Here is a 143,862-nt window from a genome sequence, read left to right as displayed (position 1 = left end):
TGGATACTGCATGTTTTTTCATTTTCATTTAATTTCTTATGCAAGATTTATTCTGCCGATTTGAATAATTTTTTTTAATCAGAATGTTATTGATATAAGTCTACTTGTTGTTAGTAATCTACGCAACATTGCTTTCAAATTATATGCAGTTCAAACTGCAATACTGGACATCAGTAGTAGTAATTGATTCAGTGTAGCAGTATAGAAGACCCTTTGCAGCATTTATTAATACACGATTTCTTTTACTACTAGCACCACCTTCTGCTCCAAAAATATACCTCCAGATTCCCCCAGAACCACACACCGATCAGTGGGCTCTCCTGTGTCTCACCGGAGGTTTCTACCCCAGTAGACTCACTCTCACCTGGACCTACCAAAGCGCAGCAACCGTTATCGATCACCTCTCAGTCACCAATTGCACCCTTCCTGCTGACAAGCCTCACAGCAACCTGTCTGAACATCCACCCAATGAAGCCCTGCTGTCTTCAGATTTGTTGGTGAACTCTGAGCCTCGGCGCCAGTCGAAGTGTCTCCAGCTGATGGACAACCACAGCCGGGAAATGTATCTCCTCAGTGTTTTTTCTCTCCCAAATAAGCAGTCCTTGAAAACAGGCATAACCTTCACATGTTGGGTGCAGGACCACCCTGCCATGACAACTGCTCTGACTGCCTCCTTCACTTGGGGTAAATAAGGCAGGAAAATTAATTAATTTCCTAAATATGTTAATCTTATACAGGAGAAAAGTGTCTCAAAGGCAGCTATTGAGATAATGAATGTAGGATTTTCTTTTTTTATATAATTTAAATTCCCTTTTGGTATTTTTTTAATCAAATTGTTATCCTCCCAATGAAAAATGGGACTTTATGCCACAGGTTTTAATTATTTATCTTTGTTTCTGAAAAAAATGTGTTTTTTCTTCTGTCGGTTCAGCATGACAGATGGTTCTAAATATTACGATACCTACTGTTTGTTAAGGAGAAGGCTGTCAGGGGCATGAATCACTGCTGTAGCAGATTTAGAGCTCATGTCACAGCACAAACACAGCTCCTAGCTGCTGAATTCATCTAACTTTGACCCAGAATAGGAAAGTGAACTAATTTAAACTACTGAATGAATTAAAATGTTTTAGCTTCAGCCTGTTGTTAGCACTTCACACAACCTTAATTAGATTTTTGTTTTTGTTTTTGAGAATGCAGTCGACTTTTTATGTAAACTATTGATTAGCTGGCAGGTGCCCATTGTTTATTAATGTCACATAATGCTCTTATCTTGATATTTTTCTGACATCTGATAAATGTGGGCTCGGTAATGTCTGTACTTTCAGTTCTGACAAAACCAGCCTGCTTTTTAGCCAATAAACCAAAGACTGTGTTCACTCACTGTCTGTTAGCTTTGTGCTTTTAAGTGTTTGAGGTAGAAGAATTGGGATTTTGAAAGCTTATGCCTGAAGCGTCTAAAAGAGCAGAAAGTAAAATGGATTAGCAGATTTATCTGTAAAAGAACAACAACATATAAAAACACACAGTCAACAAAACAATGAGCTAAAAGCACAGTTTTTATTAGATGGACATTAGCACTGCAATGTCACCCTCTGGTTTGTGAAGCCTTTGTTTGAAGCCTCTATATTAGCATTTTAGTTTTTTTGTTATTACATATTGTTCTTCTGGAGCCAGAAGTGACCATATTTGGACGACGGAGTGGAATGCTCAGCTATCAACTAACGCAGGCTTGATTAGAAAGGTGTATCCATAGGCTGTATGCAGGCAGGCAAAGAAACCTGGTAATCAGTACAACGCCACAAACACAGTTGAGAGGTCCAGCTCAATAATTGAAATTAGCACAGGCGACAGCATCCACCTCTCTACCCTTTCCACTCCTAATTTAATCGTAACACTGATTTTATTTATTGATTGCTTGTTTTAAAGTTTTTTAACATGAGATTTTTTGAGAAAGTATAAAAGGTGGACATAGCTACAATGACATCAGATACTGGCTTGTGATGATCCGTATTGAAGATCTGTACGAGGTTAGCGCTTCCACCATCAGCATCTTGTGAAAGTTCATGCTTATTGGTTAATGACTCGTGATGGACAACTCATTAGCCAATGTCGCAGTCTTTTAGGCAATTCTACATTGTCTTTGTTTTTATGGTCAGAAGTGTACGTGCACTCATCATGGGCATTAATGCCATGGTAAGTTTGGGCCTTTAATGATTTCTTTGAATTGCTCTTTTTCCAGGGTGGAATGGTTGTACAGCATGCATCTTTAATGACTTTAAAAAAACAAGAATTTGGTGAACAAGTTTATTGTGCATATATACACACCCACTAATATTCCCTTTGCAAGTTGCACTTTGAACAGAAACCTTTGGTAGACAAAACCAGGCTCCTGGTGTAATTGTTGTATGGATATTTGACCGGCCTTCTTGGGAGAATTAGTAGACTTCATTTAACTTGGTTGGTTTCCAGGCAAAAGTCCATTCCAGAAGAAATTTCAAAACAACTTCCAAGAGCTTTTGTTCAAAGAGCTGTACATAGCATACATAAGAATACAGTTATTCTGATGTGTCAGTAATTCAAGATGATGAGAGGAAATTGGATGGGATGTTCAGGAACAACCCAGAAACCACCAACACTCAGGCCTGCTATGAACTGGAATCTGCTGGAACACCATGTTACTGTCCAGAGTGAAGCCAGTTTTATATCATATTTGACTCAAAGGCAGTCACAGAAAATATTAATGGGGGTGTATGTATATATTTTAGATTTTATGTATAATTTTGACCCTGTGTTAGTTACAGAAAAAACCTTAGACTCAAACCATGACATTCATGCCTGTGATGAGTCAAAGTAAGCTTGTGAGTTTCACTTTTGTTGCCAGCCTCAAGTGGCCAGTTGAGGAACCGCAGCTCTTGCACAGTGGATTTCATTTTTTAGCCCAGGAGAGAGTTGCTTCATTTATAGATGCTAAAACATAACCTCACAGTAAAGGTAATTACAGGCTCATGTCATTACTTTAAAAATTTGTTTGAGGAGCTTTAGTTTTTTTATGTATACAGGCCTGTGTCTTTTTGTGGTGGGGCGTGGTCTGCGGTGCCGTGCAGGGAGGGTGGACGCAACTGCACGGCATCCTTGATCACGCCCGCCTAGTTATAAACACGGGGACTCAGGGGTTGGTGTGTTGTGGTGTGACAAATATTGAATAAAATGGCTCAAACCTATGATCCCTGGACCCTCATTCACACCACACTTATACAGTCTGATATTTGTAATGCAGTAGCTCTGCCTACAAAACAAAGATTCATCAGGAGATTTTTTTTATGTTCATCACAGGCTCAGAGGGGCTTTAACCACAGGTCCCGTTACTTTGTCAAAGCAGACTTTCTTTTTTACTGGAATACCCCAAATCTCTTTTTAATCTTCTTTAGTGATCTATAGGAAAAATCCCTTTAATAAATAATGTCTTCACAAACCACAGGTCCTGACATACTACCCGTCACTTGCTCAGTATTCACTACCACTTCACTCTTAATCTGGGTCACACATTGATCATTCCAAAGCAACAGATTGCCTGCAATACTGCATACTTGAACAAATTAATGATTTTCTCCAATCAATCCTTACACACCTCTCCTCCCAGGGAGGAGGAGAACGTCCGTCAGCCAATGCCAGCTCGACCTCCTTGATTTAAATCTGTCACGCTCAATAACATCATAAGTCGGTGCTAATCAGTGTTTATTTTCTACTTTTTTTTTACAGATGCCCCACCTAATGAGCTGATTTTATACTTGAACATTGCAAAGATGTGTTTCCTCTCTGCAACGACCGTTTGTCTTTTATTGAATGGTAAGAGTAATTCTGTTTAGCTAGAATTGCATGTAGTTGCTAAAAAAATGTTTTTTAATTTTTGTGATCATCAATTTTCTCAATCGTGTGCCACACAGCAGTCAGAAATATCTGGGCGAAGGGAAAATGAAATCTGCCACGTGAGTACTGTATTCTTCAGCCTTTGACAAACACACATAAGCATACACACACACACACACACACACACACACACACAAGGCTGATTTTCTTATTGTTTTATCCCTGTAACCTATCACACATCATTAAGGAAAAGTCAACAGTGATGCAATAACCAAATATTGTGTTCCAGGAAAGACAAAATGAAAAAGGAGAAAGGATTGCCGGCTGTTCAGCTGAGCTCTTCTCATCAGACCAACCTTTTACAAACAACATTCAACTCATCAGGAAAAGAAAGAACAATTATCAGTGAATGATGTGCATAGGTCCGTCTCACTTTTTCATGTGAAAAATTCTCCAGATTTTAAACCACATCTGTATGTATGTATATTCTGCTGTGCTCTTTCATAGTGTATAATCTGTAATCGCTGATGTGTACAAGTGACTCATCCCTGTAACTTTTTATCCTATGGCATGCTGACTCGCAGATTTTTGGGTTTGTGCGTCATGTCAATGGCTGTAAACCCACACGTCTTAGTCATTCACTGGGGTCTGTTTGTCAAAATGAATGATTCATGCACGATCCACCTGTCAAACAGATACAGTGATCGGCTCAACCTCTGTGCAGGCCTAATCCTCGCTAAATAGGATTACAGCCGATGCCAGCGCTTGCTTGTGTGATAGCATTGTTTATGTTTGCAGCGTGTGGGGTGAGATCTTGATTCACTTTTTGGAGGAAGTTCATTTTAAATTTAGGCCTGCCCACACTGCCAAGAATAAAAAAAAAACAAATACTGGCAGAAATGATGAACATTGAACAGCTGAGTGAGCTGATGGAGCTTCAGTATAATCAGATTAGTGACATCAAAAATCAAAGCGGCAGCTCAAGCTTTCTATTACTCATCCTGCTTTTATGTGTAAATACATAAAATGTGCATAAAAACATTTACATATGATATCACTGATCTGCCGATGGCAACTGTTGATCACTTGATGCAGGCATTTTTCATATTTCTCACCCCCCTTCTTTCCAAAACAAATTAGTCCTTATCTCTTTTCTTCCACTCACTCATACGCACACAATCACCTCGTACCTGTCTGCTGCCAATGTTAAGGTTATTAATTAACTCAATTTATTATTGTACAGTTTGTTTATGAAAATAATGTTTGTGCGGTTTGCTTTTGCTTCCATCAGTCCTTTCTTCCTTTTCCCGTCATTTACACTCACACGTGTGTGTCCACACAAACACTGTTTACACCTGCTGGCGTGGTGTCTTTACAAAATAATGCATGAGTCAGACATCATGCAAAATGTATAATCGTATTTGAATATGAAAATAAGCTTTATTTATGTGTTATTATATTATTACAACCCCCGTTACGCATATATATGTGTACATTCATACATCTCTCTTTCTTTATATATCCCATATAAATATAAGAACAGCCATCATCATGCAAAAAACATTACAAATGCAAACATATGTACAATTACAAAGCGAACTGCTCTCTATTTTCAGCATGCTTGTATCTGCATGAAGATGCCACACATTTTCTCTTTCTTCTGCTACTTCTTCTTCAACCACCACTGCTTGACACATAATGACCGTATTGTTGCAAGCAATATCCTGTTCACGACTAAGGATGTTGGTTGGAACATTTAATCTCCAATTGCGGAGAGATGACGTGCAACGCTGTTGCTTAGATATTCATTTTGTTACAGTCTCTGCTGCGATGCTCCACAACACCTGCCTGCATTTAAGGGTCTCTGTACTTCTCTTACACTGTGCGAGAAATGTTGTTATGTCCTGGTGACAGTTCAAAGTAGGCTGTCTCTGAGGTTTTACCCGATGCGCTGCATACAAAATTGGCATGGCGTGCTTAGGAAGACTGAAGGTTACCTGTCTTGTCTCATTTCCAAAAAGGAATGTCATCAAACAAAAATACACTGCACTGTATAAAGCCAAGTCATTTTCTCACATGTGTAAACATTAACATGGCATTAATTTTCTGCTCCCAGGGATGAAGAAATAAGACAACAGTAAAGGCAGCCGCTTACAGGTCCCTTTCTGTCAGCTCAGATAGCATTGATCTCCTCTTGCGTGTGTTCCTTATCTTGTGCAGTCTTGGTAATTCCCCCGCACAAGGCCTGGAGCAGGTGACAAGACATGCACCTCTGGAGACGGCTTTTAACCCCTTCCATCACACTACCCACATTCCCTCTCACAGCAGAGGAAGAAAAGTAGAAAATAAGAGGGTCTAGACAGGCATTGAAAGTGCTGCACAGCAGGGCCTTGTCTCTCCACGCCGGACTTTTCTTGTTTATAAAACCAATGATGTGTGAGACGTTGTAGGGTCCAAAACATAGAGCAAACACCACCAGGGTTCCCAAAGCCATGCCCATGGCTCGGATGCGCCGGCGCCGGTCAATGTGTTGCAGCTTTGAGAGAATTCTGATGAAGTTGATGTAGCAAAAACTAGAAATCAGGAAAGGGATGCAGAAAAGCACCACACAAAGCTCCAGGCGCACAGGCAGGAGGACGTTCAGCTGAGACTCTGTGAAGTTCTCATAGCATTGTTTTCTGCTATCGCTGCTAGGGTGAGCTGAGGCGTTGAGGCGTTCAGTGGGGATAAAGGGCACGATAAACACGATACTAAGTTGGGCGGTGGAGAAAATCCAGAAGAAAATGCTGGCAGCTACAGCATACACAGGTCGCCGCTTCAGAGTGTGCCGAATGGGGAAAGCCACACCCAAGTAGCGCTCTACACTGACTGCAGTGAGGAAAAAGGTGCTGTTGTAGATGGTCATGTAGAAGATAAAGCCAGACAGCGGACAGAGGGCATAGGGCATGTTCCACACCATGCCGTTCATTGCTTCCTGCATCTTGAAGGGCAGGAAGATGAGGAAGAGGAGGTCGGAAATGGTCAGGTTGAGGAGCAGGATGTCAATCGGGGTGGGTTTCTGCCTTACTTTCTTACAAAAAGTGTAGAAAGCCAATATATTGGCCGGGAAGCCCAGCACAAAGGTAATGACGTAGACAGAGAGACAAAGTGCTGTGTGGCACCGCTGCGTGGTGGGCTCCATGTGAATCTTTCAACTCGGTCAAGAATTGAGATGTGTCACATTATATCCCCGACCCCGGGGATGAATAGACTGCAGAACAAGGAGGTTTTATCTGTGGGGCAGCACCGACCACAGAAGACGAAGGCTTCTTATTGGCTCAGTGTCCTGGAACAAACCCAACGAGACAGAGCGGTTTTTCTGTCCCCACCAATAAACCACAGCTCATCGTTTCCTCCAGGGCTTTGAGCTCTGCTGATAAGAGAGAATGAAAAGAGATTACCACACAGCACAGCAAACTATTTTAAACTATGAGTATAAAATTGACACTTCATTTGAAAACGTGCTGTTCATACAATAAATGTTTTTCCTACAACAAAAGGTAGGAGGCATCCCAAAGTATGCTGTAATTCTGTTTTTTCTATATTCCTTCTTAATTTTCTTCCACATCACTACTTCAGAGTTTATTGTGGTTGTGTGTTATCTCTTAATGAGAAGACAGTGTTTTAACCCGGCACACGAGTTTGTATACAAACCATAATACTGTGTTATTGCTTGTTCCTTGTTGTAAATACAGTGCAGCAGTGCTTTTATCATTAAGTCCCAGCCCTTGTTCTTACTGTATACACAAATGCTGGACATGTTGTGAAAATGATAACCCTCATAAACTTAATGAGTTAACTACACAAGGGAAATTAGCGTCTCAAAGCTTTACTTTGCCACGACTTTTACAACACAGTTCTATCTGTATCTCTTTCCTGCATCATCGTATAAAGGAAATAGAAAGTCAAGACAGCGGTAAGGAAAGTTTTATAATCTATAAATCAACCTATTGGAGGAATATTAAAATGAAACTAGTTTCTTACCCTTTATGGGGCAACGTCCATCGAGTGAATATCTGTGTCAGACGCTCAGCTCTTATAGTCCAGTGTCTGAGAAGAGGAACTATTTTTTTCTAACTATTCTCTATAGTGCTGTGATGAAACTAAAGATTTTACACCAATTTAAGCAATTCGGACAAGTCCACAGTGACAATTTTTGTCAGCTCACAAAGCCTCACTCCTGCAACAGACTTCCCATTCTTGGCATTTTTCATGAGCAGCGTGGCTTACCTCCCAGTGCGTCTTCCTTGCTGTTTTGTTTGATCACCTCTGCGCACCTTACCTCCAAGCTGCTGTCTCTTGGCACATCCCCCTATTTACCTGTTAATCTAAACATCCAGTGCAGATAATAGAAATGACTATTAGTGAGATATTGCTGCAATTTATCTCCCACTCTCGCCAAACATGGTTTCCCTGGTAACAACTGGCCTTTTTTTCAGCATGAGCGGTACAGACGGACTCTGTCAGGCTGTTTGATCGTAGGTTTTCTTTACTATATTTAGTCATCAATGCCCAATGCTTCTTTACATTTCCCTCTTTAATATGAGTCAGTGGAGCTAAGCATTGGTCGAGGGAGATGGCCCAGTGACAGAGCGGTCCCTCCTTTTACAGCATGTGGTGAGAACAGCAATGTGGATGATGTTGTTTGAATAGTCATATACTGCACACAGTAATAAAAAAATCGAATAACCCGTGGCTGACTTGAAGACTGGAAAGGCTTTACTTTTAGAGATAATTCTGTATCCTGCTGCAGCTCAAAAACACTCTGAGATATCAGAGGTCAGAGGCCCTTTTTTTGTATTTATCACCTGCTGCTTGACCCTGCTCTACCATCCAAGAGCAGGGTCAAGTTTAAATTGAACAGGTTTAAATGGAGAAGACTGGTTTATTTCAGAAGCAGAGACGTGAGCTTTGGAAGTTAAAATGACTCAAAGGTGAACAAAGAGTTCTTTTGATGTTGCTTAATGTATGTAAATCACTCTGAGGCGGTTTCACTTGTGCTTAAATGCCTGACTCCAATGTTTGACTTTTGGGTATTTTGTCTGACCTAACTTCATGTTAGTTATTTATCCCTTTACCAGGTCAGTTACGTCTTGGTGATGCTATTGATCCCATTTAAAAGCCTCCTTTCAACTTCCGTACACCCCAGGCAACGATCAAACAAACAATGTGTGCGGTTCACGCAGTGCAGTTATTTCAACAGACACACTGTGTTGCACAAGCTGTTCTGTCCCGCTGCGTGAGCTGATTTTACAGAGTGACATCACGTAGTTTCTAAGATTCTAACTGTCCAAGAAGTTTACTGTAACACTTTGTGGTGTTTCATCATTGGAGGACAATTTGACTTGGTGAACAAATCAAATCAAATCCAGGAACAAATTTTTTTTTAAAAATTGGTTTCATTTTTCATTTTTTTATTTTATATTTTATTCTCTCCTGTCCTATAAAATGAAAGCATATTCAGATTATTATTTATTATATTACAGTTGCTGTCACTACCAATGGAAAAAGTGTTGTAACAGAAACCTTGCCAGGGTGTCATTGAACTTTCTCTTATTTTGATCATAGCTTTGAGTACAATAATGAGTTTCATCATTCTTAGCAGAAAGAGGAAGATAGGGGACTTAAAAATATTCCCAAAAATGAAAAATGACAAAATGACAAAATTCTGGTGGTCAAATACTGATCTGATTTTACTTCCTTAATCGTCTTAAAATTACTTAACTGGAGTTCAAGTATTGGAATTTCAGGAGTAGGACCACGCCTCCATAAACGCTCCTTCCGGTTCTCTTCTACATAAGTTCCCCCTGTTCTACAAGCTGTTCATTCTTGTTTACATCACCCTCCCTCCCCTTTTCAATTCTTTAACTTCTTCACTTCTATTTAGTAGATGGGGATCTGCCAGGCCCGGGAGCTGCTGCCGGTATCCTTCGAGGCGTTCCCCAAACCGCAGCTCAATTCATGTCCAAATCATTCACCTTTACCTACTAAAATGCTGTTAAACCTAAAATAAGGACGTGGGCCCAGCTATTGAAATGAGTCCTGAAATACTTGCATCACTTGCATACTACCATATATGTTTTATGGAAACATTAGATTAGATGAAACTTAGGTTCCTCCAGGAAACACAGCACCAACAGAAGTTGCAGAATGTGAGCAGAAATATACCATATATACAGTTTCACTTTAACTCAACCCAAAACTCAAGACAAACATCAACCAGTAATTCGTTGACTACAATTTTAGAATTACAATCCAATACAGCACAATTTCAGTTTAAGAGGTTTGTGTCTTACCTTTTAGCAGCGCCCTTTGTAGTCAAACGAACCACCGGGAACGTCTGTCCACCTCCTGGCCTCAAGGTTCTCCCTGAACACCTCCAAAAACACCTTTATTGCGTCAGCATCCCCGTACGGGCCACCAAACTGTCACGAGTTCGAAAATGTTGAGCAATGAAACAAACCAACAGAGGCCCAGGAGAGTGCAATCAAACAATGAGTTTATTAGAACACACGCAGGAGAAGAAGTATGCCGCATCACATCAGCACACGTCTCGTGCTAAGAATACACTTGAAAATGATTTTATAACATCAGGGTTAACACGTCCTTCTTGCGTCGATTACAGATCAAATACATCGATTACAGATCAAATACATCGATTACAGTAAATGGTACATCTTAGATGGCTAAAAACAGACACAGAAGTTCCTCTTTCTATAACACCTTCCGTACATGGCAATAAATTTCAAGCCTAGATGGTCTCTAAGGGCTTGTCCTTTTCTTAACTGGTCTTCTGTCATCTGTTACTAAGTAAACTGAAATGCAGTTAGAAGCTAAATGAATTTCGGGCCTTTGGCCTGGCAGGCTTCTGGATTATATGTGTGTTGTAAGCGTGTATGCTGTCTATCCTTCTATGCTCCAAGTCACCCACACAATAGATTGTGAAGACATAGCGCTTCACAAAGCTTAAAACCTTCTTTAATAGACTGAGCAGCAACACTGAATGAGCACAAACATGCATGTGTATAAAATAATCATAGCTGCACCTGTAATAAAAGGTTAACGTGGTGGCAATAGCTTTATTAAACATCTTTAATGCAATATCAAGGCTGTAGGATATATTATTAATGCAATGTTAATAATGCAGGTTATATTCTAGCAGTAAAATAATTTCTGTATCTCCACAATACACATATACACATATATAAATACAGAGTATATAATAGGGATAAATATAATGAATAGGAATAAGAATACCAGAGAACTGCACATTTCAACTATTGTGAGTCTATTGCACCGTTAGATATTAAAAATATATATATTGCACAGTGAAAAAGGCACTACAGCGCTCTCTTTGTCCCCGTTTCCCCTCCCTCTCCCCTCCAGCGAGGATTTAAACAGTTTGATGGCGTTTGGGACAAAGTCTTTAAGTCTGTTGGTTCTTGACTTTGGGAGAAGCAACCTGTCACTTAACAGGCTCCTCTGGTTGTTTATGGCTGTGTGCAGAGGATGCCCAGCATTGTCAACAATGTCCAACTTAATGTCGTCTTCTCTGCCACTGTCACCAGAGTGTCCAGCTTCATGCCAACCACAGAGCCAGCCTTCCTGATTAGTTTTTCCAGCCTGGACACTTCCTTCTTTCTGTGCTGCCCCCCAGCACACCACAGCATAGAACATATACACTATACTACTGTACTCCACAGAAAACTACATACTTTATTAGGTACACCTCGTGGGACCCCGTTTTGTCTTCAAACTGCTTTAATTCTTCATGTCAGAGGTTCAACAAGGTGCTAGAAACATTTCTCTGAGATAGCATCAGCAGATTTGCCAGCTGCTCATCCATGATGTGAATCTCCCGTTCCACCACATCCCAAAGGTGCTCTATTAGATTTAGATCTGGTGATTGTGGAGACCATTTGAGTGCAGTGAACTAATTTTCATGTCCAAGAAACCAGCTTGAGATGAAGAGCGAGTGGCATGGGATGTTATTCCACTGGAAGAAGCCACAACAAGAGATGAGCACACTGTGGTTATAGATTCTTAGTTGATAAGGTTGGCCTTCTGCTGATAAAGCCCGTCTGCCTCAAAGTTTGGCATTATGGGCGTTCAAAGATGCGCTTCCACCTACCGTCGTTGTAACGAGTGGTTATTTATGGTGTTGTTGCTTTGTTGCTTTCCTATCAGGTCAACGAAATCTAGCCATCAACAAGAGATTTTCACCCGGAGAACTACAGGCTCACTGGATATTTTTCTCTTTTTCTGACCTTTCTCTGTAAACCCTACAGAGAAAGGTCACCTTAAATCACCTTTCTTCCCCATTCCCATGGTCTGCTTGAACCTCAGCAGGTCTTTACCGTGTCTGTGTGCCTGATTGCACTGAGCTGCTGATTGACTGTTTTTGTCAACAAGCAGTTGAAAAGGTGTACCTAATAAAGTGACAGGGAATGCATAATAGTTTTCCAAACAACAACAGCATCAGTGGGCAAATGCTGCAAATCAACATCTGTTTTCAGTCAAAGCCTGCTATTGTCTGTGGTAATTATGACTGGAGAAAAGGAGGAAGATAGGTGACATTATCACAGAGCGACTAGTCTGAATAATGAGGGGGTTGAGGTGGATGGATGGATGGTGCAAAAGACTTTTATTATTACTGGTTATTAGTCTAACCATTATGATGAAGGCACCATAGCATTAAAAAAATAATCACTTTGAGCCAAACCACATTCAGACCCTTAGGTCAAATCATAAAAGAGAAGTAACTGTGATGATTGTTAGGAGGATCCGATTAGAACATATAAAGGTGCTAAGCTCAAACAAATTATATATTTTAACCTTTAATTTAAAGAGCCTGTTAAATAATGCTTATTTTTATCTGGTAGGATGTGCAGTTAGGCAGTAAGTAGGTACATTAGCTGTGTTATTGCTAGTGTACTTCAGGGGCTGTGATGAGCCTCATGGAACAAAAAAAGGGCTGATTCATTCTTTCAGGTGTGGTATGTGTGCTTCTAAAGCCACAAAATAAACAAGCATTGACGTTCCAGGCAGGTGTTGCAGGTATGTGTGTAAAAGGGAAACAAGGGATTTTCCCAGCGGTACTGGACAGGTTGAGTGGTGTGAAAACAGGCTGTGAATGGCAGCAACAGACTCACAACCCTTAGGTGTTTTTCAGAGGTCTGAACACTGGGAATGTAGTCAGACAAAGCTGATGCAATAGGATGATATTTGTGACAGTACACACAAAATAGAACAAGGACATGACTCGGATGCAGAATGTCGAAGTACAGAGAAAAGCGTTCAGAGCGGCGGTCTGTGTGGTGACTGAAGCAGCAGGAATAAAATCAGGCATTATATTAGCGAGGGTTGGTGATGAAAAACAATATCAGAGTCCTCTGTCTGCCTCAAAATAATAGCTTTTATTTGTGCATTTATTTTGTATTATTTTACCACAATAAAATAGCTAATTACCCACAGGAGACTATTTTTTTTCCTCTGAGGCAGTATCCCAGAGGTACACTAGACAGAGTGGTGATAAAGTGTTAATGCTCCTGCTAATTATAAATTGGGATTTATTTTATTCTGATGAAGTTGGAATATTTATACCAAATTTAGGAAAAACTAATATGGATGTTAATATATATTAATAATTGAAGATTTTAATAATTGTCAGCCATGAAAAAAACTGCTTGAATTTCACACCGTTGTGTGATATGATTAAGATAATAAACTAGCCGTTCCAGCGTCCATCTGCTCTGTGCTCAGTGGGAAAGGCCACTTTGAAGTTGAATTGTCATGGCTGTTACAAAGTGTCAAGTGTTTGTATTGCTGGAGAGCACAAACATGAGCAACAGAGACAAGAGATTTGCTGTCTTATCAACAGCCTTTTCAAGAGAAATTGCAAGCGGTTAGAGATGCTCACGCAGTGGAATAAAGGGGACACAACTACGTGCTTCACCTTCACGTTTCTCACTAAGTGGTGAAAATACAAATTAGGTCAGGTTTCCGGAGTCTTTATGAGAAAGAGGAAGTAAATAAAAAACTTTCTGTTTAGGAAACCGCGGCTGTTTGCGACACTGTTTTGTTTTTCTAAGATACAATGACTGTGAATGTTTTCCACCAGCTTCTAATCATTTCTGTGTGGGAACTAAATACATTTTCCATTTAATCTTAATGTGGAAAGAACAACATTTTACAGTCATACAGTAGGCTGAATGTTGGGCTATGGTGGAACTCAGTAATCATAAACTAGTGGTTAGGGTTTGAGGGATCATCAGATGATTAATGGAACAGGCAATTTTTGTTTTGTTGCAAATTTTAGGAAATATGGTTGTTTTATTGTCTTTTGACCTGTTTTTGTTTGTTTGAAGTTCTTTTTGGTGAAATAAGTCATGGTCCTGGGTTGGTGACCCAGTGTTTTGTGTTTTGAATTAATAATAGTCTTTGCTTTCGATCGTGGGGCGATCGTGGCTCAAGAGTTGGGAGTTTGCCTTGTAATCGGAAGGTTGCCGGTTCGAACCCCGCCTTGGACAGTCTCGGTCGTTGTGTCCTTGGGCAAGACACTTCACCCGTTGCCTACTGGTGGTGGTCAGAGGGCCCGGTGGCGCCAGTGTCCGGCAGCCTCGCCTCCCTCAGTGCGCCCCAGGGTGGCTATGGCTACAATGTAGCTTGCCATCACCTGTGTGTGAATGTGTGGATGACTGGGTGTGTAAAGCGCTTTGGGGTCCTTAGGGACTAAGAAAAGCGCTATACAAATACAGGCCATTTACCATTTGCTTTCATTATTATTTAGAATTTCTAGTCTCATGGTTTCTGTGCCTTCCCCATGTTCCACGTTTAGTTACTCTTGTCTCCGTGTTTCTTGTTCCCTCTGTTCCCTCTGTTCCACTAGTCATCCTGTCTCCGGGTCTCAGTATCTAGTCTTGTCTCTGTTTTAATTTCCCCAGTCACAGTGCTAAACTCCCGTGTTTTGTCTGCATCTATAGTGGTCATGCTTCCTGTTTTATTTTGATAGTCCTGTGTTCAGTATACTGAGTTCTGCTTCTCCTTTGTCTCCTTATATGTGATTATTCCCAGCTGTGCTCTCCTCCTGTCTCATTCCCTCCTTACCCCTTCTGTATTTAAGACCTGCGTTTTCCTCTGGACGTTGTCGTGTTGTCCCGTGTGCTATAAGTTTCTCTGTGGTTTTTCAAGGTCCTGGCAATGTCTAGCTTCCTGGTCTCTACTCTTTTAGTCCTTAGCCTTCCTGTTTCCAGTTTAGATTTCGATTTCGTGACTTTCAGGTTTTGTTTGGTTTTCTGCATCAGTGCAATAAAAGCAGCCTCTTTAACTTCCCTCTTCTGTGTCTGCGAGTCCTGAGTTTGGGTCCTCATCCTGCCTGCCACTTTCTTTTTTTGTAACAAGTCCAGAGAGTTGTCCGTCTATCCGTCCATCCATCCAGCAGTCAGAATAAAATCAAGGTGGAGGGCTGGAGCCTTGCTCAGCTGTCATGGGGTGAGAGGTGGGGTATCAGTCTGTTGCATAGCTGGCACAGAGAGACAGAAAACCATCCGCCTTCGAATTCACACCTACAACTCATTTAGAATCACTAGTTAACCCAGCATGCATATCTTTAGACTGTGAGAGGAAGCCAAGTAGTCAGACAGAGGCAACACGGTTATAGTTTTGTGTGTCTTTAACAAATTATACTATATTCAGACTACTGAATACTGAGCTTCATTATAATGGAGAACCAGCTGTACATACGTCACATTATATTCTTAATTTCACAGTTTATCTGATCACAGGGGCAGCTGCCTCTTAAGAGTACATTTGTTTTGGTCTAGAGACTAAAGATATCCTGAAGCAAGACTACATGGAAAAAAGAAATGTTGACTACTGCTAAATTCTGGTTCCATGTTAAAAGCTATAAGACCTTGGATCATTTGAAATAAATTAATTAATTATGTTACATCAAGTAGATATTTCAACAATGAGGAGACTGCTGCTCTGCGCTTCACGGACTTGAGCATCCCAGAAGCTTCCTCGCTAATCCCCCTGTTAATACCCAGAGCATGAACCTATAAGCTTCCTTATGTTTGAGGCAGGCAGAGGGAAAAAATAACAACATAATTCTCCCATCTCTGCAGAAGAGTTCAGTGGCTGTTAGCTAACATATTGCTATTTGAAGAGTGACTTTGGGTCCGACATAGCTGGACTTATTTAATTCCCAGTGATACAGTAATGAAATAAAGCTTGCTATGTTGAAAAGATAATCCATTTGGCTGGCAACCTTATCAAAGATGAACTAAGTCTAAAGAATAGCTGTGTAAAAATAGACACCACTACAAGTATCACAGCAAAATAAATAGATCTTCAGTCCCTGGCTACCCATCCATATCAACTAATCACTTTTATAATCATCACTTATTTTCTTTTTACATAGAAATACCAAGAGGAAACTCTGTAGTCTCATTACAAACTGCTGTGCAGTTTACACTCATTGCCAAACATGTGCAATTAATGTTTCAGCCAATATGTCCTTTGTGTAAGTCTCTTTAACACAGAAGCCATTATTAACTCTCAGTATAACTCAGCATGACCTTCTTTCTATTGGGAAAAAGGCCAAGTCCCACACCTGTACAATGAAACCAGTCATGGACATTTATTGGATTATCTGCTGTTGCTGGCAGTAAAAGTAAAGCTGATGTCGAGACTGCTGCATGAACGGTTGTTGTTTCGTGTTCTGAGATCTCAGACATGTCGCGTTTATAGTTTCGAAACACTGATGGTCTCACGTCATCGGCCGCTCATCACGAGCCAGAAAGATATGAATATGCAAAACAGGAAATGGCTTGTTGATTATTTATGGAACTTGAAGAACTGAGCTCTTTGTGTCACCTGCCAGCCAGCATAATTTATCTGCTTCTTATTTACAGTACAATTAGATCTTTGATTACTCTTGTGTTGCAGTTACTCAGCTTTGATCCAGGTATTGAATACAGAGTACTTTCAGTCCTTTCGTTTCCATTAAAGAGGGGTAAGCTGTTAAACTGCTAAATGAGTAAAACATATTGAACTGGATAGCTAGATGTTGAAAAGACGCCGATCCTCAGTCCAGAAGCTTGGATCTCAGAGATTAGACGGAAAAAAAATGTGTCTAAGGATCAAAAAGCATAGCAGTTAAAATGCATCTCATTATAGGGGCAGAAGAAAGTTAAATCAATGGTTTTGTCAAACAGCGGGTGATTGGCAAGATGAAAGGAGCCTTCGATTGGACCAAAGCCACAAGACCGACACATTACACTTATCCTTGAAGGTAGACAAAACTTGAAAGTCACTAGTCTTGTGGATGTAAGTGTGAAAATTACTCGGTAACAACAGAGAATACGCTCTTCAGAGTATTTGCAGTGTAATACAAAAGAAAGCAGGAAAGCAGCTGTGCTTCCATGTTAAGATGAAATTTTAATGATTGCCATGGGGAACATTAGCCACATTTGGGAGCATTAAGATGAGAAGTGCGCTGGTGATGACCTCACACCAGCACTTTTCTGTAAAAGGAGTAGCTCTAATACCAATAATTGCTCTGCCTGATTTTGCTTCTTAAAGGAGATTAGAAAAAAGGTGACTGGCTAAAAAAAATGTAAAAAAAAAAACAAAAAAAAACACAAAAAAACTCATAACTGAAAATCATTTTGATATATAATTGAAGAAGACGTTCCTCAGTGGCAGAAACCAGCACTAATAATTAAAACTGGAGAGCAACAGAGACAAGAGCTGCTTTGCTGTCTTATCAACAGCCTTTTCAAGAGAAACTGCAAGTGGTTAGAGATGCTCACACAATGGAAAAAAGTGGACACAACTATGAGCTTCACCTTCACGATTCTCACTAAGTGGTGAAAATATAAATTAAGTCAGGTTTCCAGAGAAAGAGGAAGGAAATTAAAAAGAAAACTTCCTGTTTAAGTAACCACCACCATTTGTGACACCTCTTATTGTCTTTTTTATTTCACTTACTTTAATTTACTTTACTTTTACTTATTAGAGGCTCAGCTGCCTCTTAAGAGTACATTTGTTTGGTCCACCTTAGAAGACACTAAAGATATCCTAAAGCAAGACTACATGGTAAAAAAGAAATGATGACTGCGTCTAGATTCTGGTTCCATCTTAAAACCTATAAGACCTTGGATCATTTAAAATAAATTGTGTTACATCAAGTAGATATTTCAACAATGAGGAGACTATTGCTCTGCACTTCGGACTTGAGCATCCCAGGAGCTTCCTCGCTAATTATTTTCCAACTATTCCAATAATTTTACAACTGGGAATTATTTTTAACCATAACTACTCTAGCAGAACCCAGAAAAGAAAAATATGGTCCTGGAAATTAGCATAATAGGTCAATAATAGGACAAAATCAGCAACAATGACCGATTTAGTTTTTGATATATTCTTTCATCAGGACTCTGTGGAAATGTTTGATCAGAATTTATTGATAGTAGCTCCGTAATATATTACAAAAACCTATCCTGGCCACTGACATCAAATGTTCTGAGCTCTGACTGGTGCACGGACTGTGTGACATCACTTTTGTGTAATCTGAGGAAAGCAAAGCACAAAGAAAAGAAAAACCTTTCATATAAAATAACAAAGGATGGTCATCATTTTTGAATATTTGAGTTTTCATACATTTTTATCCTCCCTGCGTCTGTGTGTGTTCTCTCCAGGTACTCCAGTTTTCTCCAGCAGTCCAAAGACATGCACAGGGTTAGCTTAATTGGTGATTCTAAATCCACTGTAGGTGTGAATGAGAGCGTGACTGCGTCAGTGTGTCAGCCCTGCAACGGATTTTTTTGTCTTTTGTCCAGGGTGTAACCCACAAGCCACCCTATGACAGGTAGGGATATGATCCCCAAAGATTTGAGTGCTTTCTGACATAAAACATATATTTCTATGTTTCTTTGTTTTGGGGGGATTTAAAATACGTAAACTGAAGAAAAACGTATAGCCAAAGATCCCTGTGGTATCAAAAAGTCTTGAGTGAAATTCCTTCAAAACCTACAAAAATGAGGGTCAACATAAACTCTACGAGGTCAAAATTCTGCCACAGCTATTTGCAGTCATTTGAGATCCATTTGGGGTAAATCTCCTAAAAATAGTCCAAACGTTTCTAGTGAAAATGGAAACCCATTTTAGCTGGAGATGCCCATTCCTAGAAGGAAGAACATCTATTTTCACTTACACAGAAAACATAACATTCACTAGAAAATGTGTTTTCAGGGCATATAATATTGAAATATTGATTATAGCAGCTTAACATAAATGGACTAATGACTCCTAATTAAAGCATCCACATGGAAAATGCACTGCCATGCTAAATAAACAATTTCATCTCTTATACATATTACATATTGACCACTAAAATAAACTAGGCTTTGAGGCCTCTAAGCATGCCCTGCAGAATTTAAGATAAATAAAACATATTGTATATAACAGTGTTCCTGGCTTTTAAGCGCTCCTTATTCAGCGTCCTCTTTGAAGGCTGATAGAACAACAGAACTTTTTGTAGGTCAGAAAAATGTCACTTCGTTGAGACCTTCAACATACATTACAATGTCCTTATCAAAAGCAGTTCAAATATATATGATAGAGAGCAATTTTATAAACGTGAAGCCTGCCAAAAAATTGTAAATGTCACTGTTAACTCCCCCAGAGGCCTGCTTAATGTGAGGTCACATGGCACCGCAGTGGCATTTTAAAGGGGCAGAGATATTACGAGATTCCCTGGGACTTCGCTTTTTTTGCAACACAAAGTCGAGGCAGAATAAACTGAAACAAACTGCTACTCACAACATGTGTAGCCAGTGTTGATTTTCAGTGTGGGTTGTTTTTCTGATTAAACGTTTAGTTTTAAATGCCACAACTAATAACAAAAGCCAGTCATGGGTTTGCAGAAGTCATGTCTGTGATTAACTTAGTCTGGAAAAACTAATTATTGAAAATGAAAACCAAGATCATTTTGACGCAAGACCAAAGCAATCAAATCACACCACCTGCACTGCTCTCATATATTGATTGGTGTGTGCATGCACTTATCTTGGGGTCTGCTAATTTTTATAAATCTTTTTTTCCTTTTTTTTTTGTGACCTGTTTTGTTGTTTTCTTATAGGTCAAGAATAAAATAGGCAGTTGGAACCATTAAACTGTAGGTCCTGGACACTGAGCTCCTGGACACTCTGAGCTCCAACCTGTCAGCCTTGGATGGGCTGAACCATAATGTTCTAGAGGTGTTAGATTTAGGTCAGGTGAGTGTGGAGGGGCCTGCCTCCCAAGACCGTCACTGACCCACCCTCAAACCTGTCTGTTGAACAATGTTATAAGCAACATAATGTTCTACACTGCTTCTCCAGACCCTTTCACATCTTTCACATGTACTCAGGGTGAACCTGCTGTCCATCTGTATAAAGTACATGGTGGCAGTGGCTGACCTGACAATTCTGGTATTCTATTGCAATGCCAATCGGGCTCCAAAGTGCTGGGCAGTGAACACAGGGCCCAATAGAGGACTTTGGTCCCTGAGGCCACCATCATGAAGTCTGTTTTTGATTGTTTGGTCATTTTGTAGCTCTCTGGCCATGTTCATCTTGTTCCTCCTTGCACAAAGGAGCAGATACTGATCCTTTTTGTGGTGTTAAAGAACATTTGAGGCCTAGCCCATATCTCCTAGAGTAACTGCGTGTCTCCTGGAATCTCCACCACGCTCTTGAGACTGTGCTGGGAGAAAAAGCAAACCTTATGGCAGTGGTACATATTGATGCGCCATCCTGGAGTGGTCTTGGTGAACTTGGTGCTCTACTCTGGTTGAAAACTATTCCTTTGAGCCGTGTGTATACAATTGTTAGCCCCAGAATTTACATCTGTGTAGACGATGATGTTGCACCATGTTCATCAAGTTCTGTGCTAGCCAACAAATTCTAAGTCATGTTTTGCTAAGCGTTCAAATTTTACTCAATGCATGCAAATCAGTTTTGCAAATTTAGCAGGTTATCACATAATTATTTCCCCCAGTGTAGATTTGGATTAACACTCTTTGCTATCAAGGTAGAAAAGGGTCCTGTGTGAAGGATGAAAAAAGACAGAGGGTGAGAGAGCAAGCTGTAACCTAATGAGAGTTCCTCTGGGATGCAGTTTGAAGGTGAGCCCTGGAGCTGTGTTAGCTAGCAGGGTCATGCTGATGTTGCCACATTAGGTAGATTTCTCCTTTTAGAGCTTGCCTGGCTAAGTATGTGAGTGTTGAGATGCCCAGGAATGCTGACAAAAAGTGGTCGAGTCCTAGTCAGTTTTGGGTTCGACGTGGTTCTCCATTGGCAGTGCATTAGCAGACCGCAGGGAGCTACGGACAGCCGGTCTACTTGCAGAGAGTGTCTGTTCCCAGATGGCGGCAGTGTCCAAAGTATGTGGTAAACTAGTCTGTAGGCCTCTCTTGCTGCTGCTGCTGCTAGTTCATCAGGCAGCCACAGCAAAAAGCAAACTTATTCAAAGAACTGAAGTGAAACCAAATGTTAAAAACCAAGTTTCTACTGCAGCCACTGTCTGTGCTTTTCATCCCATATTTTTCACACTTCGCCGATTCCAGGTGAACTCCAGAACCGAAGAAGCCTGTCTTCCTTCTCCGTTCCAGCCCACCTGTTACCCAATCAGCCGACGCACAGTTGGGACACCTTCTGTTGGGGTTTTAGAGAACTGCACAGGACCACTTTTGTGTAGTTTCCCGAATTCTTTTATATGAGGATGAGAACAAACAAATACTGGTCCAGATGAGTTCAGTCAAACAATGATTTTATTAAACACACGCATGGGGAGATGTACACCGTGGCATCATCAACATAGATATCCGCTAGAAAGCACACTTCAAAATGGTTTTGATATGTCAGGGTTCAGCCCCTTCTCGCATCAGCAAACAATATAACATGCATTAGTTACAGTTAGTAACAGTTAGACAAGTTTCCGTTATCAGCAATTTATATATATATATATATATATATATATTTTTTTTTTTTTTTTTTTTTTTTTTTTTTTTTTTACCATACAAGGCTATTTCAACTGTCTTACCCTCCAGATTTTTCCTGTTGATTTGCACTTCTTATGCTTATCTTTAGTACATTCTGTCCGAACTGTTGCTATGTAGGCACAAATGCAGTTACAAGAAAAATATATATCTCTCCTCTAAACTAAAACTTCATCTAGTCTTATTTGTGTCTGTAAGCTTGTTTGCATTGGCCTTCTTGCGCTCTCAGTCACTTACACAATATGTCAGCCTGAGCACTCACGCCAGACGAAGCTTATGACCTTAAATTGGACTGAGCGCCAACTCTTCATGAGCACATTTGCAATGTCTGTATAAAATGACTACGCATTTAATAAAAGTTTTAATAAAATGCCACTAATAAAAGCCACGTTAGCAATGATATATTTTCTTTTATTTCCACAGTAGGTTGAAAACCCCTCTCCAGACGCTCTTCATATTCAAATACCGTCGTAAACAGATACGACCGTGGTACCATAAATCAAGCATTAGAACCTCGGCTAGTGAAGGCATTCGCTGCCCTTTGTTCTCTACATGCAATGTGTCACATGTAATGTAGGTGGTTAGTAATTTGATTTGCTGTAGTTTCTACTAGGAAGCCATTGAATTCTTGAGAACCCCGGTTACCCTGGCTAGCATAACAATTTGATTTGGCACTACAAGCTTATGCTTTGTCTTCGTCTTTAAGTAGTAACATGGTGTTTACACTGACTCCTACATTTGTGTGGCCTAACCTATTTTCTTATTTTCTTGGTTAAGATTAGTAGTGTTCAGGGGTTGAGTTGTATTGAACTAAGAGTAATTGCTACTGGTATCACCCTAGTGTTATGTTCTTTCTTCTGTTGCCAAGCCAACTGTTAAAACACTATTATACTCCTTTCCAGTGCAGCGTGTTTCATCACTGACATATGCTGTGGTGCATATCAAACAACTGGTAAGATGTAGGCTAATTTAAAAGCACTATTGATTTTTCTCCATTGTAACCTGAAGCCATGTTTTATTACTTTATCTAAATCAACATGTCCCTCTAGTAAAACTGGATGCCTACTTCACTGTCTCATGTTTTAACTATTTTAAAGAAAGAATATATGTATGTATATATATATATATGTATGTATATATATATACATATATATATATATATATATATATATATATATATATATGTATGTATATATATATGGCAAAATACATTTTCTGTCTTTTTTATTTATTTGGTGTTCAAATCAATATAAAAACATTTTAAGAAAATACTTGAATAATGTTGTCATTAACGTTTTGTATTGTTTTCTTTAATAACTAAAAGCCCTTTAAGATTAAAATTGTGACTAAGGTCTTTGCCAACAAATCGCCCTCAACTTTCTGCATACTGCCGTCAGAAATATATAATTAATTACTGGAACACAGATAAATTTATTGCAGCTGACTAATCTGTCACTCAAGACCAGTCTCGGTTCCTACTGTGGGTGTAAAAGATATATTTAGAGTTTAAAAGTAGTCACTGCTTCTGCCGAGCCCAAATAAGTAGGTCAACACATCCATATCAAATAACATGCTGTTTTTAACAAGAATATATATACATGTACATAAGAGTCTGATTGTTAACATGCTGTAAAACTATAGAGGATACAAACTCTATGAACTTGAGAACAGTGACATCATTAAGCTTGTGTGTTCAGCAGGTTCTTTATTTTATTGTTCCCTGCCAACACGTGAACTGATATAGTAGCATATCACACAGTGCAGCTGTGAAGTACCTTTCCTTGAGTACATACTGTACATTATAACTGCCGTCAAGACTCTTTGATAAGTCGAAATGAACAATCCCCATTGCTTTTATACTGGTCAGGCATAAATAACCACCTAAAGAAACAAAGTCTAAAGACTTCCTGGTATCTGGTTAACAGGGAGGGCCTGTTTTTGGTTGTGTTTGCAACTCATGCTTTGTAGTCACAAGAAAAGTAGGGCAGTGGCATAAACCAGTCCAGGAGAATGCAGTCCATCCAGCTGGTAGCATGCAAACACAGTAACCAAGTGAAGGATCTGTTCTGTGGGGTATTTAAAGCTCCACTGACAGCCCTTTGATTAAAAGTATGTGGGACTTTACTTTCCGTGCTTGATGAACACATTCTTACTCCCAAATTGTCACACACAAAGTCATAGTCAGGACCTTTTTTTCTGTCATTTCAAAGCACTAGTATTACCTTAACATAGTTTCCGAAAATTACTATAAAGACTCTAAAGTCTCTGGACTTCCACCTGGATGACAAGAGTTTTCCTGCCGAGTGTTGAACCACTATTCTTAGCCTGCGTTAGCTGTGTGACAAGTTGGAAATGAGACCGCTCTGCTGTATTTAATTACACTGCTATTGCAATACAGGCTTACTGTACCCTACCTCACACTGGTTTTCAAAGGAGTTGGCTACAGTGATCTGCTAGAAAAACGCAAAGTCTCCGAGTTCTATTTTTACAGCTTATCCCATGATAAACTGTGCAACGTGGAGAACGGCAGAAAGAAAAACAAAACTTCTGTGAACGCTGTGGCTGCAGGTTTACCTCCACATTCATCATCTGGTCCCCATCACCGCCACCTGGTATGCTTGGATGTCTGAATTTGAACTATTTTAAGATCTGTGTTATTTTACTGCATATATTTCCTCATACTTTGAATGACACGTCTTCAGAAAGAAGAAATATCACAACCTTTCTCTTAAAGTTGAACTTGCTCAAAGTTCATGTATTTGAAATCATGTGCAAAGTTCCGTTCTGACTCTGTTCACTAACTCTATGACTACTTTCTGCTTGTGCACACTACATTTTGGCATTTACTTTTTCCTCTGCAAATGTCACTTGTGGCCATTATATATATACAGTCAGCCTTGCTTTACAGTTTTTCTCACTTGCTTTGGCTCAGTTCTCAGATGATCCCTGATGCTGGCCACAGCGTGATAGTTTTACTCTGCAAAATATAAGCAATCACATGCAGAAAACAACATCTAACTGTCAAAATATAGTTGATCTAGACACTTTTGTTCCATGCAGTGTTTTGTGCATTTTCTTTTTATTTCTGGCATTATCCTGTGTTGTATGAACATTCTCATTAGCCTCCTCGTTAGGCAAGTGTGCATTGTTTGCAAAGCAGGAAATAACACTTTGTCTCCTAAAATGGGCCTCTGAAGAGCATTCAGTGTAGATCACATTAGCATTCTCAAAAAAAAATTTCTCAGAAAAATAATAGTCTGATATCGCAGCTATTCACTGCCAGAGAGAACACGTGGGACAAAAGTCACTCTGAAAAAAATATCTGAACATTATGAACACCATGGTTCACACAGTCTCAAAAAGACTCTTTTTTTTTTTAGTTTGGTTAGTTATTCAGTAACATAAGACTCGATTTTGACACATGAATTAATGGTTGCAGCTTATCTTATCTAGTATTTTGCTGCACGTAGCCAATGACTTCAAAAATCTTTCAAGAAAAGTGCCAAAACAATAGAGAAATACTCTAATTTCTAATATTTCAAGCCACTCTTCGCTGCGATGAAGACTTAATTCCACCTAGAAGTATGTTTTCAAGGAGCGTTTGTGCCTAGAAAATGATTGGAAAGGTTTTTAAATACAAATTATATGGATCAAAAAGCATTGTGTTAAAGAGCTCTCTCTCTAGCAAGTATCTGCAGTGCTGCATGTTTCACTGTTCTTGGCTCACAAGTAGTTTTACTGAGTTGCGCATCTGCTCAGTTTTGCACAATCATCTTTCTTTTTTTCTGCTGATGTTGGATTTTTCACAACTTAATTATGAGAACTATCTGCACAACAACTCGAAGAATCTGCTTTTTCTGAACACCAAAGATGAATGTGCACTTACTTCTGGGTACCTCCCACTCCTGGTTGCAGCTTGCATACAAGGAACCTCCGTTTCATTTGAAAATGTTGTACACGTTAAGTTTGGTGTCATTCTAGCAGACGGTGACATTTATGTTCAGTTTCATAACCCATGCACTATTCTCAGCATCTCTAATGAACGTTTAAGGTAAAGCTCTAAACTATAGGTTATTTCTACCCTGAAACTTCTGCTTCAAAAAAGGGAAGTGTCCATGAATGTGTCTGCCTTCTTATAGAAGAGTATTCACGACAAATAGATTTTTTTCATTGCTGTCTGTTTATGCCACAGAAGATTTGTTGAATAGGTTTTAAGATACAGAATTTCTACAATGATTCAGGCTTGTTTTGGATTTACGTTACTGTGAAAATATCAATAAAACAATCTGCCTTTATTTGATAGCAAAAGCATGCCGAAAATATTAAACACAGCACGATATGCTCAATTGATTAAACTGAAGATTACGCTGATACACAAAAGTCTGTGAAGTTATTGTATTTGATATGTATCCCAGAAGGCAGCAGGCACCCTTATACTTCTGTAAACAAGTCTGTGACAATTAAGGATATTCCTAATGCTGTATATTGAGCTATTTTTTTTTATTGTGTTTTAATTTTCTTAGCTGGACCACAGACAAAAATTACTTTGCCTTTGGCTTGCATTTAATTTCAGCACACATTGTCACAGTTGCACAGATGGCGAAGGCCTTGAGGAGGAAGAAAAGTGGTAGAAAGCGATCAATAGAAGTGAAAAAAAAAACTTCTCACATGGCTCCCCCTTGTGGGTTAGGTGGAGGCATGGAGTCTGTAGTTGACACAGTGCAGTTTTGACTTATGATTTACATTTTAGACGCTCCCGTCTAGAGCAATTTACAGCTAGTGAACTGCTGGGGATTCACTGTCCTGGTCAAGGACATTTTCCAAGGATAGATGACTGTGGGACAGTCTAGAGTCATAAATTTAGACTCATAGCCTTTTTCAGTTATCCTGTGTGCAAAGTTTAATCATAAATTTGTTTCATTTCGTATTCCTCTGACACTCATATTCACATGCTGTTTCACCGAAGGGGTCAGCGCACAGCAGCAGGGGTTCAGTGTTTTGCCCAAGGACACTTTGAGAGGGATGAACAGCATTGATCTCAACGGGCTTTGCAGCTCATCTCAATGATCATACAGTCTTATGAGGACTGCCGTGCCTGGCCTCTTTCTTTCGCCTTGTGCTGGAATAAATCACCATCAATGCTGTGAACAAAAGAAAGGAGGTATCATCAATTTTTATTCACTCTGAGAGGTTACTTAATTGAACTAAATTTGGGCTGGGCTTTATGGCCATTCCCCTGTTATTTCCAAACTATAAAATGTCATCAAATATACAAAAAATATGCATGCCTGCTGAGCTGCGCTGAATTTAAATTAAGATTGGATTAGGATTATATTGGCCATCTTGTGGCATTAAGGTTTTCTGTGCAAATCTACTGCAGTCTCCTGAGTAAAATCAACACTGGCTCTCTACACACTTGAGTCAGGAAAGCTCGCTGCTGCAATTTGACACACTCCACAACGAGCATTCGTCAATACAGAAAAATGCCCTCTTTGCACACGCAGCACTTGAGCTATGTTTTCCTTTAATTTATGCCACCAAAGGCGTGCGTAAACAATTACAATTACTTGCGGCAGTCACAGTAAATCACTTTAAATCAGTATACTAAAACAACACGAGCAGATTTACATGCAAATTGGCCCAGGGAAGGTGGCGACATAAGCTTTTGAGGTTTACTGTGCTGCGTGTTCGAAGACTCCAGAATGTCTTGCAATTTCCGTTGAGCTGTTTAGGAAATAAACAACACACATCCCTCCAAAGATAGCAGGGGTAGCATAGTATACAAAGTACTTCATTTGTAAAACTGCTCCAAACTTTTCATAAATCACAGCTTTCATCTGGAACCGGTAGGCAATGGTGTAACCTATTCTGGTACCAGGTACTCAAATGCACTCCATCTCCACTCATTACAGTGCTAGACTACCGTGAAGTGTCTCCAATAGTGAGCAGCAGGCCTGTTCATCAGAGGTGACGTACAAGTGGGAGCAGGGGATTGGGAGACTGATGGAGCTGTGATCCAAACACACACTCCGCACCTCCACAGCAAGCCGAAGGAACAGATTTATCTGAGCAGAATCAACAACAGCACTCGGTATACACAGGCGCCATGAATAATTAGCACTATAGACACAGTGAGCAGAAATATGGCTAGACTGCAAACAGCTCTGTGATACAGAAGAACACCAGAATAAATAGGCGCTTATATGGATTGACTTACTATTCCATATAGACTGTGGATTTCCAGTATTTTTGCACTGGAAATCCAAAGTCCTCATGTGTTTGTGGGGGTGCATTTGGCTGTGAACAGTCCTTGAAAAGTGTTGTCTAGCGCGATGGCAGTGAGATGACAAACGCAGTAGCAAAATATCTTTATTTTTATTGATAAAATAAAAATGCAAATCTGTTCATTAGTCCCAAATATATACACATTCTTCTCATGATAAATACTGTACTTTTATCATCTCACTTGGAACATCTGTATGAACTGTTTACAAGCATTCATTTTCCAAAACAAGAACCAAAGGAATTATGGTGCTCCAGATGTCTGGTTGGAGCTTCCATATGCGCTCAGTAGTTTTTCATGTTGGTTTCAAACGCTGAGCTTATTCATTTCAATATTAAAGAACAGAGTTGGGGATATTCTGTGATTTGTATTCTTAATGCCAAATAAGTTCCAGGGGAAGAAAAGAGACTTTTCAATTTCTTAACCTGAGGCTTTGATTGACATATCCACTTTTTGTCTGCTAATAATAATAAAAAGGTCACAAATACATGCCCTGTTTTTAAAAAAAAAATCTCGCAACAGATGCATACTAGCGGTAAATGGTTTTGCTGGAGGCTCGGGATGTGACATTTTAAACCCTTTGAACTTTTAGCCAGCACAAAATTTATGTGACACAATTCATTTCCAACTTTTTGTTACACATTTGGTGCAACACAGTGCCCGAGCTGTTGGTTCTGTTAGGAGAAACAGAACTATATCAGTATTAAATAAAACATACAAAACAACACCACCGATATCAATTAGTGCAACTTATCATCAATATAAAATTATACCCTGAGTTTAAAAAAGGAAAAAAAAAAAAAAGCATAAATACCTAATAAAGCTAATAACGACAATCTTTCATTTTTAATGAGCCGTCTATGAACCCGTAAATTGTTACACTGCTTTTTCAGCAGAAAGTGCGGCAGCTCAGGTTTTTTTTTTTTTGTGCTGACCTCATTCGTGCACGGTTATGATTATTTTCCAAGTCATTTAAGTCGCATAAAAGCATTTAATTAATAGGCGCCCATCCATTTGGGGGGGATCCCCCTCATAGTAAGCAGAGCATTATTTCCCAGCACCACTGGAGCGAATCCCTTTAATTGAGAAGTGTCATAAGAGGCATCTGTAAACAGAAGGCACGAAATAAATAGCTCCAAGTAAATCAAGACCACCCCTGCTGCTAATTTCATCATTCATGACTGCTCCCAGGGGCCGAGTCCATCTTGTGCAGGGTCCTTTCTCATTTATTGTTTGTCATTATTGGCTCAGGTAGTCACGGATATTCACGCAGCTACCTCGTGTGCATTTTATTTGGGCAGTTTAGTTGTTTAGTGCTGCTGATAAATAGATGAGAGGACATGAACTTCTTCAGGTCCTATGGATCACTGCACTTTAAAAAAAAAACAAAAAAACAGGCCCTTGGCAAATTGTGATACATGACCTGTGCTTCAGAAGTACAAAGCAGTCCAATAACTGGGTCTGGGACACAGTTATTGTATTTCCAAAGGTTTGTTGATTATGGAGCTTTGTAGCAAGTGTAATTTTTTTTACCCTTAAAAAGGGTAGCTCGAACCTCCTTTAAGATAATTTCTAATATCTTTTCAGAAAACATTTCTCACCCCAGTCTTCTTTTTTTTTTTTCCCATAAAAAAAATAACTGATTTCAGGAGTCAGTTATGACAGCGTTTGACAGCTTTTTAAAGTGCTAAACCCCGTGCAGTCAGTCTTGCTTGGTGGTATATTGGATCTCGTCTGTCGGCTGTTTGTTCACAGGACAGTTGCAGAGTGTAGTTTGCTGACATCTGTCATCATCTTGGTCTCCCTCTGTGAGCCTGTTGCTGGAGACACACAACAAGCCCTTCATTGCCGATGTGACACACACATACACCAAAAAAAAAAAAAAGCAGGACACCTGACACACAATGCTACTTTAAAAACTGCCACAATGTCACAAACACTCGAGACTAAATACAATTTTACGGCACTGACAAACACTGTCAACCCAAAAATTGCAACACTTTTTAAGACTGACTGTCAAGCATCTTTCAAAAAAGACTGAGGCAGCAACTGTTGAGCAGACAGTGAAAGAAGGAGCAGGCCTCGTATAAATGCAAGTACACAGGAAGCAGGACAACACAGGCACAAAAATGCACGTCAGAGACAGCCGCATTCTGGAAATCTGCAATATCAAACATATGGCAGCTGTTGGCTGCTATCGTGCTGTGTCTCACACTCACCTGCCTTTGGTGAGCTAAGTGGGCAGGCTGCCCATGGCCATGATCATGAGCGTGGCCGTGCCTGTGTGCGGTGACATGCATGTGGCCATTCCGAGGTTGGTGATGATGGTTGGTAGGCATCACGGTGTGATGGCGATGCGCATCAGGTCGCTGAGCCACTGGCATATTAACTGGAGGTCTTGGGGGCTCCGGGGCTCTACCAGGGGATTTATGGTGTTTGCGCTCTTTAGGGAGCGTTTGAAACTCTCTGAGGGGGATAACAGGAGGAGGAGTCGGTGGGTGCTGATCCCCAGCAGCTGGAGCTTGAGTCTGTGGTCCGGGGTGAAGCAGGGCAGCCTGGGTCTGCTGTCTCCGATTTTGAAATGTCTGAGCCCTTGCAGTGTGGGCTTTGAGTGCAGCCTGGGTTAGATTACTGGGTTTTTGCTGGGTGGAGGGATATGGGGCTGGAGCAGTGCCCCTTTGGGGAGCTTGACCAGCACCATGTGTGACAGGCTGTGTCTGTGTACCCACGCCTTGTGGTGCTGTTTGAACTGGTGCTGTTTTGTTTTGCTGAGCCATGTGTGCCTGTTGAAGATGATTAGGATCAGCCAAAGCTCTTGTGTCCGCTCCCTGCGGTGCAGTCAGTCCCTGTTGTATGGTGGGTCCTTGTGAGACAGCAGAGTGGCCTACAGAGGCAGTGGGAGGCAGTGCCTGGGGGTTATTGCTGTGAGTGGCTTCCTGCCTGGGGGCAGACTGGCTACGAGGCGAACCTCTGATGTCTCGCTGAGCACTTTCCCTTTGTGTGTGGGGGCTTCTCTGTGTGCGTTGTGAGGACTCGTGCTGGGTTAAAATGCCAGAGAGTACCTGCTGAAAATCAGCCGAGTGGTGCCGCGAGCGTCTGTCAGCTAATGATGCATCTTGTCTGGGTGGAGTCCTGCTACGGGAAGCAGTTTGTCTCTGAGTTCGAGGCTGAGATCTGTTTGTTGTTCTTCCTTCGCGTATGGGAGCATGGCTGGTATAGTCTGTAGTATCACTGGTGTACTCAGATGATGTCTGTCCTCTGTCTTGCGTGCCGTTGGGATACGCTGGTGTCCCTCTGAGGAAATCCCAAGACATCTGTCGACGGGAGGAACTAGGAGTGGCCTCTTGTCTTCCAGAGTTCCTGTCAGACCTCCTGTGAGACTCTGGTTCCTGGTATGTTTGTGTGTTGGCATTCCTCTGTGAAGCGTTATTACTGTTATAATGTGTGTATCCAGTCGGAATAAGTCCTGGTTGATCTTGCTGATATGCGTTTACTTGAGCATCCTGGGGGTCACTAGGATAGGGTCTGCCACTTTGCATTCTGGGATTAGACTGCCCTGCAGGCATCAGGCTGTGTTGGATTTGTGAAGCGTTATTATTGGCTGCATTGGTAAAGGGAAAAGAAATGTCTTGCTGTGTCTGTTGGCCACCAGTTGGATACGAGTTAAGATTGACATGAATGGCGGGCAACTGTGCATTGTTGTTCGGCTGGGTAGTTTGCGGCAGCGCGTTAAGGCTGACATGAACCGCCTGCGGCTGGCCGCCGCCCTGGGCAGGGCCAGTCTGTATGAGAATGTTAGGATTTTGCTGCAGTGTGTTTGGGAGTGTGTTTGTATTCTGAGCATCGGTCTGCACGAAAGCCGGGTTGTCAATGCCATTATGTGGATATGAATTGGTGTTCTGAATAGCATTGTGTAGGAGTCCATTTGTGTGCGTATGGCCATTGTGTTGGCGTGTGTCAGAGTTACGCAGCCCATTTGGCGGCAGTGTCTGCAGGTTGTCAAGGCTTTGGCGTGCAGCTCTGTATAAGCGGTCAGAGTTGTGTTGATAGAGGGGAGGGTTGGGACCTTGATCCAAATCCCTTCTACCATTAGGCTTAATGGAAAGACACAGAAAAAGGAAAAATGGAATGAGAACAAAAAAGAATTATTAATAAATCAGATCTGTAGTTAAAATTTTACAGGGGCTTACCCCAGGCCTTTGATTTGGGTTGGTCTTTGGAACCAGCGCAGTTTCCCTTTGTCTTAATGCTTTAATAAAACAAATAACATTGCAACATTGCAAGGAAAAATTAATGGACTACTTTTAAAGTAAAGATGCTAATAAAGACTGTGATGAAAAGTGTTTTGCTTCACAAAATATACAATAAATTTTTTAAGAGTGGACAAACACAAGGTTTGTGGTCATACACACACACGAACTCACCCTTCCTTCTTCGCACAAGAAAGAAAATGAGCACGATGAGGAGCACGATGATTAAGATGCCCAGGAAAGAGCCAATCACAATCCCCGCCACTTCCCCTCCGCTGAAGCATACGTCTGAAATAGAAGGAATGGTGTCACAGGGGGGAGAATTAATAAAGATAATGAGTCTGGAGGCTCAGACAAACAAGAGGAGGCAAAGAAAAAAAATGAGACAAGAGGAGGTGAAGATTCTAAAAAAGGAATGATAAAGTAATTGCAAAGAAAGAGGGGGGTGAGGAAACGAGTGAAAATAAAGGGATGAGTCGGGCTGGTTCACTGAATGACTTTGACCGCATTCTCAGCAGATCAATCTCCCAGGATACTTTCTGTCCCTCTCCTGTCGTGAAGACAGATATGAGGACGGAGTCCAAAACCAACTGTCATCATAATCAGTCAGAGAGAGGTCAGCGTTCACCATAACTCACCCACGACGGCAAAGACTGTGCTCTGGGTTGACGTGTTTCCAGTGATGGCGTTTCTGGCCGTGCAGGCGTATCGGCCGCTCTGATTTTTCGAATAAGTCTGAATGGTGAGCGCCCCGCTGTCCGGCGGGCTATTTGTGATAGGCTGCCCGTCGAGTTGCCAAGAGAAGAGCGCAGGAGGCAGCGAGTTAGACGTACAGGTGAGACGAGCCGTCTGTCCCACCACCACGTCCCCTCCCCCGACACACTGCTTCGGGGTGTCCTTGGTCAGCACAGGGGTGTCAGGGCCATCTGGTTTGTTGATTATTAGAGGACAAAGTTATCAGCACCAGAAAGATTTACTTCACAAGTACAATGAGGACAATTTTATATCTCAAAAAGCAAAGGCACGGATTATATGTTCAGCTAAAGGAGTTCTCATTTTGTCAATTTTATTTTAAAGTCATCGAGATAAATCACTCTGGTGAACTGTCTTTAATCTTGACTGCAAGTTATTCAGCTAATGGAGTTTTGCCATACAGAAAAAATAAGAAAATGTTCTCTCTAAAGGTTATTTTTACATGTATTGCATGACTTGCATGCCTCACAGTATAATTCACTCACTGAAGTGGCAACTTTTGTATTTTTCTTCTTAAAACATGATTATAAGCTAGTACGAATCAAGTACGACTTAAATAAACACTGTGTATGTTGTTTATCGGAAAGATGGATGGAATTTCTCCCACATGATGCTTGAAAACCGCCGTGTATTCCCAAGGACACTTTGGCAGCTTCAGTGTCAAAAGGACTGAACCACCAAGAATGCAGTTAGTGGGCAAACATTAACTACTACCCTAAACTCAGCTGGTCTGATGTCAGCACAGCTTAACTGAAGAAATGCATTAATTAAAAAAAAGATGGAAACTATTGTAAATATTTGCTTGTTATAGTTTCCCACATGCAGGCTTTGCAGATTTATGGTTGATTTCTGTTTCTGATTACTGCCCAGTTCACCAAACTGGGAAATTGTGGTTGAAATTGAAAAACTGGCCTGAATAATTATTGGAGAAAAAAAATTAATCAAGAGATAAGGTGACATTGAAAGTAATCATTAGCTGCACTTTCAGTTTTACCAGCTGTTATCAGTCTACAGTACAGCAGCCCCTGTGGATGAATACGTCTGTGGCTACAGAGGATGGGATTTATTTCAGACACACACAAAATACACGTTAGATCTTTGAGGACACCGATCAGAAGCATAGCAGTTGTAACATGAGAATTACTGAATTACTGTTGTGATCGAGACAAAGCCAGAAGCACAACAATAAGCTTTTGGACAATGTTCTGTGCACTCTGAGTGCACTTCAGCATACTGTATGCAGTGCAATGGGGGTAAGCAGATAAGCTACTGCTATTTGCAGTGGCTACAGCAGATTAGCTTCCTCTTGTCTTAATCACTACAAACTCACAGTAGATAGTGAGGCTCTTTGTGGCAGTTTGGGCACTGACAGGGTTGCTGGCTGTACATGTGTACTCCCCCGCATCACTCCGTCTGGCTGGGTTAATGATGAGAGAGCCACCGGAGATGGTGATCCTGGAGTCAGCAGTGACTGTTGAGCCTCCTTTGCCCCACTGGACTGTAATCTCCGTCCCAGCAGTCCATGTACAACTCAGAGACACATTTCCCCCCTCCAATGGTACTAAAGGCACAGACAAACTCACTCCGGCTACGGCATCTATGGGAAGAAAAATAAACTTTACCAAAGAGCCGCAAAAGCAGAAATGTTGAGAAAAGATTTTAAAATTAACGACTACTATAGGTATGAGCCTGAGTGTTTGAGAGAGAAAGAGAACGAGAGGGAGCTCACTTCAAAAGTTGGAGTGACAGAACAATAGAGGGCAGCTTTATGTATCTGTTGAGGATAATTTGTTGTAATCAAAGCAAGTGAGAGCTGAGAAGGGACACCGTTCAGATAGAGGCACAGATGGCGAATAAGGGGGCAGACGGTGTGAGTGGTACCCGAAATGCCTCTTGGCGAGCAGCCTAAGTTAAATAATTGGAAAAGGAGAAGAGGGGGCATACGGATGGAGGAGGAGGAAGCGGTGACTAAGAGAGAACCTCAGCAGCTACAGCAAACAAACAAAAACATTCGAGCAACTACTAAATAACTCTAATCACTCCTGTTTTTGCAGATCACCTGTGAATCAGCAGCAGGATTTATATTTTAGCATTTTGGCTGCCTTTCATTTCAAGAGGAAGCTATGAACGAGTAAGTAGGAGGCTGAGAGTCGTGCAGAAGGACTCAGCTGTTCCATGACATGAACTTGCTGTGGTGAGTTTGGAGAATGTGACCTTTCAGCAATAATAGACTAGTGCCTCTAACAATTCGGTCTCTCTGGCACCCTATTAGCACTGGTGGTAAGAAGGTTGAGAAAATCTCTACATCATCCCTGCAGCGTGGGCAGCTGACTGAAAATAAAGAGAGACCCTCAGCTGTTCGGGCTCCATTACAGTACTGAATATAAATGAATGCAAATACAGTATGTACTGTATGCAAATGCAACACTACATTTCGACCGCTATAATATCAAACATCTAAGAGCATGAATGCTGCATATTGGATGAGTTTTAATTAGCATAAAGCCCTGAGCCACTGGCTTCATCCCCTCCTCTTTTTTCATTAATTTTACCTCGCCTACTATGGGTCACTAATTTCATTATACCTCCCAGACTAATTCTCTTACTTCCCGAATCCTCCCTCTTCTCTTTTTACTCCCTGGTATTCCTCCCTAACATTATCGCTTCCCTCAAAACCTCTCTCCTCCCCACACACTCTACAAGCCCTCCACTTTCCCTTCCCACCCCACTTCCCAACCCTCTCTTAAATCAACTCACAGGGGCACTTCTTTATCTCTTACCAAACACTCTCAGCTGTACTGATCCGGTGTTCACAGACAGGTTTGTGTTAGAAGTGGGAAGCACCGTTGCCTGGTAGCTCCCCGCATCCCGGAGCTGGGCACTTCCAATTCTGAGCGTGTTGGCAGTGATGGAGACCCTGCCCTGGAACTGCGGTGGTGGTTCAACCGTTGAGGTCCCTCCAGCCCACACGCCCAAAGGCCTGTTCTCATACAACCATGTGATGGTCAGGACACTTGGTAGGTTCAGCAATGTGAACACTACATCAGTACCAGTTTGAGACAACACTGGGTTTGTCTGGAAATTGATCACCACCGGTTTCTGACCCAGTACACCGACGGGGAGGAGAACTAAACAAACAAACAAAAAAAAGAGAGATATTAAAGATGCAGTGCTTACTATGTTTATCATTTCAATTTAGGGTGGAGGAAATGTTTTATATTTCAAACAACGTGCAGCAGAACCTGATAAGAATGTAATCTTTTTTTACAACAATAAATATACTAGATAGTGAAATTAGCCATCATCATAATAGCACCTGAGGACACATGACTGTTTACATCAAATTTCAGGGTAATCCAGGCAAAGATAAGCATAAACACGGTGTATTTTTTAAAATTAAATCAGTGCATCTCAGCGTTTTTGTTTTGTGACCTTCTGCAGAAATTAGAAGAGTCTAGACAAAAGAGTCTTCCTCAATAACGAGTCATCAGTTCATTCAACAAACAAGTAATTTAAAACCAACATAAACAGCAAAACGGTTCTCATACTTTGATGGTGACGCATTATAGTGTCATTTGAGAAGCTGTGGCTTCGACCAAAACCAGAGACAGATGGAAAAAGTTCAAACAACCGCCTAGCTGAAAATGGAGAGCCAGTTTAACTATTGGGAAGAAAAGTCACCCTCCAAAAAGCCAGGCGAAAGCAAGGCCATCCACTGCAACAGCCCACATTACTTAGATACTCCCACAAGGGAACGGGTCATGTTCAGGTCATTTTTCACTATGAAAAATTGGTCAAACTTATGTCTGAGCTGGATTTGGTTTCTGTTCTGTTTACAGCAACAACAAAAAAAGAAAGAAAAAAAAAGAGAAAAATAAGCATCTAGTGTTGGTTACAGTAGCGAGTACTGAAAAGAGGGGATTCTCTTGAAAGTTAAAAATGCTATTAACAGTCCATGGGCAAATACACTCCCACTTTAGTAGGTACAGCTGTTTAACTGCTCATTAATACAAATGTCTAATCAGCCAATCACATGGAAGCAACACAATGCATTTGGGCAAGTAAGCACTGTCAAGACGACCTACTGAAGCTCAAACTGAACGTCACAGGAGAAAATGTGATTTAAGTGACTTTTAACATGGCATGGTTGTCGATGCTTGACTCGCTGGTCTGAATATTTCAGAAACTGTTGATCTGCTGGGATTTTCCCCACACAACCATCTCTAAACTTTACAGAAAATTATCCAAAAGAAGAGAATATCTGGTCAGCAGCAGTTTTCTGGGCAAAAATATCTTGTTAATGTCAAGAGGTCAGAGGAAAATGGTCAGGCTGCTTCGAGCTGACAGGAAGGCAACAGTGACTCAAATAAGGACTCATTATAACCAAGGTATGCAGAAGAGCATCTCTGAATGCGTCAAACCTTGAGGCAGAAGACCACAGAGGATGCAACTCCTGTCAGCTGAGAACAGGAAAATGAGGCTGTAATTCACACAGGCTCATCAAACTTGACAACAGAAGATTAGAAACACTGACTGATGTAACGAGCTACAGTTTCTGAAGCAACAGAAAAGCATGGATCCGTTCTTCTTTGTAATAGGGTGGTGATGTTTGTGTAGTAATGCGGGGACTCCTTAGCACCAACTGAGTCAAAGCCGACCTGAGCATTGCTGCTAGTGTACCCATTTTCTGATGAGGTTAACATGTCGAAAAGCTCAAATCATCTCAAATCATCTCCAAGAATAGATGATTGGCAGCCGGACTGACCCCCGGCTGCCAAGACTGGCAATAGTTTGTTCCCTGTATTAAAATAACCAGATCTCAATTTAACAGAGCACCTCTGCAGCAGATCAGGAAATTTGCATCACGGATGTGCAACCAACAAATCTGCTGCAACTTTGTGATCATATCAATATGGACCAAAATCTTTGAGGAATGTTTCCAGCAGCTTGCTGAATCTGAAGAATTAAGGCAAGTACTAGCATAGTGTCTGCTGTGTGTCTGCATGTTTGTGTTACCGCAATATAATAATGCAGATTGGTGAATAAGAAGGGGAAAGGTGTGGGACACATCTCTGAGCATTTTTGTTTTGGGAACAGAATGGAATAAAACGGTAACATTTCTAAATTAAAATAATAATAATGAAAACTGAAAAAAAAAAAAAAGGTATTTACTTTTGTAAATACCTTTTTTGTTTAGGTTACAGAGATGCACCTACATGTTTTTGAGAATGAAAAGAAAGCATCTGCATTTTCACTTATATGGGGTTTTGGAATACTTCTAATAGCATAGTATTCTTAAATTTGTAGTTTTACTCCAAGGATCTGAGTACATCTTTCACCACTGCAGAGGAGAAAATCTATAGATACACACAGTGGGCTCAGGGGGTAAAAACCCATTAGTAAGGTACACACTCTTTCCTTCCTCATCGATTTCACACCATGATTTTTGGATTGTAAGTGATCCCAAACTAAACATCTATTTTGTGTTTTTGTTAGCCTGACTTATTGTAAGCCATGTCATAATCATATTTGCTGTCTCTCTTCACAAAATCAGTGGTGCATAAGCGATTTTTTAAGCAACTACGTTCCAAAGAAAAACTGAATTTAAGTTCTTCTGCTGTTTGCATGTTTGTCAATTTGAAATCTGCATGGGAATAAAGAAGGAAATATGTGCTTTTGTCTTTAGCTACCATTCCTCTCTGTATGTGTTTTGTGTTAGTATTGCAGATTGAAGCTGGAAAAGCCCTGCTGAATTTTCAATGCCTTTTTTTACTGGCATATAAAGCTTCTATGCCACAACACACCAGCCAGTGATTTATAGTGAATAAATCAATATGGTCCTGATCAGTCTCGCTGGACTGCCTTTATACGATTTTCACAGGAGAGCAGAGAATAAAATGACACCAGTGAAATGGCCTGTATTCAGGTTTCCCCACTGATTTGTTAAAGACAACAAAAGTGTTTTAGGCTTTTAGGTTTGTTGTCTTCTTAAAAAAAAAAAAAAAAAAGTCAGAAGGCTAATGAGTCAGAAGTGAGAAATGATAACGAGTGAAGCAGCCCAGAGCTGATGCTTTCATGTGCGGTTGGAATGATTTTACGAGGCCGTTTTTACAAGGGCACCTAAAATAAGATGCATTTATGACATCATTAAGAGTTAGACTTTAATAAGTAAAGCCTGTCAAATAAATCACTATTAAAGTGATTTAGTTGGATACATGGATCTGAAATGAACTGCAGCAAAGAGTCCAGAGGCCATGCCAATTGCAGCAAAAGCGGAGTGATGATGAAACTTTCACCTGCAAACTTGTACCCAAAGAGGCTGGACTTTAAATCTGTGGGTTGCTCCAGTGGGTGTGGCGGTTTCTTTTGACAGTCCTTCTCGTTAAGTCACTTTCAGCTGAACAACATTTCTGGAGATGTAAACTAAACAGCTTCTTGTTTACGAAAGAATTTATCAGAAACGCATCCACCAAACCGCAGGCACAAGAACTGGAGAAGTGCTTTCATGAGCAGTGTAGGTTGAATGAGAACTGTGTAGAAGCAGCTGCCGATAGCAGCAAAATGAATATTTAATCATATGAAAATGTTGATGATTATTACTTTAATAATTATCTCTCATGCATGAAGAACAGCCCTTAGTTAATGAACAAATTAAAATATAATTTACATTCCTGGCGCTAATTCGCTTTCAGAAGCTTGTTGCCTGATCTTTTTTGTTTTTGAGCAAAAGGTTTTCACAAACAGGAAACACAAGGCGTTAAGTGCGGCTGGCATTATTTTATATTTTTTTGCTACTATCAACAAACCCCGTGAAGAAAAATCGCGTTATTCTGCCTCTGAACCTTTTCTGGGCTCACTGTTCCTGCTGAACTCATAAATCTTTAAAAACATTTCACAAATACATAGAATCACTCCCTCTCTCTCTCTTTTTCTTAAAATACAGTAGTTCTAAAACAAACAAAACAACAAGAAAAACAGAAAAAAGGAAATGTAGTTTTTTGTTTTGTTTTGTTTTTTAAATAAAAATAACTGAAACAAGAGCAAACTTCGCCTTTCTTGGGACTTATGCAGGCGTTTGCTTTTTTACGTCATGTTTTCAAAACAATAGCCAGGTATCGATGCTACTAGTAGTCCTATTGTTCATATTATTGTTTTCAAAACCTGTAGACTCGCCCTTCCCATTAAAAGAGAAAAAAAGACACTCTTCGTTCTGAATCACGAGATGAAAGCTCAGATGTTTGAGCCTGTAAGCAGGCCCTGAAGGCATCACGTCATTCAGTCGGAGCACCGACGGGAATGCAGCCGCGCAGGTTTAAGAGCGGTTAAAGGCGAGCTTTCTGCTTGAAATGCAGTTGTTTTTAAAACGTGCCTGGAATACCACGGCGTCTTTTCCCCAGCCTTGTTTTCCCTCCACTCTCAGCACAGACTCAGTCGAAACTCTTTGGACTTTACAGACTTTTGTGAGCTGTTTGAACCTTGCACGCGGGACATGAGGAGAGGTGACTGTCAGTGCAAATTGTTTTACCTGCCAGCGACAAGCTGATAAGGAGCAAAGGTTGTCTCATGTCGTCAGTCAGGCCAGTCTGTTGGGAGATTAAAGCATTAAAACCTTCACTATACAAGATATATATATGCACACAATAAATGTATGCATGTGTGGATATTTTTAAAAATCCCTAAAGATATTCTCTCCGGTAGCTGGGATAGGTGTGGATATTTTTTTCCAATAAATGCTGTGTGGACATTTTATCATATTGTTACTGTGCTGGCTGGCTATACATCTAGTTCGGTTTACATCTGATTAATAAACAAACAAACATAAACATCTTAAATATAGCATGTAGTATAGGTTATATTATAATAGGCTTACCTCTGTATAGCCCCTTTGTCCACATATTAGTTTTGTGCTGTAAGGACGAAAACACTTGTCGGCTACTTCCTACATTTCTGTTCATACCTGTGACGGACACGCCTGTTTTCTTAAAGAGGACGCAGTCATTTGTTTGCGGTAGAACGGTCAGTGGGTGGGAAATAACTTTGAAGTAACAGCTGTTGCATTGCAGCGACAGCATTTGGAGAAAGTCGATTCTTTTCACATTCATCATTCATCGGCATTTTCCTTCCGGTAGGTGATCTCAGGTCAGCACAATGGTTAAGATGCAAGACTGAGATGCTTTAGACATGTGCAGAGGAGGGCTACGGGCTACCAGGGAAAGGATATTGAATATGGAGCTGCCAGGCAATTGAAAAAAAATTAAACCACAGGGGAGATTTGTGGATGTAGTGCAACGGGTTGACAGAGGAGAATGTAAGGGAGAGAGGGTGAGATAGGAGATGATCCACTGTGGCGACCCCTATAGGGAGCAGTCGAAAGAAGAAGACATGATCCCCTAGAGCACCAGATAAAATCATATAATTGCACCATCTTTACACATTTGAGTCTTTGATTCAGTTGCTCGCTTGTGCAGTAACACATTAGCAAACTGAAACAACCCCAGCAAGTAATTCATTTGCATATGGAGCCAGAAGCTTATAGATGATGTCTGCTGAGGAAGAAGAAGGAAAAAAAGAAAAGAAAAAAAAAAGCTGATATGAGGGCTAACAGTGTTGATATTTTTCAGCTGTTGTATTAGTGCCACCCACTGGTTAATTCCAACTAACAGCACTTTTCTGTAGACTCAGTGGGGGCCACAGCTGTGATTCCCATGATTATTCGTAAATCCTTTGCAAATACAAATGGTTTTATAATCATTTTTAAATCGCTCATTATATCCATGCCCCAGGATGTGCTCCCCAAAGTGAGAAACTGTGGAGCTAACCTCTGAATAAGTGATGTCATTATGCTTCAGTGCTCTAGTGGTGTAAGAGACACGTGTGGCAAAACAATCTCGTGTCAGAGCTGGTTCGGAGGCTGTTGTGGAGCTTTCGATCATATCAAATCGTCTTGTTTGATGGATTCATTTGTATCCGCTCGCAGTTTTTTTAAAACAGCTGGCGATCAGATTTTAACACAAAGCTAAACTTTCCCAGGGAATGAAATCGCTGGCATTCCCCTTAACGTGCTTGAAGAGGTTTCTCAGTTGCAAGCAAGGGACAATTATTGGAAGAAATAAAAATAGAGTAAATCGTGTATTAGTTCCTCTTTACAATTCAACACCAAAACAATGCATTGTGTCTGCAGGGCAACTAGTGTTCGTGCCAGATAAGAAGCCCGCAGTACAAAACCTATTTTGTAAGAATGCGTTTCAACATTGTCAGTGATTTCCTTCCAAAGAAAGCCATTTCTTTTTATCACTATTAACAAACAGCTCAGAAGCAGCTGTGTGAAAATCTAGAATCAAATATGCTGTATTGTCCAGGGAGCGTATGCTAGAACACAGGCCCAGGAAAGGAGCAGGGTGGTGCTTATAATAAAAAGGGGGTGGTTTTACAATAGACAGTTCAACTTATTTAAAGCACAAAGCAGAAAAGAGCATTGACTGTACAGGAAGTGGTGGTGGGGTGGGAGGTAGACTGTTGGAAAAGAAAATGACGCCTACGTGACACAGAAGGGTTGGACATGACGAGAAGGGGGAAAAGGCCAGAGAGAAGAGAAGAAGCTCCAGAAGACATCTGGCTTTACTGCCGTTTCAAACTGGAATATTTCTTACAATGGCAAGCCCTTTAAAGGTATTGCGGTGTTTTGGGCCATAATTCTTCTCACTGAGGTGAACTGCGCTGCACTTTAACCTCTGAGAAAGTCAATACAGAGCAGAAGACCTCTGACTCAACTGTGCTGTCTGTCTCGGGTTTAGAAAGGTAGGTGAGTCCCGCTGCAGAGGGTTTTGATGTGGATAACTTCAAGGTAAACAAAAAGGGGAATTCTAGGTTATATTTAATGCATGCAGGTTGTGTTCTTGCACCGTTATCTCTGTTCTCTCTCTCTCTCTCTGTTTTGCTGTAGCAGCTGTGCTTGAGGGGCTTCATTTTAGTTTTGGCAGCAGACGTGTCCCGGTTTTGTTCCAACTTCTGATTTTACTGCAGTCTGCAATGCCAATACTGTTGTTCTTTGGATACTTCACAAATAAATTAGGAGGGGAGAAAAAAAAAGAATACCCTAAACATTTGGCTTACATTTTTTTAATAGAAGGACATGCTGGCTGTAATTGTTTTTGCTCTCATTTTAATTTCACATTTTCTCTGGAGGTGGTGTTATTATTCTTGCTGCAGTGGCACCCCTGCTGCCTGAGTACAGAGGAAATTGTGTGCCGCTGCTGAGGTCATGGACAAATTCCTCTTTCTCTACTCTCCGTCTACATCAGCAGGTGTTATGGATCTACAGTATTTCCTGTGCTGGAGAGTTGCCCCACTGTTTCTCTTGAGTAAGCCTTTTTTGTTGTACCCGCCATATTAATGATTTTGTCATTAGGGCAAAAAAAAAAAAAGCAAAGAAGGGAAAAAGTATTGCTATGTTGCTTTGCCCTTTTTTCTTTGTTCAAGCTGAGACAGTGGCACAGTTTCTGTTCCTCAGCCACACAAAGAATGATCAAAACAACCCTAAGACGTTGCACTGTTACGCAAAAGTGCCTCTTGCGTTAATGACCGCACTTGCATTATTTACGTTTCCCCCATCCTTTGCCTTTCAAGTTAAGACACATGATTAATAGCTCTCATGGTAAATGCACACAGGCTTACCAGGCTTTGACACAGATTTTAGGATATTGATGTGGTTTGATGGATATCACATTAGGCATGGCTGTCATGCATTATAAATCATAACTTGACATTATTTGACAGCAACTAGCTATAGTATATTCATAAAGCGCATACAGAGAAGGATGGCGATGACATATTATGTTATTGTTTGTTTCATTAGCTTTCTATTTTGTTCGTACAATGCAAACACTCCAGAGGCAAAAGTCTGATTGAATACTGCAGGTCTTCATGGCCAGCGCAGTAGAAATATGCACTGTATGAATCACGTAAGTGAAAGAGGCACAGAAGACGATGTAATAAAGAACAGTGCGATCTTTGTTCTCAGTGCCATGTGGGCTCCATTGTATGTCAGTGCACATCCTCAATGAAGAGCCGGTGTATGTAATCCCCGGATCCAGCCTGGATCTGAAAGCCCAGATCAAGCGTGGACACCTGGAAGACATCTCCACAATAACCTGGGAACACGAGCCGGAAACGGGGTTTAATATTGAGAGAGTGACACTGGCCACGTGCTCTGGCAGGAGTCTCAAGTGTGCTGGTACGAGGCCAAATGTCCGTGTGAGCACCGAGCAGCAGGAGACGACACTCCAGATTAATGGATACACCACAGCGGACAGCGGCGTGTACACTCTGACTGTGACAGATCGCCAAGGAGCCAACACCTCCACACAATGCATCGTCAGGGAATACGGTACAGTATGACGACCGGCACGTGAGAGGATTTATTGTGACAGCCTTAGATAAATCCCCTTTTGTTAGTAAATTATGTGCACAGTCACTTTAGTATGCTGTCCATTTATCCAGGTCCCCACTCCACAAAGGCTTGTTGTAACAGACGTTATGGAGAAATTTAAAGACACTCCTGGTACAGTGCAGGGATACACAACTGCTCGAGTGTTAAGATGCTCTATATTTACTATAGTTGATCATTTATTTCAAATTATGAGCAGGTTGTAAAGGTTGTAGCGTAACCCCTCACTGACTCTGGTTCTGACGGAAGTTTCTTCCTGTTAGAAGGGAGTTTTTCCTTCCCACTGTCGCCAAGTGCTTGCTAAAAGGGGGGCGTTTAGTGTCTGATGTTGTCATTTGGAAGCTTATAAATAAAACTTCAGGTTCAAGTTGACTTCCTACCAATCTCGGTACCTCCAGGAGCAGCTGGTCAGCTGACCTAAGAGACTGACAGGGTGTGTGGAGATGAAAAAGCTCAGAGAGGCAAGGCGGGGCAAGACCTGTGAAGCATTTAAAAATAAACATAAGAATTTCAAAACTCTAAAAGACACAGGCAGCCAGTGCAGTGAGGCCAGGACAGGGGTTATATGCATTCTTTTACGAGTTCCTGTTAGGAGTCGTGCAGCAGCATTTTGAACCAGCTGCAGACGTGAGAGCAATGACTGACTGACCCCCACATAAAGTGCATTACAGTAGTCCAGGCGGGAAGAAATAAAAGCATGGATCACTATTTCAAGGTGCTGCCTCGAAAGAAAAGATTTTACTCTTGCCAGTCGCCTTAAATGATAAAAACTGGACTTCACCACTGCTCTGATTTGGTTGTCCAATTTAAAATCACTGTCCAACTTAAAACCAAGGTCAGTAACAACCGATTTAAAATAAACTTCCAGAGGTCCCAAATCTACAAAGGACGACTCAGAGGTACCACTGGGTCCAAACACCAACAACTCTGTTTTCTTTTCATTAAAATTTAAAAAGTTTAGAGCCAACCAAGCTCTAATGTCATCTAGACATGTCAAGAGAGGTTTTATGGAGATGCCACCCTTCTGCTTCAGTGGCAAATAAATTTGGTAGTCTTTGGCATAACAATGAAATGCGATCCCATGCCTTCTAAGGATAGAAGCCAGAGGCAATAAATACAGTAAAAACAGTAGTGGCCCTAAAATTGAGCCCTGTGGGACACCGCATGACAGAGGAGCAGAAGATGATTCGGAACCGAGAAGGCTGACAGAGGAAGTTCGATCTGACAAAGAAGACTTAAACCAATTGAGTGCAGTGCCACCAATACCTACTACATCACTTAATCGAGAAATTAGAATATTGTGGTCTACGGTGTCAAAAGCAGCAGTTAGGTCAAGCAAGACAAGGACAACATGGTTACCAGAATCACATGCCAGAAGGATGTCATTAAAAACCCTTAATAATGCAGATTCTGTGCTATGAAGTGTTTTGAAACCTGACTGAAAAACCTCAAAGATGCCATTATCATCTAGAAAATCTTTCAGTTGACTAAAAACGATTTTCTCTAAAACCTTGGAAAGTAAAGGCAGCTTGGAAATAGGCCTATAGTTCGCTAAAACTGTGTGATCAAGGCCAGGTTTCTTAAGCAGTAGCTGCACTACTGCATGTTTGAAATTTGCAGGAACCACACCAGAGGACACACTGCTGTCAGTAATGTCAAGGACACACTGCCCTATACCAGGAAAAATGTCTTTAAAAAATTGTGGAGGAAAAGGATCCCGAGGGGAACCTGTGGGCTTAATATGGCGAGCCACATCCTCTAAAGTGGAGAGCGTCACAAGTTCAAACTGAGTAAAAACAATTTTGAATAATAAAAGCTGAGGTATCCTGTTCAATTAGACCTAAAGCAAGTTAGAAAAAGTAGGTTTTTAACAGCATTTTAAAATGATTGAGAGGCTGGTAAGCTAAGTTGATCAAAAGATGAGGAGCCACCACTAAAAAGGCTCGATCACCTCTGCTATTAAGCTTGAATCGGAAACATCTTAAAGCAGTTGGTTCGTAGACGTCAGTGCTCTGGCAGGATTGTAGGGTTGCAAAAGTTCAGTTAAGCAAGGTGGTGCTAAATGACTGAGACTGAGAAACATGTAATAAAAATTTTAATTGGATCTCGAAGTCTGTGTAAGGAGCAAGTGTAACAAGAATATAGGTGATCACGTCATTTCTGTTCTGTCAAAAGGCAAACTTCTGCATTTTGCACATCCCAGAGGCGATGATGAAACGACTGGTCAAAGTCAACATATAAAGAATTGCAATAGTTTAAACAAGAGAGGTAATAAAAGTGTGAATTACTCTCTCAAAGTCATGCAGCGGGAGAGGCCTTCACCTTACTGAGATGCCTTAGTTTAACAACAGAGCTCACCTGTTTATCAAATTTTGAAGCACTGTCAAAGTGGTAAGAAGCTATAAGACCAATTAGCAGAGAGATACCCATCTAACATGTTGGGTTGCCCAAATAAAATATCTTGCTTTGGTTTTGTTCAGCTTGAGGACAACAATGGTGGGCACAATGAAACATTATAAATAACAGGCAATAGGTTAACTACAAAAAGAAGTGTATGGATTATCTCATAATAAATATTCATTAACAACAGTCCTAATTCTAGATGATACACAACAAAAGTTGTTGCACAGTAATGAATGCAGATAATTAAACACTGATGACTTTGAGGAAAGAATATTACCACCAAGCTACTGTACATTTTTTACTGTGTAATCCATTATTTTGCCTTTAACAAGAGACAAGAGACTCATGAGAGGGTATGAATTTTTAAGTATAAATCATTAAGTTAGAAGCGTTTTGATGGTTATATCCACTGATTGTAAAATTATGGTGTAATTACATCCATGCGTCATACCTCCACCTGGTACTCGTTTAAAGGTTCAATACGGCAGCAGTAAATGCTAAAGCAGCAGTAAATTAACATTAAGACGTCCCAGTGTAAAGACGTGGGAACAAAAGGTCCTACTACATAGTGGGGCTGCTGGAGAATATACCAACAGTTAGTCGAAATATGAATATAAATGTTGTTTGCTTTAAATTATTTGAATATGTTGCTGCGGCAGTTTATGTAAAACTCGGCCTCTTTACATGAATCTCTCTGAGTAATTATATGAAAGAAAGAATACATCAAATACTCTCCAGCTGACTCTGTTGTGGCCTTTCAAGTGTTAACTCCAATAATTACCAACAGTATAACGAATGCGCTTTAATTTCACAGTAGAAAGCATTGTTTTCTTCTGTTGGTAGATGTCTCATTTAATAATGTAACACTTGGAATTAAATTTGCCTACAGGCTCCACTTTCCCGGTCTTTCTTTTTGTGTTTGTCCCTCTAGACGAATCCAGTCTCACCGTAGCTTCTGTGCTTTTACTCTCATTTGTCTGCTCTAACAGTATCAATTCATCAGCTCCACTCTTCTCTACATCTGCTCTCTCGGCTTCCAGGGTTTTCCATCATCCCATTCTCCAACATTATGCCTCTCTCTCTGATCTCATTATTGTCTCTGAAACTGAGCCAGTTTCTCCTGACAGCATTAAATGTCTCTCATGATTCTTTGTCTGAGACCCTCTTGGACAGCCGTGTGCCATTATTCTTATTCTATAACAGATAGATGCCCACGGTTGAGCACTTCATATATCCTCTTGTTTCCATCCAGCGCTGCGTTCTTTACCTACATACTTGTCACATATTTCCATATTTCACCTCTGTTTGTCTGTCTTTCCAGAGGCAGTCCACCACGTCTCCGTCAGCATTAACGTGTCCCACTCCTTGCTTGTTTGTACCGAGGCCTGGGGGACTAATCCCAGATTCAGCTGGCGCCACGAGAGTGCCGACATCACCAAGGCGGTGGGCAAAGTCTCCAACAATGGAACAATATTAATTATTACCATGTCTCCCCTCTGTGGCCACTTCACCTGCATTGTTAGCAACAAGCTCGGCCATAGTTCCGCCACCTACACTGCAGGTACTGCTTTACCTTTTTTAATCAACACTTATGACATTAACAGTGGAAGTGTAAAGGGAAATATCCCCCCCGCAGGGATGAAGCCACTGATAATTATCACGTCTTGGGTCTGTGGGTTATTTTTTAGCTTGGCTTTTGTGGTTCACTGTCACTGTTCTTGACTTAATTTCCAGCTGTTGTTGTCATAAAAAACACTGAACTCTTCCTGTCTGACATCAAAAGACAGACACACAAAGTCAGAGTGAAGCTGAAAAAATGTGATCCAGCATTTAGCAGCTAAATGGATAAAGGAGACCATAAGAGGTCTAAAAAGGAGTGTGAACATTGGGTTTTTGAACTCTTAAAATATTCTAATTATAAACTTTTGTTTGGAGTTGGTTTTACAATTTTGAGATGGATCTATTTACTTGAACATTTCTCTTAAAAATCCTCTACATTAATTTGATCGCTGTCTTGTTATCTTGCAAATTGAGACATGCATAAATTTATCATAAAGCAATTGAAAATCATCTATGGCTAGTACCAAGCTGTGCATATGTGTGAATAAAACATTTTTTAAGATATTACAAATGCTGCATGATCTATAATACATCATGCAATAGACTCACGTTGCAGTAGACCACTTGATTTTTTTATGTGTCAACAAAATGCTTGTAATACTCAGATTTTATCAATAATTTTGATAAACTTTGCACAAAATTAAGGAGGTTTGTGTTTGGTTGATTTTTTTTTTTGTAACAGTGCTCCTTGGCAACAAATCTTTCCCTTAAATGGCATCACGTTTGTAAGGAAAATGCGTTTGTGGGTTGAGCAGCAGAGTTGAGCAGCAGAGTTGAGTATGTGGGTTGTGGCCATGAAAAACTTGTCAGAGCTGTTTGCGACTGGCAGAGAAAAATTGGAAAGTTTTTAATGGACACAGCCCACATACTCAACTCTGCTGCTCAACCCACAAATGCATTTTCCTTACAAACATGGCGTAATTTAAATAAGCAGGTTTTTCAAGGTGTACGATTTATTGGCAAGAAATAATCTACCAAATACAAATTTCTTTACTTTTTGTGTTTATATATAAAAATATACTCTCGTGGACTTAAGTCAGAGTTTTCTTTGACTTGTAATGCAGCACTTTTTTCATGGTCATACTGCATTTACTTGGGATCTAAATCCACATTTCTCCACATGAGATTAAAAAACTCAATGCTTGATCCCCATTTGGCTGGAGCAGGCGGTTCGATGTAAAGGTGGCTACGCCTGTTGACACTTTATTTAAAGCCCACCGTGCTGTGTCATGGATATTCAGGAATCGGACTCCTGTACATAATGCATTGTGTCTATTGAAGCTGTGTCCTGATTGCGCTTCTGTTCTGTTCTGTGTATTGTATCACCGGTGGTGTTTCAGTGATAAAGGATTTTCCAGAGTGCAATCAATAAATCACTACCAACACTACTGCCACTGCCGCTACCACTGCTGCTAAACAGGCAAGACAAATGCAATTCCTCGTATCTGCCAAGAGGCATGATGATCCAGCGACAGTCAGGGTATTTTAGGATGCCTCCTGTTATCCCTTGGTGTTCCAGTCAGTTTAGTGACTGTGTGGAGTTGTTGCAGGGGACCTCTTTGCCCTCTAAGAACAGCCATGCCAGATGACCTCTGTTTTTTTGTCTCTTTGGGTTTGTTTTTCTTTGTTCCTCCTCTCATCGGCTGTTTTTTCCTGGTTGACAGCACCTTGTGAGACCGAGAACAGAAGTGCGACGGCAGCTGTAGTCTGTCTCCTGCTCCTGCTGAGTTTAGGAGGAGTGCTCGCATTTCTGCTGTGGAGGTACGGTAAAGCACACAGTCACTGGCAGACACAAGCACAAATCTCATTTCAGGCTATGCTCAAGTTGATAAAGCCATATGCAGCGAGAAAATAAGACACTGGTAGTGGATGCTTTAGAAAACGACAAGGAAAAAAAAAAAAAAGGTGATGATACAGAATGAAACAGCAAAATGTGACACGGTGTCCTCCCACACAATACTGTGCAAACATGAGGCGTGACAGGCCAGCCTGCGTCTGCTGACAAAACAATTGTCATTTTTACTCGAGCCAGTGTACAGTTTGTCACTGTTGCTGCACTAAATTGAACACTTGGTTTCTTTTCAGGAGGTACAGGCACAATAACAGAGGAGAAAGGCTGCACGAGCATTTAGATGACACCATCTAAAAAAAAAAAGTGCCTGAGTCACATTATGCTGCTCAGGTGTCTCAGAGAGGAGAACAGGAAGAGCACTGGCCTATGGGGGAGGGCCTTCCTGTCCTGTGAGCACTATGACCTTTCACTGCACTGAAACAATGTGAAGAGCGAACCGCTTCTGGACAGATAAAAAAAAATATATAAAAACAGTGGATATGTGGATTGAAGGGCCAGCCTTATACTGCCTCCCGCTGGGCTTTACCTGAAACTGTTTAATAAGCATTCATTTTGTAGCCTTGTGTTAACTAAGCTGTATGCTTAAAATATGCTGTAAAATATTGCCTTTATGCTGAAATCCCTCTACGTAATGTGATGGAAATCAACAGATCACAAAGATTGTTTAAATTAACGGTGCTTTTTGTTATTTTATTTCCTTCAAGCATGTATTTTCACAGATATGCGACAAGCTTATCAGCCTTCCAATAAAGTTTGAAAGCAGGATTTGGCATCTTTATGAAAAAACAAACAACTCTGTGAATGAAAACTGTAATCACTGATGGTCATGTGATTATTAATTTGAGGAAAAATAGTATTTGGTTTGTTTGAAATACTTGGAGAAGCAAACATTTGATCCTCTTTGATACTTAGTAAAAACTCTACTTGAATAACACTGAGAGACAAAAATATCTTTTTCAATCCATGTGATGTTCTACTGTGGAATAAGAGAGTAAGCCCTTGGCACCAGAAGCTACTTTTACCTCCTTTAGCTAGAATACATTCTGGCAGGTTTCTTTGCATAATTATCCAGACTCTGACATCAGCTTACTGAAAATTTTACCCGCCTTCCATGCAAAATTCCTTTAGAGGCAAGATCTTTAAGAGTTTTCATGCAGTTTTCGTGGTTTTCAAATCCCTCCATTTCCTCGTTTTGAGTCATTCCCTGGTGGACTTGCTAGTCTGCTTTGGATCATTATCCTTCCAAAATATCTACTTGCTGCTTAATTTTTCAGGCAAATGGGCTAACATTTTATTCAAGTGCAATTTAATATGATGTAGAATTTAGAGCTGAATCAATGACCACGAGCTGCCCAGTCCCCGAGGCAGCAAAGCAACTCCGGACCATACTTCATAGATGCCTCGTGGTTCTTATCCTGAGAGGCTGTCTTTGGTCTGCACCAAACAACTCTTATCTTTGATTTGTCTGTCCAGAGCACATTATTCCAGAAGGCCTGGTCTTTGCTCACTGTCAAACTGCAGTTTATCTTTTGCTTGGCACACCTCCCATACAGGTCAGATTTGTACAATCATTTTTTGATTTTAAACACCTACAATGATGCCAGCAGTTTCAAGAGTTACCTGCAGATCCTGAGGTGAAAATCACGTTTCGTTTTTTTTTTGTTACAACTGAAATTGGGGGCTGAAATTGCTCAGGTAGCCGTGACTGGACAAACCAGCTGTGGTTTGAAATCTATGCCAGCTGTAGATGGTTTTCCTAAATTAATTTTTTCAAAAATCACTGCCAAGCTTATAGCCATCTACAATCTTTTTTAAGAGGCTAAGGGAAGAGCTTTCCATATCATGACATGATCACGCTCTACACATTTTAACAACAAAAAGAACACCATATCAGTGTGTGAGGTTTAAATTAAACAGGTCCCACCTGTCACTACTTAAGGATATTCTAATCAGCAGAACATAATCTGGGGCACTGATTATACCTTTATGTGTTTGAAGGTGTGATAAAGGTAGAGGTGTACTTCTTCCATGTGACTCATCCATTTTTTTCAGATACTGTCACTTTCCACCACAGTTCAAAGACATGTTTGGTTAACCAGTAACGTAGTCCCCCTGCAAGCCTACTGGTTAACAGGATAAGTGGTTAAGAGGATGGATGGATGGATGGCCTTTATTAAACCAAACACATATTTATGCACAAATTTATTATTAAAGTAACCAAGAAGCAAAATTCACTCAAATTCAGTTTTATTTATATAACACCACTCAAAACGCTTTATATTGCGAGGTGAAGAACCTGCAACATTAGAGGGAAAAACTCAACAATCAGACAGCCTGCTATAAGCTAGCACTTGGTGACAGCGGAAAGGAAAAACTCCACTTTAACAGATACGTCTAGCAGAACCAGCCTCAGGGAGGGGCAACCATCTGCCATGACTGATTGGGGGTGAGGGGAACAGAAAAGAAGTCACGAAGAAGACGTCATGTAAAGAAACGGATGATAAAAGTGTAAAATAGTAATAACATAAAAGCCTGATGAGTACATATGAGATTGTCTAACAAGAGACAACTTGAAACCTCTGGATTGTTTGTTTTAGGTAGTGAACACAGGTTGAATCAGTGCATTCAGTCCAGTGGAGGTCCCAGCCCACTATGAGTTCAACATGTGTGATTAGGAGAGTAAATTTATCCTCTGGGATTCCTGTTAGGTTCAGTTTTGTTTTTGTTTTTCTTCCTCTGGCTGAATGAAGTGTTCTTGGTGTTCATCCAGAAAGCTGATTGTGTGTGCAAAATAACACTGTGGACACATAATCACTTTCACGGTACACCCATCACACTAAAATCCTCTAACCTCCAGCAATGTTTTGTGCCGTGCAGTACAGTGAGTCACACTGAAGGAAAAGGAACCAGAGAGCCAGAGGTGAAGAGGAGGACAAGTTTTATCGGGTGTGGGAGGAAAAAAACGCAATAGAACATCAACATGAAAGTTTAGGTGTGCCTCTGGGACTGTTAGCCAAAGAGTTTCTGCTTTCTATGCCCTGAATATTTCAAAAATATCAAAGAAAAGTCATTCGATTTTCTACAAAAGTCCTCTGTATTGCTAAATCCTAAATTTAAACAGGGATATTAGCTATTAGAGCTTCCAGCTCCCTAAAGCCATATCCAGAGGTAGAAAAGATAATGATGACATATTATGAAAATGGAAAGAAAACCGGAGTTACGAGTGTAGAATACAAATCACACTGCTGAAGTCAGACAGTGTGCACCTGCTTTCTTAATATGCCATGCTGCATGAAACCGAAATGCAGGCTTCACAAGAGTCTGCGAAATGCAAATGTACCCAATGTATGAAGTCTACATAAATAGACTGGACTGGCCTGTGTGCAGAGAATGCATCTGAGGAGCACTGAGTGTATATAAGTGCACAAAACAGAGGAATAACATTTCTCAAATAGCTCTCTCACTCAGATTTGTGCTAAAATCCCGTCTGTCGCAAACCCATTAGCACTACTTCCATTGTACTGTTAGCCTACCCTGTGCTACCTTGCATTTGTGTCCCTCCCGCTAGACTACAGAGAAGATGGAGGTGCAGGAGAGGCACATTCATCATCAAGTAGAGAACCTGAATGTTACAAAGCTGAAGCTGGATGTACAAAAAGTGAATGTGTTACAAGACATCCTCAAGGTTGCATAGATCCAAAGGTAATGGAAAGGTTTAAAAAGGAAGGAAAAAGAAAAGTTACCCTGGGAGATAAATCTTTATGTATCATACAGTTTAATGTTGTCTAAAAAGTGAATCATAAATTTATCAATTTACTGCCTCTATAGCCATAATCCTCCAAACAACTGGACCCACTTACTTCAGTGATTAAATCTGCTCCTGTATTTGTCCATCACACAAGGTCATCTGATAAATGTGGCTGAAAATGGGTCAATGGGTGTTTCTTCTTTTGTTACTGAAGGTATAAATTAGTAATCCATTTTCAGATTTCCTCTTAGTGATGATGAAACTTTTCAGTAAGAGGGAAGAGACAAAAATAGGCACATCTAAAAGGACGCTACAGAAACAGACTCACAGCTTTGTGGAATTTGTTGAGGAAACAAAAAATATCACCAATGGAAAACTGTAAAATAACTATAATAAAATTGCTTCTGTTTTAACATTTTGGCTGCCGTCATGCTGGCTTTTGGTGGAGGAAGAATTGACAAAATTTTCAAGCTTCTTTATCGAGGCTGCGATACTGCATCAAACAGGCACACATATCTGCACATTAGTGATGAATAAAACACTAGAATTACACTCACCAAAACTTAAGTGCAATTTCTTCGATAGTCCGTTAATTTGTCACATAATCCCTCCAAACTGTACATATTATAGTGAGGGCATAGGAATGGAGGAGTTGAAAGAGGAGAAAAGGAAGGGACATATAAAAAGCAAAACCATCAAGCGTGTCCTTTCTTGTCCCGTTGAGCGTTGGGTGCTGTGCATCTGTGGTCCACCTGTCTGCACAGAGCATTCAAACCTCAGTCGCTGTGATGGTAATGACCCACAAACCCTGGGCTCATGTGACCCTTAATCGCTCACGTAATCACGTAATCAATAGTGGGTCAACGAGCCATTAGGCCACTTCCAAGGCTGGCACTCTCCAGTTTTAAAGCTGAAGAAGCCTCTTGGGTTAGAGATGAAACAATCCAGCTGCCTTCTTTTTAAGCCATAATGTGGATGACTGACAACCTATACAGACCAATGACACATTGCGAATAATTAAATTAGGGTTGGAAAGAAAGTTTTAAGTGGTCATTATTCACAGAATTGATTCAATCGAAACAACTAATCCTTGACGGCTGAGTGCACAGATCCATCATGACACATGCAAACACCAGTTTCCTCTGTTGATCCCAGTTAATAAACATCTGTAATTCCAGCCGAGTTACTCTTACTTTTACCCATAATTCTGCACATTCATGTTTATAGATGGGACCAGCCAGTGAAAGGCCAATGCCTAGATTTATAATCTAGGCATGCTATGAGCTTCTTAACCTTTTAAACATCAGTTTGACATTTTAGGGAAAGAGGCTTATTTGATGTCTTGCTGAGTATTAGATAAGAAGACTGATAGCACTGTGATATCTGCAAAGTAAATATGAATCCAGAGAACAAGGGAAGCTGCGCAGAACTCATTGAAAAGCTTGCACTTTTTAAATATTTTTATAAAGTGATTAAGAAAGATATGAGTTCTTTAGTCAGCTTAATAGGTCCTGGTAGGTGGGTCGGCAGACTTCATTAGGCTTTGCATGCGTCTTTCTGTCAATTTGCCCTTGAAAATGAAGTTAAATTCTACCATAACCTGATTACAGGACAGCGCATTAGATAAAAATGCATTTAAGGTTTTCAGCAGATTATTTTTCCACTGAAGAGAAAATGACATTGGGCCTTGACCGTCACTGCAAGTTAGTGTCAACCATTCTAATCAGGGAAGGTGAAAGGCAGATTCGCAGTGATAGCCTTACTTTTTGTAGGCAGAAATAATTAAAATTTACAAAAAGTAGCGGAAAAAATAACAACTCACACAGCTAAGTACAAAAATAAAAATTGCCTCATTTGAACTGAAAACCACCAGCTGCTGGTTGTAAACAAACAGAAGAGTGGTATAGATCTGTCTTCCAGCTCAGAGCGAATAAATGCATTTTCCCAATTATCATTTTGGCTCCAATTTAAAAAGAGATGTCCAGTGAATCAAAGTGCATAAAAATTGATCTACATTACTTATTCCCTTTCCAAAATCTATTAAGAAAGGTTTCTGGGCAGACAGTCAATTTGCATACTCAAAGATAGTAAAGCAGTATTATTAAATCAATATTTGCTGCTGACAGCGCAGATGCCAAATCTCATGCTGGGATGGCCTTCTGCAGTTTGTTGATTCTCTTTCACAGGCTGACTTCTGATAATTCCCTGCGCTACCAGGTCGTTTGTCATTTGTGAGGCAGGAGATATTGGTGTGTGGCCTGGGAGTCAAATGGTTTTTCCCTGCACATCGTACACACTCCTAACAGAAGCACTGAGGGAGGTTAGAGGTAAAATGAACACTCAAAATACAGCACTGAAAAATAGATGTCAACATGATGTGATATTTAAAAAAAAGAAAGAGGAAAAACTTTACAAATCATGGTAAATATGGGTCTTAGCCACATGTCTGCACATCCTTGTGTATTCTTTTTTGTTTCTGGTTCAGCCCTCGCCCCGGTTTCCTTCAAGTGTCTGACCTCGAACAAATACAGACACCACCTTCACATCCTTTTTGTACACTCTGCATGAGCCCTGGCAGTGAACACGTCTCTCCATCTGTTTCTCAGCCAACCAGAGTTTTCCTTGGTGAACTGTTCCCACTTCTGGTGAGAGGTGGAACTGCAGGGTAGATTCTATTCAAGCTGGTGATGAACGCAAAACAAGAAGATGGACAGACATGATTAGTAAAGTCCCATCTGCAATTGAGACTGGATCCTCGAGGTATTGGATCGTATTTCCTCATACAGTCGCTGCCCTGAAGAAGACCAACGATGTGTGTTTTAAATGAACAAAAAGGAATATTAATGACACTCATTCCTGAGACAAAAACATTTGTGTTACATTTAAGTGTTAGGCCACAATTCATTTCACTGTTTTTAGACAAAACATCACACTGGAGATGTTTTGTATACACTGCCCGTTTTTTCTTTTCTGTGCCCTTTGTGGCACACCATGTTCTACATCATTTTTTACCAAGCAAGCACATCAGCAGGCTTGCTTCTTTTAAAAAGAAAACCATACACTTCTAACAAAACCTTGTTTTTCTTTCTTTTTTAGCTGCTGGGTCAAGGTGTTACGAACAGCATCTAATCACTGATAGGTGATTAAGGAAACCTGGTGTGAAGACAGAAAGACGCAAACTAGAAAAACAAGAATATCAGACGAGCGAAATGCCAGCAAAGGGCAACAAAAAAAAAAAAGATTTATTCCAAAGTTTTTAGTCAAAACAATCGTTAATGATAAGAAAGATGAAAGCGATATATTGTAAAAGAAGAGTGTAAATCTTATTCAGTTATTCAGTGAGCATCAGTGCAGCTCCAGGGTGGTTCAGTCAGACTGTTTCTGCATTTAATTTCCCCTGTAAACTAATTTATATCAAGGGCTTTATCAAAACTGACATCTGATTTCAGTTGGTATTTCTTTTCATTAGAATCTGTTATGGAGCTTATTTGATAGTTCTCACTTTCTAATCAAGTGCTAAATTGCTGGCGCATCAGGAGTTGGCTCTCGACAGTCAAAAATGTAAGAATTATAACCTGTAAGAGTCTAAAATACTGTTTTTGGTCATCCAAAATATCTTTTTGGGTGACAGTGCCTCAGTTTTCCTATTTTTAGGTTAAAATGGACAAACTCTATCAAAGAACCTGCAAAAGTAAGCTTGTCAGGAGCTGTTTCTAGTGCAAAATCAATCAGTATTTCATTTAATAAAGAGCACGACTGCCGTTTAGTGAAACTGCTAAATCTAGATTGCTAAATCTACAGTTGCTGGATTGTTGGAAGAAAAAGTGACTGCACTACAAGATGTCTAACACACGTACAAAATTCATACACTGCTATCAGGTTTACAGTATGTTGTTCTCAGAGATAGCTGTAAAATTCCACTACCTGCCCATCATTTATGAGAAATTACAAAGTCAGCAAGAGGCTGGTGAAAAATCGTGGAGCATAAGGAGTTCAGTGCTACACTAACTCAGTCAGAGGAGAAATTCCATCCCCTCCACAAACCTCCACAAATCAGTTTATCCCGGACTGTAACTTATTCAACATCCTCCGAGATGTTTCCATTATCTCGTGGATGTCAGGTGTGTCATTCTGATCCTCTCTTCTTCTTCTCCTTTTTATTTTTTTACCATATTTTTTGCTGGGCTTGCAAAAGTTCAGGTCTGTGAAGCGTTCTGTGGATCGAAGTTACAATCCACTGTCACATAAATTTAAATTAAGGAAGCTAAGGTAGCCAGATCCATAACTCAAATGATGATGCATTGTAATTATTGGCAAACATGTTCACAATATCCTTTATCTGCTTTTTTTGTCAATTTTTGGCTTGTTCTGCTGCTTCCATGTGGTCAGAAAACAAATTGCTGTGACCATTTTTTAACACTCAGGTTAAGTTTAACCCTAAATCTAATTTGTCAGATGCCTGATACGGAACACAGGGATCACCGATTGACTAAAAAAAAATACAGAAGGATTTTCTGGTTGGCATTTAGTGTCAATTAAGCCTTTAACAGTTGGTTTTGTCACAGTCCTGCTGTAACATCATGAGAGATGAATGTGTTTTCTCTCAGGCGGAGAGAAAGTGTGACAGCTGCATTTAGGCCCGCAGAGGGGCGTCTGTTTGACTAAACGGCGGCTCTGCCTTATTTAAATGATATACGGAAATTAACACCATCATTTTGTCGATTTGATATAGTTGGGCGCACAGGGACTGACAGTTAGGATGTGAGCATAATAAGTGTTTAGTCCCACCCTGCAGAGCGCCTGATTTCTTGCAGAGAATCCATCTCGCCATGTTTTTAATGATGTTGCGGCTCAGAGATGATCATTTTCTGTTTTACTGTTGTTCTGTCATCAAGCTGCTGTAGCTTAATGCTTCCCCAGTTTCTTCCAACAATTTTTTTTTATTGTTTTAAATGTGAAGAAACAAAAAATATGATAATAAATTTGTTATGTAGTTTAGGATGGGTATAAATGACAACTTCTCAAATACCAATCAAATAAATGAAATTCTTGCTGTCATAAAAGAAAATGTGCAGTAAAAAAAAAAATCATAGTTAATGTTACAAGAGCTCAGTGTTGCTCTAAATTAATGCAGACTGTGCATTTTTGACACCAGAACAAAGTAAAATGGAAAAATAAAAATAAAAACTTGATTGTTTTTTTTTTTTTCCCACCAAAAGTATTAAACCAACAAGCTCATCATTTACAGCTAACAGGGAAAATCTCAGTAAATGCAAAAAGGGTTGCATGTGCAGATTACTGAAGTTCCAAGGCTGGTGCAATAAATGCATGCATAAATAAATCAAATAAAACAAAATAAACTGTCTGCATGAAGGAATCCATTTCAGTGAGTTTGCAGGGTGCTGCTTTAATTCCCACACAGGTGTTTTCAGTCACTGTGGTTAATTATACCTCTGCTCAGGCAGGGCTGCCCTGTTGGGAATTACGTGAGATCAAACGTCATGTACCAACATTAACTATAAAGACATAAATTTGTGTCAGGGGAAGCACACAATCAGATTTTTAGCTTGTTCCCGTCAACAGATATCAGAGAGAGTAAGTGATAGCAGCTCCGTTACCATGGCTGCGCAGAGGCATCAGGAAGGCTTGTCAATAATCCTTCCTGTTTACAGTGTTTTTTCAGGCACTCACTTTTATCCTCATGAAATTCTCAGCCTGTTAGTGGGAACAGCATTTCAGAGCAAAGTTTATAAGTTTTGCTGTGCAGTGAAAGTGAAATTATCTTTATATACCCAGTAGGAATGCTGGTGCTTTTGCAGAGATGTAGCAATTTTACTTATTTTCATTTTGTGTTGGAATTCCTGTCATTGTTTACCAGTGTGTAGTTTTTCATTCCAGGGCAGATTGTTCATTTGGTATTAAATACAAAACCCTGACTGCTGCCCTTCTGCTAAAATACTGAAAATTTATGAGAAAAGGCAAAGAATTTGGCTTTTGTTGACACATTTAAAAAGTTAACATATTTGGGGGGGGAGGTTTTTTTTTAAAATTCAATAAAAACAAGTTATTTTGGTCTGGAGACTGTTTTTCTTCTCTGTCAGTGCAAACAAACTGGAGCGGCAGAGTTGGGGGTGCTATGAATTTCAATCATAGTGACCAGGATAGAAAAGATTAGAAATGAATAAAACAGCTCAGTAGACAAAGTTGGACAGGCAAGGTTGAGATGGTCTGAACATGTGCAGAGGAGGGATAGCGACTGTATCAGACAAAGGATTTTGAAGATGGTGCTGCAGATCAGGAGGAAACGAGGAAGACTATAGAGAAGATTGATGGATGTAGTGAAGGACTGGTGTGACAGGAGGAGGCTGTAAGGGGCACGGGGAGATGGAGGCAGATGATCTGCTGTAGCGACCACTAAAGGGAGCAGTGGGAAAAAAGGTGGTGGTGTGGTGTGTTCGTATTGTTACGTATATTCTACTTTGGTCAAACTAGAAGCAAAGATCTATGAATTTTTCAGTCACTCCACCATCTTATTCCCTCAGATGGTCATGAAAATTTTGTAACCCATATGCTGATGGGAGGAAAAATGCTGATTCCCCCCCCCTCAGAGTTTCACACTTTTGAATGGCAAAAAGATTTGCACTCTCACATTGGCCTCAAAGCTCTCCCAGAGGGAGAGGTGTGGTACAGCTGCTGCAGAGCAGGTTCAACCAGTGAAATAAAATATGAGCTGGTCCCAAGCAAACTTGGCTGCAGCAGAGGGAGATTATATTCATCCTTCTCTATAAAATATAAAACAATATATAATGTGTAGGCTGTGAGGGACCTACACATTTCGACAGCAGCCCGGTGTTTTCTAAAGCACATGGTGGCAATATGTGATTTTTATTACCCACAGCATTTTCTGCAATTCCACTTATTACACATTTTTAAAAAAATAAAAATAAAAAAAAAAGTTTCCCAGTGAGACGACCAAGATAAAGCAAAGCATTTTTATTGCAAGTATTAGTCAAAGATACACTTCAAACTGAAGCAAAGCAACACTAAAAAGGCCAACAACCTATAAGAGAGAAAGAGTAACAAAAGAAAGACAATTAAAACTGAAAGGAATACAGCTGTTGGTACAACACAGCCTTTTGCAAAAATACAGAGGCTGAGACATGGATGATCTGGTGGTGAAGGTTCAACGTACACGTCAGTTTGCTGGTGCCTCACTCAGAGGTATCAGAGCTCAAGATCTTTAGTTTGAAATAAGACTGACACAAGAGTGACGATGCATCGGAACAATCAGAGTACCCAAAATGTTTGATATCCTTGGCCACTCTCAAATAATCTGTCTTCAAAACCATTAAGTGTATACAAGGTAAACGGCGTCAGGAGCCTAATCTCTTCAGCAGTTTTTGGTTTGAAGTCATTTTGGAATGCTAATGTAATGAAAACAGGTTCAACATCAGATAGCCATGGGAGTAAACATTACGGTAAACATTGAATAAACCAAAAGCCATTCGGTTTAAAAGGACAGAGGGCTTTTCTTGCTTTGGAAGATTGACAACACTCAAAAGGTCAATGTCTCTGATCCTCCGATGAGGTGAGGGACAACCAACAGATAATTAAAAGAAAAAAAAAAAAAAAAAAAAAAATCATCACAACACAATTCATCCTTGGTTCATTGTACAGGCACAGGTCTCTGTAATCCGGCACAGTGGGGAACCGCCTGGTTCTCGTGTAAGGCCTGCGTCAAACTGTTCTTTGGATCCTTCTTTGGATTTGCAATCAGCGACAATGACTGTGTCAACCGAGCAACGAGCTTACAAAATACAGGCAAGTGCATAAAATCTAATGAGCATACGTACATATCCAAACTGCCCTGGGGCTGTAGGCACTGCTCAACAGGTAACACCAAATACTGAAAAGGGTTTCCAAAGGCAGTTTGACCCAGACCTGGCTCCCGTTCTGACATCAGTACATATTAAACAGAGCAATGTTCATTCATCAGAGCGCTCTACGTTGTGTAGCAATGTTAGTGGTTTACATGCGAGAACAGATGAGTATGCCAGTTGGAGATATCAGGGCAGATCAAGTACGTAGGCTAGTTTTCTTGGTAGGCCACCCGACACAGCACAGGCATTGCAAAAGTCACACAGATTTCTATTACGTAAGGACGCACTTAAGGCTGAGGCATGTGTTTTCCTGTGGAATGAGACCTGGTCCTGCTGTAAAATATTCTGGCACAAGGAAAAACAAAACAAAACAAAACAAAACAGGAGACATTTAAAGAGGAAAGAAGCAACGCCTTTGCTAAAACATTTCACTGTAATTCAATGAATTTTGCCTTTCCAACATCCTTCCTTCTTTCCCCCCGCATTTTTCTTTAAACTTATTTTACACTCTACTACTTGCTCTGTACTGGCTCAGGGAATTTACATGGCTAACGTACCAATTTAGCAGCTTGGGATGAAAAGTCAGCTATTCGACACAAGTCAGTGTGGTTCAGAAATGGTTCCCTTCGTCAGAGATGAGCTGCAACATGTAGGGGGCTGGCGTCTGGCCTTCACGGGTGGTAAAAGAAGATGGGAGGGTTAAGAATATTTGGAAAAGGAAGGAGGAGGAAGTCGACCTGGAACAAGTCAAAATCCGCCGCCCTTTCCTCCACCCCGCACCCCCCTCCATATTGTTGTGCTTGCGTGTCTAGGAGAATAAGGCGTCAACATGGAAGGGGAGGGGCTCAAGGCTTCTCCCTCCTGGCTCCACCCCCGCCACGCTGCAAGATTGATGCGGACACTCCAGCCGCTCGAACGGACTCAATAAATACACCATAAAATATTCCGCATATATATATTTCATATATATATTTAAAGAACAACACATTTAAATAGGACAACAAAATAAAAGTCGGCTCAAGAACAATATTTCAAAATTGGATAAGTGTTAAGACAAAACAGAATATCTTTTACAGTTATACTTATTTCGAATCTAAAATAGTTACCGTATAAGAATATCGCAATCAGGCATTACTCAAGCATTATATATCATAAAAGCAATTTGCAGTTTTCTTTCATGTAGTATAACATATGCAGCATACCAAGGTAAGTGAGGTGCAGTGTTTTTTGAGATTTCTTGTAATAGAAAGATTTCACCCCCTGGACTGAAAAGGTACCCACAGAACTACAGACCATACTCGGTTTTTCAGTCGAATCCCTACCGGCTCAAGACGAGGATACTGCTGGGCACTCATTCCCTCCGACAGGGACAAGACACATGGCAGGGCATTGCTCTAAGATGAAAGAACGCCATGGGGCTGCTACTAGGGCTGGGCATCTTGAGACAAGTCTCAATACTGACACTGGCTCTGTTCATTTCATTTCTGAACCACATGTTTAAAAAAAAATAAGACACCTTTCTGCCTCCTCACGCATGTTGCTTTCCCTCAGTGCAAAAAAAAAAAAAAGAAAAAAGAAAAAAGAAAAAGAAAGTTCTAGCCTGCTTCGAAACTCCGATTCCAAAAAACCAGGAGGTACTGATGAGTGACGTTTGTGACACCCAGCCCTAGCTGTAACAAAGTGTCAAAAGTGGCAGTCCTGACGAGAACACGCCACCTGAGAGCAGGCAGACTCTACCGAGCCATTAAAGTCACAAGAGCATGAGGCACACTTTTAATGACCGACTGCCTCGTTTGGTAACGCGCATCCCTTCGTCGTCTCCTCGTTTACGCTGAGGTCTGGATCCTCTCCTCCTCCTGGGCGGGAGGAAGAAGGGGACTGGAGGGACAGAGACTGTGGCAGTCTCTAAAGTGCTGTGCTATGTTTGCCATTCGTGGGCTGGGCTGTGTCACTCCCAACCACCTCGCTCCGCCAACCCACCCAAACACACATTCCACTGTACCAACAACACCATTGGTCCAAGACACTAAAAATGCACTAGAAAGCAAGAGCTCAACCACAACCATTTACTTGGCATAATGTCTTTTACTATGTAGGCTTAATCTTTAAATACATGAAAAACAACTCTGCATTGCCATCTCAAAAAAACAAAAAACAAAAACCATTTACTGTGAGTGTGTTTGTGTGTGTGAGAGAGAGAGAAATGCAGCAACTCCTGCATTGCAATGTGTGTTTCAAAAGGAGATTCTACGTCTTTGATTTTTACATTTCATCTTTCAATTTACAGCACCATCAAGAGGAAAGGCACTTTCTGTGGACTTTTTCTCGCTACCTTCCACTGCAAATATAGAGCAACCAAAATGAGGAATACCGATTGAAGCCTCGAGACAAAATACACCTTTACTTCGGTTAAAAATTGAGGCACCGGCCTTTTAAAATTAATTTGTTACATTTTCTTCACCAGGCAGCTAAAGACGCCAATTCACAGCTCTCATAAACAGTCGTCGTAGCGACCCTAAATGAGAGCTAAAAGGACACCGTCGTGAGATTAGTGTACCTTTAGTTTAAAGTCAAATATAACGAGTCATTTCTAGCAGAACTGGAAGGACAAACGAAACCTTCCCACTTTTGTGTAGCACGGCTGTGTGTTGAAGAAAAATCGGCTGCATGAATAACATCTTTGTATCCCATTAAGCATTCGCTTCCACAGGCCCCTAAAAGGTCTCGCTCATGTTAGGTCATTTCTCTGCTAGCTAATATTTGCAAAGCCGAGCTGATGACATTTCAAATGTAAGCGAGGCAAACACATTTGCTATGTAAACATGTGTTCAACTGCCCTCGAGGGTGTAGTTTATACACCACCTGAACATCTATTACAGACAGCAGAGATATAGTGAGTCAATCAGCCCACCAAACACACACACACACACGTCCAACTTCCATATAACCTGCCACACCAAGTTCTCACTGATGAGCTTTGATTCCTTCCCACACACACACACACACACACACACACACACACACTATATCCCTCAGTATTGTCCTTCAGCTTTAACCTTCCTTACACCTTGCTGGGGGATTGGATGAGATTGTACGGCCGTGGAATGTAGACCGAGGGGAGTAAATGTTTGGAACAAAAAAGAAAGAGCGCTAAAATAAGATAACAGGCTTTGCCACGTCGCAGACTTACGTCTTTGTATCTGTGTGCACGTGAAGTGGCTCGAATAAGGAAACCAGTCTGAGGAAAGCAATGGTGGTTGTAATCCAATGTAAATCCCCCCCCCAGGGTTCAAACACAAAGGAATGGAGAACTACTAAACCTTGTTTCTCTATTCTTTGATCACACGTGTCTTTGAAATGGATCACCAAGACTTAAAAAAAAAAAAAAAAAAAAAACACAACACATGCCCATTCCTTTTACTCTCCTCTCGATAAGGAGCAGGCATCAGCACCAGTTAAAAGAAACCCGAGAAAATTCAAGAGCAGGAGCTCAACATATCAATCGCCTTTTTTTCTTCCTTCCCCCTCCTAGTCTACTGTTTGTTGTTACAATAGGTTTGTAATTTCTCACAGCTTTTCTGAATTGCTAAGACATTAAATCCCGTTCTCTGAACCAAACGGTCCATGTTTTGCACCCGTTTAGTCACTCGAACGCACCGTGTTAGACGTCAATTTGGAGTTTCAGCTTTAAATAAGCAGGATCTGGGGCACCAGCATAGCTCACCTGGTTAAGCAGGTGACCCATTTTTTCTGCGTTAAATATCAGCGCACTAAGAGTTCTCCTCCCAATGTTTTGCGTCTTGAAAAAAGGAACTCCCAGAAATACACATGCAACAGGTTGAGTTGCAAAAATCTCTTTTTCCACTCTGGCGCGACACAGCTGAACAGATCACATGTTCACTTTCAGTTACACTCACGCTGTACTGTTATGTGCTTGTTTCTTAGCCTTTTGACCTACTTTATCCACAGACACTGTGTAATCCTGTACTGCTTGTACTTACAGCGGGTAGTATTTAAACTCTATTCGAGTTATGCTTTTTATATGCATTTATTGGAATTTGTTCCTGGAGCTACACAGCCAGAACGCTGGATTTTTGGATGTAGCGTAATGAATGCTCAGCATTGTTTGACTGAGTCTATGATCTACAAACATTGTTTGGTTTACAGTTTGAGGTTATTGTTTGATACTTCCAGAGGAGTCAGAGGTTTTGTGAATGTTGTTCAGTCACAGTATGAGAAAACAGGGGATCCTTTTAAGAAAAGAGTCTTAGCAATTGTGAAAAACTGCGATAACAAAGGCATTCGGGATATAGCATGTTAACACTTTGTCCTCTCTATGAAAAACTTTGTTTGATCATCTACAAAAGAAGAAGGAAAAAAAAAAAAAAAAAAAAAAAAAGAAGCATTCAACATCTTGCAAGTTTTTTTTTTCCAAACATCAAAGCAAGAGGCGGTTAGAGTCCACATCCCTATCAATAACAGTATGACAGTCCAAACACACATAACTAGTTTCAACAACCCCAGCACTGTTCACACATACACTATACGTTATACAGTGACACAAGAACAAGTCAACAGTCTATTGCGATAATAAAACTTTGTTATACTTTTTTTTTTTTTTTTTTAAACCATTACTTGTCATGATACATTTATTACTAAGATTAATAATTAGACTACTTTTTTTCTGTTAGCAAAAATAAGTGGTGTGCATTACATAATTTAAAATCTACAAATATACTTTCGATCTGGCTTTTTAAAAAGGCTTTCAGATACTAGTGAAATCATGAAGGCTCAAACCCACTGGCTTCCACACTGAAAGGCTAGCCTGTGAAAGGCAGTCGAATGCAACAGCAGAGGCAGGACCACACGTCTGCCGTTGTACCGCTTACAAGTTCTCCGAGTAGATCTATCCCGAATAAAATCATAAATCTATAAGTCCCCTCAACAACCGCAGCAGTGGAGCCTTCTCGTCCTTCAGTGAGTGAGGTTTACAGTTTTTTTTTTCCCCCCTCGCCTACATATCCCGCCTGCTCGTTTAAAGTCTCGCATTGAGGTTCAGCTTCAAATTCTAATTCAGAGTAGCACCGCGCCTGTGTTCACTCCTGAAACACATGCTTCTTTTAGTGCAGATAACTTTTAAAAACACGTCCCGAGCAAACTTCAGGTCATCAGCATTAGAGGAGCTACGTGGTGACCCGTTACCCAGATACACGCTTCACACTAAAGGTCGTCCACTTGACTCCTCGGCTTTGTTCTGAAGCCAGTCCCAACTTTGGGCCGGTCGCGTGGGCAGGAATTAAACCCGAACTCAGATTTAGGGTTCTAATCAATCTAAAACAAAAAGAAAAACAGTTTGGGAGAAGGCCAACTCTGTGCCCACGAAGCCAGCCCAATCGCCTACAAACACACTGTAGCAGCTGGATCCATGTCTGGTGAATATTAGGCAAAAAGACAACTTGGCCTACTTTGCTTGAATGCTGCTCCAAAGCAAAGCCAACAGCTAACACTGCTGTACAGGCAAATACAATAAATATATTGATCTTAGGTTAATTTGAATGAGATGTATAGAAAAGTCAGTAGACGGTTATTGAGAAGAATAAGAGGCATCGGGTGAAACTTTCTTGCTTCACGCTGTCTGGTTGGTGTACGCTCTTTGATCATTGTACCCCACTGAAACAACTCATACAGCTTCTGACGATTACACACTTAACTTCCAACAGGCACTTGAATACTACCTCTTTATGGCCTTTATACTCCACTTTGCTGCTGTCAAGTGAAAAGCTTTGTAATTCTTAGGAATTAAGAAAAATCAATCTCATTAGCAAGCTGACGATCAGGAATTCTAAAATCATGCCCACTGATCCGAAAGTATTCTCAAACCACGGAGACGCACAAAGTCCTTCAGTTCAAGTAAAAACACGAAAAAAAATCACCAAAACTGCAGTTGCACCTTTTTTTTTTTCTCCTTTCTTTTTGCCCAACAGCGAGAGCAAACTCATACAACATGCAGGTCATTCAACTCACGGAGGAGCGACACATGAAAGTGCCTTGCAAGTGGCAAACTTCTCTCCTTTCAAGGACACTCGCTTTCATATGAAATGTGAAAACTGTACTTTTGAGTCGCTTAAGTCCCCTAAAAATCCTCTTCCCTTCGTTCGACTGATTATTGCACAAGAGGAAACCATCGACATCATCTGTATTTAGCCACCGTCTTAGGTACAAGGGGGGAAAGGCAAGATAAAGCACTGAGAGAAATGAATGCAGGGAGATTTAAAAACAAGAGCTAACACGATTAAATCTTCTTTTTTCTTTAAGAATTAGATTCTTAAAATGTTTCACATAATGTAGAAGAAATATAGCAACCAGACTCAAATAACAGTGTCAATAATACTTTAAATACAATCCATGGATGGCTGCAACTCAGCAAATTGATATATAATATAAACTGCCCTCCGTTTAAATGTGACAGCTAACCTTCAGGAATAAATCCGAAACTGATCTGAGACCACCGAAACAGCTCCTCTTTGTGACTTTTAAGGGGCAATATCCCTCTTTGCCAATAGGTGGCAGTGTGCTCAAAAGAACATGTAGCTCTGTACAAGCAACTGGTGGTGTCGTGCCCACACACTAGTGAAAAGTGACAGAACAAGAAAGGAAACAAGAGGAAAAATAAAAGATCAAACTGGGAGGACCTCTGGTCAATGAATTGATGCTTCAAACTACATCAGACACCTCTTAATAACTCCAGAGTCTGAGTCCTTTTTTTTTTCTCTCTGACCCTAAACTTAAGAAAAAGAAATAGGAGAAAAATCAAAAACAAATTACACAAAAACTGACAGAATGTAAAAGTGCTGCTGCTCAAACTGACTTGAGGTACTGAAGAAGGCAAAGAAGCAGATTTATCAAAGACTATGCCAAAGAAAAGGAAAAGAACAGCCACAAACTAGGCCACAAGTAAAGGAGACAAAACAGGGGACGAACACATAGGCGGGGTAGTGAAAACCGGAGGGGAGAGGGGGCCTAATAAGGGTGAAAATAAACTAGTTGGCTGGTTTAATATTGCATAATAGTGCTGAGATTCTCTCTTGTTTGTTTTTTTTTTTAAAGCAGCTTTTGCATCCTCAGTCCAGTGTGGGGGTGCCTCTTCCCCTCCCTCCTCCCTGCTTTCCTCTGCACAGTGTCAGGTCCGTTTTTGATTAGGCATGTTGGGGGGGGGGGGGCTGGGACTTGCACCTATGAGGATCCCTTGACTGGCATGCCAGGTGTGCATGGTTGTGTGTGTGTGTGTTAAGAGTGGCAATGGTTGGGGAGAGTTGGTGTAGCTCAGGCGAAGTACATGGTCCTCAGGGTGTCGTGGTGGATCTGAACAGCTTTGGCCAGCGCCTGGGGGTCCCGACCGTTACTCTGACCAGACACATGGCTGCCCTCAGCGCTTCAGAAAGAACAAGAAAGGACCCGTTAAGATGAGTGACAAAAAAAAAAAAGGGCAATTCATCCAGCACATGTGAACTCTAGCAGCTTCACAGAGCAAGTTTAAATGGGGAGAACGCTCTCCTTACCTGTCATGTTCTTTGTCAACCAAATGATAGCGGGCACGAAAGGCCACCAGGTGGGCATAGTAGGCTGGCGCAGGGATGGAGACTGAGCGGGTACAGCGCACATAGGTGTGGCACAACTGGTAGGTGAGCAGCTGGAACTCGTCAGCGGTAAAACAGTTGTCGTCCCACAGTACATGGTAGTGGGAGGGCCGACTGGTGCCCTGAGAGGGAGGTAAGCATTAAGTAAGATTCAATACGAAACTGGGACACAGCTGACAGGAAATGCAGCCCAGAAAACTCAGGAACATCACCTAACTGTGCTTAGCTATATGAGATATGTGTTTAAAAAAAATAGATACATAAAACATTAATGCTGCAAGTATAAATCAGCTAACTCAAGCAGCTTCTGCGTCTACAGATCTGTAGTCTAATCTTCGCGTTTTGAAATAAAGGGACATATGGGATGGCTCCGCGCCATCTTAAATATACAGACAGCAAATTTTAGGTACCAAAGCTGTTAAAAACACATTTTCCTGGACAAAGCTTCAGCTGCTGCTCTTTTACATGATAGTTTAGGTTAAATAATTGCACAATTTTGCATGCATGGGGGGCTGATAAACTACTGAGGTACTGGATTAGCAAACCCCTAAACTAAATAGCTCAAATATAGTCAAAACGTTTGAGAAGGAAAGTTTTATTTGCTTTAACTGTGTACTCTTTGTCCACCCATGTGCTTTGCTATGCTGAGGTGCTTCCACTGCACAAACCGCACAGCTATAAGCTTCATGTTAGTTTGTTTAAATTGCATCATAAACTTTAAAACCGCTTGTGTTTGGTTTATTCCTGAATCCTATTTATTACTTATCTACAAAAGTGCAGACGTTTATGTTTTTTTGAAGGAGAAGGAGATGAAATACTGTAGACAAACAGCAACATATGAGATGGAGAAGAGGTTGGACTGACCTGTATTCCAGCGTGACTGCAGAGGTAAAAATCGAACTCGTAGGGATGCGTGATGTCCGTATCCACAGTAGTACCAGCGGGAATGTTTCCACTACGTCCAACCTTGAAAAGCAAAATTAATTTCAGTTACCCTCAATACTAATGCTTTTTGACTTTCAACTTGTTTTCCCCCTTTTTCGCCATTAAAAAAAAAAAAAAAAAAAAGCAGATATAGCAGGGCTTTTAATGCACTAAATGATGTCGGGAACTAAAATTTCTGATGATTAAAAAGAAGAACTAGCTGATGGAGAGACCCAGGCAAAGGTTCGCCAAGTGCTTTCCAAACAACCAATTAAAAGCCTAATGCCCCAGGGAGCCTAATGCTCTGTAAGAAGAGTGCGAGCGCTGAAAATAAGGTTGTTACTGGCTGGGTCTCACTCTCGGGGCCTTGAGTGCCACTCCAGAGCTCTTGGTTTGCACTGGGCCCTAATGCTTTAATCGAATGTAATTACAGCAGTCAGGAGGGTGAACAGCCGAAATGACAACAAAAAGGTAATTAAAGAGGCCCATTTTCAGTAGTTAATGTTCCAACATAGAACATAAAAAAATACAGATGAACACATGAACACACCATGTTGACTTTAAGCGGAAACGTCATACTAAAAGAGCAACAGCATGAGCTGGTGTGCGGTGAGGACTCACTCTCTCGTTGCGGTCGGCACAGAAGAGGCGTGTATGGTGGCGTTTTTGCACAACAATGTAGGTGATGCCTGGCTGGTACTCCTTCTCCAGGCTGATACAGGCCTCACGAATGGCCAGCAGCTCATAATACAGCACCTGAAGAAGAGGACAATTACAATAATATGAAAATATCATTTTTGGTTGTGTGTGCTGCCATATGACCCAACTTCAAAAAAGTTATACAACTAAGAAATTTGGGAATACTGTTACTGACTTTACTCATTTGTGATTAAAAGTATTTATGGAATACACAAACATGTTCTTTACCAGTATGCCTCAGCTACAAAGATTATAACGTACCCAAACTCAGTAAGAAGCCAATTAACGTCTTGAACAATAAAATGACATACTGCAGAATTCTACCTGGTTTAGTCTTTTTTTCACATCTTTAGTAAAACCCTGAGTTTAAGATTTAAAAAAAAAAAAGAAGAAAAAAAAAAAGTGGGACTATACCTGTCTGAACTGGCCTTCTGAAACTCCATCCCTGTAGAAAATGATCCGTGTGGGCTTGTAGCGGGTTGACTTGTAGAACTGGATCAGCAGTTCCCGCACCATAGAGGCCAGGTCCTGGATGACCTCCTGCCTGGGCCTCTGGACTCGTACGGTGGCACAGTACCTGCTGGGGTGGGCGTCCATACTACCTACCACCTGACAAAGAGTTTGGAGCAGAGGGGCCATTATTAAAGAGGAATGGATTTTATGTGGAAGGGAAAGTGACACATTATTCATAGAAGTGTCAGCATTTCCTCCTCTCTTTGCGTTACTAACCCACTGAATGTTTTTCTGCATGCAGATCAGTACGTTTCAGCCCTGATCCAGGGTCAGTGCTTCCACTAGCCCTTTCTGCCGCCTCCCCAGTCCTGTCCCCTCACTGTACCTGTGCTTGACTTGTCACTTCTCCAATTGCACAAACTATTGTTTTGCACAGCTCAAAAGATCAGTTGAGCTGTAAGTCAGGGTGTCTGAAATTTAACGTTTTCTTACGTGTCTCTGAGTTTCTACAAAAGTGTGACCATTCATTTGCTAAATCTGTAACTTGATTCATGTCTTTATTAGTTTTCTGTTTGCACTCAGCGGTGTTTACTATTGTATGTTTAGTTTTCTCTCCCAATAGGATTTCACCCCCAACATCACTCACACTTAGAGAATGTGTCTGCTTATTAACATTTGGGTTTAGGGCTACAGCAAGTCTTCTGTTAAATATTTATTCTTCACAGAGTGGGATCGAAGCCCAAAATAACTCTTAAGTGTTTGGATTTATTGTCTGTGAAGACTTTATTTGACTTTCTGAAAGATTATCACTCTTGCCTTCATCCATTACATCTTTTTACTACTTTCACGTCGCCCCCTAGTGAGAGCTGGGGTTGTAACACCCATCAGAGAAGAGGAATATTATCAAAACAAAAACTACAATTTATATATTTAACTGCTGGAGTAGGGGGACATAAAGAAACTAACTGCTGCAATAGAAGGCTTCTTCCCATCTCCGGCTGGTGGATGTGTAACATCTGCTCCCAAGAAGATAACTGGCTGTTGAAACACTGATGGTCTGTGGATCGAGAGACAGAAAAAAGGATCAAAAACACTGAGGTAGTTACATAACAATACACCAAGTGTCATGTTACCCTAACCCTTAACGTGAGACTTTATTTAATAAGACATCTTAATATAGCATTATAACACTGCCATATAATAAGAGGGAGACCGCAGCTCACCGTTGGTGAGGTACCAGGATGTTGTTGATCCCTCCCAGCTTCACATTGATCTTGAGGCAGAGGTTGGACAGAGTCTGTGGTGACGTCTTCACCACGTTCTTAACCTGAACACACTGAGTCGCCATGCCCAACAGAGTGTCTCCCACACGCTTCACCTCCGCTGTGAGTGATGCAAAAAACAGGAAGTCAGAGGCAGACGCACGCACACACCCCACGCAAAGATTTCAAATCTGTATTACAACTGAAAAATTGATAGACAAAGAAGAGGGCTCATAACTCCCACATCCAGTCACAGTATTACTAATATTAAGACCAACAAGTGTGGGTTCAGATCGTAGTTTACTGTTAAAATGTTATCTTGTTTCTTTTGTTGCCATTAAAAAGAAAAAAAATTCCAAAGCAACACACTGACATATTTATGCCTACTAGTATCAAATCGTACGGTTGCATCAGTGTGCACATGTACCACAGCAAATAAGATTAGAGAGAACAGCCTTCACTTCCCAGAATTATTTGCATTACTTTGAATTTTTAGGGGAAAAGGAAAAAACATCACAGTGAGATGCAAACTCTATAAACTTCGGTTGATAATAGGTGCCTGCCAAGCACAGCACACAAACGATGGATACACAGCTCTCTGATAGCAAGAGTGATGCTGGAGATAAAGACACGGCAATGGCCAGCCTCTACTTCGGTTAAGCTGTCAATTTCAGGAAGTGAAAGATCTTGTTACTGGAAAAGTAGCGGAGGAGATGAGACTAACGCTACCTCACTATGAAATGAGATAAAAGCAACACAATCAAAAGGTAGCTGGGCAGTAGGCAACACGTGCCCTGATCTATAAAGCTAACATCTGCAAGGAATTTAATTGCAGTGTTTATTTTGTGGAATGCAAAAGTAATCTTTTTATAAGTAGGCAAAATCTGTAACAAATTACTTTGTTTGTCAGTACCCAACACTGCTCTCGACTCAAATATAATGCCTCATTTTAAGCAGTTTTCTAACCGTAGACAGGAGTTTTTCCCGGCAGGATGACGATTATGAGCTGCAGTCCGGCATAGGTGTTCTTCAGGTGTCTGAACATGGGCTCCACGCTGTCTGCTCCCTGGGCGTATTTACAGAAACACGGCTGGCCTTGGATGGGCATCCCAGCATCCTTTGAGATTTTACGCAGCTGGTCTGTGAAACCCCTGACATGAAGAACAGAAGCAAGCAAAGAGTAAACAATGAAGATAACTGTTTTTGTAGAGCTCCAAGAATGTAGCATCTGAAGATGAGCTCAGGGGGAAAAGAAAATAACAGTGCCAAGTTTTCTCTGCAAAACATGAATATTGTATTGAAGGCAGTTAGCTTAGTCATTATGTCTTAATGCCCAAAATCAAACTAATGTCTATTTATGTTGTTGTTAATCCTAAATTCGTGTCTCAAAACTGCATTTTGAAAGCCTGAACAAATCTGAGTACTTGAAACTCCAGCTGGAATGTTTCCACAAGCACTGTAATTTCTCAAGTAGGTGTTAAAATGCTTTTAGATAATAACAGGAATGGGATTTTAGTGTTTAGAGTTAAACACTGCTTCTGTCTAACAGAACATGTACTGTTCCACTAGTAAAAACAAAGACATCAAAAGGAAACATTATGCCTCTTCTACAAACAACATGGCCAGCCGCGTTCTGCTCAGATGATCTGATTCTTCTAGTTGGGTTTTATTTGAACCAGAAATTATGAATCGATTGTGCTCTGCAGTTTGGGAAGGCACCCGTAAACAAATTGGCTCATTTCTAACATCAAAGCAGCTCATAGTACTTTTTGTAATCACCCTCTTAAAATTTTAACTGAATTTTCTTTCACCACCAGGGGGCACTGTTTTGTCAGTTTGTGTGTTAAAAGGTGCTGCCGTTCTTTTAACTTTTGCTAGCACGTATATACACACACACACACACACACACACACACGTATATACACACGTACATACACGTATATACACGCACACACGTATATACACGCACATATACACACACACGCACACATATATACATACATACACACACAACCTAATTTCTGATTCTGTTGATGTTTTAGTTAATTTTGGAAGATTTAAACCATTTTTCAAAAACAAACTTAAGTATTTTAATGAGAAAGGCAAAAAAAGACATGATTTAGAAATGTTTATGATGACATATTATAAATATACTGCACGGTGATGTGATTGAGCGTCACCACCATATTCACAGTGAGACAAAAGAACCTACAAAGGAGACCACTGGGATGAGAAAAAAAAAAAAAATATTAGCACAGGATCTCACTTGAGGATTTCTTCTCGACACTGCCTCTGTGTGGCGAAGCAGGCAATGGCCCACATCTTGATCTCTACCCCGGTGTGGAACTGCTTTCCCCTCATGTCCCACACGCCATGGCTGGGCGTGGCTACAGTGCGGTTCTGAAACAACACTACAATCTCAGGCGATGTATTTGCGATTATGCAGAAAAACACTCACACACATTCACGCTCCTCATACAGACTCAACAACCACATACAGGTAAACGCAGTTTCGGAAAATCCACACAGTCCAAACGCACCCATGACCCACACCAAACTTGTACATAAATTCACATTTTGACAAACACAGACTACATAAAAACAAGCTTTTTTTGTAAAATTTAACTTTTAAAATCTTAACTTGAAATCTTACTGCAAAGCCATTTGCACTGTGTGCTGCAGACTGTAGCATTTAAGATGTAATTTACTGTGTGCATAACATTTAGTAAAGTGTGTATTTCTGTGTCAAAGGTTTCATTATTACATTACAGTTGGTGCTTTCCTCCAAGATAAACAGAAAGATGTTAATCAACATTGAGGTTCAAGCTCAATAAGCTGCTTCTACACTTTAGCATTAGCAATGTTTTTTGCTCCGTATCCAATGTACTTGAGGAGCGATCCAATCATGAATTGGGTGATCTTTTGGATTCAAAATAATCTTTGTTGCAAATGATTAAAAAGTTAAAATGTCCAATTGACCGTCTCAACATCGTGAACTTATTAAACGTTTCTAAAAATTGAAATAAAAGGCTGCACTACTGAGACTGAACCACAAAGACCAAAAACGGTGACATCATGGAGCACACACAGAAGCCGGTGGGTTAATTCCCCCATAGAGAAAGTGGAGTAAAGGCTGCAGAAGGGGAGAGCGTGTCAGACAAACAGAGAGAATGGGCGTGATTTAAAGGAAGGGTACCATAAAGTGCTCTGTGCTCACCCTGCCGCCGTACTGCAGCATGGGGGCGGGTAGCACTCGCCCCGTCACGTGGGCCATCTCGTCACGCACTTTGAACTGGAACTCCTGCACAAAAGGGTCTGCCTCATAGTTGGCACTGCGCACCTGGAAGCAAAGAGTAGTAAAATTAGGCACGGTCAGGCTAAGGTAACTTTTGACAGCATGACTAAAAGCCACCGCAGTGCTGTGAGGGTGTGCTATAGAGGCAATCATTCTCCCAAAGTTTCTGCTGCTGCTCGCACACTTATGGGGGGTTTTGCAAATTAAAAGTAACCTTTGAAAAATCTGCAATTAAAATGACATATTTTTCTCTCGCCTTTAAATGATTAACACATCACCACCACTCTGCCTAAAGATGACTGAAAACAGAGGGGATACACAGATCTGTGTGAAGTAACAAAATCTGATTGCCTTTAAAGCTCAGTGTTTAAACCTTATACTCAATGTGTTAATATAAAAATAAGTGTTAAACACACTAGGCTATCCACAACCAACCTCGAAGAGCTGGTTGTGAGGTAGAGCCGTAACAAAGTTAGTCTTAAAGTGCTCATATGACACTGATGCAAAAGGGAAAAAAAAAAGACTAAATGAAAATTACTGACATGCCACAAAATGTCAAATGTCAGCACTTCTGTCCAGAACAGGACCCATGACCACAATAACCAAAAGTATTACAGGATCCATTATGTAGTTCTGACAAACACAGCTTATCTGCTTGTTTTGTCCTCCTGCAACATTCAATCTGTTATTCCAACCACCGTGTTCTTTCAGTTACGAGAAATGTTGCGTATAATGAAAATGCCGGCGCAGTGACATCTACAATAATTTCCTGTGGGCAAACGTGGCCATTTTGCTCCAGTCAACAGATAGCAAGACAGGGTTTAATAAGGTGAGGGCAGGTATTACATGTGTGCTGCTGATCTGACGGTGGCCAGAGGGAGTCACTACATAGTTTGTCATCCTCTCTCTAAACAGCATGCTGCAGACACTATAGTAGCTCCACATTAAAGCTATTAAGATTACAACATTTTGTTGAGCCTGCAGTGACCAAATGTGATATAGAAACGTGTAGACCTGCCTCTGCTCACAATATAAAATGAGAATGTAGTCGAGGAGATTATAAGACCCGTAATTTAACACAAAAAGTGAACGGTACAGCAACCAAGTATCAACAAGCCTAACAATGCACCCAGTCACCCCTGACCCCCAAAAGAGGCTCTTACTTTTGACCTCTACTCTAAACTCAACCACTGGGAATGCATTCTTGAAGCACTACAGAGGGATGAAATGCTCTGCTGGTTTAATTTTAACAGCAGTAAACATAAATACATCAGCAATACATGCAGCAGTATTACTAATAATATACTACTGAATGAAATTTCAAGCTACCGTTGCCTGATAAACCGATACAAAATGTGTTCAATTATATCACTAAAATATATTAATATTATTATTTAATAATAATAATGTAGTGTGTGTTGGGTGGGGGGAGGGGGGATAAACTGTAAGAATAAAACTAAAAATTCAAAATCTAGAACTTCCTTCACATTTTTCCAAGGTTGTCCAGTGGGCCAGATTGGAGCCTTTGCCGGGCCAATTCTGGCCCGTGGGCCTTATGTTTGACACCCCTCTTCTCTACTGAACAGACAATTCTTAAAACACAGCCTTTTATTGTAATTTCCTATATTCAAACCGTGTGCATGTAGAAGACAGGAGAGCCGTATTCAGAGGGCATTTCCAGAACTCACCAGCCTGCTGATCTCCTCCTGTCTGTCAGGTGCAGAGCGAGCTGTGGCTTTGATCATAGTGGAGGTCTGATTATCTGTCAGCTTCTTGATGCACCGTTGACCAGCTACAATATTACACACCTGCAAGGAAACAAAAGCAAATAAGAGGCTTTCCTTTTTTCTTCCCCCCCGGGCAAACCGGAGCTTTTTCCTTCAGCTGCTCTGGGAGCTGCCCACCAGACCATCATGCTTGATTTAATAGTTACTGTCGGACCCCCCCCATAACTGAGTGGAAATGCAGCTTCTTTTCTCTCACCTCTAGGGGCAGGTAGGTGTGCTTTTGCTCCTGGCCCACCTGTAGACAGGGTAAATGTGGATATTTGAGCTGCAGGTTGTACTTCTCCCTGAAGTACTGGGCTACAGTACGCTCTACAGTCTGCCCATTCTCCAGCTGCAGAGGGAACCTGCAGAGAGGAGAGTTTTTGTCAAGAGCAATGCAAATGTTAATTGATGTGAGCTATGTCAAGCGCCCCGCGCATTATTTTGCTATTAATTTGCTTAATGTGCAAGTGACAGACAGAAGGTCATCCCTCTGTAAATGCAAAGCTATTCAACTGCTAAAAGTCTTAACATATTTTTTATTTGTTACTTTTAAATAGATATTTGGTTTATTGTCAGTTTCAGGATGAAAGAAATGGCTCAGGGAAGTAAGCAATAACTACCAAGCTTAGATCCACATGTGTTTTTGTCGGGCTTAAACTGACAAATCACTCTTTCTGTGATAATTTCCCTTTTAAAAAAAAATAATCAAACTGTAGTCATGGCACAGAGAGCAGTTCAGTCCCGACACTGCAGCCACACAGCTGCCTCACGAAGGGATGACTAACATCGAGCGCATGGTTGTCGGATGAGTCAGCCATTATCTGGTTTGTTTGGTAGTGATTCGGTGAACACATCCTCTGGTTTCCCCTGCCTTCATCTCACTCGCACACTGTTCGCAGTGGCTCCTATTCCCTTGCCCGCCCCAGAGGCTGACTCACGTTTGATGGCTGGCAGGTCGACGGGTCACGTTGCAGACGCGGTACTTCCTCCGCATGGTTCCACAGTGCGTCACCTCCACCTTTAAACCTGGCGAATAATACAAAGTGTTACCATTAAGTATTTGCTTTTGTATGAAGAGCCGTGATTTGTGGCGTCCCAGTTTAATCCGATTTGAACTCAACTCGTCACCTTTGATTTCTTTGGTGAATTTGACCCTGTGCGAGTCTGTGAGAGGCCGAGGCTGCTCGTCGATGTTGTGAATATCCAGCACTTCACACATGAACTGGATCACTGGCTGGGCTTTGTAGAAGGCTGTGGCAGACACTGCAAAGGCAAAAAAAAACAAAAAAAACAACTAGTGTCAGTTAGGAACAACAACAAAAAAACAAAACCGAAAAATGAATATGACGCACTGCAAACAATATCCAACTGAAAGAGAGAGAAAGAGAAAAAAGTTATATCGAGTCAAAAATCATGTTTTGTTTATTACTGGACAGGAATAAACATCAGAAAAAATAAAAGGCTGTCCAATCAACAGAAAGAACATTTAGCATTACTTTTTTTTTTGCCAATTTCCCTTTTCAAGTTCGTCTTCTGGTGCACCCATGGAAAACATCCAGTACAGCCACCATTTTTACAGCGATTTCGAAAGTTTCATGACGTCAAGAAAAGCTCATCATCTGCACCGAATTTCCTCTAAGGTGCCAAAATGACACCAGCCTTCAATTTCACTTTCAATTTGATGAAGACAAAGAAGTCACAGGAAACCAAATTTCGTGAGTAGAACAGGTGGTGACACTTCTGCCTTTTCAGTGCACGGTTAGCAGGCAGTGGAGGTATGTGCCAATGGGACACTCGCAGCACTTCCCAAAGAAATTGTTTTCAAGTAGAGATAAGAATAAAAAAATAAAAATAAAAGCTTAAGTCAAAACCTGACAGTAAAGGACCAAAATCACCGTATAAAGACCAGCTGAGCTATAACAGCAAAGACTCCAAAAGGAACAAAGTGTATTCCTGATGTTCATTCAAAATGTGCATGGTAACCACACAGCGCAGGAAGCATGATTCATGCAGAAGGGGATGTGGAGGCTACCTTGCATTAGCACCTTGTGTATAAGCACATAAAAGTAGCTGTGAGATGAGAGAGGGGGAAACAAAAAAAGAACAGGTATGACAAAACTAAAAGCCAGATCAAAGGAAACCCAAAAATGGACACGGGGAGATGGAGAAGTGCAGCGGTGAGGATGAGAATCTTAAGTAATCTAGTGATGCGTTGTCATCAACATAGTCTCTGAAAACACTAAAAACGCACATCTATGACGCTTAGCTTACCTTCCCACGCATTCTGTTTTCATTATCTATGCGCGGAAGTGTCTGAGTCACCGAAGTAAAAGAAAACTTTAAAAAAAAAAAAAAAATCTCACTGCTCTGCAATTAAAATAATTTCATTTACACTCACTGGCTACTTCATTAAATACACTTTGCTTGTATCGGGTTGGACCCTCTTTTTGCCTCAGAACTGACTTAATTCTTCACAGCACTGATTCAACAAGGTGCTGGAAACATTCATCAGTGATTTTGGTCCATTTTTACATGATAGCATCAAACAGTTGCTGCCGATTCGTTGGTTCCACATCCATGATGTGAATCTCCTACTGCTCTATTGGATTGAGATATACGTGAACTCATCGTCATGTTCAAGAGACCAACTTGAGATGATCTGAGATTTGTGAGATGGCATGCTATTCTGCTGGAAGCAGCCATCAGAAGTATACTGTGGTGATGGACATGGTCAGCATCAATACTCCTGTAGTCCAAGAAAATATCCCCCACACGATTACATCACCTGCAGCAGCCTGAAGCAAGGATTTATGGCAGGACAGATCCATTCCTTCATGTTGCTTTCACCAAATTCTGACCCTACCTCCATTCATGGGGTCAGAATTCTGCTGCTGTAGCTCATCTACTTTAAGATTCTATGTGTTGTGTCCTCATAGGTGCTCTTCTGCATACAGAGTAGCTATTTGAGTCATTTGATTTGAAGCCGTTTGTAAATGCTCCATTGATGTCAGACTCGAAACGCTAAAGAAGGCTGAACCATGCTACACTCAAAGTTACTTAAATAACATTTGTTTCTTATTCTAATGCTCATTTTGAACCGCAGCAGGTCGTTCTGACCACGACTAAAGTAGTTGCTGCCATGTATTTGGCCAATTAGATTTTTAACATTAAAGACCAGTTGAATAGGTGTACTTAATGAAGTAGCTGTTGAGAGTACTTACACGCACAAAATGCAGACTGTGGGAGGTAGCGTTTGTTTCCTTCGTGCTTGGCTATTTAAGGCAGGCTTACTACTTTGCTTTACAAATATACAATGCAGCATGTGAATGGTTTGCAAAGAGTCGGAGTTCTAGTTTGCTGATGAAGAGCAGACAAGACACTTCAGGTGGCCAAGTGTTCTGTACAAGAGGCCAAAGAAGACAAAAAAAAAAAAAAAAAAAAAAAAAAAAAAATCAGAGAGCAGCAGAGATGCTCCAAAAGAGACAGCGGCTTCAAGCACTTAGAACTAAACAAAAGCTGTCTCAAGGAAACGCTCCACACAGCTACCCTCCTGACCCCAGAAACACCCACTAGTCTCATATATGTAGGCACAACGGCACAAGCACACACATACATGCTTCTCTCCGTCTCCACAGCAACAAACTAGTCAGTTCCCATCCAGCCAAGAACCCACTTTCCTCCGTGTTCCTTAGGCGCTCTCTCGCTCACACTCACACACTCTTATCAGCAGCCCTGCCAGACACAATCTCCAAAAGCCTCCTGCGGTGTGCATATGGCAGGACACATTCTCTGCCATCCCCTCTGCCACATATTTTTCCACAAATAACAACAGATTGAAATTGTAGTGCATTGTCTCGTGTTATGTTTCTCTACTGATAGGAAGCTCAAGCTAGAGCCAATTATTGATTTAGATTTTCAACAGTTCTACTCATTTCCGAACAACCCACATTTAGCCAACAGAATTAACTCGACGCTAACAAATCGAATCGGTTTTCCGGTGACTGAACATAAAACAGCAGGAGTTTCGAGGTTGGTTGCGTGACAACACAAGAGCAAAAAGCTCATCTTTAAGGCTATGTTCACACTGCAGGTCTTAATGCTCAAATCCGATTTTTTTTGTCTGCTCGTTCACACTACAAATAAAATGTGACAGCAAACGCGCTCTAGTGTGAACGCTCAAAGCGGCCCGCATGCGCAAAAGAAGGCGTCGCACACAACGCGCTCCGTTTAGACCAGACCAAAAAATATTGTTTGACTGACGGCCCTTAATATAAAGACTTGTTGCAGACTTTACGTTTCCCAATTTTGCTTTAAGTTATAAAGTTAGTTTGTTATTTACATATGGCCTAATAATTATCCTTGTTGCTGTTTTAGAGAGGAGCGGTGCTTCAAAGGATAGTTGCAGATTTCTGTCAGAATCTGCAGATTATACAGTACAAATAAAATGTTAACGTTTCTCCAACGTTGTCTTCCCAACAGTTTCACTAACATCTACACTGGATGGCCAAGAAACCTTCACCATGTCTTCTCGGGCGCTTCTCCGGCTCTGATAATTAGCGTCTGTCTTGTGTCAGTGACGTAAAAGACTGATTTAATGCGACATGACCGTTCAAACAGCAGTCGCTTTCTGAAACATCAGATATGTATCGGATTCAGTACCACATACGAAAGTGACTCAGATGGGATTTGAAAATATCGGATTTGTGCCGTTCACACTGTCATACCATGATCGGATATGGGTCACATAGGGTCCAAAAAGTCAGATTTGATGCGCTTTCGCCTGCAGTGTGAACGTAGCCCAAGTTTCTCTTTAGACTACAGAAGGTATTCATGAAAACATTTGGCCCCCAGTACAGCATGAAGTGAGCCTGCCAGACCCCATCATTGCTATTGAAACAAATAAAGTTTGACATGCATCTATTAAGAAGCATGTCAAAGTTTTGTCCAATAAAGTCATTACATTTCCTCAAATAAAAAGTGGAAAGATCATGTAAACACTGTAACATGGAGACTTGATATTATAATCCAGCTTCCCCAGCTGCAAAAGTGAAACGGCAAAATTGATTTTGTGACTGTAAACAACCAAAAATTGAATTACAAAGAAGAGGCTGTGGGTGTTGGGCATTTTTCAATATTTAGTAATATGAGGAATATGGACTTTACTCTTTTGTTTTTGAGTCAAGAATTTATAAAAAAAAATAAAAAAATAAAAAAAAAAGATGGCAAGGAAAACACTGGGTTTTTGTTCTTACCGTCAATGTTTAGCATCATCTTCCACATGGCAGGGCGCACAGATTGGTGGAAACCAAACCAAACTTCCCTCCCACCTCCCAGAGGATGGTCGTAGCCTTCTGGAGCAGAGAAGAAGGATCGGCCCACTGGAGTGTACCTAGATGTAGAAAACGGGGAATTATAAGTTCGATACTAAAGGGAACCCAATCATACTCATTTCCAGCTCCACAACTTTTTTATATATATATATATAATTTTTATATGACTAACAGTATATAAATCTGCAACTTGATGCAGTCTGACCGTGTCTGTAAGGAGGTGTTTTAGCAATTCTCCTTTTAAGCCACCTGTTAATCAAGCCAGCTTTCTTCTGATTGGCTGACAGTTGCAAACAGAAGATTAGAAAAGTAAGTGACTGAGGCCAATGCTGTGTACCTGAGATAGCAATATTAAGATATCCCCTCTCAATTACATCATCATCAAGAGTCCTAAAACAGAGCATTTAGAGCAGCCTGAATTTTTGGCTCATATGGATTAGCATACCATGATCTCACGGCTATGCCTGAAAAACAAAAGGTCAAATAGGAGCAAAAGAAATCTGTGTTGAAGATGAAAGAAAAAGTAAAATTAGCTTGAACTGAGAATGTAGGTTAATATGAATTTATGCGGAGTCACATTCAGCTGCTGTTCAATATGGCCTGAAAGTACATCAGCGAGATGAGAGGGTGGTAACATTGCCCGGACCCATTAACCTCCTATTACCTGCCCAAAAAGACTCATTATGTATTGTATATAGGTCTCATTCGTCTTTGCAAATCCTACATTTGCAATGTGTCAAAATGCCAATGTAATACCGGGCTGCCAGAACCTGTGAGCACAGCTAAATGAAAGGTGCCGATATTACCACTTTTTAATAATGCTTTGAAAAAGGTTTTCATTACAGCTCTGGCAATATTGTGTTCAACTGTGCTTTTGCTGAGCCTTAGGGAAGCGATACTGAATGAAAGGTGGTAAGGTGCTTGTGAGCGACCGTGTCAGCCGTGTTTGATTTCCGCTGGGATCGGAGTGCTGATATTAGTGCTACTAGGACAAAATAAATACATTGTATTTGCTATGAGTATCTCAGGGATTGGGTTTTACAATGTCTGTGTTTGGTGCCTGAAGATGAAGCTAAAGAAAGTACAGAAGGTAAAAGTAAATTAAGGATGAAAACGTTCCTAATTTAAGTTCATTCCATAACTTTACCTGCCAGTTATCTTACATGGTATTATAAGGAAATCATTCAAGAAAAAAAACAAAAAACAAAACATGACAGCAATAAGCAGCTCACTTCATGGAGGGCAAGTTTCGCAGTACTACGTCCACTGCGTGTACAGGGTTGGTGCTGATAGGCTTGTCCAGCTCAAGGGGTTCAGGCATGCTGCGGCCAGTCAGCACCTCATGGAGCATGTGCCAGCTGACGAGAGACACGAACTTAATGGAAACTTTGAAGGGCCGATCTTTCCCTCCCTCTCCTGGGAGAGTGACATCCAGGTCCACCTGTGGGCCAAAACAAAAGGAGTGCAGACAGATTGATGCTCTGAACATCGTCTACGTTCTTTAACAACCGCAGGGATGCATCGTTTCTCACTTAAGGTGATAATGAGCAGCTGAGATTGTGTGTCTGAGTACATTCAGTTTGCACTGAAGAAAAAGGAGCGTTTGTCTCCTTTGTGTCTGTGTCTTTTCTGCAGCTCACCCCCGTGGGTGCCACAGGCAGTGGGTTGGCTGTGTACAAACTCTTCTTTCCATCGTAGACTGGCCTGCGATCCCCAAAGATTGTCACCTTGAAGTGCTGCACCATAGAGTCAACCACCTCCCTGCACAAGATGAACACAAAGGATTTGCAGTTGTTCTGTATCTTGTAAAAAGTGCATGCCGACAGAAGTAACAGGCACAACTTTACACTGTGTGCTGTGAGCTCTCCACTGGACAGAAGCGGCAGTTGGCAGCTATAAGCCAGGCTAAAAAAAGCTAGCATTAGATTTTGCTTTTATCCCGTGCCCCTCCTGTACGACACAAACAATATCTTCTGTGTACAACAACTACAGGTACGCTCTGGCAAGTGCTTGGTCACTTCAAGCTGCTCAATATTTCATGATGGATTAGAACGAGAAATGTAGCTAATGTAAATATTGCATGTGAGAGGTTTTCCAGAAAGCAGCCAGTGGATCAATCTTACCTGTTGACTCGCCGTGGGCACTTGTCAGGCTTGATGTCCACCTCGTAGAGGTAGACATCCATCTTGGGGATCTCCACCTGGAAGCAGTTGGCCAGCAGCTTGATTGGCTTCCCCATGGTGCCATAGCCAGGCCGCCGAGGCATGGAGAACAGGGACTGGGCCCCAACGGCTCCTGAGGGGGGGGGGTAAATTAAAAGATGATGTGAGGTTGATACACATCCTGGAACCTTTAGCATTTTCCGACCTTTAGTTTATCTTCAGAAAGTCTAAAAGGTGATTAGATTTAGCAATATACTCCTTAGAAGATATTACATTATTTGCTTGGAGTTTCATTTTTGACACAAGCAATTATTTATTCATTTAAAAAAGAAAGAAAGAAAGAAGATGCACGATGAATTAAAAGGTACTTTTCTGTTTTTTAATAAACAAACATGCTACACTCAGTGAAACCACATCTAACACTTAGAACTTAATCCTGCATACAGAGGAAAGTCTAGAGATGATGCAGATACGCAGGGAAACATCTAGTAAAGAAATAGTAATGACTGTGTACTGAATACTGTCATACTTAAAAAAAAAAGAGAGAGAAAAAACCCACAGACATGTAAGCTCTTTGACATGTGCTTCATGACACATCGACTCACAATGAAACATGTGTTCGCCTCATTTTAACTATATACAGAACCTGAATGAGGAGGTGCATGAGTCACCAGATGAAATACTCTTGATGACCAACCTATTCAATGATGCAAGACAACAGCTTCTATCATAAGAAATCTCTCATCCAAATAACAACAAAGCATCAACAGAAAGACCGCGAAGAAAAAGAAAATAAACAAACTCAACGTTGTGACTTCACATCCCTCCGACATGACTGTCGTCACATTTCAGATGACTTTTAACAGGATCTGCCAACTCAAGGAGGAGCAGGAAAAACAATGATTCAACTTTCTCCTGGAACTACAACAGCACCGCGCAATATTAATGAAGGCTAGTTGTGTAGCACTAAGAGAACGAAAAAACACGCGTCGGGCAGTTAACCTGCGTGCGACACAGATCACACATTTGGTCTTAAGAGAACATGCGCACACCAACACCATGAGATGTCTTTGACATGAGTCACTTTGATCCAGAAACTGAGCGTTCTGTTCAACTTAATGCACCACGCTCATGTCAGGGCTATTTCTGGCTCTGCTGAGGCTTGCCTTCACACGGCCTAAACGATTATGCTGATGTGCCAATGCACTGTTTGGATTCAACTTATAATGCCACAGTTCACTAGGATATTGTTATACAAGAGACACTTTTACACAAAAACTCCAGAGAGACTCGCTTTATGCATGCCTCTTCACAACCACTTTTTTCAGTTTTCAATGCCTGGGGCTCTGCCCCCAATGTGTCACTGAAACATGAGTCATATTACGTTTGTGATTCACTGCACATTTCTGACATCTGTGGGTGATACTGGGGTTGAGGGCCCAGCTGAAGGGAAGTTCATAAAAACCTCTCCACAACAGAAACAGAAACCTTCTGTGACGAATCGGCAGACAACGTGAGCTTGTTTATTTACAGTCGGGCTTTGGAAGCTGGTGCTCTCTGCCCTGCTCAATTTTTCAGTTGCTCCCCTGGTGGGCTCTGGAGTGAAGGCTAACAGGGTTGATGGAGGGTAAAGGCCACTTGTTTGAAATGGCTGCTGGGGTAAAATGCTGAAAAAGAGAAGTCTGGAATTCCTGTCGTGGTCGTCTCTCCCACACAAAACTATGTGCACACGTACTTTGTAATGGTAATTCCCTTGGGCGACTTAGTGAAACTTGTGAGGTAAGCCTGATTTGAGACACACAGGCGAAACAGAAAAGAGGAGGAAGACATTCTGATCAGTCTGAACGAAAGCAAGAAAAAGGTGTGTGCCAATTCCACAAATTCCAGTCCTTGATACAAACTTCCAGAAGCTCTTCATTAATAAGAACGCTTCTTTTTTGTTACGGTTCTAGTGAGGTTGGGAAGTATTAGAGGGGTGGCAGGGAGTGGTAGGATTATAGTAGGCAGAGTTGGCTTTTTCTAGCTTTCATCTACCTCTGACTTCCATTCAGTGTGAGTCAGAGCCACCACAGGCACAGAAACACATACTTGAGCATCCTGTTCCTGGATTATGCAGTGAGTGAATTACAGGAGCAATGATGGGGTCTTGCAGTGAATAAAAGAAAAAAGAAAGAAAAAAGAAACGAAGAAACAAAAACAAAAAAAGGCATACCACAGAGCAACAAGCTGTGGCATTGCACACACAGACACACACCCCTACCACTTACTTTTGTTTCGATATGAAAACCACACACGGATGTACAGTAATTTGTAGCTGTGGTTTTGCACCGGCATGCTGAAAGAAGGGCCTTATATTTCCCACGTTACACAATTAGTTACTATTTCTGGCATTTCGCACAAATGTCACGTCTTCCTGAAACAAACGTTTAGTTCTTTGAAGCTAAACGTCCCATCAACCTGCCTCCTGCAGTCATGCCGTCGTGGCATCGAAACAAGTTGTGCCGCTGTAATCAAAACACCGGTCCCATCACTGTGGTATTTGGCTAGACGGCCTCTGCATTCTTTAGCTTCCTGTGAATCGCGATTATGGGCGAGTCTGTCACTTTTGCAAATGTTTTGAGATCTTGTAATGGTGCATGCAAAGTGAAAATCTCCACAGAAACAATTCAAAAAAAACTTAAGTTTCCTTAAGCCCCAAACTTCTTGTGCACAAAAAAAAGAAACCAAAAGATTTTTTCCTTTTATATAATCTACTTAGATTTCTGCAGATGAATAAAACCTGCCAAAGCATGCATTTGCAGTGATTACTGCTTGCTGTGAACATAGATGGGACCTCACAACATTACGCGCATGGCAGGCACCATGCTGTGATGCTGAAAATTTACCAAGCATGGCACACAGATGTGTTTTTACAGCATTTTCCAAATAGCCACCCTGACCCCGATCATTCAGCAACAGGCCAAATATCTCTCCCTGCATCTTTCTCTCCTGAAAGCTGCATCTCAGTTCCCTCCACAGACAGACATAACAAACGGAGTTATCGACAAAAGCAGGAACAAGAAGGCCTGAGAGGAAAGTTTAACTGAAGATGGTGGTGGAGTGACCGTGAGAGCAGTACAAATCTCACGCTTTGTTATAAAAAAAAAAAAATTTAAAAACCACAGTACCAGTATAAAAGATTTAGAGGCAACTCTCAGCAAGACGTTCATGACAACTAAGTACTGATATTTTTATACGATGACTCAGACCTTGACAATCAAACCTTGGGGGCACTTGGGGCTTGCTAGGTGTGCGGGAAGCTGTACAACCCACAACACGCAAGCGTGCTGACACTAATTTACAGGAACATCTATAGAGGAAAAACACGAAATGATAATCAAAATATGCAGAGGGCATTAAAGTCTTCGACTGCTGGCGGAGCGCCTGTTACAGTTTGCCTTTACAAACAGTGAAATCTGAACCACAGACGTGTACATCAAAACGGTTACCAAGTCTTTGTAGACTCAGCATCTGTAAGCGTTCGAGGAAACCTCCGCAAGTTGAAAAATACCACGCTGCATGCGTATTTGTGCACTGTGCACTTTTAGGTAATTACAGGAAGGACGTCTTAAACAGAAGAGAGTAGATGTAATCTATAAGTATGTTTTCCCCCAGGCTGTAATGTGCAAAGTAAAAGAGGGCAAAAAGTCAAAAAAAAAAAAAAAAAAAAAAAAAAAAAAATCTACGTTCATTCATGTATTTAATTTTTTTGGTTGAGAAAAAAAAAAAAAAAAAAAGGTTTTAAGCCCTGGGATCAATTATTTGTTTTAATTTTAGGGCAGTTATTTAAGACAATGAGTGTGCTAAAGACTGGATTTATTTGTATTTTTTCTCGCTAACATGGCTTCGTCTGGGTAACAAACCTGGATTCAAATCAACTGGCCAGCTGGAGCCTTTGTGTGCAGAGTTTCGCCGTGCTTCTGCAAGGGTTCTCTGTGGGTACTATGGCTTCCTCCCACAGTCATGCATGTCAGGTTATTCTTAGCAACACTAAATTGGCTCTAGGTGTGAATGTGAGAGTGACAGATTATAACCTGGACAGGTCACCAATCTACATCTTGCCCTATGACAGGCATAGGCTCCGGCCCAACTGCAACCCTGAATTAGACAAACAGAAGAAAATGGATGGACTGCCATTTAAGAGGTTTTAAAATGTTGCCAAATCTTACAAAGCTCCATAATACAATTTTATTTATGTAGCGGCAAATCACAATAGTTGACTCAAGGCACTTATATCGTAAGGTAAAGACGTTACAATGATAAAGTGAAAACCCCAAGATGACCCCCTATGAGCAAGCACTTGGCGACAGTGGCAAGAAAAAAAAACAACAACAACAAAAAAAAAACAACAACAACAACTGCCTTTTAGCAGAAAGAAACCTCTGGCTGAACCAGGCTCACGGAGTAGCAGCCATTCGCTGCGACCTGTTTGGGATGAGGGGCCAGAGACAGGGCTGAGATGTTAGGCATCTCCACATTTAAGAGAAATACTAGTGGCCACCAGTGCTACCTCTCAACATCCTAATAGATATACCCATAGTATCAATTTGAAACTGCCACATCACCTTGTTCAAGTTATCACAGTCACAAACTTCAGTGGCCACGTCGCTTGCCCACCCGGCACAGTGACGCCAATACCCCATCAGCCTGCAACGGCTGGGAGGGTAAAAAGTAATACAAGGCTTTTCAAAGTGAAAACCAAACACCTAACAAATGACAGTCCGTCCCACATCGAAGTAGCATTTTCTGTTAGCAACAGGCTCAATGACAAATGAATGAACATTTCCATTTTTTCTGTGCTTGAAAAATTCAGAACCTGAATTAATCTACCGTAGTTTCACTGATAGCAGATTTCTTCAATGACATAAGTTTTTAAATATTGTTTTGAAAGATTAACATTAACAAATGTGTCATCCACAATTTACACCATGTTCCAAAGACAGCTGTGAATCTTGACAGTTTAAGCTTTCAGAGAACAGGTTGTAGTTTGCTTTATTTTTAATTTCTTTGCACACCAGACATTCTGCAACACAATTCATCTCTTGCATGTAAAGCACGCTGCATTCATACGTCTTTATCGTTTATCATTATCATGTTTTAAATAGTTTTAACAGTTTCTCATTCATACATCTTTAACATCTTCACTTTAGCACTATGTGGCACTTGTAATGTGTAGTCACGTCGAACACTGAATGTTGGTCACAGTGACAATTTCCATGTTTGTTTTACATGAGAGTGAAGAAAACAGGACGATTGCTTAAACCGATTCTGCCAACATTATGTGGGGTTCATGTGTAAAATTGGCTTATGTGAAATGTTGCTACAACTTAAGCTAATCTTCCAATTAACACAGATCGACTAATCAAGATTAAACCTGTTTTTTTTAGTCCCATTTCCTCTGAATTTAGACCTATTTAAGAGCTTATTAAAGATTACAGTGAGCATTTCTCTGAATGTGTTTAATTTGTTCCCAACTCAGCTCACGCAAAAGCACTTCCGCCTCCTTTTACATCGTCACATCATGATGAAATAAATAAGAACCCACACGCAGTCATTGATATTAAATTAGATGCCTCAGTGGCTTCTTTGTATTACTAGAAAACCTTTGGCAAAGACAAGTGAAGATATTTGGTTTTATTAATTGTAAACAACGCTACTGAGCCATCAGTGCCACACTGCTCTGCAGTGGTGCACATGGAATAAGATACAAGTAAACATTATATCACAAACCAATAATTGAGATGCCTTTCTTAGAGTATGAATATTTTCAAGAAACATCTCAGCAATGTGAACTCATTTCACTCCGCTGCTTTGCAACACCACACAGTCACACTGTACACAGTGGGCTCAGAGCCAGAATAACTAGCTGGTGAGAAGCTCGGCTGACATCCAGTCCTTGCTAACTCCCTCAGCCACATCCCCCAGTACACAAACGTCCACGCTACTAACGAGTGCACATGTCCACACAAGCCCACACACCAACACACACACAATACAGCTGTTGTGTTTCTAATCCGGAGAGGCCAGCGCTGTGGGAACAGGGAGAGTGCTCAGTGGCCAGGCACAATGGCGTCAGTCCCAACACTCAGATCCTAGAAACACACACACACACAGACACACACACACACTCACACACACACACACACTCAGACATACGCAGAAAGACTGACAGCAAGGATTGATGCACACCATTCACAGCCAGACTCCTCCCTTCTTCTTCCACCCTCATCAATCTCAAGAGTGTTGCATTTGGCACCCAAGGGAGTCGCTGCCACTCTCTACCACGGATAGACACCAACAAGATGCCACATACTGACAGGCTGACAAGTCCCTGATCAGACACGAGAACAAACTGAAGCAGAACGTGAGCTAAAGAGTGGATGTTAAAGTAATTTATTAATTAAAGTAATTATTACAAGAATGCAATGGATTTCAATCATTACTACCAACTTTTTTTTTTATAATCACTCAATCCATCCATCTTCTTCTGCTTATCCAATTCAGGATCATTGGAGTGCTGGAGCCTATTCAAGCTGTCACAGGTGAAAGGCAAGGTACACCCTCGCATTCACAAATGCAGATTAAAATTCAAACTTGCAAAGAACAAACCATACACAAATATACTCCAGACACATCACTTCCTCTGCAAGCAGTCAGTAATAAAATCTGAGGGGTTTTTTCTGGAAATCACGGACGCAAAATCTTCCAGGTAAAAGAGGAACGAGACCATCCAGTTCATTATCAGCGCACAGTTTACGAGCCTGACTGTGTGGAGGAATAAAATGAAGCGACTGGAGTTTATCCAGAGCTTTTCTAATCTGACCACTCAAAGCAGGTTACACTACAAGCCACATTTTGCCTTTTCGCAGAGATTCACACTGCACTTAAGTGCTCAATCCACCTTGCATTCAAGCTGACAACCAATTTAGAATAAGCTACCATGCATGTTTTGGAAGTCAGAGTAAAAGGCTAAATAGACCAGCACTTACATAGCACTTTTCTACTCCAAGCATTAAAGCCAATACATGTTATGTTCATCAATTCACACATAAATACAGTGCTCTTAAAAAATAAATAAATAAAAATAAAATGTAACCATCAAGAACGCGCTCACACTTCAGTGGATGCACTGGGCATTGCGTATCTTACCCAAGAACACTTTGAATTGCAAACTAGAAGGGCAAGTAAGCCAGGGATTGAACCACCAACCGCCTGATCAGTGAATGACCTGCTCTACCAGATCTCCAGGCATTTCTTTGTGGAGCCTGAATTTTCTCCCTGTGCCTGCAAGCTCAACAAAGAAAGACAAGGAGATCAGGAGGTTCACGTGGGTAACTGTGAATTCACAATTAATGGTGAACAATGTACACCAACCAACCGCGTTTAAGCCACTTCCCTAACATAGTAACGGTTCCTCTTGTATCTTCAAAACAGCTTTGACCTCAGGAGATATTCTGTGGTGGATGGGACATTGTTGGTGGATGTAGCCCAAGTTTGTTCAAGCTAAACTCGGGGAAACTCAATTAAATTGGGATCTCGAGAATTTGAAGGGAGAGTGGGTGCCAATGCCTTGTTGGTAAGAGTGTGCAACAGTGTTTAGTTGGGTGTTATGTGCCAAAGTAACGTCCACGTGAATGCCAAGACTGAAGGTTTCCCTCCAGAATATCAAGATGGCAGCATATGTTACCCGAAAACCTGTACATCTACGTGACGCATTTTTTCCAAGAAAAATCAGCAAGAAAATACCAAACTACATCATTTGCATACCAAGTATGTGCAGAGAAAGAGTTTCCGTGCCAAACTGGCCTGGCTGGTGTTCAGAAAGGTCACAGACTGATAACATTCACCAACTATGAAACTGAAAGAGAGGGGGAAAACTAAAAAAAATTAATACATAAACACGAAGGCCCAAAATTCATTAAAAATTTACCTTCAAAACTGTAACAACTGGTTTTGTTCCAAGAAGAGGTCAGGGTAAAGTACCCCTCACCCCAACTTTTTATAAAACATCTTCTTGTCATCAGTTTTATATCTTTTAAATTTATGTTCATTAAGTTCCATATTGCATTTCGTTATCTTGGCACCATTTGTGATTAAATACTGGACAAAACTTTGAGAAAGATGCAGGTGAGGGGATTTTTAGGGGGGGGTGAGGAATCATTTATTATGAGAAAATTCTTCTGACTCACTGGCATTAGGCCGTCTTACTGACTCAGCTTACGCATATTTTATACATACATTTATTCATATGTAGATAGATGTGTGTACTTACACACAAAAAGTCCTAGCTGTGTTAAAATGACCGGGAGAATTTATTCAGGCAGGTTAAATGGGGCTTTCCGTTTTACTAGTCCAGGCTGAGTGGAAGAGTGGATGGAGCAATCTAATACAAGCAATCTAATAGCTTAACTACAACCGAAACAGAGCAGCACTTGATGTTGTGTTAAAGTGTTAATAAGAACCGGCTTACATTAAAAGTTTGTTTTAAAACTGGACTTTAATAAATAATAGTTAATATAATTAGAGCTAAAGGTTTTGAATTATTTACACAGTTAACACCTTGATACAACCGAGACAAATGAAATAAGCATCAACGTATCGTTTAGCCTCTGGCCATGTACGCTTTTCCTTTAGTCTAATTTCCCACATTTACACAAAGAGAGTTCAAAATGGCTGTTTAAAGTCTTCAGCTTAACGTTTTAGATCTACTAAATACATGTCTGAGGCCAAAGGCCAACAATCAGAAATGACTGACTTCTGATCGTACTGAAAAATTGATGTAGTCCTCTAACATATCAGCAGAAGGTAGAAATGAAGGGAATCACTGGCCTCTTAAATGACTCCCTCTGGTTCTGCTGAATTATTCTGTCATTACATCACCTGAGAAGCATTTAAATCAACCTCCTCTTTTCCAAACAAATGCACCTCTACCTTACGTGACTGCCTATTGACAGCTCTCTTGTCAATGCCGAATGGAATAATAATGAAGATAGTCTGCTGGAACTGATTAACCAATATACTTCTGTTTTTTCTCCAGTGAGCTCAAAAACAAAACACACAGACACATTTCCCTATCTCAGTCACCACCCGCCCCCTTCTTCCTCTCCATATCACCCCCCCAAAGAAAAATGAGCCCCTTAGAGCTCCCCCCAAAAACAGATCTCAGGAAGGGGGGGGAAAAAAAAAAAAAAAAAAAAAAAAAGGGGGGGGGGGAAGGTGGAGGTGGAAAAGAGGGCAAGGTGACACATCACAGACCTCTAGCTTTTCACAAAATGCACACCCACTAGCTGCAAGCCCAAAACATGTGTCATACTGAGTTGCCGCCCAGTATACTACTGCAACACATGACTAACACTTTTTCAATGAAAATAAGAGGACCACAGCATTTAAGGGATGATGTTAAAATGGTTCTGATAGCTTATTTATCAGATTTTATTTTGGGAAACGCAACAATAAAAGGCAAGAGTACAGCAACCTTTATTCTCCTCAGTTGAGGAATGAACAGACCAAAAACAGACCTAGCTTCCGGGTCGCAAAAATGAAGCAGAAGTGCCTTAAACCAGTGTTTTATCTGAATGCCACCAGATGGAAACAGCTATGGCTACAAAAAGACCTTCTGTCCTGTAGAAGCACATGGAAAAAAAAAAAAAAAAAAAAAAAAAAGTCATTTGCATTGACCTCTAAACATTTTCCTCCTGAGTTTATGGTCTCAGTCAAATTAAACCTATTTTATAAATCTTTTAACAGTCAGATCTAACCCTCCTCGTCGCATCTATTTTCTGTAACCAAGACAGCAGCGGTGGCGACGCTCAACTCCGTTAAAATGTTCCAACAACAGCCAACACTTACCATTTCCATATTACATTAAGAGATTATATTCTGTTTAAAATAAAGAAAGATGTTTTTAGGAAGCTTTGGTCAATAAAACAACAACAACAACAAAAAAAAAAAAAAAAACTCCCTACAAAACAACTAAAAAGCAATGCTAAATTGCATTCTCCATAGAAACCAGCAACAATATACCAATGTTAACATTATGGGTGGCTGGGGTTTTAGACGGGGACTGCCTATTGTCAGCAGGCTGCTTGAATGAACTGAGCATTATGAGGAGAGACTGCAAATCAAGTACTAAGCCCTCCCTCAAAGCCGACCCCACTGTCTGCTGAAAATCCACAGAGAATCAACGTACAAGGAGAATGACAGGGAAGGCAGAGTTTCCCACTGGGGCACAGAGAAGGATACAGAAGCAGTAACCCGGGAGGGAATGGGGGTGGTAACTGTGTGAACTTAAAGAAAAAAGAAAAGAAAAAGAGCGGGAAACGAACGCACGAGTGTGAGAAAAACAAGTGGGGAACGAAACGAAGAGAACAAAAGCAAGACGGTGGTGCGACAAACAAACACTAATTTTCCAGAGTCGTTCTTCATTAAACTAGTTCATGTCCTATTAATGTGTTAATGGACAGTAAAACCCACTTCCAAGGCTGCCTTTCATGTGAAGCTGACTCATCTCCAGCCAGCTCAAATCCCACCTGGTTACTCGGTGTAGTGTGACAGCTGGAAGGTGGGGGAGCCCCCCCTGCTGTACTGTACGTGCTGTCTCATTGTCTTCCAGTAAATCTTTCAATATGCCCAGTATGTTTATATATACAGTTGTTTCCACTAAAGCTGTTCAAGGAATCAATCTTTAATTTCAAACTCTACTTTTGCAGTTATTAAAGTGAGAAAACCAAGATAAAACCATTACCATGCTCTATTTTGTGGGGCAGTAACTCTCTTGATTTCCTATTCAGCACATCTTTCCCCCCCCTGTAGTTTTGACCTTTTCATAAAGTCTATCTGCTATTTTTGTGGCAGGATTACTTCAGTCCACGAAGATCTATTTCTTTAGTTTTTCACTTGACTTAAAGGTAATTCATTTCATTGAACGCAAGTTTCTTCTTGAGATAATTTTCCCCCATAAGCGAGCAGCCCTATGAGCAACAAGTCTTTAGGATTTTCAGAATGACAGACTTAATCATTTTGCTCTCCTCGAGCTGTAACACCTTCCTATGAGGGGTTTTCCTGAATGGGCGTCGTTAATGCACTCCGCTGAGCCTGATCAGCCCCTACACAATAAAGGCCATTACTTTTATAATAATACAAAGGTTAGAAAGATTCAGAGTTTTCTGCATTTCCTCATAAAATGTTTTACAGTCAGTAGCAGGTTATATTTATTTGCAAACAAATGTTTTAATCTCACAGAGAAACTAACGTAGGCTTTGGAGATCTATTTGAGAGCGTCAACATTTCCAAGTTTATAGCCAGAGAGTTGCTTTTTAAATTTCTGATGCAGCTGGCACCGAATTCCACAAATTGATGAGTTTACTGTGCAAATTCTGGCATGTAGCTCAGGAGGTCGAGAAGTCATCCACTAATTGGAAGGTTGGTGGTTCGATCCCTGGCTGCTCCAGTCTGCGTGCCTAAGTATCCTTGGACAAGATACTGACCTGATCCCGAGTGTGAATGGGTGAATGAGGTATGTTGTTTTGAGTGCTCCAGTAGAAAAAAAGAAGGAAAAAAAAAGGGCTATATAACAACCGGTCCATGTACTTCATAAGATTAATTAATATTTCTTTCTCTAAAGAGGGGTCAGAATAAATCTGGGGAACCGTCAAGTTGGATCACGCTGGCTAATGCAGGTAAACAGACCAAACAGCTGGACAGCCTTTTTCTCAGCTGTTCCCTTTACGGGACACCAGAGCGGATCATCTGCCTACATCTCCCCCTCACCCTCTTTCACCACATGAACTGTCGCTGTGGTCTTCCTCTTTTCATCTTGACTTTCACCTCACTCTTCCACACCCTTTTTCCTTCTTTCAGAATCCCTCCTGACTAGGATACTACTACACACTACATAATGTTGTTAAAAATCAGCAACACAGTGGAAATTACTGAGATCAGGTTAATGCTACCTTCATAGAAGTTGATCTAGCATTAAGCATGAGAAGAAAGATGACGGCTGGAAGTGACAGGTGTCATATTTGCGGATTTTGATGTTGTTTTTTAGCATTAATCCCATTTGAAGCAGACTGAGCTGCTATTTTCAATTTGCTGCTAGCAAAATTTAGGTGCAAAGCAATGTGTTTGATGTGATTATTTCCTTCTGTGCCAACAGTTACGTGAGAGATTGATGACTGGAGAACAAACAAGAGGGTGCACAACAAATCACAGCACTAAAGCAACGTATTTCCCAAAATACCCACCGCTTATTTAAAGGCTCTCTTGTATAGCACCACACAAGAAAAACCTCCATCATACTGATGCATTTTAAATATAATCTGTGAAACATCTGAGCTAGGTATTAACAGCTCCACATGGATATCATAGTACGGGAAGATGTTGGTGTTGCGGTTTGATGTCTCGGTTTCAGATGTGTCACACCCCCAGTGCCACTGAAACCTTCAAATCTCTGCGTTCTGCGTGTCAAAAGAATACAGATTACTTTAAATACGAGTCCTATATAACTGTGCCCGTGATTTGAACATTATCACTAGTTCTGGCTTAAAAACTCAGCCATAATGTAATATTACTTCAATAACAAGTGAGAAAGTGTTTGGGGACACGCTGTGGAGTTAACACATCAAAATGGATTTGATTTATTTAAAACTCAAAAGCCTTCTACTCATTACACCCTTGGTGCTAAGCTCTCCAGAGCCATGATTTCCATACCACATAAGCTGCTGCTCAGACCAGTTCTGGAGAGAAGAGTCGCTGTCAGTTTCTAATTCGGCAGGCAATCCATTCGCATTTTCACACCACTCTCCAAGCCACCGACTAACTGACTGACGGAAGACCCTCTTTCAATTATTCACCCAGACAGAGCTGACTGCAGCCGTCAGTGATATGGGATTGTGAACCAGTATGAAGACCAATAATATTAATACCCTGAAGCCTCAAACCTGCACATTAAAACTACCTCTGTTTATTTGTTTGTATTAATGCATTAATGCTTTCCAAAGTGAAAGCATGAAGCACGCTCTTTAATGCACTTAATGTTAGGCTGGCTAGCAGTATGCTCTGCATGAAATTGCAAATCGGCTAACTTTTCTTCTTTTGGGGAAGAGGCAGATTAAACATCCTGTTTAACTGGGAGATAACAAGCTAGTCATTTGGCCTGTGAGAACACGCCAAGTTTATTCTAGTTGAAAGGGCACACTGTGCATACACGTTTTACTCTACGGTAGGTGCTCGGTTACTGGGAAAACACCTTGTGGTCCCTTCTACTAGCAATGCTGGGAAGTGTCCCACCTGAGAGGAGCTGAGATGATAATGAGACATTAGGCAGCAGAGAGGGATCTCCTCTGAAGAGGAGGAGGTGGGCAGTGAACCAACTGCTGTATCATGTGTCAGTGGCTGATCAAGAGTACCTAGCATTCAGTTTATGGTCACATAAGTGGAAAGCTTCCGTTACAGATGAGACAAAGGCCAGGTGGTTCAGACAGTTTAACTGCCACTAAGACCAAGAGAAAGAGCCTGGATGCAGCCAGGTGACAGCATGCATCTCCGGTGACATTCAAAAGTGTGCAATGTTACATAAGGTCACAGATAAAAATGTGTTATAACACAGTTTTCTAGTCTTTAAGGCCAATTTAAAACAATTATCTCTGGCTCAACAGCCATAACTGAAGTTTGGCAACTCCCACATTTAGGAAAGGTTAAAAATGTTTTAGTATACACAAATCTGGGGCATGACAAAGCACATCTTAGATCGTAGATGCAGGAAGAGGATGCCGCTCCTAAAATATGCCGAGGTCAGTTTGGGGTCAGTTGTTGACCAAGACCGGAGGGTGGAAGGCCAGGCCAGAGTTCACCCTCTGCCACAAGCCACACTGGATTTGAAGTCTTCTATAATGCAGAGACTCATCTTCAGCAGCTGTCCCCACATCTGACTGATGAGTTTGCGCTGAGATCTCTCCTCATCACCCGGCAGAGCTGTGTTATGGACAGGTCAGTATTTAACCTGTGAATGCAGCCTGGTATGACTGGCGATTTTCAATGAAACCATTTCAACTGTGACGCATGTTTAGGCAAATTAACTGCAGGGCGGACAAAAAGAAAAACTCCCTGGTTACGGCTAAACGCCTTCGGCTGAAGAAAGCCCCACATCCCGATGTTTCATTTCACCGACGCTAGCTATCTTTCTCAGGAAACGCGACTCCTACGACTACCGTGAAACACCAAACGAATCAGTAAGGACAGAATAAATTACCTGTAGTTCCGATTTCCATTCATGAGGTCAATGCCCGGTTCACTTCCCGGATCACAGTTGTCAAACGTTTGGGACTCTTCCTCCGTTCAATCCGGTGTCTCCTTCGGCTGTGCACCGCCTCTGCAGCGCTGAGTGGCCGAGGGTCCTGGTCTCTCTGTGTCCTGTCAAAGGAGGGGGGGGGGGGGCTCCGGCACGGTCACTTCGCCGGCCGAGGGTCTTCAGAGTCTCCACAAACCGCCGTTTGCACTCGGTCAACGTATCCAATCGGATTTCACTGCCACGGCGAAAGCTGCTGGCTGCTCAACGCGGCGCTGTGGCAGTGAAAACCTGCTAGTTAGCCAAGTTAACTCACTAGCCAGGCTCGAGTGGGGGGGGGGGGACAGTGGTTTGAGGAGCTGTCAGGATATCATCACAGCGGGGTCACGGAGTCCAAATGAATCCCTACCGATATCTGATCATTAAAAGAGACGTCATAAATTCGTATCTACAGCAAAGCTAATGTCGGGAAAACAACCCTAATTAGCTAGCTGACTAGCTAGGCTGTCGGAGAGTTGGAATTCTGTCAGACGACGGCTACTTTTCCTGCGTTAAAAACAGCTGCTGATACGGGCCCTTCTCCCGAGGGCCGTACACCCACGACGTCGTCCTCCGTAGTATGCGTTCAGCTGCCAAAAGTAAAGCTGTCAACAGCGCGATGTATGCGCCGATAAGTGTCACGATCTCCAGTCTGGTTGACAGATCAACTCTGCAAGGCTTCGGCAAGCCAGCTAAATATGGTGAAGTTGCCTTTCTGACACCGACAGGAAGAGGTGGGCCCGTGTCACCAGACGTCAGACCGCCAGCTCCGCCCTCACCCAAAGGTAACCCCACCTTTTGAATGAATTACAGTTTGAGACTTAGGAGGTGCATTTTTTCTTCATCCACCCATGCATTAATATCTAAGAATCATTAGTTAAGGTGGATTTCAGGATGTTATGAGAGTAAGCCTTGATAAATCCCATGACTTACTTTTCAGACAAAGCTGTATTAAACGCACACTAAAATCAAACAAAAAACGCAACAAGAGTAATAAAAAACAATTTTATTTTCTTTAAAAAATAACCCTCCCCAACAGAGTTCCCATACTATCACATACAGAGCCAAAATAATATGCTTCCACGTCCTTTCATTCAAATCTATTGGGAAGTGCTATGACAAGGACTGTTCTTGATCAGTGGCTTCAATATTGCTTAGTCAGACCGTGAGGCTGCGTGGAGGGGGAACGGACTCTCCCGTGTCCACATGATACATTTCCAGGGTGACTGCCATTTCGTCTCCCCCCTTTGCAAGGTGCTTTGTGGCTTCAGTGAGTGAAGAACTGCATCTGGTTTCAGTGGTGTTGGGGAAATGCCCCCAGGTTGATATTTTTCCTTTCTTTCTTTCTTTTTTTTTTAAAACGCAGAATGAGGGGTAGAAGACTGGCCCCGACTGTGAAAAGCCCCTCAACTGCTGGGCCAAAATACATAACAGGTTAATATTATATATTCATATATACAAATCACCGTGGACACAATGAAGGATCAGTAAAACGGTGTACAAAGGCATTTTGATTATGCAAGTTCATAAACATGATTTAAAAATCAAACTCATCTGATCTCTTATCTTTTGATCCCTTTCGACTCAAAAGGGGGTCTGACCATCAGACAAGATTTGAGGCGCTTAAAGGGCAACTGAGGTGGAATTTTGGGACCGTCTCCACAGTGCCCTCTTGAGGATACACTCTGACACTAGTCACAATATTCATAATAATAATGACAAAGGAAAAAAGCAGTCTTTATAACCATTACACAATCGAGGCAAAACGACTGACAGGCAGTGGTGAGCGCGAGGCTCCTACCTCTAAGAAAACCAAAGTAAGGTGGCTCAGAATATCCAGTCATAAAAAATAATTACATGCATTTTTCTTCCATAAATCCAGAAAGTGACTAGATGTAAAGGCAGGGCATGTTAAATAGTCGTAATAGAGGCCCACCCTGTCAAATGTAGCAATCCCCTAACTGTGCTGCCCACGCACACAGAGCACCAATAGGGATTGGCTAACACAACATAGGGGATTGGGGCAGGGGATGCTGCAGGTGTGTTATGCGACGAGTGAGAACAGACGGCAAGGATAAAAGGTGATGGCGGAAAGGTTGATGAGTTTGGCTTAACGTGGGAATGGGGGGAACAAGTGCATTTGATCAGCTATGTCTCTGCATGCTGAGAAGGAGACTGAGAGCGCAGGCATGTGTGTGCTTCTGTTGTAAATGCCTGCAGAGGGGAAGAGCTCTGTGTAAAAGCGGGACAGGCGCAGGATAGGTTGGTACAGTTAGGCAAAGAAAAGCACGGGTGGATGCGTGGAGCGCGCCGCTTGGCGCCATTTCCACTGATACACGTTGGAATGTGCAGACGGATCGGAGCAAGGTCAGTTGCTGAAGGCGACTTCAGCTTTGCAGCACTTAAGTGATCATAGACTATATTTGCCTGCTTTTAAATCTACAGAATAGTGTTGACCTTGCCTATTGCCTTTGTTCTGAAAGCTACACAAGTGTGGGTGTGAAACGTTCAAATGTAGAGTGTAAAGTCTCGCCAACGGCTAGTTTCACCATTTTGAAGTAAAATAAAATAAAAGTAAAGTTTAAAAAGTGCCTCGTAAATTCTAAAAGAGCGATGTATAGAGAAATAAAAGATTATCTTCCTGTTTGAGTGCCCCCTTTCCATAGGGTGGCATCACTTTTGGCTGGTTAACAATGCTGGTTTAGGTGCATGGGGTGCAAGTATATTAGATACACACTATGCAAATGGTCCCTCTACTGTTACGCTAAACTTGCCTCTAAAGGCGAAATCTCTAAGGGACTGGCCAACCAGGACAGAGTGTGTGGCAGGACTCCTGTCCTGGATCTACAATATGCTACACCTGCTCTTTCTTTGTCTGCTATAATATAAAGACCAGAGGGCTAGCCTCGCATGTACTAACAAACTCTTTATGTGCAGGACTGGTGGCACCTACATGCTAACACTAAGTGCTAATGTACCATACCCCGGACTCCTCAAGGCTGTTTAAAAAAAACAGTTTTCAAAAACATTAAAAAACATGAATGTAGTTCATGATAACATTAAAATGATACATGTAAGTGTGCGTGCCCAGTACCACCTCTAATGAGGATCCCATCTAACAAGGGGCTTGCAATACTGGCATCCGGCATTTGGATGGGTAGAGGCAGCATCGTGGTGGCAGTTAAAAAAGTTTTTAGGATTTTTTTTCTCCTTTTTATCGCCTAGTTTTCTATTTTTCTCCCATCCGTATTGCATACTTACATACATAGGAGTGTGAAGGTAGCATACAATACAATTACATAATACCCATGATTTAAAAATTCAACTTAAAAAGATCAATAGTCCCGGTAAAGTAAAAATAACAGTAATATTCATAACCTTTTGAGTGCATGAGGCTGCAGAGTCTACCTGTGTTTTACAGGAGAGGGGATTTGTGTTTCTTGGATTTGAGTGACTGATTGCTGTGAAGTATGTGTAGTGGGCAATTGTAGGGAGTAAGGGATGGGGATGAGGTGGTGCCGGTGGGCCGTTTGCCCACTCAGGTAGAAATGAGGTGGGAGGGAACGATGGCGGCGATGGTTGGTGACGCTCAGGCGAAGTACATGGTCCTCAGAGTGTCGTGATGAATCTGAACAGCCTTAGCCAACGCCTGGGGATCCCGACCGTTACTCTGACCGGACACATGGCTGCCCTCTCCACTGCAGAGAGACGAGAGGGTGATGAGAGAGCGAGCAAAGATGAGTTACACATTTCATGTCTTGATAAGAATAAAATTGGCAGCAGCAGCAGACCAACAGCCCCACTTGCTGCTGGTCGTAGGAGTTGTCAGTGACAAACTGTAGACAGTATAAAAGATGTATGTAAAAACTGTGATGTCAATCACTGGTTAGCGAAGTCCTGTTATCTTGGTGTTTTGAAACTGAGCATGACTAGGGAGGGATGGACTTGACTGTGAATGACTTGTGATTGACAAATCATTAGCCAGTGCACACACCCTGGATAATCCTTAATTCTGCCTCTAAGAATGGCCATAATTTACAAAATTAACTTCAGTTTGACCTGAAACTACCAACTGTGAAAGTCAAGAAAGTGCTTACTGAGGCCACAGAGGGAGCAAGCTTACCAACCCCCCAACAAACATCAACCAACCAGGAATAAAGACATGCGTAGTCTATCTTTCGTAGCCACACTGACCTGTCATGTTCTTTGTCTACCAGATGGTAGCGGGCACGGAAGGCCACGAGACGAGCATAGTAGGCTGGGGCAGGGATGGAGACTGAGCGGGTACAGCGCACGTAAGTGTGGCACAACTGGTAGGTTAGAATCTGCAACTCATCAGCTGTGAAGCGATTGTCGTCCCATAAGACGTAATAATGAGACGGCCGGCTGGTACCCTGAGGACAGAGGAGAAAAGGGCAATTAAAATAACAATATTTTTTTTGTGTAAAATAACTGCAAGGTTAAAAGAAGTCAAACAGATTTGTTCTTATTATATTATAATAGAGATTTCTATGGAACAATAAAATATCTATTATAAATACCTGTATTCCTGCATGACTACACAGGTAGAAGTCAAACTCGAAGGGATGAGTGATGCTGGTGTCCACTGTAGTCCCTGCAGGAATGTTCCCACTCTTCCCAATCTGTCCAAAGATAACACAAGGAAAAAAACAGGTAAGCAAGTATGAAAACTTAGTAGGAAACAGAAAAACTGAAGGGAAAAGAAAGAAAGTTTACCCTTTCAGACTTATCAGCACAGAAGAGGCGTGTGTGGTGACGTTTCTGCACCACGATGTAGGTGATACCAGGCTGATAGTCCTTTTCCAACTTTATGCACGCATCTCTGATGGCCAACAGCTCGTAGTGGAGAATCTGCGTGTAACAGTTAGCACTCAGATTAAAACATGTTAAAATGGATTTTGGTGGCATTGTGTCATTAAGATCGCAACGTCCCACCTACCTGAGGCAACTGTCCCTCAGGAACACCGTCTCTGTAGAAAATGATCCTGGTGGGCTTGAAGCGGGTCGACTTGTAGAACTGAATCAGCAGTTCGCGCACCATGTAAGATAAATCTTCAATGATTTCCTGCCTGGGTCTCTGGACGCGCACTGTGGCACAGTATCTGCTGGGATGGGCATCCATACTGCCTACCACCTATTAGAGGGAGCAGGAAACATTGAAAAAGGAATTTAACATGATACTGTGTGGATCACTGATTTCACTCTTAATATGACTTGCAACAAACGAGCATTAGGTTATTGAGCCCCTTGACTAAAGTCATCTCTCAAATAAATACACCTTTTGTCACTGAACATTCTTCATGACTTTTTACTTTATGAAAATCTGTGCAGTAGTTGAAGTATTGATTCACAGACATGAGTCATTTTTTGTCGTGTGCATATTTGAGCATTAGCATCCCCTAAAGGCTGCAGCTGGGAAGTGTGCGAGGCTCAACGTCAACCTTTTATTTTCCTTCCCTCAAATCCTTACACGATACCACAATGACCATTTCTCACCAGTTTTCTTCTCAGCTCGTACTGTTAACGCAGACCTGCTTTCCTCTCCTGTCCTCGTGACTCAATTATTCGTCATAATTGCTAGGCAACAACACAGCCAACCATAGGCGAGCTGAGGTCAAGGGCGGACGAGAGCTGACGTCATTTCCTTTTGAATGTGAGTCAGTGATGAGCCATTTGTTTCCCTTTATACCTCACTAATTCCTCTCGCACTCCTCCTTTTTTGTCTTCGCTCGGCCTCGTGTGCTGTGCGTCAAAGTCTAAACAAAGCGTCATATCGGCGCTATGTGCTTTTGATGAAATGGGCTGTACATGCAGGTGGAGTTTGAAGCGAACGGTACTATGAGAGAACCATTGAATGAAACCCTGCATCACCATAGCCCTATCAAATAGCCAAAACATAACAGAATAAGCCTGTTTGTGTCACAGCCATCTCAAAGTGTTCATCTGTTAAAGATCAAAAACAGCAGTCGGCTGAAATCCAGAAAATAAAAAATGAAATTTGAGAACAGAGCATGTGCACGCTTATTTCATTACACCACTTTATAGCACTCACATCGCTCATTATAGAAAAATAGGGTTACTTTAAACACCTAGTTTTGTTACCTAAGCATTGCACCTATGGCAGCTGATGCATCATCTGGACTGCCTTTTTTAACATCGCAAATCCCCGCTGACTGAGTTACACTTCTGACACATCGACCAAACATGAGAAAAAGTACCTCGAAGCCCGCTGCTGTTGCATATTGTTTCAATAAAAACTTTTTTTCAACCCACAAACCGTGAGAACATGTGCCTGAAGAGACTTGACTTTACTAAAGCCACAAAACAAACTTCAGAAGGGCTCCTCAAATTAAATTACAATATAGTGAAATGTTATTACAGATTTTCTTTTGTCCAATGATGTAAAAACTAGTTAGCTTTAAGCTCTTCTATTCTGAACCTACTACCTAATGTTGAGGTATTCTTCTCTTACCAGCATTAATGAGCACAGTGGCCATCGAGTCCCACTGTCACCAAGCAACCACAAACGTGCGTTTTTTTTCCCCTGTGGCATCTCGGGGTCATTTGCATTATTTACATGCCCTTGCTATCTTTGATTTGCCTAAAAAAAAGGAGTGTCGAAGCCAACAAAGCAGCTGGATTGCCATCACATCCCAGAGAAACATTTTTAAATTTTTTATGACTTTTAGCTACTAGAGTACTTAGCAACTACTGTACAGTCAATATATATGGTACAAGGTAACCAGTGGCTTTAAGAATAATAAAGACCAAGTATAAATCCATTTGTTATCTAAAGGTCTTTGTCCTTAAATGCAGGTATATAGTGTTAATTAATGCCAATTAATTCTGTGTATGACTTTGACTTGTTGCTATATCTACACCAAATGACAACCAATGCTATAGTTTAAACCTAGAACATTTCTTATCTGCTTAATTAGAAAGTCTATTTTTTCTCCAAACAAAAACTAGTGCTTCATTATACTTATTCACATTTTTAAATAACTCAAATGTCTTTTCATCAAGTAAGCAACTTTAGCCAGTAACAATGGAAAAAGGCTGTTCACAAGTTACCAGAGCCAAAAGCACACCAGTATTGCCCACCCATGGGTTTAACCTGCACGCCTAGATTTGAAAAGTGGCCAGGCTTTGTGACACACCGTGGTTGCACATTCCCTTCCTTTTCCTGAGATTGTATTTAAAATCATCTAGTGTCGTTTAATGAAGGCGTAATCTCCGAGACTTACAGCAGTAATGGAGGGCTTCTTGCCATCTCCAGCCGGGGGGTGTGTGACATCTGCTCCCAGGAAGATAACCGGCTGCTGAAACACTGCTGACCTGAGACAGCAAATGGAGGAGGTGATGCAAATTACACACACTCATAAAGGCAGTGAAGGGCTGCTGTTGGTGAGTCATATTACTGAAACGTATTCAAACGATCACCATGTCATCCAGCAGGATTTTGATAGAAAACTCAAGTCTACTGCCACTGTCAGCGCTTTACACCTATGTGTCAGCATCACTCATCACCTAACTCAAGATACCATAAATATGTGCAACTAATTAAAAACGGGTCAAACAGAAGCTCACCGCTGGTGAGGCACCAGGATATTGTTGATCCCTCCCAGCTTCACATTGATTTTGAGGCAGAGGTTGGACAGAGTCTGCGGCGACGTCTTCACCACGTTCTTAACCTGGACACATTGCGTGGCCATGCCGAGGAGGGTGTCACCCACACGCTTTACCTCCGCTAAAGGAAAAAGTTTGGAAATTACTCACACGACAAAACAAAAACAAAACATGATTCTAGTTTATTGGGAGCTTTTTAATACTCCCATTTGACCAAATGCTTCAGGAGTTTTTTGACTACTTTGAGCAACAGTATTTCATTTGTTTTGAGAAAATTATGGCAAACCACATGTATCAAATACAAGTTACCATAGACAGGAGTTTTTCCTGGCAGGATGACGATGATGAGCTGAAGTCCAGAGTATGTGTTTTTCAGGTGTCTGAACATGGGCTCCACGCTGTCCGCTCCCTGGGCATATTTACAGAAGCATGGCTGGCCCTGAATTGGCATCCCAGCATCCTTTGAGATTTTACGAAGCTGGTCTGTGAAGTTCCTGAGATGAACAAACAGATGAGCGTATAAAGCATCTCCGAGATAACGTTTTTAACTTATTATTTTCTGTCTTTGGGATATTACATATAGGAGGAATAAACAACATAAGAGAAGGATTGTTTTTCTTCTGTGCAAAAGCTCATTTAAAAATAACTAACCTTATGAAAGAAACAGCCATGAGCAGAAATTATTTAATCCCCCTCCCCTTCGACAAAATCATCTGCTTGTGCTCATTAGTACTTACTTGAGCACCTCTTCTCTGCACTGTTTCTGGGGGGCAAAGCAGGCAATAGCCCACACTTTGATCTCAATGCCATTATAAAACTGCTTCCCTCTCATGTCCCACACTCCCTGGTTGGGTGTAGCTATGGCACGGTTCTGTAAAAAAGAAAGGACCGGGAGAGACAGTTTAAGCCAAATCAGGTCACATTTATAGCAAAAGTACAGAGAGACGACAAATTAAAGCAAAAACAGAGTTTCCAAGGTCAAGAGCTTAGTGTGTCTACTAACAAACTAACAGTCAGTTACAGAAATTCACTCATTTTCCTCAGTCTGTGATCGACATGTCAAAACGAGTCTCTTCCTGTGTGAGCGCCACTTGAAGCATGACTGGAGATAAAGGATACTATTCTTCCAAAAGTGGAAAGCCCTGTCTCAGAAATTCTCAAAATCCTGCATCGGTATTTAGTTGGGAAATGGGATATGATCCACATAGACTAATAAACATCAAATAATTCAATCACTCCTTGTGCTCTACCCATCTACCCTATAATCATCAAAGAGATCACTCTAATCTGCGCCTCTTTATAGGATAAAAGCGATCACTCTTTGTATTGATTTGCAGTAAACCCTTCATCCAAACCATATAAGCAAATCACACAGAGATCACAAAAGAGCCACCACATGCCCTCACCAAAGGAGTCAAGCTTTTAAACTTGTCTTTTAATCTGTCAACACTCTGCTCTCTGTGAAACACACACAACTAAATGGCTGCATTCTTGACAACATAAAAGTCGATATGTTCAGGTTGACGAATGAACCGTGCCTTACCCGTCCTCCGTACTGCAGAATAGGGGCTGGCAATACTCTGCCCATCACCTCGGCCATGTCATCCTTCACCTTGATCCCAAACTCCTGAATGTACGGGTCCAGGTTGAAGTTGGCATTCTTCATCTGTAGAGAGTAAAGGACTTGTATTATATCTCGCCGTCTCCACCTTATACTATAAATCAGTCATTTCAAAATGATGCACGGCCTCCATCAAACACTTCCCTCTGCAACTCACCAGTCTGCTGATCTCCTCTTGCCTGTCCGGTGCGGAGCGAGCTGTGGCTTTAATCATAGTTGAGGTCTGATTATCTGTCAGTTTCTTGATGCATCGTTGACCGGCTACAATATTACACACCTGGAATGAATACATTCAGTCATTAATGTGTAAACACTGGCTGTCCAAATGAAAGAAGGTTTTTAGTCTGTGTGCATGGTTGTGTTATCTTTTAATACCCTCTATGTCGATATATATATCGATACACCTCAGACGGCCAAGCTATTTAAGGGCCTAAAATGATAGTTTGTTGGGATTCTATTAAAAACCCCAATAAAAAAGTTTTGGAGGAATAACAGTCATTAATATACACAAATACAGACAGAGACATGATGAGCTAGTGTTGATCAACCGATATGCTGGTCATCCTCTACTTTAAATGGTAAACTTTTTGCATCATAGTTGAAACATCACTGAACTCTTCCTCACCTCCAGAGGCAGGTAGGTGTGTTTCTGCTCCTGCCCCACCTGTAGACAGGGTAGGTGGGGGTATTTGAGCTGCAAGTTGTACTTCTGCTTGAAGTACTGAGCCACTGTACATTCTACTGTCTGCCCGCTTTCAAGCTGAAGGGGAAACCTGGTACAGAAAAAATGAGAACATGAGCATCATGTCAGTGTCATCACCCGATCGCTCTTCATTTGTAGGTTTTGTCTGTTTCTGTCTGTTATTTCTGACCAAACCTGAAAATGTGCACTCACTGTCAAAAACAGTAAGAGATTTCCCATTTAAGCTACTTGATTAGGTTCATAATAAACAGAGGAAAGAATAGCAGGTTTTTCTTATTCTAAAGAAAAACACTCGTCTTTCAAACATGATTAAAAATCATTATTTCAGCATTAAAAAATGTTTCAACGAAATACTAGAAATACATGTTTATGCATAAGGAGGGACTTTTTTACCATTATCATAGAGCATTTCTACAATAGGAACTTTACAGATGAACAAGAACCTTCTGTAAACCTGGAAGGAACATTTACCTACATTTAAGCTAAAGAACTAAGATTAATTTAGCTCCTCTAGAACCGTTTTAATTGCTTTCCAAACAAGCAAGGACAAATTTTGGTGATTGGTCCAACATGTGATTGCTGCATTTGTACAACTTCAGCGAAATTAAGCAAAAGTACTTTCTTCCAGTGACATCAATATAAGGATGAATACCTAATATATTCTAATGTATTACTCTAATAGGATAAAATAAAATAGCAAGACGCTGTCAAGTTGGGAAATAAATTTGTGTATTTTCTATGCCAAAAACAAAAGCAAAGTCTTACGTTTGGTGGCTGGCAGGACGTCTGGTAACATTGCATACACGATACTTTCTTTTCATTTGGCCACAATGGGTCACCTCCACCTTCAGGCCTGCCGACAGTAAGCGGGGCAACACAAATATTAAGTAAAAGTGTCGGAAAGGAAGAGCTTAATGTGTGACCTGCTGTGATGAATTGCTTGGAGATGGTGGCACTGTCAACAAAGATAGGAGGCCGAGCCGAAGGTGGCAGATGTTAAGATTTTATCTGGGAGTGACCAGGAATGATAGAATTACAAATGAGTACATCAGAAGGACAGCTCATGTTAAGCAGTTTGATGAAAAAAGGCTGAGAGGAAAGACTGAGATGGCTTGGACATGTGCAGAAGAGGGATGGATTTACTGAGACAAGAGTGTTGAAGATGGAGCTGCAGGGAAGGAGGACATTCAGAGGGTTGGTGAGATGGAGGTTGGAAGAAGAAGAGGAAGACAACCAAGATACACAGAAGAGCATCTTTGAATGTCAAAGCATGAAGCAGATGGCCTGTAATGGGCTGATATAGTAGATGGGCCTGGTTTCCTGTTCTTAGCTACTCCTGTCAGTTAAGAACAGGAAAACGAGGCGACAGTTCATACAGGGTCACCAACATTGGACAGACAATAGAAGACTGCAAAAACATTGCCTCGTCTAATGAGCCTCAACAACATTGTCAGCAACATTTAGATAGATGTCAAATTGTGATTTGACATAAACAACATGTAAACATGGATCTATCCTGCCTTTATCAACGATTCAGGCTGGTGTAATGGTGTGGGGAATATTTTAGCACAATTTGGTCCTTTAGTACTAAATTGTGCTAAATTTAGTCTCCTTGAACATTTTACTGACCATGTCCATCTCTGTATGACCACAGTGTACCCATCTTCTTGTGTGTATTCAGCAAGTCTATACTTCAAATGCATAGAAGTATCAAAGTACTTTCTAGAGTGTGAATGTGTGTGTGAATGGGTGGGTGACTGGATGTGTAAAGCGCTTTGGGGTCTTTAGGGACTAGTAAAGCGCTATTCAAATACAGGCCATTTACCATTTACTTTCATTATTTCTTCGGAAGGTACTTCCACACTTTTCAGTAGCCCACCTTTAATTTCCTTGGTGAAGCGGACCCTTTGTGAGTCAGTGAGGGTTTTGGGTTGCTCGTCAATGTTGCGAATGTCCAAAACCTCACACATGAACTCAATTACAGGCTGGGCTTTGTAGAAAGCCGTGGCAGACACTAGAGGGAGACAGAGAGCAGAAATAAGTCAGAAGAAAGTTCCAAAAAACAGGTTCTTATTAAAATCTGTAACTTTCAGAAGACTTTGCCACTTTTTCTTCACAGCTAAATGAGTGTTACAAACAGCCCATAGAAACAAAAGCAGCAGTGTAAATTTATAACTTAACTTTTGTAAGATACTCATGGCTCATCTTTTCTCACAGAACAAGTTTTTCTTTTCAAAATACCCCCCCCCTCCGTGTTTCTAACTAGTCACACAATGTCGGTAAAACCCACTGAGATCACTGGCTGACTACACACTCTGGTGAGCCTGTGTTCAGTGACTCACCATCAATGTTAAGCATCATCTTCCACATGGCGGGACGCACTGATTGGTGGAAGCCAAACCAAACTTCCCTTCCCCCACCAAGTGGGTGGTAGTATCCTTCAGGTGGGGAGAAAAATGATCGGCCCACTGGTGTGTACCTAATCAGAAGAGGTGGAAATCAATGTTCTGATTCAGGGCACGACCGCAGCATGAGTTCATGTCTAGTGATGTGGATGTTTCAGAACAGGTCACCTCAAGAAAAGCAGAAAACTTGCAACACCCAAACAAGAGGTTTAAGGAAAAAGGCTATTTTTCTTTGGATACTATATCACTGATTTTATATCTGTGGCTTCATGACTTCCTTTTGAGCACTTTCAGGTTAAGTCTTCAAGCCAGTTATCACTATTACTTTGCTTAGCATTGTTCAGTGGACACTTTCACACAGGTGTCAACTAACACGTGTCTTTTATTTAGTAATTCTGATGCCTGGAGCGATGATGATCTGATGCTTGTGGAGGGAAGGACTCAGTAAGCACCGCTAAGCTGTAAAGTTAGAATATCACAAAAAAATAATGTGAAAAAAAACCCTGTAATTTTACTAAATGTTTTCAGGATGCACAAAACTCTTAGAAATAGCTGATTATCTGTGTGAACAGACTGTTTGACAGACTGTAAATACTGGTGTGTGTTGTTATGAACCTATAAGAGAAACTTTGATATACTCGACCTCATAGAGGCCAGGTGACGCATGGCCACATCCAGGGCTTGAACTGAGTCAAGGGGGACCTGCAGTCGGCCACTGACTAGAGTCTCCTGCAGCAGGCGCCATGACACCTTGGCCAGCCAACGGATGGACACCTTGAAGATTCGATCCTTTCCCTCGCCAGGAATCGTCACCTCAAAATCTACCTGAGAGAGAGAGAGAGAGCAAAAGGTAAAGAACAAATGAAATAAAGACACACCTGTAGCAACAAAATGAAATCCTCAGGCTGTGCAGTAAACTGTAGCCCTTTTCAGGTACTGCAGAATATATTATTGGAAGCTGACATTTCACTAACCCTGCGCTTGTATGGTTTACATTTCTTTGCATAGTTTTTGCATGTCTCCATACCTGTAGGTGTGACTGTATGTTGTATGTTGTATGTAAGTTTACTTTCTAGGTAATAGCTGGAGACACAATTCCTCACACCTGTATGGAAAGTATAAAACTATACAAAGCAGTTTGGTAGCTGGGCTGTCTGTATCCAGAAGTGCAAAATCCTAAATTTCTCTAAATAACACATTACAGTGTTAAAAAGTGAGTGAAAAAAATGCTGGACTATGTTTGGGGAAGGAGCAGTGACTTCCTGTCTTATTACCACAGACGAGATCCAGAGATGCTTTTGGAAAGATGTTTTTCTAATTGCCCGTCAGGGGCAGTCAGGTGATCTGACCCTATTGTTTACACATCAGATATCTTCTAATTCATTTACTTAAGGCAACCAAGCACATTTCCTAATCAAATAGATCCTTTAAGTATAGAAAATAACATGACTAATTACAACAAATACATACATATTAAATGCTTTGCTGTTTTATAGAAACTTTTAACCTCTCAGGTAATCAAGCCAAGGTCATGCCCACGGACAGATGAGGAGGAATCGAACCAGTAACCCTGCTATTAGTGGACAATCTATCCTGCTTTACCACGGCATCTTTTTACCGTCATTCAAATATTTGCTTTCCTGTTAAGAAACTCAATATATCACAGCTGAACAGGGCTTAGGAGAGACTTCACTGAGTGACTGTGTAACACAAAAAAACACTCCAAACATTTACCTTCTCACTCCCAATAGGAAGTGCTAGCACTGTGTAGATGTTCTTCTTGCCATCGTACACCGGCTTCCTGTCACCAAAGAGCTGGGGCTTGAAGTGCTGCACCATGTACTCCACCACCTCTCTGTAAGCAGCAACACATGCAAACATGACATGAAATTAATGTGCAATAAAGCCAGAGCAAATCCCCCTCTGCCAGTTAAACCTCTTCCCTCATCAGGATGCTGCTTTTGTCACGAGGAGGTGCAGTTATTGAGATATTGATATAGAGTAGGCAGGATACAGCTGGTGAGTTCAATATCTGGTGGTCACAGGGGGAGAAGCAAGGACAAAGAGCATGGGTGCAGGTGGTGGTGGTGGTGGTGGGGGGGGGGGGGGCTACCTTTGAATGCATGGTGCCTTGACCTTCACTCAAGTGTGGGGGATGAGGAGGTCTTTCTAAAAAGGAAAGGTCGAAGGGCTTGACCCTTGCATGCCTTCTTGGACCCTTTGTGTTTGAGCTCCATTTCCTTCTGATTCTAAAAGATCCTCTCTTAATATCAGAGGAGATGGTACTAGAACACTCAGTGCTCAGGGATCCTCATTTAGAGTTTGGATTTTCTGAGGATCTACCACTAATAAAAAAAAATATCAATTTGCTTCATTTATTTCTGTTTATGGCCATGACCTTGTTAAATTGAAGGACAACAAAGCTCAAGGGCTCTCTTTCCGGGTTCCGCAGACGGCCTCTGCTGAGGATTTTAACAAAATTTCATTTGTGTAATCAAACATTTTATGAGGGTACTATTATGTTTTAGCAGACAGAAGTAAAAACTATCAATGTATTTTAGGTTTGAGATCACCAAAGTTCCTATTAGGAGACATACAAAATGAATTCATATGTATGAGACTGTACTTAGGTGAACCTTTGATGCTTTTTCTTATTTTTTGTCATATGTATTGTTAGTGTAGTGGCTGATCATAATAATCGTGGCTAAAGTTTCAAATAATACATTTGGTGTATGTAATTATGAGTCAAAAGCAAAGATTTGAGGCTGCTCTAAATATTCAATTTAGTGGGTTTTTTTTCTAGTCTGGGCACCGTGTGACATCAGTGAGAGGGGATATCTTAATATGGTCATGTCTGACACACAGCTGTGGCTGTGATCAAAGAAGCCCCACCCACCTGCTGCAAGGGGCCTGCCAATCAAAAGAAAGGCGGCTTAAAGGGACGGAGGCCTTAAAAGGAGAGTTGCAAAAATATATTTTTCTCAGTCAGATAGATGGAGGCTTATTATGAGGAAAACATGGTGACTCAGTGGTTAGTGTTACCCTGCAGAGGCGTTTAGCTTCACAACCCAGGAAAGACTCCTGCATGTGGAGTGTTTCCAGTCTGACAACATAAGTAAGTCACCGCTAAATAGTGAACTTCATAAACTGAGTTAGTACCAAATAACTCATAAACCTTTACCAAAATCATTTTCTTTTATTTTGTAGTTGCTGGGATCTGTGCAGTGGCTCGCTGAGACTCATGGGTAACACCTGGGTTGATTGCTCACCTGTGTACGTTTATCGCCCTGACAAGTCAACCACTCTTCCTTATCCGGGTCATTAATTTTTTTTGGTCAACTTAGAAGGCTACATATTTAACTATTTGTTCTTATGTATATTTATTTTTTGTGTAGGTCATATCTCCTCTCTTTGAGGAACAAGGTAAAGACCTAGCAGAAGACGGCTGCAGAGTTTATAGAGAATCCCAATTCTCTTAGGAGCCAAAAATTGGATTGGACAGGGGTTTTTTCCTCATCATATACCTGCTGACTGGTAATGCTAGAGGTGCCAGTTTTCATATAAATGTTGATGATTCATTTGACTATAAAAAGTGGAAGAACAGCTCTATCTGATTGGAGATGGGAACAATTGGTTTATCCCTGCAGCTTCTGCTTATCTGCCAGTCCTCCCATGATTTCTTGAAACTACTACAAAGCTTTATTGTTGCTGTGAAAGGTGCTAGTTACATGTACAAATGGGCATTTTCAAGCTCTCTGTACCTTGCATTTCTGTAATGCAGACTTGCATGCACAACCCAGGAAGTCTAGTAATCCATGTATTCATCATTGGTAGGAGAAAGTGAAAGTCCTTTTTATGAAGCTTCTAGCTCTGAACTTTACTCCCTTTTCCTGTCTTTATGTTGCTGAAATGCTTCACTCAAACTTCTCCTAATTCTATCATTCATTTTAAATGCTAACAATGATCATAAAGCACTATACTAACTAGACAAGATGAAAGGCACGAGTGTAGAGATGACTTGGTGAAGTCTGCCACACAACCGTTCTAGTTCAAAGTTCAACACACCTCTGAAAACAACAACAACAATGCTGTCACAGTTTAACACAGAAAACCTTTTATAGAGTGGGTGTGTGATGGCTGCATGTGAAGCCACATGAATTCACGCACCAGTACTTGGACAACATATTTTACATGTGCTATGCATTGAAATACAAACAGATAAATGATGACACAATCTTTGATTTTGCATAACTTCTGTTTATTTAGACTTTGTTGAAGCTATACTGATTTCCCCTTTGGGGTTATGGTAGGAAGGGCACCTGGTGTGAACTCTGTTAAATCAAACATACCTGTGACTTCAGCACTCCTAAATACAGGAAGTGCAACCTGGAACATCCAATGTCCCAACATCCCTGTTCTCTAAGCTGGTATAATCAGTCAGCATATAAGTTTGCCTTTGTTAAGTCAGTGCAGTTGGGCTTTGCTTTTGTTTAGTTGGTTTGATGTTATGTTTGTTACTTTCTGATCACAAGTAGCTTAGTACTCCACAGGTGACCTCTTTAGAGGCTCAGATCTATGTTTGGATTTTTTTTTTGGGAGAGTTCCTTTTTTTTAAGTATTTTTATTTTTGAGTTAAAATGACACTCAGTTAAAAACTTACCGGTGTTCTTCAAGTCTAACCAACTTGGTCCTTCACAGTGATAAAACTTTATTTTCAGTTATTTGGTACCAACTCAGTCAAAGATGTTTGAAGAGTCTTAGTCGGACTTATTAATGGGAGCAGGCTGTTGGTTGACTGTCTATAATCATTTGTGCTGCAAAAACTTTGGATGTAAAAATGGATTGAATTTGTTTTTCAGTCTAGAAATTGTTGGCATTTACAGCCATATATTTGATTGAGGCTTTAAACCAGCCCCTGATGTATGACTCCACATATAAGACAACTGTGGAAAGTGAAGGTCAATCCCATCTTGTTGACAGCCAGCACAAAGTCAGACAGATGACACCATCTGAGGATGGTATAAAAAGCAGAGATCGCTATGCAACGTAAACCCCCCCCCCCAAAAAAACAGGCCTTTATGAAAAGAATGAAGTCACCTGGATCAAACATAATGAAACATATGTATACTGTAACATTTTTCTTCGCAGAAACAAGACAGACCGTTCACAGGAAGCAGCTCTTTGCTGAGCCATGGAAAGTTTGCAAGGTAGAAAGAGCACACTTCTCTCTTCAACTTTGAAATATATATATATTTTTAGGTACACTTTATTTCTTGGATTAAAGTAATGAATGTGACAAATCACATTAGTTTTGTTATAACTAAAAACAGGGCCAGTAAAAACATGGACAGGGACTACAGGTTTCATGAAAAATACTAAAGCATACAAATACTTTGTAAGTAAACTAAGTTACTCCAATTTAAATAGGTGTTATATGATATAGGTGATATTCTTCCAATGTTTGCATCAATCATTTGGCTTTAAGCTGCATCAGGAGGCACAACATTCAGCTCAAGCAAGTTGGTTTCAGTTTTGATTCAACCATCTGTCCAGTCACCAGCAGGTAAAGAAGGTAAAGCTACTGCAGGAAGGAAAATTGTCTTCTGCCTAATATAAAACTGAAACCCATCCAGAGAAGACGGTAAATTATTTATTTTACTCAGTTCTACACAGATGCATTACTTTTTGTGCTCTTCATATTCCTCAGAGTTGTAGTTAAAATGACTTTCATACCAGCACAACCTCCTGTTAATGTATGTGTTGTCAGTTATATAAATATCTGACACATGCAAACAGGTACAATTTTTTTAACTTGATATCTATTTATATGCACCACAACTCCATACTGATTTTCTCACATAACGTGATGTTAAAATTAAAAGAGCGTTGCTTTGGCAACACTTTATTATTTTTCCAATACAAGAACCCCAAATTAATCATCGTAAATAGATAGCTGTTGCAAAGAAATACATTTTTCATGCTTCAAGTAGCTGTTATCGCTGCCTCTTCAAGGATAACACACACATTACTGGTTGGTGGCTGTTGGGCTTTCATTATCCAATTACCACACAGGAGGCAATTCAGCTACTTGATGACTTCTTCAATGCAAACCCACTGTTACAAATTAGTAACTTTGTTATTTGCTTATAACAAATGACAACTGACAAGTGCTGATCTTTTCCATTAGTGTGAGACATCAAAGAAAAATGCAGAGAAATATTGTGACTAAAATCTGTTACCTGTTGACTCGTCGTGGGCACTTGTCAGGCTTAATGTCCACCTCGTAGTGATAGACATCCATCTTTGGGATCTCCACTTCAAAGTAGTTGGCCAGCAGCCTGATGGGCTTGCCCACGGTACCCATGCCTGGCCGGCGAGGGGCATGGAACACCTGCTGCAGGGGTGGGGGGAAGACCCCCATGGGCACTGGACAGATACAACATAGGCAGCCACAGACAAGGACAGGTAACAGGGAAAAATGTGGTTCAGAGCAAAAAGGGTTTGAATTTGGAAAAGTGCACAAATACGAAGCAACACACAGGAAAAAACCAAAGGTGAAGCAAAGAATCAACGGTTAAGTGAGGGGGTGGCAAAGGAAGCAGTGGTGAACAGCAGAGGACAGGGCAAGGAGGGCATGAGCCAGGAAGGAAGCGTAGGCAGGGGAAAGGAGAACACCACAAGAGTCACTCGTAGGGACAGGAAGGCCGGTAGAGGGAAGATAGTTTAAAAAAAAATAAACAAGGAAGATATTAAAAGGCAGATTGTGCATTTGGGGGCAGCAAAGAGAGAGACACAGAAGTATGTACAGCAAGGTGTGATCGAACGTTAACAACAGTAAGAGCAGCCACATGAGGTCATATATGGGGTGGAGGGGGGGGGGGGGGGGGTTTAGAGAAAAGGGAATAGGGAGAAAAACATGAATAAATTAGTAAATATTTCCTTAAGTAAAAGAAAATATGATTAATTTTAATTTAATTTTGCTGTTCACCAGTTATCACGAAATCACGATGTCTAATCACATGGTTACCATGCAAATTATGAACTATGATAATCAATTAAATGGATCAGAGTCATCCAGCTTCTTTATGTTTAAGATTTTTTTAACTGAATTCTGTATTGTAAAAATCTGTATTTTGGGGGTTTGGGTTCATCTATATTTTTCAGAAGCATCCCTGTGAACACACATTTGATCCTATATGCATATCATTTAATAAAAGCACTAAATTGGGGGGAAAAGAGATTAATTATGTGACTAAAATGATTAGTGTAGCAAGGGGGAAATAAACAGCAGCTATTTTGAGAATCAATGATTTTAGACATTCTGCAAGAAAAAAAAATAGTGAAAAATGTCAATTATTCTTAGCTTCCAGTTTTCTATTTGCATATTTTATCTGTTTCTTCTTCTATAATAAGAGAATAAAAGAAATTTCTATAAGCATGTCTGTCTGTTCTTCACTCACTACATCTACTACACACATAGATCACATTTATTAACATCAGTTACACACTACCCAGGAGGGCACTGCACTTATAGTAAGATTTGAACCAATACACCCAGCATCTTAATGGTCGTGGGTTTTACGTTCAAAATAAAACTACTGCCTGTGTGCAAGAGACACTTCACATGTCCAGTTTCCTTTCGAGTTGGTTAAGTTTAGCTCCAGCTTGTATATTCTAGGCCTGAAGCAGTCTTTTTAACAGTATACATTATGCCCATACTAGTTTCAAAGTTAAAGTCTCATCAAGTCAGGAGGTCTAACATAGAGGGGGTCCTAAACTGGGTGCTTGCTGTGACTCCTGCCTGAGAGGGGCCCACTGCCTTAACCTCTGGGTCCCCAGAGAACAGCCCTCCTTCACCAAAACAAAGACCCCAGCTGCCCTGCGCCTCCATCTCGCAGACACAAATTCACGGGTGTACGACAGAGGGAGCGCCCTTGCTACGATGAACACACTCATACACACAAACACAGGGGGCCCCCCTGTACATTCCCAGCCTCACCATGGAGACACCAAGGCAACACAGTATTGTCATGGATATCAGGGGACCCGTGTATGTGTATGGCTGTTGGAGGAGAGGCAGGGTGCTGCTGTGGTCATGCTGAAGAGACCTTGGCCTTTGTGGTCCTGAACTGAGCATGTTCCCACATCATGGCAAGGCGTCGGCATCCTCAACTGGAAAAGCTCTGCTTTAAATAGCCACTCCATCACATGTTCACTATTCAGAACATGCTAAACGAATCGGAAGAGTAATGGCCATAAAACACTGTTTTCTCTTCTTAGCGGGTATATGACAGATTAAAGTAAAAATCAGAGTATCTTAGACCATCAGAACTTTTATACATCACTGGATTGGTTTAACAAGATTAGTGAAGGGATTAGACGTCTTTCATTCAAAATATATTCCCTTTAATGATTGTGGTGGAGCAATGTCTAACACTTCAAACACAGGTCTGACGTAGGTGTTCAATTTGGGGTTCAGTGAGATCTGGTGACTGCAAGTAAAAATCTCAGGATATGATTCACATCAGTTTTACACTAAACTATCCAGTGAGCCCTTGTGCTCTATGGAGGTAGGTACTGTCATCCTGGAAGAGATCACTGTCGTCAAGACAGTGATTAACAGATTAAAATGATATCTTAGAAGAAATCAATATTGATTTTCAATGTCTCACAAACCATGCCAGCAGCACAACTGTACCACGTAATATCCTCAGTGTAGGGGGTCAAGTATTCAGGTTTTTCCTTTAATCTGTCACCCATCCATGTGTGTGTGTGTGTGTGTGTGTGTGTGTGTGTGTGTGTGTGTGTGTGTGTGTGTGTGTGTGTGTGTGTGTGTGTGTGTGTGTGTGTGTTCATATGAATATCAAAGTGTAGAATCACAAGTCCCTAAAACACATCTGACAAGCACTGTAAACACAGACACCAGACATGTGGTGCCCGCACGTACTTTATGTGCAAGAAAGCATGTACGCGTGTGAATGCGTGAGTGTCTATACCGTGTTTTGATTGTTGCGCACGCACACACAATGACACACACTTCGCCCTCGTGCCAGTGAAGGCAGATGGTGAGAAGCGGAGCCAGCCCTCTCACATATCCCAACACAATAGCAGTCTTTCCCGGGCGGTAAGACTTAAAGCGGAGCTTTGGCGCTGCATCACAAGATGAAGACACTCGCTACTTGAATCCTTTACAATGACGTAATAAGCAATAACATCAAGTCACATGGGAATGACTATTTTAAAGTCATACCTGGGATAACACGTTGTTGTTGTGTGTTTCGTTTTGGCTTCCTTTGCGGGACAACAAATAAAACAAATAAAGGATCTCAATGTGAACTTTTTAAACAACTCCACATTAAGTTTGCTGGTAATGGCAAAAATGTGTGGCTGGTGATGCTATACAAATACACACAAAAAAAGTTAAAAAACTAGAGAACAATTAGGCTCCAAAAATACAAGATACTGGCTTATAAGCTAAATTATAAGCCAAGTACACAAATTACAAGAAAGATCCATTTAGGCATCACTTGTGTTGGCCAAATCAGTTGTGTGTCTCCAAGTATTTGGCTGTTGACCGTGAGCCAAATGTAACCAGAAAAATCTTTCAAAATAGAAAACTGAATCATCACACTTGAAACACAAAAGGAGATGTTGAAATAAGGGGCCTCTAGAGAGCCCCCCCGCATCCTAAGAAATTAAAACAGGCCTATTCAACTAATTTCAAGGTTCAGGATCTGAAATGATGACGTGATTTTACCATCAGGGCCTGCTTTGCATAAACACAAGCCTGAAGATATCCAAAGAGGATTCAGGGATCGTTAACGAGTTCATGTCAAAACATTTTGCATCAATTAAAAATACAAGTCTTTATAAAAGCCATGCCTTCAACAAATTTAAGACATTCATGGTTGCATTATTAATGCCGGGCACTCAAGACGTTCCACAGTAAACAGACTTTAGACCTGGGCATAAAGTCAAGTCCAGTGAGTGCTTTAATTGCAGGTCTCCACACCTCAGTATCAAACAAGAAAACTACCAAATGAAGCCCATCTCTGATCTGACTGGCACTGTCTGCAGATACAGAATCAAACCGCAACACATAAATATAATGCTCTGCATGCTTCTCTCAGTCTAAACGCAGATTATGTCATCTCGAACAGGAAGAGGAGATAAGCCTTTTTTCCTCCTTCTTATTTCACATAGATAAATAATTCAGTTATCGCTGCAGATGGTAGGCCCGAGGTTGTCGTTAATGTGTGCATTTAAGGACACTGTGCTAAACTCTCTCTTGACAACCTTAACTATATTAGCAAACGTAACCTGTCAGTGAAAGGGAGGCTGGTCTGTTCCGTGGGGCGTGCGGGTGCAGCCAGCTGCTGCTGCTGCTGCTTGAAGGCGGGCTTCACCTCGTCCCTCCTCACCAAGATTCCCACGACCTCCCTGCCCCCGCGCATGGCTGAGGATATTGTCAGACTCCAAAAAGGCTCATTTGCAGCTATAAATCTGGACAAATAATAACGCTTTCTATGGAGTGCAGTGCATGCAGACAGCAAGACAGCTCCTCTCCATCTCACACCCTCTCTTCTCTAAACGTTCGATGCAACAGAGAGGCTTGACACCAAGCATCCTCGTACATCCCCCCCCGATGCTAAGGCCAAGCTACAGTGTCTAGTTTTATCAGCTGCAGTTTGGCCCGCAGTATAGACCCGGATTGGTTGCATTTAAGTAAAAATAAACCTACCAGCGCCAGACGGTCCCGGCTCCATCCCATTCACTTAGCCGCGCGGGTACAAGCTAGCTAGTCCGGGGGGTGCTGTGGCCAAACCGCCGGCCCCCTTCAGGCTGGAAGCGTCTCAGACTTCCAGCCCCCTCCTCTCGGCGTGCAGTCTTCTCCTTTCTCGGTGTACCCCCCCCCCCTGCCCCTACCAGAACCCCCCCAGACCCGCAGAGGAGTTAAGGCTAACGCCGATAGCTGCCAGTTGCTCGTCTGCCCGTTGACCCTATAGCCAGTAACGGCGTAGCTGCAGGGCGATGCCGTCCTATTTCAAACCACTCTTCCTCGGCGGCGCAGCGGGATCCTTCCCGGTGCTCTGATTTAGCCGATGGTCCGCGGCGCTGTAATTTCTTGCCGTTCTGTTGTGCTCCTGCTCACCGTTCAAGCAGGACTCTCCAGCGGAACAAAAAAGGCCAGCCCCTCGCCCCCCTCAAAAAATCTGAAACTTCTTCTTTGCCATTGGAAAGTGTGAAGGAAGTGTTGACGAACTTGCTGTCACACCCCAGAGGTCGAAGGTGGAACTACACTGCAGATATGCAAATACAGCCAAATTATGTCTCACGTGTCAGAGACTGTGTGCTCAACGCTGAGGTTTAAAACTAATGATCACTCGTCTTAAAAAATACAGCCAACATATTCTGAGTACATTTTAAAGGTGCTACATCAGGTGTTTGATCAGTTTAATCTCAAAGGGGGAAGATCAGTAAAATTATCTATAATAACAACCTAGAGCATAATGACCTATATATCTGCTGGTGTAAAGAAGTTAAAGAACATTGTGAAACACATTTATTCTAACATTCTTTTATGAAACAGATGATTGAAAGTCAAAGAGTTCTCAACTTCAAGACCTTTCCATCACATGCATCAACCAAAGCAGAAAGTGGACCGTTTGGCTTCGTCATGTTCACATTAACAGCTATTGCAGTTGTGCCATTAGCAATCTTGAAATATAACATTTAACCTTAATTGATAAACTTGTGAACCTACATGCTTGATATGTGAACACCAAGTCTCTCACTTGTCTTTTTTCATCCTCTTTTAGAAAATGTCGCAGATCAGTATTGACAACTATACATTTGTCTTGGTTTATGTTTATTTTAGTAAAGGGCTTAATGATTAATTTATTGATCTGTAATTACTAATTTTATTGCTGTTACATATTTGCTTTTTGAGGCATTAATAACCATATTTTAATCTAAGTCTTTAATCCAATATTTATATCTAAGTCTTTGATGCTTTCATGGCTTGTCTTTGTAAAAAAAAAAAAAAGAAAAAAAAAAAAGAAGAAGAAGTAAAAGCACGAGAAAGAATACTTTATTTTTTAATAAATTACCATGGAGTGTTTATTCTTTCAGTCCTACATTGATTATTTTGTACAGGAAAAAAGAACAAATGTGCACATTTCCAATAAACTTTAGGGGCTAGAAATAAAGGAATGAATGAATGAGCTCCAATTGAACATTTGAATTCTTACAATACAATATTACAATAAGGGTTGATATATATATGAGAATATCTAAAGAATTAAATGGGACAATGGATATTTATTAAATTTATTGCCATTATATTTTTTCTCATGTCCCATACGTAGTTGGTTAGGTATGAAAATCATTTAGGGTAGTTGAAATTCAACATGCTGACATTTCAAATATATATTTTTTCCACTAATGACGTAAAACCTTGTTTTTAACTTGATCAATATAATAATGTAGCTGTATTATTATATCTGTAATATTGTATGAAAGTCTTGAATCACCGCTCAATTTGTATGTTTTTCTATGAAAATGTGAAATAAGTGCAACAATTTATTGAAATGTGCAAACACACATGGAAATCCAGCCCTTTAGGCAATGGAAGAGTTTGTACAGGTTTATGAGCCTGATAGTTATAATTGGGTAGGACCACCTTATTTTTATGTTCGATTTAATTTTTTTTTTAAAGATATTAAAAATAATAGATTTTAATTTACTTGTCATCCCTTAGTTCATATTGTGGTGTTTTTACTTCAGTAAACGTTGAGAAGACCACTTCCCTTTAGTTAAAGAAATCACAGTCAGTCCTTTGATTGAAGCGTAGCGTGCGTCCATCCGCATGATTCAAAAATCTACTAACTGCTGACAGGAAGTCGTCAGCACGCTCATACGTCACTTCACTCCAATACGGAAGAGGTCGTCATCGTTAAGGCTGTGAGTTGGAAGGTATGTGAAATGTGATAAAACGATCGCAGTTTGTGAGTAGAACAGCTCGTGCTTCAGTAGTTTGAATGAATGAAGCACTGTATGTGTTTCCTGGGCAACGAGGGCGCCCGTCAGTCCTTTTCCAGTCTCGCGGCGGTTTAGTTCCCTGCAGGTCTCGTGAGCCGGGCTTGCAGTTAACGGTGAAATCCATAAGTGGCTGCAAATGTAATGCAATATCTTCTAAAAATGGGACGTTAATGTGGGAACCAGATGCCTTCCCTTTCGTGAAAGCTAAAACTTGGTGAAGTTTTTTTTTTCTTCTTCTGGAAGAGGGAGTGTGTGCGGTAGGAGTGCTCTTCGAATTCCCCCCAACCACCTTTTTATAAATAAATCTTTCTGTCTTTCGGCAGCACGGATATGTCGTGGATAAAAGAAGGCGAGCTGTCCCTGCTTGAAAAGATTTCTGCCAATATCCTAAAGGTAAGCTGTACGTTATAAGTTGACTGTCTTTTCCAGCCTCGCTTTTGTCGGTCTTCTGCCTTTCTGTGACTCAAATCAAATCACTTTTATTGTCACATCACATGTGCTGGTACACTGGTACAGCGCATACGAGTGAAATTCTTGTGTGCAGGCTTCACAAGCAACAGAGGTGTGCAAAATATAAGAAAGGGAATCTGAGAATTATAAGAATGCATATATGTATACCAAATATGTGTGCCTTGACAAAAATATCAAGTATGTCATTTCAGAGTATCTGGATGGAAAATGGTGACAAACTGAGCCATTTAGAAAACATCAAACAATTTATTTATTTGTTTGACAAGGTTAAGATTCAGAAAATACCATAAAGAAAGGCTTACAAATAATAATAATAGTTCTTAATTAAATATCTAGGGGCATGAGCTGGTGCTATTGTCTGTAACCCCTGAGGGGGCCACAGGGAATGACTTATTAGTTATCGTTCAAAATGCAAACATATTAGTTGATGGTGATGAGGGGGGTTTTTTAAATCTGGAAATTGCTATTTTATTTAAATTTGAAATGTTTCGAAAAAAAGTTGTACGTGACATTTTTGTGATAAGATATCAGCAGATACAGTGGGGCAAAAAAGTATTTAGTCAGCCACCGATTGTGCAAGTTCCCCCACTTAAAATGATGACAGAGGTCAGTAATTTGCACCAGAGGTACACTTCAACTGTGAGAGACAGAATGTGAAAAAAAAATCCATGAATTCACATGGTAGGATTTGTAAAGAATTTATACGTAAATTAGGGTGGAAAATAAGTATTTGGTCACCTCAAACAAGGAAAATCTCTGGCTCTCACAGACCTGTAACGTCTTCTGTAAGAAGCTTTTCTGTCCCCCACTCGTTACCTGTATGAATGGCACCTGTTTGAACTCATCATCTGTATAAAAGACACCTGTCCACAGCCTCAAACAGTCAGACTCCAAACTCCGCCATGGCCAAGACCAAAGAGCTTTCGAAGGACACCAGGAAAAGTATTGTAGACCTGCACCAGACTGGGAAGAGTGAATCTACAATAGGCAAGCAGCTTGGTGTGAAAAAATCAACTGTGGGAGCAATCATCAGAAAATGGAAGACATACAAGACCACTGATAATCTCCCTCGATCTGGGGCTCCACGCAAGATCTCATCCCGTGGGGTCAAAATGATCATGAGAACGGTGAGCAAAGATCCCAGAACCACACGGGGGGACCTGGTGAATGACCTGCAGAGAGCTGGGACCAAAGTAACAAAGGTCACCATCAGTAACACACTACAACGGCAGGGAGTCAAATCCCGCAGTGCCAGACGTGTTCCGCTGCTGAAGCCAGTGCATGTCCAGGCCCGTCTGAAGTTTGCCAGAGAGCACATGGATGATACAGCAGAGGATTGGGAGAATGTCATGTGGTCAGATGAAACCAAAGTAGAACTTTTTGGTATAAACTCAACTCGTCGTGTTTGGAGGAAGAAGAATACTGAGTTGCATCCCAAGAACACCATACCTACTGTGAAGCATGGGGGTGGAAACATCATGCTATGGGGCTGTTTTTCTGCCAAGGGGACAGGACGACTGATCCGTGTCAAGGACAGAATGAATGGGGCCATGTATCGTGAGATTTTGAGCCAAAACCTCCTTCCATCAGTGAGAACTTTGAAGATGAAACGAGGCTGGGTCTTCCAACATGACAATGATCCAAAACACACCGCCCGGGCAACAAAGGAGTGGCTCCGTAAGAAGCATTTGAAAGTCCTGGAGTGGCCTAGCCAGTCTCCAGACCTCAACCCCATAGAAAATCTGTGGCGGGAGTTGAAAGTCCGTGTTGCTCGGCGACAGCCCCAAAACATCACTGCTCTCGAGAAGATCTGCATGGAGGAATGGGCCAAAATATCAGCTACTGTGTGTGCAAACCTGGTAAGGACCTATAGTAAACGTTTGACCTCTGTTATTGCCAACAAAGGTTATGTTACAAAGTATTGAGTTGTATTTTTGTTATTGACCAAATACTTATTTTCCACCCTAATTTACGAATAAATTCTTTACAAATCCTACCATGTGGATTCATGGATTTTTTTCCACATTCTGTCTCTCACAGTTGAAGTGTAACTCTGGTGCAAATTACTGACCTCTGTCATCATTTTAAGTGGGGGAACTTGCACAATCGGTGGCTGACTAAATACTTTTTTGCCCCACTGTATCTACATAGCATTAGACAGTGTTGGTCTTTTATGGATTACCGTAGATTGCATTAATGCTTTTTCTTCTGCATTTCTTTGGACTCTTTTGACTGTTGTCTTTCAGGCAGGACCCATGCCTAAACATGTGGCCTTCATCATGGATGGTAATCGACGTTTTGCACGTAAGAAAAACATGGAACGGCAGGAAGGACACATGCAGGGCTTCAACAAGCTGGCAGAGGTGAGTTTGGGGGTTTCGGCTACAGGAAACGCATGTCACATGGGCAGAAACAAATTGATGATGTGTGTCAAAATGCTTTGTCTTCTCCACACCAGACACTACGTTGGTGCAAGCATCTGAACATCCCAGAGGTGACGGTGTATGCCTTCAGCATTGAGAACTTCAAGCGCACCGAAGATGAGGTGGATGGTTTGATGGAGCTCGCCAGGCAGAAGTTTGAAAGGCTGCTGGAGGAACAGTGAGTTTCGAGCTGAGTTTTCCACTTTGCTTGTGGTCACAGTTTGTACATCATATGATTCATTGCTTCCTTAAAGTAAAGTTTAGAAAGAGTGACTTGCAGCGCTCAAGCATAAATCTGAAGTTAAAGTAAATGAGGGTCTGTACATGAGAAAACAATTTTAAACCAGTTTTGACGACCTGTTTCCAGCAGAGGCACGAGATCCTTGGAGTTCACCTTTAGGGTGGGCTTGGATGGAAATCTGTTGTTATTTGTTTGTTTGTTTGTTACTTTTGGTTCAGACAGACACAACAACAGTGTTGACACAGAAACATTTACTAATGCAATACATCAGACACTGAGTCAGATACAGTGTGCTAATGGTGGGATGGCCAAGAGGAAGCAAGGGTAAATAGGGAGTCTGTTATTTCCACTGGTCTCTTCAATAGTGCTTACTTTTTCACTGTAGTGCAGTATGTCAAGCTCAGACTAGTCAACTAACGTGGATTCTCTTTTCATTTTACTCTGTGGTCATTGTGGCGCATGTACTATTTATTTATTAAGCAGCTGATGACTGCTGCAGATACATTTTCAAGCTAAAGTGGAGGCCTATTAGTCTGCAAGCCATTTCTCTCTGTTTCCACACAAGTATGAAATATTTTACAGCTGACTTATTTCTTCACTTTGGAGAAATAAAACAAAGAGCTTGTTGACTAATCCATTGCTTAATGTTGCCCTTTAGTCTGTATTTGTTGCACACAAGACTGTGGTATAAGTAGCTCACTTGTTCAAATGCCATGTTTTGCTCCTTTTTTTTTTTTTAATCTGAGTAACCTAAAGAATTTAACACTGTAAAAAAAAAAAAAAAATCGCCTTCTATTGGATGTTGTATTATGTCTATTAAAATTTGGACAAACTTGATTATGAGGCTGCCGGCTTTTTATGATACAAGGTTATTATTTTTCGAACGATTGACATCCTTATGATAAACCACTTTTGCACAGTGCTGGACAGCAGAGTCTTTCAAGTCCACTGTACACACTGAGTACTCAAAATTCTCCGGAGTCTCCTTTGTGTTTTTATGGGTAGAAAATCCAGACAGACAAGTTTCAGGATCCTGAGTAGTCTTTCTGTATATCCTGTTCATCTTCATGCTTTTCCTATAAATGTCTTTTGGTTTTGTTTTGCAGTGAAAATCTAGAGAAACATGGCGTTTGTATCCGAGTGCTGGGCGACTTGAATATGCTGCCACTTGACCTTCAACAGCTTATTGCCAAAGCCGTGTTCACAACCAGGAATCACAATAAGTATGCTTAGTAGCTTGTGTTTTTCATTCATCACTGTGCATGATATCCTGTACATTAGAAGTGACCACAGCACCACAAATTCTTGTTTTGTAGGTGTTTTGTCAATGTGTGTTTTGCCTACACATCAAGATATGAAATCACCAATGCAGTCAGGGAAATGGCATGGGGAGTAGAGCAAGGCCTAATCAAAGGAAGGTAAACGAAACAGCAATGAGTTTATCTTGTCATCCTTTGTTAAATACTCTGTAGAAAGGTGTCCTGGAGAGCCATTGTGTTAACAAGCTGTTTGTGTTTCTGTGACGTGTAGTGATGTGTCGGAGGCATTGCTAAGTGAGTGTCTGTACAGCAATAACTCGCCAAATCCTGATTTGCTCATCCGCACCTCTGGAGAGGTGCGCCTCAGCGACTTCCTTCTTTGGCAGGTGAGAGTGAGATAGGTGTCATCAACAGCTAATAAAGTTCACCATACACAGTCCCAATCAAAAGTTTAATACCACTTGAAAAATGGCAAAAAAATCATGTTTTGCATGGTTGGTTCTTAACAAGGTTCCAAGTAGAGCTTCAATATGCAACAAGAAGAAATGGGAGTGAGACACAACATTTTTTTTGAGCATGCAAATGATTGAAAACAACGCTTAAAATGAAACAGTTGATCAAAAGTTTAGGACCACATGCCTTTAAAAGGCCAAATCTGTGCAAAAATGAGGATTCATTGTCATTTTCTGTGAGGTAGTCACACTGTCGTCACGTTCTGATGGCAAAGGCAAAAAAAACCCTTTCCCTTTTTGAACGTGGTCAAGTTGTTGAACTGCATAAGCAGGGTCTCTCACAGTGCACCATCGCTGCTAAGGTGGGACGCAGTAAGACAGTCATTTGGAATTTCTTAAACGATCCTGAGGGTTATGAAACGCAAAGGTCAAGTGGAAGATGATCCCGATGGTTTCCAACATTACTGCCGTGACAAGAGGTGTTTTGGATGGAAACACTTGCATCAAGCATACCGCAAAAATTTTTTTGCATTAATCAACAATAACGGTGAAGCTACTCATTGCCGAGTTCATATTTGGAACTTTGATTTCTGTTTTGAGGTAGTTTATGTTTTTTGGTTTTGTGTGTGTGTGGGTTTTTGTTTTTTTGAAGGTGTGGTCCTAAACTTGTGATCAGCTGTAAAACAGCCTGTTTCTGTTTAAGCGCTGTTTTCAATTAGTTGCATGCTTAAAAAAAAATGTTTTGTCTCACTCCCATTTCTTCTCGTTGTATGTTGAAGCTCTACTTGGAACCTTGTTAAGATCCAACCATGCAAAATATGATATTTTAGCCATTTTTCAAATGGTCTTAAACTTTTGATTGGGACCGCATTTTCCCACAAATCTCATCTTCATTTAGACTGATTCTCTCCTATTGATCTCTAAGCAACTCTAACACTTACATCATATAAACTATCCAATCTCCCCTCAGCTCTTCAGTGAGGTGTTGTTGTTATAATTCATTTTAAAATTTTAAATATGATCAATTTATTTGGCTCCATACCACAGGGCTCTAAGGTGACTGCAGTTACTTACTACCTGTAAAGCATTCACTTGATCCAAATGTTTTAGCCACTTACAGGCCAACCTGGCCTTTATTTCAAATGCTCAAGAGTTCTTACAAATTAGTCATTTGCAATAATTTGCATAGGAATTGTTTGTTTGAACAATTCCAGTCAGGATGTCCCTAATTTGAGAATGTTGCAATATAAAGCCCATTGAAATGACTTTTGTTGCCAGCTGGTGCTGCATATATAAACTTGAATTGATTTACCCTTGAAGATAGGGCTGTTTTTCTATGAAACTATGAAAACAGCAAAGTAGGATTTCGATTTATGCTTGGTTGAGTCTTTAGGGATCATGATGATTTAGGAGCAGGGTTTTTCCTGGCTCCAAACGAAAATCTGAATACTGCTCAAGTATTGAGATGTACTACTTTATTTAATTTCTGACCTTTTAATAAACATGTGTGTTTTATTCCAACCCCTTTTATTGCAGGAAAGGGCTTGATGAGTAATGTTTTTTTTGTGAATTAAGAACAGAGTAACACTGGTGGTTGGACTTGTTTTGCAGGATGTATTGGTCATTGATAATGTTAACCTTCAAAGCTGTCTGTGAAAATAATCCAGCAAAACTGTCTGATGCCAAAAGAAACCAATCTGTGATGAGTGTTTCATTGTATGAGTACAGTTACAGTTTATATTTAATTCACTATCAGTGTTTTTATCTAGTGACCATCAGGGGATGGTAAGTACTTGGGTTTTACAAGAAAAAAAAAATAGTCTTGAACAGCTGAAACAGACTCCGAGAGAATTCTTTGTATCTCCTCTGACTTATCTTTCTATATATATCTTTAGTGATTTATTTGCACGTAAGATTTTCTTTCTACATTCCTTAAAGCCTGTGACAAGTCTCCCTTCCAGTTTGGGGGTGCAATCACTGAAAGACAGTATTAACCTAATGACTGTGTTACAGCACAAATTGTAAAAGCTTTATTTTGTTCTTCCAGTTTTTTCTCAGATACCCTGTAAACTTGTATTGGTTTTTCGTGTGTGCTCTTTCTGCAGACCTCTCACTCCTGCCTAGTATTTCAGTCCGTTCTGTGGCCAGAGTACTCATTCTGGAACCTGTGTGAAGCCATTCTGCAGTATCAATTAAATCACAAATCCATCCAGGTAAGGATAATACTGAGACAGAATTAGGGTTTACTCACACTGTGTGAGCCACGCGGTGTGTCCGAGCGCGTTTGACAAGAGTCATCACTCATGTTAGGTTAAGTAACTAGTTCAGGTTCACTCATGGAATTTCAGTCTTTTCCCAATTAAAGCTATCTCCGTGAAAATCTGCATTTAGTGATGAATCTATAATGTGAGGGAACCCTGAGTCACAGCTTCCAAGAACTGCCCCAGTTAAACAAACAAATGTGCACTCCCAGAGTGATTTTCAAAAGCATGTGTGCACGTAAGAAAGAGGGAACGAACATGAGAAAGGAGTTTATTTGTTTAGACCAGGGATGTCAAACTCATTTTACATTGTGGGCCACATACAGCCCACTTTGATCCGAAGTAGGCTAGATCAGTGAAACTCACTATAAGAAAAAAAGAAGTGCAGTCTCAACAGTATGTGTCAGTTTTTCGTGTTTAGTTTGAATACTCCATAGATTTTTGTCCCCAGAGTTGGAAGGGCTGTGTAGAGTGAGGCAGTCGAAGAATACGGTGTGTTTTTGGGGTCATCATGTTTGTTATTTTTGGCCTTCTTTATTTCCTTGCTGGGAAGGATCTAAATGTGACTAAAGGTCCTGTATAACTAGAATAATATTATTTAGAAGCAGCACAAAAATGTACTTTCAGATGTCTAATATAACTGAACCATACCGCTCTTTTGGTTTTGAACCTAATTGGACTTAGCTGTTTGGGTACTACTGTAGTTATGACCCCTGTCACCCACTGTCGGCCATGCTCTGCTTTTCATTAATGTGATGGCAGCTGACTGTGTCAGCTCCATGTTGCACCCTGGTCGCTGTTATGACTGACTCAAAGGCCGCAGCAAAGAAGAATATCCATCCATCCATTCGCTTCCGCTTATCCTTTTTCAGGGTCGCGGGGGGCGCTGGAGCCTATCCCAGCTGTCATAGGGCGAGAGGCGGGGTACACCCTGGACAGGTCGCCAGTCTGTCGCAGGGCCAACATACAGGGACAGACAACCATTCGCACTCACTTTCATTCGCACATTCACACCTAGTAACAATTTGGGTTATCCAATTAACCTATCCCCACTAAGTGCATGTCTTTGGACGGTGGGAGGAAGCCGGAGTACCCGGAGGGAACCCACGCAAACACGGGGAGAACATGCAAACTCCACACAGAAAGACCCCGGCCTGATGTTGGAATTGAACTCAGGACCTTCTTGCTGTGCGGCAACAGTGCTAACCACCGTGCCACCGTGCAGCCAAAAAGAAGAATAAAGAGAACAAATATTTATTTAACTTAATAGGAATAAATGTGTCAGTATCAGTGGCTTAAAGAGGTGTATGGACTTGTTGGCAAATATGTTCAAGTATAAGTGCAAAGACAGGGAAGCAAGTGAGACACGGGGCATGGATACGGTGCATGATTATGACTGCATGTCTTCCCTGCATTTTTGTGAGTTCTTTGGAACAGCACTTCCAGCTGCTCCCCCCCACCCCAAAGGGATCACTACAATTGAAAGATCCCCATGTTTGATTTGGCACAGAGGTTGCAATTTTTCTGATGAAACCCTCCATTTATCAGAGCTTTTGGACAAGCACTATGAGTATACTAGATTGTGACACGCTGGCACTTGGTTAGTTGTTTTGGAGAATCATAAGCAGCAATAAGCAGCTGTGTTATGCATCCCATATCTGAAAAGGCTTATGTTTTGGCTGGGTGAGTTGCAGGTTCATCACTTGAAAATGTTAACCTAGCAATTAATGTAGATCAGTGTTACTTTGTGAAACAAAGTGTTGTTAAACAGGCAGAGAAAGATTAAAGTAACTCCTGTATCTATGTATATATTTAAATGTATGTCTAATTTGGTGTGTTTGTTATTACAGAAAGCTAGAGACCTCCATCGAGAGCATCAGGCTCTGCAGCAGCTAGAAGCAGATCGTGCTTGTGTAGCAGAGCTCTTGCAGCATCACAGCAATGGAAAGCCCGTCGATAGCCAGAGAAGACAAGAGGCGCTACTACACTACACTTCCTGCCGGGAAGAACGAGTTCGAGACTTCCTAGAAGCACTGAAGCACAAAAGAGACTCTTTCTTTTCTGACTTATGCAGTGAATCCTTGTTGGCCTAAGAATACATAGAAGAACAAATCCTCTGAAGCGGGGACGAAGCCTCTCCTATATCCTCTTCCCAAAAGGGCTTCTGTGGAAAAGGGAAGAGCAAGCAGTAACTGGGAGCGGTTTTATTTTGTTGCTGATTCATATAAGAGGGCAGTTTTACCCCTATGGGGCTGTAGAATAATCCTGCTATTTATGATTGTAGATTTAAAAACTCTAATAGGTGGAAATGACTGGTCAAGATGTAGTTAAATCATCGTATAAACTGTCAGTTAAATGCATGCCGTTGAACGGAAGGTCATTTTATGTGAGTGAAAGCCACGGATCCTGTGTTTCGGTTCCAAAACATTCGTCCACAGAACTTTTAAATTGTTGTTGAAGCATAAAGTGTTGTTTGTTGACTGTGATTTTGATTACATAACTATATTTTGACCAGCTTTCTGGAACAAAATAAAATGATTACTGTATGTCAGATATGATTAAATGATGTGAAATTCTCTGTTTTGTACTTACATACTACAAGTCTAAGCTTTTGTCTCCATTTTGGCTTCCAAAATATGGTTATCTATTGTCTTAACTTGTGCAGCAAAAAATATGTGTGTGGTCCATGCTGCTGATATATATGGACTCTCAGGGGGAAAACTGGTGATGGTGTTTTATTGGATTAACGAGTCGTTTTTGCAAGTAGATGACTTTCAGCACATAAAACTGTACCTATATAATTTCTGCTGCTACCTGTTGGAAGTATTGAGCCTTAAAGCTTATCAACTAATACGCTATGTATTGCAAAAATTTAAATAACTGCTTGTAATTGCTATTCTGCATCTCAGTTGGTGGTATAACACAAGCAAAGAACCACTTTTACTTTTTTCCAGCTGGATGTTTGTTGGGTTTTGTTTATTTGGGAAAAAATTGAAGAAAAAATGTCCCAATTTTATCCAAGAAGTCCTCAGTCTTTAAATCAAAAACTCAAATGCAAGACATCTCTTCATCAAATCATCATATTTGGATCTTGTCCCTCCAGAGGAAACACTTCTAGGAACCAATTTTATTTAACTTGCATCATCTATACACTGACAGAAGAATTGATAAACTTTGGTAGAACTAGAAACACCATACTATAAACATACTGCCCCACAAAAATATGCTTATATACACATACATAGGTATAAGCATGAATTTATACTACTCATCAGGCGTACAGTACTGGAATATTACTACTAATGCACAGACATGTGAACAGTATTTTAGTGTTGAATAGGTATCCTACTTTTAGCTATTTAATATATAGTCAGATAGCTTAAAATCCACTAAACATCTACCAGTTACAAATTGTATATGTCTGTATTAGTATTTCTTCACACAACGCTTGGTTTGACCCTCAATCCCTCAGGTAATAATAATAATGACTAAATGTTGATTTTTGGTTTTACACAGGGCTAAAATTACAGTCTTACATGCCCAAGCCAAATAGATATATTCATCCACCACAAGCTGACAGAAAGCACCATAGTCTAATCTTCACCCGCGACCGTCTTTTGCCTCAAAGCTATGACATCAAACAACGTGATTGGTCAGTTGCAACGCAGGGATATTAGATACACCATAAAATTTGGTTCTGGCGGACTTTGCGAGCAAAAATTGTTCAGTTTATCCGATAGACGGTGAGAAAAGGTGCAACGACTTTGACGCGCCATTATCTGCGTATTTATTTTTTCGATTACAGCAGAACGAATCAGTCGTTCATACAGCGCCACCCCGCGACTATAATCCGTATTCCTTCAAGTTGCCGTCTGCCTTTTTAACAAATGGGAGGCGCCTCCAACCCACGTGACGCCTTTCTATCCAATGGCGAGATTCGAAACACAAAACTGGTTCAAACCGGTTTCGTTCTTATATTTCAGTGTATAAACTACAAGAACATTCGTTTGCATTATACATTCGCCATTTTCCGCTGTGAGCGCTTGGTTGGCGTCTGTTATCGCTTCGAAAAAAGCCATTTTCGCAGCTGTATTTTCCTGACATTTTTCTTCGTTTCCCGCTGAGAACATGGGCAAAGCAAAGGTAAAAAAAACATGAATTTAAATTTAATTTAAGTCTGTGCACTGGAATCGTTTTCGTAGCATTAAGTTAATACAAGACTGCGCCTGATATTTCTGCTTAAGAAGAACGTCATCATCCCTAACAAGCGTTTTAGCAATGGCGGTCTGACAGTGGAGAGGAGCGCAAGCATCCTCCCACTCGTCGAAAACAAAAGTTGAAATTTTTGCTCATGGTTTAAAATTATTCTTATGAGTTAAACGCGCACAGTTGCGTGTATTTTTGTTATTTTTTTGTCTTCCAGCGCCAAACTCTGGTTAGTCCAGCCGTTGACATTGCGTTGTGCAAAATTTCTGACACCATCTTTTTTCCCCCCCTCTCTTTGGCAGTAGGCAGGGCACAAATCTTGCTGTTGTAAACGCAGTAACAAACTTTCGATATGGACAGTGACTGTTTTTCTTTATTCTTTTTCTCAACCTGCGCGTCGATGCTTGAATGCATAACTTGGGATCCGAATTAATGAAGATAAATATGAACTGCGCCGTTATCAAGCAATCAAAATAAGCTCGAACGCAGGCTGCAAATTTGAGGAAGGAGTTGGGGGAGGGGAGGTGGCGATTATTATTTTTTTCCGCTCAGGTTTTGAATAATAAGTGCCAGCCTGGTTCTTGCATCGTCGTTTGAAATGGTTTTGTTAACAGTAGTAAATATTGATTAAAAACGTCAAACGCGATTAGATTGTAGTTTGCAAGTGCGCAGCAGGAAAAAACGTATAAATACAAAAATGAGATTTTTTTTTTGCACATTTGTGTGCGTTTTGTCGTATTTTGAATGCATTAATTTATGGTGCAGTGAGTAGCCATACTATTTAAAAAAAAATGCATATTTAACGATTTAAAATTAGATTATCACAACAGGATTGTTTGGGGTGTTTTTCGATGAAAATCTCAGTCTCATCCGTGATTTTTTTTTTTTTTTTTTTTTGTCTTCCTTGAAACCTCTCCAGGCATTCGTTGAGCTCCATTTGTCGTGTAGGTACAGATTAGTAAAGTAGTAATCTTATCAGTTTCCCAACAGCTGTCTGTAGGCGCGCACTGATACAAAACAAAGGAAGCTGTCAGGGCGCCAAGGCGGTGTCATGGTGACAGGACTGCCCAAATTTGAATTCAAATATGCGCGGGAAAGCTCTTTGTGAACTTGAAAAATCAAGAGCAGTGTTAAAAAAAAAAGTAATATATATTAGATCTTCTGTGAACATTTTTATATTAAAACAATGTAAAATAGTGCACACAGAAAATAAAAAAAAACGTTTTGTGCTATTTAAATCTGTATTTATTATTATTATTATGTAGTTTTACTTTTCAGTTTGTAATGTTTTCCCCTTCCTTGTCTTACAGGCACCTGCTTCCTCTGAGGTTTGTCTAAAATGAATATATTTTTATATTGTGTTGATGCAGCAGTTGCATTTAGAATTTGTGGGTAAATGCTTGTTTTTGATGTATCGTTTGTATGTTTTTTGCCACTGATATAATATATTTTGTGCCCTTATTTAGGATGATGAGTGTTGTACTTAGTTAATATATTTATTCAAACTCTACTCCCATTTTCATCTCTTTTTTAACTTACTTTTTGCAATTGCATACTCTTTAAAGGTCATGTATAAACAAAGCTATTAATATTGATGCAAAATAAGACACTGTTTGTTTTAACTTTCACTTCCTTGTGGCTCTACAGCCTAAGAGAACCTCTGCACGGCTGGCATTAGTAAGTTCTTTTTAAACACAATTAAGCATTTTTAGATGTACTCAGTATATTTAATGTGCAGTATCCTGTCGTTTTTGTTAAATGTTCACTATTTTTTGTAAGAAGGAACCACTTGAAATTGAAATTGAAGTAGTCTATCATGTGTGTATTAAATTTTAATTTTACATTTTTTAAGAATATATTAAAGGTTCTCTTACACTCTTACCTAATGTGACATGAGGATGTAGCCCATGATCAAGAAGTTTATTAACTTGTAATAAGCTTTTATTACCTAGGATTTCACGGATCTATATTCTGTTATCTCAAACTGATTTAAATATCTTCTTTCTTGTCTTGTAGAAACCGAAACCTGCAGCAGTGGAGGCTAAGAAAAAGGCTGTTGCAAAGGTATAGAACCAAAATCTTGCACGCTTACTATGGGGGAACAGCTCTGTAAGATGTTTGCCACATGTTTGCTTGATTCATTTCTGTGATTAATTTGTTATTATCATTTTATTTTCTAGAGGGCACCCAAAACAAAGAAAGCCAAACCCGCTGAGAATGGGAGCACCAAGGCTGAGGTTTGTTTCTGTTACACTGCAAATTAATAAATGTTAGATCAAACAGATGTTCTTATATTTTCCAGGTTGTTTCTCCTTTTTTTTATGTTATCTTAACTTATTTGCTTTAATTGTTCATGAATTTAGTGCAAAGGTAAATTTGGGAAGAAAAAAAAAAAAAAGAAGATTAAATGAGTAAAAAAAGAACTAGATATTAAAAAAATGATGTGTATGAGTTCTGGAAACCTGTGAGGCAGTTATTGTTTTATTTGTTCTCATAATGGATAAGTGTTGCAAGGACTCCTTTTAATATAATCAATAAAATTAAGAATAAGTTGTCATGTGACTAAAACAATGCAGTTGACATTGCTGTTGGCGTGTTTTTTGTTTTTCTGTCTGCAGGAGCCCAAGGCTGAAGCCACTGAAGCCAAATGAATAGTGGTTGATGTGCTCACTCTGTGTACTTGGTGATTGTACAGTTTTAAATAAGTATTTTTTACCAAGTTTTATATTACAAATGTCATTTATAGTTTTGTTTTTGGCTTGCACTTGATGTAACAAAATTTTGTTTTCACATTCATATCCATTTTATATCAATTTTAAAAACGGATACCGTCCATATCCTGTAGTCGTGGCATTTTTTAGTTTGTCTAATCCAGATTTGTTTTAAACTTCTAAACAACAGATGTAACAGCTTTTCCAACAAGTTGGATTTTGAATCTAATTGTAAACATAAGGCAGCTAAAGCATAAAATCTTGCAGGAGAATATGAATTTGCCGCTTATCTCCTTGTAGTTTAATGTTGAACTAATAAAATTATTGCTTTCCAAATGTTTTAAAAACATTGTATGTTGATGTAAAATGCCACAGACAAAAAAAAGAATACTGTTATTAGGTCAAAAAAAAATGTTTAAGTTTGATGCGTCCCAAAAAAATGGCTGATGTGAACCCAGTCATCTGATAAAAACTTCTGTTAAGTTATGTTTCTGTTTTCTGCTTTTCTGACTCCAATGGTTGATCTTAATGTTCTTGAATAAAAATTTTCAAAATGTCCTTTTTGGGGTCACTGTTGAAATGGAAATCCTCGATGAAGGAGCAGAAAAATGGAAACGCTGCGACACGACGTTTGAAAAGGTGATGCAGCGACCTTGAAAAGGTTTCATCATAAACAAACTGCAGGCTCCACCATTTTGGCAGGACATCCATTTTAGTTTACATCCATGGGGTTTCCTCCCTACTTGTGACTGCTCGGGTATTGCTGTTAGGCTTGGCTTTCTATTTTCAACAGGCTAGTTAATTTTCACACTTCTCTATGTGGAAATGTTACTGGTATAATTTGTAATTTAATATAACTTGTTACTAAATTATCACCCAAGGACTGGCACCCTAAAGGTTTTAAATATTTATTTAAGGTTGTCATGTAAATGAAATTTTAAGCAGCTGCTAGTGTTTTTTTTTTTGTACCTGTTTTGGGTATATTTAAACTTGTTAGCACTATAATGAGAGAAAAAATAAACCTTAAGACAAGGTGATCTCATTGCATTAACCATTAAAATACGCAAAGTGTGACGTGTAAATGTTTATTGGTAACTTGAGCAATCATTAATGTAGAGCGCTAGAAAAATAATTTATTCAAGTGGAAGTTATCTCACAAAAGCCTGCAACGCCTTAAAGCTATACACTAAATGAACAAATGCCACATTTGATCACCACCTTAAACACAACTGTATATTACTGTCACCTAAAAACTACATAAACTTAAAGAATACAAAATTTGCCACTTAAGTCCGATAAACAAAAATAATCAGTGTATAGTCACAGATTCATTTATGAAATTATTGCATTTACCTTTAACCTTAAAAGTACCTTTTAATTTTGTGTTTTTAGCTTGTTCTTTGCTCTTCCACATTTTGTATTGGAGTGAGTTTTAATTTTCACTTCAATTGGAATATTTTACATAACATAACATAACTACTGGATGTTGATGCTTCAGGGGTTTACACCTCTGGATATCCCCATCACTGTCTTTGCTCCATAGCACCAGCAGGAGTCAGTGCCACATCACCACAGAGAGATGAGGTGCATTTCGTTGCTCCTGCGGGGGTCTCCCTCTCCTTTGGCCTATACAGCTCCTGAAACTCGGTCAAACATGACGCATTATTGAGGGTGCTGACGTATCTCTGAGGATGTCATCCCTTTTTTTAGGCTAGTGTATTAGTGCTTCTATACAGACAAAGCAGCAAATGATAATAATATTCAGATATGGTGCAGGTTTAATCTTTCTTTCTTTTTCTTTCTTTCATTCTCAACAAGCAATATAGAGCAAGGCAAAAGTACAGTTGATTTTATTAGTTTCAATTATTACAAAAATATGTGTAACAGGATTTCCACACTTTTCAGAGTAATGCTCAGTATCCATTGTTGAATACAAATCTGTACAAATTACTGGCTTTTGATCTGAGAGACAGATGTTTTCATGGAAAATGGAAGGCTGCTCATCTACATCCTATGCGGTGTATTAATGTTAATGCAATGCATCAATTTATTATTATTATTTTAGTCATCTTCTCTAAAGAGATATGCTGTGTTACAGTGGCTTGCAAAAGTATTTGGCCCCCTTGACACATTTTGTCACATTTCAGCCACAAACATGAATCAATTTCATTGGAATTGGAATTCCACGTGAAAGACCAATACAAAGTGGTGTACACGTGAGAAGTGGAACGAAAATCATACATGATTCCAAACATTTTTTACAAATATATAACTGCAAAGTGGGGTGTGCGTAATTATTCAGCCCCCTTTGGTCTGAGTGCAGTCAGCTGCCCATAGACATTGCCTGATGAGTGCTAATGACTAAATAGAGTGCACCTGTGTGTAATCTAATGTCAGTACAAATACAGCTGCTCTGTGACGGCCTCAGAGGTTGTCTAAGAGAATATTGGGAGCAACACCACCATGAAGGCCAAAGAACATACCAGACAGGTCAGGGATAAAGTTATTGAGAAATTTAAAGCAGGCTTAGGCTGCAAAAAGATTTCCCAAGCCTTGAACATCCCACGGAGCACTGTTCAAGCGATCATTCAGAAATGGAAGGAGTATGGCACAACTGTAAACCTACCAAGACAAGGCCGTCCACCTAAACTCACAGGCCGAACAAGGATGCACTGATCAGAAATGCAGACAAGAGGCCCGTGGTGACTCTGGACGAGCTGCAGAGATCTACAGCTCAGGTGGGGGAATCTGTCCATAGGACAACTATTAGTCGTGCACTGCACAAAGTTGGCCTTTATGGAAGAGTGACAAGAACAAAGCCATTGTTAACAGAAAACCATAAGAAGTCCAGTTTGCAGTTTGCCACAAGCCATGTGGGGGACACGGCAAACATGTGGAAGAAGGTGCTCTGGTCAGATGAGACCAAAATGGAACTTTTTGGCCAAAATGAAAAACGCTATGTGTGGCAGAAAACTAACACTGCACATCACTCTGAACACACCATCCCCACTGTCAAATATGGTGGTGGCAGCATCTCTTCAGCAGGTGCTTCTCTTCAGCAGGGACAGGGAAGCTGGTCAGAGTTGATGGGAAGATGGATGGAGCCAAATACAGGGCAATCCTGGAAGAAAACCTCTTGGAGTCTGCAAAAGACTTGAGACTGGGGCGGAGGTTCACCTTCCAGCAGGACAACGACCCTAAACATGAAGCCAGGGCAACAATGGAATGGTTCAAAACAAAACATATCCATGTGTTAGAATGGCCCAGTCAAAGTCCAGATCTAAATCCAATCGAGAATCTGTGGTAAGATCTGAAAACTGCTGTTCACAAACGCTGTCCACCTAATCTGATTATGATGATGATGATTATTATTATTATTATTATTATTATTATTATTGACTCAGGGGGCTGAGTAATTACGCACACCCCACTTTGCAGTTATTTATTTGTAAAAAATGTTTGGAATCATGTATGATTTTTGTTCTGCTTCTCACGTGTACACCTCTTTCACGAGGAATTCCAATAAAATTGATTCATGTTTGTGGCTGTTCAGAATACTTTTGCAAGCCACTGTAGGTTAGATACCACAAAACGACAGCGTGCACTGTAAACCACATGGATCTGCAGGAAGCCGGGCCAACAATAAGAAGTCCATTAGTTATCTCTTAATTACGTCTCCTTTGGTAGTTTGCTTGTTTATCACCAAATATACAAAATTGTTTTCAGCAGATAAAATACAATGAATGTGTTAATGCAGGAAAAAACCCTCCATCCTGCTTGTTGGGATCATATGTGGTCATATATATATAATGGCCTCCTTACACTGTTAGGTAACCACATATGTCACATCACTTAACTGTTATGTCACTCCTGTGTTAATGCCTGGACGATGCCTTGAAAACTATGTCAGTGGGCAGCACAGACAGAAGGGTGGGCTGCAACAAATCACCTAAGATAAGGGGTTAGACAAGAGGGCGACACTTATTAAACTGCAACTGAAGATGATTAAAAACACAATGGAAACCACAGGTATATTTAACCATGCCGCAGCATTTTAAAGTTATAAATCAAATTTAATGAGATAAGCCCACAATTTTTCTGCTCCAGAGCACATATGACACAAAAAGATGGAGAATGAAGTTTTCCTGCAGCTGAAGTAAATTAATAGCTTACTGATTTAAATTACACGGTAACTCGACGTGTGCTTTCTCTCCCAGGTAGGGAATGCTCGTGACCCCAGCCACCTCGCACAGGAGGTCATTTATTCAAATCACTGGTTCAAATCCAAATGCAACTGAATCCTTCTTAACTTTATCACCTTCTACACTGCAAACACTAACATAA

General features: G+C 40.8%; 6 protein-coding genes and 1 long non-coding RNA gene across 21 annotated transcripts in view; 3 read left to right on the top strand and 4 right to left on the bottom strand.

Moving 5' to 3' along the window:
* LOC120732669 (free fatty acid receptor 2-like) overlaps nucleotides 1-10,495 on the bottom strand; it is a 14,229-nt gene extending 3,734 nt beyond the window's left edge. Inside the window, exons 1-2 of one of the 2 annotated variants that reach the window (XM_040030433.1) lie at nucleotides 7,891-10,495; nucleotides 1-7,279 (exon numbers count right to left, since the gene is read on the bottom strand). The exon at nucleotides 1-7,279 is cut by the window's left edge and continues 3,734 nt beyond it. In XM_040030433.1, coding sequence (XP_039886367.1) covers nucleotides 6,041-7,048 — 1,008 coding nt within the window. In that variant the 5' untranslated portion in view covers nucleotides 7,049-7,279; nucleotides 7,891-10,495 and the 3' untranslated portion in view covers nucleotides 1-6,040. The remainder of the gene's footprint in view (nucleotides 7,280-7,890) is intronic. The other variant, XM_040030434.1, reaches the window with a different exon arrangement.
* Nucleotides 10,496-28,302: 17,807 nt separating this feature from the next.
* Nucleotides 28,303-41,219, bottom strand: si:dkeyp-97a10.3. Of its 2 annotated transcripts, none has more exons than XM_040030413.1 (9): nucleotides 41,106-41,219; nucleotides 40,761-40,818; nucleotides 36,016-36,363; nucleotides 34,566-34,832; nucleotides 33,121-33,408; nucleotides 32,657-32,770; nucleotides 32,408-32,481; nucleotides 30,452-32,335; nucleotides 28,303-30,052 (listed from the first exon to the last, which is right to left on the bottom strand). In XM_040030413.1, the coding sequence occupies exons 2-9, from the start codon at nucleotides 40,798-40,800 to the stop codon at nucleotides 30,023-30,025; spliced, it is 3,045 nt and encodes a 1,014-aa protein (XP_039886347.1). In that variant the 5' UTR covers nucleotides 40,801-40,818; nucleotides 41,106-41,219; the 3' UTR covers nucleotides 28,303-30,022. The 2 variants fall into 2 exon arrangements, with proteins under 2 accessions (XP_039886347.1, XP_039886348.1); XM_040030414.1 differs by having other exon boundaries at nucleotides 30,452-32,326; nucleotides 32,423-32,481.
* si:dkeyp-97a10.2 lies at nucleotides 40,432-55,335 on the top strand. 10 transcript variants are annotated; one of them, XM_040030426.1, is made up of 6 exons: nucleotides 40,432-40,734; nucleotides 43,540-43,596; nucleotides 44,256-44,621; nucleotides 48,406-48,645; nucleotides 50,369-50,465; nucleotides 50,790-55,335. In XM_040030426.1, exons 1-6 carry the CDS (start codon nucleotides 40,725-40,727, stop codon nucleotides 50,848-50,850), a joined length of 831 nt encoding a protein of 276 aa, XP_039886360.1. In that variant the 5' UTR covers nucleotides 40,432-40,724; the 3' UTR covers nucleotides 50,851-55,335. The 10 variants fall into 10 exon arrangements, with proteins under 10 accessions (XP_039886360.1, XP_039886359.1, XP_039886363.1 ...); XM_040030425.1 differs by having other exon boundaries at nucleotides 43,537-43,596; XM_040030429.1 differs by lacking the exon at nucleotides 40,432-40,734 and adding an exon at nucleotides 41,285-41,360 and having other exon boundaries at nucleotides 43,537-43,596.
* Nucleotides 55,336-65,691: 10,356 nt separating this feature from the next.
* LOC120732663 (protein argonaute-3) lies at nucleotides 65,692-100,865 on the bottom strand. Of its 2 annotated transcripts, none has more exons than XM_040030415.1 (19): nucleotides 100,003-100,865; nucleotides 85,677-85,848; nucleotides 85,194-85,314; nucleotides 84,786-84,994; nucleotides 83,476-83,612; nucleotides 79,352-79,486; nucleotides 79,162-79,249; nucleotides 78,438-78,585; nucleotides 78,143-78,262; nucleotides 76,356-76,499; nucleotides 75,426-75,559; nucleotides 74,126-74,310; nucleotides 73,121-73,280; nucleotides 72,864-72,954; nucleotides 71,859-72,053; nucleotides 71,367-71,501; nucleotides 70,686-70,787; nucleotides 69,744-69,943; nucleotides 65,692-69,616 (listed from the first exon to the last, which is right to left on the bottom strand). In XM_040030415.1, the coding sequence occupies exons 1-19, from the start codon at nucleotides 100,019-100,021 to the stop codon at nucleotides 69,508-69,510; spliced, it is 2,604 nt and encodes an 867-aa protein (XP_039886349.1). In that variant the 5' UTR covers nucleotides 100,022-100,865; the 3' UTR covers nucleotides 65,692-69,507. The 2 variants fall into 2 exon arrangements, with proteins under 2 accessions (XP_039886349.1, XP_039886350.1); XM_040030416.1 differs by having other exon boundaries at nucleotides 76,377-76,499; nucleotides 100,003-100,863.
* Nucleotides 100,866-101,067: 202 nt separating this feature from the next.
* On the bottom strand, nucleotides 101,068-123,689 carry ago1 (argonaute RISC component 1). The gene is made up of 19 exons (XM_040030417.1): nucleotides 123,195-123,689; nucleotides 118,693-118,879; nucleotides 114,188-114,308; nucleotides 113,097-113,278; nucleotides 112,391-112,527; nucleotides 111,928-112,062; nucleotides 110,814-110,901; nucleotides 109,971-110,118; nucleotides 109,503-109,622; nucleotides 109,268-109,390; nucleotides 108,462-108,595; nucleotides 108,034-108,218; nucleotides 107,686-107,845; nucleotides 107,343-107,433; nucleotides 105,038-105,232; nucleotides 104,815-104,949; nucleotides 104,619-104,720; nucleotides 104,272-104,471; nucleotides 101,068-103,775 (listed from the first exon to the last, which is right to left on the bottom strand). Exons 1-19 carry the CDS (start codon nucleotides 123,217-123,219, stop codon nucleotides 103,667-103,669), a joined length of 2,577 nt encoding a protein of 858 aa, XP_039886351.1. The 5' UTR covers nucleotides 123,220-123,689; the 3' UTR covers nucleotides 101,068-103,666.
* Nucleotides 115,273-116,650, top strand: LOC120732668. Its single transcript, XR_005695624.1, has 3 exons — nucleotides 115,273-115,568; nucleotides 115,661-115,770; nucleotides 115,849-116,650. It is a non-coding gene; the product is annotated as an uncharacterized LOC120732668 (long non-coding RNA).
* A 1,615-nt stretch (nucleotides 123,690-125,304) lies between the features above and the next one.
* Nucleotides 125,305-135,617, top strand: dhdds (dehydrodolichyl diphosphate synthase). 3 transcript variants are annotated; one of them, XM_040030419.1, is made up of 9 exons: nucleotides 125,305-125,428; nucleotides 125,818-125,887; nucleotides 128,212-128,328; nucleotides 128,424-128,566; nucleotides 129,736-129,852; nucleotides 129,946-130,047; nucleotides 130,160-130,274; nucleotides 132,446-132,553; nucleotides 134,452-135,617. In XM_040030419.1, exons 2-9 carry the CDS (start codon nucleotides 125,825-125,827, stop codon nucleotides 134,692-134,694), a joined length of 1,008 nt encoding a protein of 335 aa, XP_039886353.1. In that variant the 5' UTR covers nucleotides 125,305-125,428; nucleotides 125,818-125,824; the 3' UTR covers nucleotides 134,695-135,617. The 3 variants fall into 3 exon arrangements, with proteins under 3 accessions (XP_039886353.1, XP_039886352.1, XP_039886355.1); XM_040030418.1 differs by lacking the exon at nucleotides 125,305-125,428 and adding an exon at nucleotides 125,464-125,708; XM_040030421.1 differs by lacking the exon at nucleotides 125,305-125,428 and having other exon boundaries at nucleotides 125,799-125,887.
* Nucleotides 135,618-143,862: the final 8,245 nt, after the last annotated feature.

This window comes from Simochromis diagramma, unplaced genomic scaffold (assembly GCF_900408965.1).
Source record: "Simochromis diagramma unplaced genomic scaffold, fSimDia1.1 OVJJ01000361.1, whole genome shotgun sequence".
Lineage (NCBI taxonomy): Eukaryota > Metazoa > Chordata > Actinopteri > Cichliformes > Cichlidae > Simochromis > Simochromis diagramma.
This window is presented reverse-complemented; position numbering and strand designations above follow the sequence as displayed.

Coding starts and splice junctions, on each gene's coding strand:
- si:dkeyp-97a10.3 (XM_040030413.1), bottom strand. CDS start 40,800: ATGAGACAACCTTTGCTCCTTATCAGCTTGTCGCTGGCAG. Junction 34,833..36,015: donor AGTACAGCTGAGAGTGTTTG/GTAAGAGATAAA, acceptor TTCTTCCCATAG/ATGCCGTAGCCGGAGTGAGT. Junction 32,771..33,120: donor CACAGTCTTTGCCGTCGTGG/GTGAGTTATGGT, acceptor CTTCTATTTCAG/ACGTATGCTTCAGCGGAGGG.
- si:dkeyp-97a10.2 (XM_040030424.1), top strand. CDS start 43,497: ATGGACAAATTCCTCTTTCTCTACTCTCCGTCTACATCAGCAGGTGTT. Junction 44,622..48,405: donor ATGCATCGTCAGGGAATACG/GTACAGTATGAC, acceptor CTGTCTTTCCAG/AGGCAGTCCACCACGTCTCC. Junction 50,466..50,789: donor CTCGCATTTCTGCTGTGGAG/GTACGGTAAAGC, acceptor GTTTCTTTTCAG/GAGGTACAGGCACAATAACA.
- LOC120732663 (XM_040030415.1), bottom strand. Junction 83,613..84,785: donor CGAAACTTGCCCTCCATGAA/GTGAGCTGCTTA, acceptor TTCTACATCTAG/GTACACTCCAGTGGGCCGAT. Junction 75,560..76,355: donor TGAGCACAGAGCACTTTATG/GTACCCTTCCTT, acceptor GTGTTGTTTCAG/AACCGCACTGTAGCCACGCC.
- ago1 (XM_040030417.1), bottom strand. CDS start 123,219: ATGGAGCCGGGACCGTCTGGCGCTG. Junction 112,063..112,390: donor GATGATGCTTAACATTGATG/GTGAGTCACTGA, acceptor GTCTCCCTCTAG/TGTCTGCCACGGCTTTCTAC. Junction 109,391..109,502: donor AAGAGGAGATCAGCAGACTG/GTGAGTTGCAGA, acceptor TACTCTCTACAG/ATGAAGAATGCCAACTTCAA.
- dhdds (XM_040030418.1), top strand. CDS start 125,494: ATGAATGAAGCACTGTATGTGTTTCCTGGGCAACGAGGGCGCCCGTCA. Junction 128,329..128,423: donor GCTTCAACAAGCTGGCAGAG/GTGAGTTTGGGG, acceptor TCTCCACACCAG/ACACTACGTTGGTGCAAGCA. Junction 130,048..130,159: donor CAAGGCCTAATCAAAGGAAG/GTAAACGAAACA, acceptor TGTGACGTGTAG/TGATGTGTCGGAGGCATTGC.